At 46.1% G+C, this 141278-nt stretch overlaps 7 protein-coding genes and 1 non-coding gene across 15 annotated transcripts; 2 read left to right on the top strand and 6 right to left on the bottom strand.

Moving 5' to 3' along the window:
* Positions 1-8600: 8600 nt before the first annotated feature.
* ZNF772 (zinc finger protein 772) lies at positions 8601-24485 on the bottom strand. 4 transcript variants are annotated; one of them, XM_070386963.1, is made up of 4 exons: positions 24020-24485; positions 20695-20779; positions 20065-20187; positions 8601-19429 (listed from the first exon to the last, which is right to left on the bottom strand). In XM_070386963.1, the coding sequence occupies exons 1-4, from the start codon at positions 24050-24052 to the stop codon at positions 18282-18284; spliced, it is 1389 nt and encodes a 462-aa protein (XP_070243064.1). In that variant the 5' UTR covers positions 24053-24485; the 3' UTR covers positions 8601-18281. The 4 variants fall into 4 exon arrangements, with proteins under 4 accessions (XP_070243064.1, XP_070243063.1, XP_070243066.1 ...); XM_070386962.1 differs by having other exon boundaries at positions 20695-20821; positions 24020-24484; XM_070386965.1 differs by lacking the exon at positions 20065-20187 and having other exon boundaries at positions 24020-24482.
* A 4981-nt stretch (positions 24486-29466) lies between these two features.
* Positions 29467-36857, top strand: LOC102269218 (zinc finger protein 773). Its single transcript, XM_005907747.3, has 5 exons — positions 29467-29737; positions 31472-31510; positions 33264-33390; positions 33856-33954; positions 35245-36857. The coding sequence occupies exons 1-5, from the start codon at positions 29648-29650 to the stop codon at positions 36354-36356; spliced, it is 1467 nt and encodes a 488-aa protein (XP_005907809.2). The 5' UTR covers positions 29467-29647; the 3' UTR covers positions 36357-36857.
* Positions 36858-49750: 12893 nt separating this feature from the next.
* On the bottom strand, positions 49751-54169 carry LOC138991811 (zinc finger protein 805-like). Its single transcript, XM_070388016.1, has 2 exons — positions 54121-54169; positions 49751-50784 (listed from the first exon to the last, which is right to left on the bottom strand). Exons 1-2 carry the CDS (start codon positions 54167-54169, stop codon positions 49751-49753), a joined length of 1083 nt encoding a protein of 360 aa, XP_070244117.1.
* An 8748-nt stretch (positions 54170-62917) lies between these two features.
* LOC138991707 (zinc finger protein 419-like) lies at positions 62918-76252 on the bottom strand. The gene is made up of 4 exons (XM_070386956.1): positions 75339-76252; positions 70571-70609; positions 69481-69607; positions 62918-67490 (listed from the first exon to the last, which is right to left on the bottom strand). Exons 1-4 carry the CDS (start codon positions 75378-75380, stop codon positions 66730-66732), a joined length of 969 nt encoding a protein of 322 aa, XP_070243057.1. The 5' UTR covers positions 75381-76252; the 3' UTR covers positions 62918-66729.
* A 1211-nt stretch (positions 76253-77463) lies between these two features.
* On the bottom strand, positions 77464-99046 carry ZNF550 (zinc finger protein 550). Of its 5 annotated transcripts, none has more exons than XR_011467570.1 (5): positions 98800-99046; positions 95936-96062; positions 95039-95134; positions 84590-86595; positions 77464-77601 (listed from the first exon to the last, which is right to left on the bottom strand). XR_011467570.1 is itself a non-coding variant. In XM_070386955.1 (5 exons), the coding sequence occupies exons 3-5, from the start codon at positions 95967-95969 to the stop codon at positions 85589-85591; spliced, it is 1137 nt and encodes a 378-aa protein (XP_070243056.1). In that variant the 5' UTR covers positions 95970-96062; positions 96396-96609; positions 98800-99046; the 3' UTR covers positions 80487-85588. The 5 variants fall into 5 exon arrangements, 2 of the variants coding, with proteins under 2 accessions (XP_070243056.1, XP_070243055.1); XR_011467571.1 differs by having other exon boundaries at positions 77467-77601; positions 85104-86595; XR_011467569.1 differs by having other exon boundaries at positions 77474-77601; positions 80664-86595.
* A 7915-nt stretch (positions 99047-106961) lies between these two features.
* On the top strand, positions 106962-114307 carry LOC106701439 (zinc finger protein 549-like). The gene is made up of 4 exons (XM_070386953.1): positions 106962-107216; positions 109864-109902; positions 110764-110890; positions 112161-114307. The coding sequence occupies exons 1-4, from the start codon at positions 107184-107186 to the stop codon at positions 113633-113635; spliced, it is 1674 nt and encodes a 557-aa protein (XP_070243054.1). The 5' UTR covers positions 106962-107183; the 3' UTR covers positions 113636-114307.
* Positions 114308-119780: 5473 nt separating this feature from the next.
* Positions 119781-119852, bottom strand: TRNAE-UUC (transfer RNA glutamic acid (anticodon UUC)). Its single transcript has one exon. It is a non-coding gene; the product is annotated as a tRNA-Glu (tRNA).
* Positions 119853-133468: 13616 nt separating this feature from the next.
* On the bottom strand, positions 133469-140430 carry LOC106701437 (zinc finger protein interacting with ribonucleoprotein K). Its single transcript, XM_070386952.1, has 4 exons — positions 140187-140430; positions 139580-139618; positions 139040-139166; positions 133469-136154 (listed from the first exon to the last, which is right to left on the bottom strand). Exons 1-4 carry the CDS (start codon positions 140217-140219, stop codon positions 134584-134586), a joined length of 1770 nt encoding a protein of 589 aa, XP_070243053.1. The 5' UTR covers positions 140220-140430; the 3' UTR covers positions 133469-134583.
* Between the last annotated feature and the right edge of the window lie 848 nt (positions 140431-141278).

Here is a 141278-nt window from a genome sequence, read left to right as displayed (position 1 = left end):
TGAGAGAGTTGGAACATAAAGAAAGTTGAGCGCTGAAGAACTGATGCTTTTAAACTGTGGTGTTGGAGAAGACTCTTGAGAGTCCCTTGGACAGCAAGGAGATCCAACCAGTCCATCCTTAAGGAAATCAGTCCTGAAAATTCATTGGAAGAACTGATGCTGAAGCTGAAGCTACAATACTTAGGCCACCTGATGTGAAGAACAGACTCATTGGGAAAGACCCTGATGCTGGGAAAGATTGAAGGCAGGAGGAGAATGGGACAGACAATGAGATGGTTGGATGGTATCACCGATTTGATGAACATGAGTTTGAGCAAGTTCCGGGAGTTGGTGATGGACAGGGAGGCCTGGTATGCTGCAGTCCATGGGGTCGCAAAGAGTCTGACATGACTGAGTGACTGAACTGAACTCCCAGGTGGCACAAGTGGTAAAGAACCAGTCTGCCAATGCAAGAAAGACAGAAGAGATCTGGGTCCGGATCACTGGGTTGGGAAAATTATTCCCGCCTGGAGAATCCCATGGACAGAGGAGCCTGGTAGTCTAAAGGAGCCTGGTGGCCTCCAGTCCATGGGGTCGCAAAGAGTTGGACACGACTGAAGCAACTTAGCACATACGCATGCACTTGGAAAAGCTGAGAAAGGCTGCATGCTACGTCACCTCAGCCATGTGACCCTATGAACTGTAGCCCACCAGACTCCTCCATCCATGGGATTCTCCAGGCAAGAATACTGGAATGAGTTTCCATGCTCTTCTCCAGGGGATCCTGCTGACCCAGGGATCAGACCCATGTCTTTTATGTCTCCTGCACTGACAGGCAGGTTCTTCACTACTAGTATCTTCTCGTTAGGGCTCTGTTATTTCTGTCACTTCCCGGTGGCCCAGTGGTAAAGAATCCACCTGCCAATGCAGGAGACAGAGGAGGCACAAGTTTGATCGCTGGGTTGGGAAGATCCCTTGGAGGAGAAAATGGCAACCCACTTCAGTATTCTTGCCTGGAGAATCCTTTGGACAGAAGAGCATTGTGGGCTATAATCCATGGGATAGCACAGATTTGAACACAGCTGGAGAATCACAGGGACGGGGGAGCCTGGTGGGCTGCCGTCTATGGGGTCGCACAGAGTTGAACACGACTGAAGTGACTTAGCAGCAGCAGAGCACACACACATTCCATTCCTGTTATTTCAGACTCTGTGGAACACAGCAAGGTCCCAGCCCTACACACCCCAGTGGTTACAACATAGCATGACAGTCTGCCTCCACTCTTAGCTATCAGCTATCTTGTTATTTTTCAGATACAACTGCACTGATGTCTTAGAGGCTGTTTAATGCATATAGAGTTCCATTTATGCAAGTTGAAACTAATTCTGGAGATTAGTTGCACACATATGTGAACTTTAAACACACTAATCCATTAAGAATCTTAACATTCACTTGAACTCAGAAGGCCATCCTCTGGTGTGAACTCGATGTCTAATGAGTGGGAAAGTGCAAAGTGAAAGTCACTCAGTCATGCCCAACTCTTTGAGACCCCATGGACTATACAGTCCATGGAATTCTCCAGGCCAGAATACTGGAGTGGGTAGCCTATCCCTTCTTCAGCAGATCTTCTCCACCCAGGAATTGAACCGAGGTCTCCTGCATTGCAGGCAGATTCTTTACCAGCTGAGCCACAAGAGAAGCCCTTGTAGATAGCTCTACCAAAACAACATTCCATGTTCACTGTACTCAGAAGGCCCATTCCAACATAACTCATAGGAGTTTTTCCAGTGTTAAGAATTGGTTGTGGTTTTTGTTCAGTTGCTAAGTCGTGTCGGACTCTTTGCAACTCCATAGACTGCAGCATGTCAGGCTCTATCCTCCACTATTACCTGGAGTTTGTTCAAATTTACGTCCATTGAGTCAATGATGCTATCCAACCATCTCATCCTCTCGCCTCCTTCTCCTTTTGCCTTCAATCTTTCTCAGTATGTGTCTTTCCCAACGAGTTAGCTCTTCCCATCAGTTGGCCAAAGTATTGGCATTTCAGCTTCAGCATCAGTCCTTCCAATGAATACTCAGGATTGATTTCTTTATGATTGACTGGTTTGATCTCCTTACTGTCCAAGGGATTCTCAAGAGTTTTCTCCAGCACCACAGTTCGGAAGCATGAATTCTTTGGTGCTCAACCTTCTTTATGGTCCAACTCTCACATCCATATATGACTACTTGAAAAACCATAGCTCTGACAATACACACCTTTGTTGGCAAACTGATGTCTCTGCTTTTTAATATGATGCCTAGGTTTGTCATAGTTTTTCTTCCAAGGAGAAAGTGTTTTTTTAATTTCATGGCTACAGTCACCATCCTCAGTGATTTTGGAGTCTAAGAAAATAAAACTTGCCACTGCTTCCACTTTTTCCCCTTCTATTTGCCATCAAGTGATGGGACCAGATTCCGTGATCATAGTTTTTTGAATGTTGAGTTTTAAGCCCGCTTTTTCACTCTCCTCTTTCACCCTTATCTAGAGGTTCCTTAGTTCCTCTTTATGCCATTTTCCCACTTTCTGCCATTAAACTGGTATCATCTGCATATCTGAGATTGTCAATATTTCTCTCAGCAATCTAAGAGTTTATCATTGTACCTAATTTACCATAACTTCTGAACTCATAATGTCTTTTATTTCTTAAAAAATTATAATTGATTTACAATGTTTCAGGTGTACAGCAAAGCGATTCCATATATATATATATATTTTCATTTTATGTCATTTCAAGATATTTAATATAGTTCCCTGTGGCATATAGTAGCACAGACCCTTTCATATGGTCTTTACCACTGTGGATTCTGTTTAATGTGGTTATATCTAAAGAGTTCCCCACAGCACTCATTCACAGCACTCATTCTGTCTGCAATATGGGTTTTCTGGTGATAAATGAGATGGGACTTTCTAATGGAGGTTTTCTGGTATTTGCTGCACTCAAAATCCCTTTCCCCAATAAGATTTTTCTTCTATGTTGCCATCACATAGAAGCCTTTTTATATATTGTATTCCCTTCAGGGGGCAACACAAAACCTGAGACCACCTTGCCTTCTCACCTGGCCTCGTTTGAAGATGTCTTATCGCAGATTCAGCGACCCTCAGGGGACTCCCAACTGGAACAAGCCAAAGATCAAGATGGACCACTGGAGGGCTTCCCTCATGGTTCAGTAGTGAAGAATCTCCCTACCAATGCAGTAAATGCAGGTTTGATCTCTGGTCCAGGAAGATCCCACATGCTGAGCACCGCAACTATTGAGCTTGTGTCTAAAGCCCAGGAACTGCAACTAGTAAGCCCACGTGCTGTAACCACTGAAGCCCGCTTGTTCTATAGCCCATACTCTGCAATAGGAGAAGCCACCGCAGTGAGAAGCCCACACACCACAACTAGAGTGTAGCCCCTGCTTGCCACAACCAGAGAAAAGCCCACGCAGCAACAAAGACCTGGCACAGCCAAAAAATAAAAATAAAAAGCAGTCTCATCCCATCCATTAAAAAAAAAAAAAGAAAAAAAGATGGACCACATGTGAGACCATAGATAAGCTCTCCAGAGGGAGAAACTCCCTGGGAAAATGAGCCCTGAACACAATACAATGGTCTACACTCAAGGATTGTGAAACAGAACAGGGTCCTATGGGCCTTCCTCCACTGGCCCCATGTCTTCTACCTGCATTTTGTCTGTGCAAAAACCTTAGCCAAAGAATAAGATTAATCAGAGAAGTGAAAAAATGCAGAAATAAAGGAAAACAGTCAAAGGCGTTCCTGCCTGCCCCACTGGCCTCCTGCACTGCAGCTGAGCCCATCCCCTGCAGAGGACTCCGGAGGAAGGATACAAGACAGCGGCTATCTGCAAACCAAGGAGGCCGCAGAGGCACCTAACAGCATCTTGATCTTGGACTTCTGGCCTCCAGAACTATGAGAGGATATGTATTGTTTGGCCAGTTTGTGGTATTTTATGATGACAGGCCTAGCAAACTAGGGCTATTACCAGGTCATTTATGCATGTGCATTTGCAGAATCTTTTTTCCCCCTAGCTATTGGCTCTAATCAAAAAAGCTGCTGTTGCTGTAAACAGTAAAGTACAAGCATTTCTGTGGACACAGCTTTTTAAATTCCTCTTGGCAATATACCTACAGATTACATGGCTGTATCACATGATAAGTTCATCTGTCATTTTATAGAAATTACGAGATTTTTAAAGTGGGTTTTAACATTTTGCATTCCACCAGTAATGTGAGTTCCACTGCACTGAAGTATGCTTTGGTGTTTTGTGTATAATTTGCACTTTTCTTAGTGATTAATGATATTGATCATGTTTTCACATGCTTATTACTTTTTGTTGTTGTTGCATTGTGCAGCATTTGGGATCTTAGTTCCCAAACCAGAGGTTGAATCCTTACCCCCTTCATTGGAATTGGGGAATCTTAACCACTGGACTCATTCCGTAGTTCATCAGGCACTCTATCTATGAGATCTAGGTCCTTAAATCTATTTCTCACTTCCACTGTATAATCATAAGGGATTTGATTTAGGTCATACCTGAATGGTCTAGTGGTTTTCCCTACTTTCTTCAATTTAAGTCTGAATTTGGTAATAAGGAATTCATGATATGAGCCACAGTCAGCTCCTGGTCTTGTTTTTGCTGACTGTATAGAGCTTCTCCATCTTTGGCTGCAAAAAATATAATCAATCTGATTTTGGTGTTGACCATCTGGTGATGTCCATGTGTAGAGTCTTCTTTTGTGTTGTTGGAAGAGCGTGTTTGCTATGACCAGTGCATTTTCTTGGCAAAACTCTATTAGCCTTTGCCCTGCTTCATTCCATATTCCAAGGCCAAATTTGCCTGTTACTCCAGGTGTTTCTTGACTTCCTACTTTTGCATTCCAGTCCCTATAATGAAAAGGACATCTCTTTTGGGTGTTAGTTCTAAAAGGTCTTGTAGGTCTTCATAGAACCGCCCAACTTCAGCTTCTTCAGCGTTACTGACTGGGGCATAGACTTGGATTACTGTGATATTGAATGATTTGGCTTGGAAACGAACAGAGATCATTCTGTCGTTCTTGAGATTGCATCCAAGTACTGCATTTCAGACTCTTTTGTTGACCATGATGGCTACTCCATTTCTTCTAAGGGATTCCTGCCTGCAGTAGTAGATATAATGGTCATCTGAGTTAAATTCACCCATTCCAGTCCATTTCAGTTCGCTGATTCCTAGAATGTCGACATTCACTCTTGCCATCTCTTGTTTGACCATTTCCAATTTGCCTTGATTCATGGACCTGACATTCCAGGTTCCTATGCAATATTGCTCTATCTGGGTCATGAAGATCTTTTTTGTACAGTTCTTCTGTGTATTCTTGCCACCTCTTCTTGATATCTTCTGATGAACTATGGAATAGGTTCGTGACATTGTACAGGAGACAGGGATCAAGACCATCCCCGTGGAAAAGAAATGCAAAAAAGCAAAATGGCTGTCTGGGGAGGCCTTACAAATAGCTGTGAAAAGAAGAGAAGTGAAAAGCAAAGGAGAAAAGGAAAGATATAAACATCTGAATGCAGAGTTCCAAAGAATAGCAAGAAGAGATAAGAAAGCCTTCCTCAGCAATCAATGCAAAGAAATAGAGGAAAACAACAGAATGGGAAAGACTAGAGATCTCTTCAAGAAAATTAGAGATACCAAGGGAACATTTCATGCAAAGATGGGCTCGATAAAGGACAGAAATGGTATGGACCTAACAGAAGCAGAAGATAACAAGAAGAGGTGGCAAGAATACACAGAAGAACTGTACAAAAAAGATCTTCACGACCAAGATAATCACGATGGTGTGATCACTGACCTAGAGCCAGACATCCTGGAATGGGAAGTCAAGTGGGCCTTAGAAAGCATCACTACAAAAAAAGCTAGTGGAGGTGATGGAATTCCAGTTGAGCTATTTCAAATCCTGAAAGATGATGCTGTGAAAGTACTGCACTCAATATGCCAGCAAATTTGGAAAACTCAGCAGTGGCCACAGGACTGGAAAAGGTCAGTTTTCATTCCAATCCCAAAGAAAGACAATGCCAAAGAATGCTCAAACTACCGCACAATTGCACTCATCTCACATGCTAGTAAAGTAATGTTCAAAATTTTCCAAGCCAGGCTTCAGCAATATGTGAACCGTGAACTTCCTGATGTTCAAGCTGGTTTTAGAAAAGGCAGAGGAACCAGAGATCAAATTGCCAACATCCGCTGGATCATAGAAAAATCAAGAGAGTGCCAGAAAAACATCTATTTCTGCTTTATTGACTATGCCAAAGCCTTTGACTATGTGGATCACAATACACTGTGGAAAATTCTGAAAGAGATGGGAATACCAGACCACCTGACCCGCCTCTTGAGAAATCCGTATGCAGGTCAGGAAGCAACAATTAGAACTGGACATGGAACAACAGACTGATTCCAAACAGGAAAAGGAGTACGTCAAGGCTGTATATTATCACCCTGCTTATTTAACTTATATGCAGAGTACATCATGAGAAATGCTGGACTGGAAGAAACACAAGCTGGAATCAAGATTGCCAGGACAAATATCAATAACCTCAGATATGCAGATGACACCACCCTTATGGCAGAAAGTGAAGAGGAACTAAAAAGCCTCTTGATGAAAGTGAAAGTGGAGAGCGAAAAAGTTGGCCTAAAGCTCAACATTCAGAAAACGAAGATCATGGCATCCGGTCCCATCACTTCATGGGAAATAGATGGGGAAACAGTGGAAACAGTGTCAGACTTTATTTTTCTGGGCTCCAAAATCACTGCAGATGGTGACTGCAGCCATGAAATTAAAGGACGCTTACTCCTTGGAAGGAAAGTTATGACCAACCTAGATAGCATATTCAAAAGCAGAGACATTACTTTGCCAACAAAGGTCCATCTACTCAAGGCTATAGTTTTTCCTGTGGTCATGTATGGATGTGAGAGTTGGACTGTGAAGAAGGCTGAGCGCCAAAGAATTGATGCTTTTGAACTGTGGTATTGGAGAAGACTCTTGAGAGTCCCTTGGACTGCAAGGAGATCCAACCAGTCCATTCTGAAGGAGATCAGCCCTGGGCTTTCTTTGGAAGGAATGATGCTAAAGCTGAAACTCCAGTACTTTGGCCACCTCATGCGAAGAATTGCTGGGAGGGATTAAGGGCAGGAGGAGAAGGGGACGACAGAGGATGAGATGGCTGGATGGCATCACTGACTCGATGGACGTGAGTCTGAGTGAACTCCGGGAGTTGGTGATGGACAGGGAGGCCTGGCGTGTTGTGATTCATGGGGTCGCAAAGAATCGGACACGACTGAGCGACTGAACTGAACTGAACCACTGAAACGGACCATAAAGAGAGCTGAGTGCGGAAGAATTGAGGCTTTTGCACTCTGGTGTTGGAGAAGACTCTTGAGAGTTCCTTGGACAGCAAGGAGATCACACCAGTCAATCCTAAAGGAAATCAGTCCTGAATATTCATTGGAAGGACTGATGCTGAAGCTGAAACTCCAATACTTTCGCCACCTGATGTGAAGAACCGACTCAGTGGAAAATACCCTGATGCTGGGAAAGATTGAAGGCGAGAGAAGGGGGTGACAGAGGAAGAGATGGTTGGATGGCATCACTGACTTCATGGATATTAGTTTGAGTAGGCTCCGGGAGTTGCTGATGGACAGGGAAGACTGGTGGGCTGCAGTCCATGGGGTTGCAAAGAGTTGGACACGACTGATCGACTGCACTGAACCACTGGACCGCCAGGAAAGTCCCATATTCATGTTATCTTCTTTAGTGAAACATGTATTCAAAAATTTTATTTTTAAAAAATCGGTTTTCCTTATTCTTGTAAAGGTTATTTTAAAATTCTGGACACCAGTTATTAATCAGATGAAGTTTAGTTTATACTTGAAACTTTCTTCTTTCCTTTTTCTGTCCCCACCGTATGGCTTGTAGGATTTTAGTTCCCCAATCAGGGATTGAACCCAGGCCACCCCAATGAAAACACTGAGTCTTACCCACTGGACTTCCAGGGCATTCCTGAAACTTTCACAAATGGGTCTTTTTAATAGCAAATACTTTAATTTTGAGTAAGCCGGGAGAAATATCAATAACCTCAGATATGCAGATGTCACCACCCTTATGGCAGAAAGTGAAGAGGAACTAAAAAGCCTCTTGATGAAAGTGAAAGTGGAGAGCGAAAAAGTTGGCCTAAAGCTCAACATTCAGACAACGAAGATCATGGCATCCGGTTCCATCACTTCATGGGAAATAGATGAGGAAACAGTGGAAACAGTGTCAGACTTTATTTTTCTGGGCTCCAAAATCACTGCAGATGGTCACTGCAGCCATGAAATTAAAGGACGCCAACTCCTTGAAATGAAAGTTATGACCAACCTAGATAGCATATTCAAAAGCAGAGACATTACTTTGCCAACAAAGGTCCGTTTGGTCAAGGCTATGGTTTTTCCAGTGGTCATGTATGGATGTGAGAGTTGAACTGTGAAGAAAGCTGAACGCTGAAGAATTGATGCTTTTGAACTGTGGTGTTGGAGAAGACTCTTGAGAGTCCCTTGGACTGCAAGGAGATCCAACCAGTCCATTCTGAAGGAGATCAGCCCTGGGCTTTCTTTGGAAGGAATGATGCTAAAGCTGAAACTCCAGTACTTTGACCACCTCATGCGAGGAGTTGACTCCTTGGAAAAGACTCTGATGCTGGGAGGGATTGGGGGGAGGAGGAGAAGGGGACGACAGAGGATGAGATGGATGGATGGTATCACGGACTCGATGGACGTGAGTCTCAGTGAACTCCGGGAGTTGGTGATGGACAGGGAGGCCTGGCGTGCTGCGATTCATGGAATCACAAAGAGTCGGACACGACTGAGCGACTGATCTGATCTGAAGTCTCAATTTATTATTTTTTTCGGTTTTGGTTTTTATGTCTGGTAAAAAAAGTCTTTGTTTAACCCATGTTCAAAGAGTGCTCCTCATCCATATCTCCTATGAGATGTATAGTTTGTGTTTCAGGCATTCAAGGTTGTGAACTTCAGATTAATTACTAAATGATGAGATGTTGATGGTTTCTGTCACTTTATTTTTCATATGGATGTTATCTTAGAGCATTTTGTTGAAAACATTGTTGGCAATTTTATTGAAAATAGACAGCGCATGTGTGGGTCTGTTTCTGTACTCTATAAATTTTTGTCTGTCCTTTCATCAATATTACACTTTTGTTAGTAAAGCTAACAATTCTATAATTGATTCTTAAAATCAGACTAAAACCTTTAAAATTCGTGTTCTTTCCAAAATTTGAATATTTTAGGTTTTTTGAATTTTCATATGAATTTTAGAATCATTTTGTCAATTTCTACCAAAGTCACTGGGCATTTGATAGCTGTGTGAACCAACAGCACAATTACAGGAGAATAAATTAAAATATTAATTCCTTAGGCCCAGAAACATGGTTATGTCTCAGTGAAGTTTTGTGAATGTGCTTTGTAGTTGTTGAATGTATTTTCTTTCGTAAATTCCTATATATTTCATATATTGATGCTACAATAAGCAGTATAGTTTTTCAACTTCCAAACATTTATTGTATATTGACTTTTTATCCTGTAACCTTGACTAATCAATTAGATCTTATTTTTTTTTTAATATATAGTAAAGGGTTTTCTAAATAAATAATCATGTCATCTGTGAATAATGGCTACTTTGGGTCTTCCTTTACAATTTGCGCATCATTTATTCTCTTTAATTTTCCTGTGTCACCAGAACAGACTCTCAGTGCAACATTACATAGAAGCTGTGAGAGTGGACATTCCTCCTTATTCCTGGTATTGGGGGAAAACACCCAAACTTTCCCCATTAAATGTAATGTCAGCTTTTGGTCTCTAACGCTACCATATATTGGTTCTGACATCAATTTTCTGACACTAACTACCCAGAGTTTGTGTCGGTCTCCACATCTTTAAGGGTTCAGTCCTCCACAAGAAAGTCCTCCTCACTTCAGAAAGGAGTTTCAAGTCACAGGGCCCAACTGCACTTCTGGCCAGCTGGCTATAATTCCAGGAGTTCTCATGATCCCCTCAGGTTCAAGAATTGGCTAGAATGGCTCAGAGGACTTACTAAGAGTGCTATACCTATGATTCCAGTTTTGTTATCAAGAATACAGCTCAGGAACAGCCAATGGAATGAATGCAAGGGAAAGGTATGGGCAGGTCCCAGGTGTGAAGTTTCCATGACCTATCTCTGGGGAGTACAGACATACCACTCTCCTGCACATCAATATGTTCACCAACCAGAAGCCCCATCCAGTCTTGTCCATCCAGTGTTTGGATCAGAATTTGATTACACAGACACAACTGACTAAATCATGGTCACATGCCGGAACAAAACATCTAGATCCTCTTCTCTCCCCACAGGTCTGTCTGTCTCAGTTTCAAACTTTTAATCATACACTTGGTCTTTCTGGTAACCAGTTTTCATCCTCAAACTTTCTAGGGGCTTATCAAGAGTCACTCCATTAGCACCAGAAAGACTCCTATCATACCAGGAATTTCATGATTTCTCAAGCTCTGTGACAGGAACCTGGGACAAAGACCAGATATATTCATTATACCATACCTTCTAGTTAATACGGATTAAATTAATATATGTTCAATTGTTAAACCAATGTTGTGTGCGTGCGTGCTAAGTTGCTTCAGTCATGTCTGACTCTTTGCAACCCTTGGACTGTAGCCTGCCAGGCTCCTCTGTCCATGGGATTCTCCAGGCAAGAATACTGGAGGGGGTTGCCATGCCCTCCCCCAGGGGATCTTCACGACCTAGGGATTGAACCCGCGTTTCCTACATTGCAGGCAGATTCTTAACCGCTGAGTCACCCGGGAAGCCCCTAAACCAACCTTATATTCATGATCAATCTCACTCACTAGGTTGTAATCATTATCAGGAGTGTAAAACTGGCTTAACAATTCAAAATATGCCATATATAAATACACACATTTAATTCTCTAAAATTTTGTTAAGGATTTTTTTTTTTTTTTTTGCATCTACACTCACACCCTGATATATTTCATTACCTGGTTTTGCTCTTAGGGAACTAAGATCCCACATGCCACATGGCACAGTCAAAATAGAAAACAATCACACATTATCCATTATGTCTCAAAGATATCTAGTGCTATACCTTCTTTCCTTGCTTATATTTATAAACACATGATTTCTTTTTTTTTCTTTTTCATGATGTAATTGGAGGTTTTATCAATTCTACTAATTTATTCAAAGTATCTGCTTTAGGACGATTCATACATTTTCTTGAAAAAAAAAATAAAGTACATGAAATTGATTCTTAATATACTGGAAAAAATACCAGTAACCTATCAGAGAGAGCAAATAAATGATACGAGCCCCATGGCCATCTCAGGTTTCCATGAAAGGAAGTTCCCAGGCTCTAATACAAAAGTGCTGAGATCAGGGAGATCCCCAAAATCATCCTGATATGAGAAAGAACTTACAACCTGGGCTTGCTAAGGTGTCTGGAGTCCAACAGAGCACAGGACAAGAGAGAGACCCACAGAGGGTCATCTTCAAGTGTTCAGCTCAGTACAAATCTGTATATATAGGTAGGGAAGGACCAGAGGTTGAGTAAAGAAACACCCAAAAGGATTCAATGAAACAATTTCCAAGGATAATGTAGAGAACAGAATAGCACCTGTTCCAATCAGTTTAAATCAGAAACCTTAGGAAGCATACAGTAGAAAATACAGAATGACTTGTGTCTCAGCAGAGGGTGAGAAAATAGCCTTAAAATGATTGCTGCAATAATTCCACCTAAAAATGTTTGGAATCAAGATCCCCGAAGATCATACTCTTTCTAAGGAACTTAAGCATGTAAAATATCGAGAATATCTCTGGGACTTCTCTGGCGGTCCAGTGGTTGAGACTTCGCCTTCCAATGAAGGGGGTGCAGGTTTGAACCCCAGTCAGGGAGCTAAGATCCCACATGCCTCATGGTCAAAGAAAAAAAAACAAAACATACAACAGAAACAATATTGTAACAAATTAATAAAGACTTTTAAAAAACAGTCCACATTAAAAAAAAACCTTAAAAATATATAAAGAATATCTACTGAAAAGCAGGTATTTTCAGTACCCAAAAAGGCAAAGGGCTTCCCTTGTGGCTCAACTAGTAAAGAATCTGCCTGCAATGCGGGAGACCTGGGTTTGATCCCTGGGTTGGGAAGATCCCTGGAGAAGGGAATGGCTACCCACTCCAGTATTCTGGCCTGGAGAATTCCATGGACTGTATAGTCCATGGGGTCACAAAACGTCAGGCGTGACTGAGCGACCTTCACTCACTCAAAAAGGCAAAATGAGTATTGAATCAAAACTACACAATGTTAAGTGTGTGACAAGGTGGATTTTAGGGCAAAGAATATCACTATAGATAAAGAGGACCCCAGGCCTTGGTTGTGGCATGGGGGATCTATTCCCTGACCAGGGACTGAACCCAGGCCCCATGCATTGGGAGTACAGAGTCTAACGCTCCAGCGGCACAATCGGCTAGCGCACGGTACTTCCCCAGAGTCCTAACCACTGGACCACCAGGGAAGTCCCAGGAAGGCCTTTTATTAACGCTAAAGAGGTCTGCTCATTAAGTGGACATAACAGTAGGAAGCGTTTATTCACCTAATAAAAAGGCACAAAGCAAACAGAAAAATAAAAATAGAATAAAAATAAATAGCACAAAGGAAAACATGATAGAACTAAACAGAAAAATAGGAAAATCCACTTTTAGAGTCAGAGATGTCAACAACCCCATTCAAATAATTGACAGAGCAGTGCCCATCCCATGAGTAAGGACACAGAAAACTTAGACATTATTAATTACATTAACTTGAGATGACATTTGTAGAAACTCTCCACCAAACAAGAAAACAATATACATTCATTTCAAGTTAACGTGAAACACAGGATAACCCATATTCTGGGCCATAAATCAAATACCTATAAATGAAAATAATTCAAGTCATAATGTGTATACTTTGACTATAATGAATTAAATTGGAAATCAATTACCAAAAAGAAAACCCCAAATAACATACTTCTAAAAGAACCATGTGTCAGAAGAAATTTAAAATGAAACTGGAAAAGGTTTAAAATAATTTAAATGAAAATACAACATATTAAGTTTTGTGGGAGGTAATTAAAGTAGTTGTTACAGGGTGGTTCTTAGTATTCAGCAACTATACTAGCAAAAAACCCAAAGGTTTCAAATGAAGGAACTCAGCTTTTATGCTAAAATGTAGCAGAAGAGAAATGAAAGATGATAAAAGCAAAAGGTAACAGTAAAGTCAAAATGAGGGAAAACAAAACAGAAAAATCAGTGAAGTCAAGTGCTCTAAGAAGATCAATAAAGCTGATAAATTGCTGGTAAAGAAAAAAAATACAGACATTATCAGTATAAGAATAAGAGATGAGGCACCACTACAGATTCTACAGGTACTAAAATAAGAGAATAGCTTGAAAATTTTGACTACTTAAAAAACTCCATGAGAGATACAAACTACCAAAGCTCACTGTATGTATAGGTGTGTGTGTGTGTGGCGGGGGGAGGGGGTAAATTCTATAAACCTAGGTCCACTATGGTTTCCCAAGTGGTGTTAGTGGTAAGCAATCTGCCTGCCAATTCAGGAGACGCAAGAGAGGCAAGATCCCCTGGAGAAGAAAATGGCAACCCACTCCAGTACTCTTGCCTGGAAAATCCCATGGCGGAGGGCCTGGTAGGCTACAGTCCATGGGGTCACAAAGAGTCGGACATGACTGAGCCACTTCACTACACTACTAAGAGAGGCAAGTTCAGTCCCTGGGTTGGGAAGATCCTCTGGAGCAGGAAATGGCAACCCACTCCAGTATTCGTGCCTGGAAAATCCCGTGGACAGAGGAACCTGATGGTCTCCAGAGGGAGAGTCGGACACGACTGAGCGACTAAGCATAGCACAGGTTCAGTATGGAATTTTACAGTTAGAAACTTTTCCACAAAATAGACTCCCGGCCTACATACTTCACTGGTGAATTCTATCAAACAAGAAAGAAACACTGTCAATTCTTCACAAACTTGTCCAGAAAATTAAAGAGCAGGGGATACTTAACCAACTTATTCTTTAAACCCAACATTACGCTGATAGCAACCAAACCCAAGCATTAAAAATATCAGAGCCAAAAAAAAAAAAAGAGAGAGAGAGACTAACAGCTCTCATGAGCATAGATACAAAAATCTTCAACAAGAAAAGAAAACCAGTGTATAAAATTGAACCATGCATAAAAAGAGTAGTGCATCATGATCAAATGGGATTTACCTCAGAAATGCAAGGTTGGTTTAACTTTTTAAATCAGTCAATATAATTCCTCATTAAAAGGCTTTGCTAAGTCGCTTCAGTCATGTCCAACTCTGTGCGACCCCATGGACTGCAGCCTACCAGGCTTCTCCGTCTGTGGGATTCTCCGGGCCAGAACACTGGAGTGGGTTGCCGTTTCCTCCTCCAATGCATGAAAGTGGAAAGTGAAAGTGAAGTCACTCAGTCGTGTCTGACTCTTTGCGACCCCATGGACTGCAGCCCACCAGGCTCCTCCGTCCATGGGATTTTCCAGGCAACAGTACTGGAGTGGGTTGCCATTGCCTTCTCCCTTAAAAGGCTATACACAAAGGTAAAAAAAGAAAAACCATGACTGTGGTCACCAGTATCCAAGAAATGCTCCCCCAAATACCTCCCACATTGCATCTTACTGTTGTAAAGTGAGTCCCCTTGCACCATGTACCAGCATTAGTCTGTATTATCCATAGAGTAAGTCAGAAGCGGTGGCACATCACCTCCAGGTTAAGGTCATAACAGAAAGTATAGCTTTGTCCTTGTGAGTTCTCTCCTGGGTCACTTGCTTTGGAACTACTTCTCTAAAGTGGAATACTGTAAGTAAAAGCATGGATGAAAAAGAATGAACTGATACACAGAACATTGATAAATCACAAAATAATTATGCAGAGTTTAAAAAGCTAGAACCATAAAAATACATTTTAAGTTATTCTATACTCATGAGCTCCTTATTGCCAAATTCAGACTGAAATTGAAGAAGGTAGGGAAAACCACTAGACCATTCAGGTATGATCTAAATCAAATCCCTTAAGATTATACAGTGGAAGTGAGAAATAGATTTGAGGGGCTAGATCTGATAAGAGTGCCTGATGAACTATGGAGAGAGGTTCGTGACATTGTACAGGAGAAAGGGATCAAGACCATCCCCATATAAAAGAAATGCAAAAAAGCAAAAAATGGCTGTCTGGGAAGGCCTTACAAATAGCTGTGAAAAGAAGAGAAGCGAAAAGCAAAGGAGAAAAGGAAAGATATAAGCATCTGAATGCAGACTTCCAAAGAATAGCAAGAAGAGATAAGAAAGCCTTCCTCAGCGATCAATGCAAAGAAATAGAAAGAAAACAACAGAATGGGAAAGACTAGAGATCTCTTCAAGAAAATTAGAGATACCAAGGGAGCATTTCATGCAAAGATGGGCTCGATAAAGGACAGAAATGGTAAGGACCTAACAGAAGCAGAAGATATTAAGAAGAGGTGGCAAGAATACACAGAAGAACTGTACAAAAAAGATCTTCACGACCAAGATAATCACGATGGTGTGATCACTGACCTAGAGCCAGACATCCTGGAATGGGAAGTCAAGTGGGCCTTAGAAAGCATCACTACGAACAAAGCTAGTGGAGGTGATGGAATTCCAGTTGAGCTACTTCAAATCCCGAAAGATGATGCTGTGAAAGTGCTGCACTCAATATGCCAGCAAATTTGGAAAAGTCAGCAGTGGCCACAGGACTGCAAAAGGTCAGTTTTCATTCCAATCCCAAAGAAAGGCAATGCCAAAGAATGCTCAAACTACCGCACAATTGCACTCATCTCACACGCTAGTAAAGTAATGCTCAAAATTCTCCAAGCCAGGCTTCAGCAACACGTGAACCGTGAACTTCCAGATGCTCAAGCTGGTTTTAGAAAAGGCAGAGGAAGCAGAGATCAAATTGCCAACATCCGCTGGATCATAGAAAAAGCAAGAGAGTTCCAGAAAAACATCTATTTCTGCTTTATTGACTATGCCAAAGTCTTTGTGTGGATCACAATAAACTGTGGAAAATTCTGAAAGAGGTGGGAATACCAGACCACCTGACCTGCCTCTTGAGAAACCTATATGCAGGTCAGGAAGCAAAAGTTAGAACTGGACATGGAACAACAGACTGGTTCCAAATAGGAAAAGGAATATGTCAAGGCTGGATATTGTCACCCTGCTTATTTAACTTATATGCAGAGTACATCATGAGAAAGGCTGGGCTGGAAGAAGCACACGCAGGAATCAGGATTGCTGGGAGAAATATCAATAACCTCAGATATGCAGATGTCACCACCCTTATGGCAGAAAGTGAAGAGGAACTGAAAAGCCCCTTGATGAAAGTGAAAGTGGAGAGTGAAAAAGTTGGCTTAAAGCTTAACATTCAGAAAATGAAGATCATGGCATCTGGTCCCATCACTTCATGGCAAATAGATGGGGAAACAGTGGAAACAGTGTCAGACTTTATTTTTGGGGGCTCCAAAATCACTGCAGATGGTGACTGCAGCCATGAAATTAAAAGACAGTTACTTCTTGGAAGAAAAGTTATGACCAACCTAGATAGCATATTGAAAAGCAGAGACATTACTTTGCCAACAAAGGTCCGTCTAGTCAAGGCTATGGTTTTTCCAGTGGTCATGTATGGATGTGAGAGTTGGCCTGTGTAGAAAGCTGAGCACCAAAGAATTGATGCTTTTGAACTGTGGTGTTGGAGAAGACTCTTGAGAGTCCCTTGGACTGCAAGGAGATCCAACCAGTCCATTCTGAAGGAGATCAGCCCTGGGTGTTCTTTGGAAGGAATGATGCTAAGGCTGAAACTCCAGTACTTTGGCCACCTCATGTGAAGAGTTGACTCATTGGAAAAGACTCTGATGCTGGGAGGGATTGGGGGCACGAGGAGAAGGGGATGACAGAGGATGAGATGGCTGGATGGCATCACTGATTCGATGGACTTGAGTCTGAGTGAACTCTGAGAGTTGGTGATGGACAGGGAGGCCTGGCGTGCTGCAATTCATGGGGTCGCAGAGTCGGACATGACTGAGCGGCTGAACTGAACTGAACTTGTCCTTGTAGGTGACAGTGACATCTGCCTACCAAATATTACCCTCCTAAATAATGTCAGGGATGCAGGCAGGTCCCAGGGAATCAAGTTCTGAAACATTCCCTAGGAACAAGGGACCCAATTCATGCTGTTCCCACATACATCAGAGGTTGACAACCTGCTCAAGAAGACCTTTGTCACACAAATCATCTCAACATACAGGACACACAATTAGGCCTGCAAAGCCTGGTACTCCTTCCCAGGAGGTCTTGAGCAGTGATGTAAATTAGGCTGAAACTAGAATAAGAGCTGTTCTTTCTTTATCCTTCTGCAAATACCACTGAGACTCAACAGTCGGCCCTCTCACACAAGCTGTTCATTCTTTCAGGCTGGCAAGCCCAATTCTGTTCTCAACTCAACCCACAGAGTGAATAAAATTCCCAGGAGAAAAGATAGCTTAGAAACTAAGGCATGTGTTGCAAAACCAGAACAATATGAGGCAGACAATTTCCAGGTCAGGTGACTTGGGGGCTGGTCAAACTCATCACGAGGGTCACAAGAGACCAACACAGTCTGAAACATGGACATCTCTGCAGGCAACCAGCAGAACTAAGTTGCATTCTTCTGACCGAAAATGGGTCACACCCATGCTTCCACCAGTAGGGAGCAGGAAGGAGTGAGGATCATCAATAGGGTCAGGCTACCGATGGTGCCCTCTAGGGAAGACAGGAAGAGTAGATTTTGCCCACCAAAGCATCTGGGGTGACATACGCACAATGTGGGGCCCTGCTGTTGCACAGATGTATGGCTTCTTTCAGACACTGGCAGTGACACGCTTTTGGCAAGCAAGCAGAGACCTTCCACAGTGGCCAAGGCATGTTATGAAGTACAATACTGCCCCAGAACGCTTCCCACAGAGCTGGTACACAGAAGAATCTCCTCAGGGTGGGAGTTCAAACACGAGGCTCATCTTCTAGCTTATAGCTATTCACGAAGGCTCCTCTCGGAGCCTCTCTCTGGTGTCACTCACTATGTTGAATAAGACAGAGTATTGCCTGCTCTCCTAAGGCCTTTCTCCAGCGTGAACCTTCCAATGTCTGATGAGGGAAGCCCTTTGCCTGAAGGCTTTCCCACACTCACTGCATTTATACGGCCTTTCTCCAGTGTGGATTCTAAGGTGCTGCATAAGCACATGTTTGTGGCTAAAGGCTTTTCCACACTCACTGCACACATACGGCTTCTCACCATTGTGAACTCTCTGGTGGGCAATAAGATCGGAGCTTTGGCTGAAAAACTTCCCACATGCAATGCACTCATAAGGCCGTGCCCCGGTATGAACACTCCAGTGCTTAATGAGTCTGTATTTGTGGCCAAAGTATTTCCCACATTCGCTGCACTCATAAGGTCTTTCTCCGGTGTGGATACTCTCGTGCTGAACAAGCGTGGATTTGTGACTGTAGGCTTTCCCACATTCGCTGCACTTGTAAGGCCGTGCTCCAGTGTGGACTCTCTGGTGTACAATGAGATTAGAGCTATGATTAAAAACTTTCCGACATATGCCACACTCATAAGGCATCTCTCCAGTGTGGATCCTCTGGTGCTGTGCAAGTATGGGTTTGCGGCTAAAGGTTTTCCCACATTCGCTGCACTTGTAAGGCCTCTCTCCAGTGTGGACTCTCTGGTGCTGAACAAGTGAGTCTTTGCGGCTGAAGGCCTTCCCACATTCGCTGCACTCATAATGCTTCTGTCCACTGTGAAAGACCTCTGCACAGTGGGTGTCACTCTGTGGCTTCCACTTGCTAAGAGGGTAATGCTGCTGAAACATGCTTGAGCTGGTTGGGAAGTCCTCACAACCCTCCCCGGTGGTAAAAGGTGTCTCCGACGACTGGACAGGGCAGCTGCTCACAAGAAGGGCCCTGTGCACGTCCCTCCTGTGGGGTTTCTCTCCACTGTACGGATTGTGGAGGGGGAAGTTTGCACTGAACCACAGCTGTTTCCCACATGCTACACACAAGTATGGTTTCTGCCCAGGACGTGTTTCCTGGTGCTCAGCCATGTGCAGAACATCTCTCAAGATCGGGCCACATGTCTCACAGGGGTGAGCCTTCTGGGAAGATGGAATCATCTTGGGAATCATGCCCTTAGACACTCTTTTTACAGAAACGCTCTGCTCAAAACGGATCTCATCGTCCTCCATTCCATGCCAACAACCTGAAAGCAGACAAATGCTGGTAAAGTACACAGTGACACTGGTGGGAAGGGGCAGTTATTACAAATGTGCGTTTATCAAAACTAAGACTGAGGTCTGCCATCAGGACAAAAGGTCAGGGTGCAAGTTGAGTAAAGGGCTGCTCCACAGTCTTTGGCATCTAAAGGTCACAGGTTGGAAGTGGCTTTGATGGGGAGAGGACACAGATCTGATGAACAGCCCAGAAAGAGCCAGGGTCCCCAATGAAATTATCCACAAATGCATTGTAGGAAGGCCTTGGCGGCTGGGGAGACATGCAGAAGAGTGTGTTTACTAAACAGCTACAAATGAATAGAATAGCTGGTACTTAAGAATTATCTGAAGGATGTGCACCTCTCATGACACACAGAGCATATAAGCCAGTGTTGGAGAGCAGTACAGAGGAAGCAGTGGAGAGGAACAGCTGAGATGTGGGCAGAGGTGAGGAACTGCCAAAGGCCAAAGGTCACAGCATAAAAGGTAAGTGGGTAAACAGGGCAGTAAAGACAGGAATGAAGTGTGGGCAGTGGCCTTGGCACTTAAACCACTGTGGGCACTGAGAGGCTGGAGAGTGACCAGAACCCAGCCTGACATCACACTTTCCCCAGCTCCCACTCACCAGGGCTACCTGCACTCTGAGCCTCTCTGGTCAGGGCTGGAATTGTGTTGGCCCAGTCAGAGACCCAGGGCTCCCTGCCCAGCTCCTGTGGGGAAACCCCATGGGACATGGAAGATGCATATCCTAAGGAAAAGACAGGACAGGTAAATGGCCAGGTGTGGGTGACCCACCCTTCAGAAAAGAAACCTAAATATGAAAATATCTCTGAAGTATTGTCTTGCAGGAATAGCCTAGTGGTCCCAAAAAGTAGTGATTGTACTGGGTCCTTGGGATTCCTGATACAGGTAGGCTATGAGAAATGTCAGCTAGAGGAAGGGGACACAATCTGGGGCACAGGAGTGCCATGAATCTGGACAGAGGCACCCAGTCAGGGAGAGGACAAACCGGACATGATCCACTGGGTGACAACTGGACACTTCACGCCTGCATTCCTCCATGCAAGCCTTCAGGGCAGCAGGTAGTGGGAGCACTCAGAAACCAGGAGTGCTAGAGCCCACAGTTCACACCTGGCACCCATGGCACATACTCCAGGGAACCAGGGCGGTGGTGGTACTGCCTATGGTTCTGATTCAGGAAACAGGGAAGGGGGAGAGCCTAGTCCAGGCACTGCAGGGGACAAGAGGGCCTTACCCAGTGAGGCCATCAGTGCAAAGTTCTCCAGCATCACTTCGCGGTACAGGAGCCTCTGAGCCTCATCAAGGAGCCCCCACTCCTCCTGGGAGAAGGACACGAACACGTCCTCAAAGGTCACATTCCCCTGCCACAATGGGGAGAGCAGTCTGTGAGCAGTCTCCTTCCCAAGGATCCCATCTGCCGCCACAGAACTCCCCTGACCATTCCTTCCCACCCAGCTCCTCAGCTCAGATCAAACACCAGCACCAGGTGCCATATATGTCTGCTCTCTCCTCAGGGTCCCGTTGGTCACTGTGTCCACCCACAGCAACAACAGGCAGGTGGGGCAGAAAGGCCTGTCTAAACTCTGGGGCTGGTATGGCGTACGAGACCCCCACCCACCTCCTTCCAGCCAGTTCTTTGAAAGTTGCTAAAATCATGATTACCAGACAACCAAAGTTAGGCTCATCTTTATTCCTTAAGCCCCTCAAATCAGGGCCCAAGTGCCATCAATTCACACTCCTTTTCCACATGCACATTGCTCTTCTAGATCACTCTACTTTGCCAACAAAGGTCCGTATAGTCAAGGCTATGGTTTTTCCTGTGGTCATGTATGGATGTGAGAGTTGGACTGTGAAGAAGGCTGAGCACCGAAGAATTGATGCTTTTGAACTGTGGTGTTGGAGAAGACTCTTGAGAGTCCCTTGGACTGCAAGGAGATCCAACCCGTCCATTCTGAAGGAGATCAGCCCTGGGATTTCTTTGGAAGGAATGATGCTAAAGCTGAAACTCCAGTACTTTGGCCACCTCAGGCGAAGAGCTGACTCATTGGAAAGAACTCTGATGCTGGGAGGGATTGGGAGCAGGAGGAGAAGGGGACAACAGAGGATGGGATGGCTGGATGGCATCGCTGACTCGATGGACGTGAGTCTCAGTGAACTCCGGGAGTTGGCGATGGACAGGGAGGCCTGGCGTGCTGCGATTCATGGGGTCGCAAAGAGTCGGGCACGACTGAGCGACTGATCTGATCTGATCTGATCACAACTCTGGCCGCTTACCCAGTTATTGGCTTCCACCATCATCTTCCTAGCTCATTAACTGGCCCCCAGAGAGCAGAGCCTGCTGGGTAATGTAGTTCACATGCCGCCAAACCTTGAGGAAATCAACAGGTTAGGTGCGGAGCTGGCGTACAGCCATTTGCAGGCACCTGTTACTGAGTAACCATTACCAGGAAACCATTCCCGGGAGACTGCAGGAGGGTGTTGCAGCCTGGAGCAGAGACCAGCACCTTGCCTCATGACTCCAGGGTGCGGCAAACTGCACTCTCTTGACTGTCCTAGTAAGTATGCCAAACGGACATTCTTCGGGTGGGACGTGCTCTCTGCTGCGCTTCACTGCCTGCCCCTGAGTCCGTCCCCATGGAAACAAAACAAGATATTCCTAATCAACAGCAGAACCATAACTTTACTCCCTCTTTACGGTGCGCTGATCAAACTCCCCAGTATAGCTATTCCCTAATGATCTCATGTGACTTCTGCCAATAAAAGTGCGGGCTGAAAGGAGCCATTTTGTCTTCCTGTCATGGAGCGCAGGAGGGTCCCCTGACTCCCCGCTTGCCAAATTATATGTGTCTGTTTTTTCCTCACATGCTCACTGTATCAGGTCTTTCTCACCCTCTGTGCCAGACGCGGCAGGACGGTACTGTCGTGGTGCTGGAGTTTCCCCCTTGTAAACCTGTGTACATGCCATCTTCTACTTTTTGGATGTCTCTCTCCTGAACCCCTCCATATAACTTCAGCCCCGTGTCCAGCAGCTCATTGGATATCTCAAGGGTTCTCTGGCACATCTCAGACTCTCCACGTGGTCACAAATAAACTACTGATACCCATATGCAGAGTTCCTTCTACCACTAACTTGCCCATGTCAGCTGATGGCGCTTCTACCCTTCTGACTGATACGGCCTAACACCTTGGGGCTGTCTCTTTCTTACACAGAAAATCTGACCCAATCACTTCTCCCGACCCCTCTGGCCCAACCATTTATTCTAACTCACCTGGAATACAGAAGCAGCCTTCTCCCGTCCTTCTCCTCACCTCTATCCTAATTCCCTCAACCCTCACCACATAGCCTGTTCTCCACATGGAATTCAGAATCGTCTTTGTTGCTGTTTAGTCACTAAGCTGTGCCCAACTCTTTGCGACCGCATGGATGGTAGCCCGCCAGGCTCCTCTGTCCATGGGATTTCCCAGGCAAGAACACTGGAGTGGATTGCCATTTCCTTCTCCAAGGGATCTTCCCAACCCAGGGATCAAACATGGCGTCTACAGGGAAGCTGTGAAAACCCAGATCAGATCACCTCGCTCCTCTGCTCCACATCTGCCATGGCTACACCACCCTTAGAACAGAGGCCTGGCTTCTCAGTTGGCCATTTCAGGCCTGACTCCTGCTACCAGACTTGGTGATGATCTGTAGTTTTTTTTTTAAATTCCGAATTCAATCTCACCATCAGGTATGCTGGTTCCTGTGCCTGGAACAAACTGCCACGCCTTATTTCAATGGTCACCAGGAGTCAGTGTCCTGCATTATAACCCCTGGACTGGACTGAGAACTCTGAGGTTGGTGTTTCTCAGGAGTCCTCAGACTCAAGAGCTGCGAGAGTACAAGGTAACGCGTTCTATGAAACCATAATCCTGGGGCCCTGATGGGTGAAGGTGAAGGTGGAATTGATGAGAGACTGGACATCCTTGTCTCACTGTATAAATCCCACAATTACTTCTGAGATTGGGGAACCTGTAGATACAGGGAAACTGAGAGAGAAGCAACCACGATCTAGCCCTAAGAGAGCCTCGGGCCTCTCTCCTGCTGCTGCTCGGCCATAAGGACCTGGAGCTGAGTCTACCCTGTGTGCCCCAGTCCACTAGGCCATCTAACAACTGCGTGGCCTTGGACTATCTCTCAACATTTCTATGCTCCGCTGTCCTCTCTCTCACGTCAAGTTTCTTCACACCTGGACAGTCTACATAAACCATCAGATATGGTCTCTGTTTAGAACCTTCCGTGCTCCCATCACCTTCAGAACGAAGGCACAGCGGCTCAGACCCTCTGATCTTTTCAGACACCAAAGACTCAGACTCGAGGTTTCCCAAATGCTCTGCACATTCCGGCCCCAACTTCTGTAACGTCCTGTCATCCCATCACGCGGGCTGTAAGAAAAGTCCGCCCAAGAGCGCCCCTACGGTCGGGACACAGGGCCCAGAGCTGCGGGGCTCTGAGGCTTCCCTCATTCGAGGCTTCAGGATTCAGAGACGGAGGTCGAGGGAGGACCCGGGGGCGCAGCACCCACCTGCGCCGGGTCCGTCAGCACCGCGGCCGCCATCGGCACCTGCGGACTGGGGAAGGCGAGTGGCTGCAGAGCGACAGGTGCTAGGTCCTGGGCTCCGGCGGCCGGGTCACCCGATCAGTGCCACTACCAATCCTCAGGTCCGCTTCTGTTTAGGGCAACAACGCCTCTCACGTTTTCCCCATCGCGTCACCCAGTGTGTGACGTAGCCTTCTGGATACGGATCTGGTGGACTAATCCGAAAGCAAACAATACGTCCGCCCAAAACGGGAACAGGAAGTCCCACCCAGGCATCGTCCCTATGAACGGAAATTCCCCTTCCGTGGGGCCTCATTGGCCCAGAGCTGCCGAGGCTCCTGGGTAATGTAGTTACCACAGCACCAACGATGAAGTGGGGGCATTGGCGCCACCTGCAGGTCACAAGTGGAGCTACCTACCTAACGCCGCCTAGAAAAGGTTTCAAGTTTGAGGATTAGGCTGAGTTTTGGATCATGGAAAAAGCAAGAGTTCCAGAAAAACATCTATTTCTGCTTTATTGACTATGCCAAAACCTTTGACTGTGTGGATCACAATAAACTGTGGAAAATTCTGAAAGAGATGGGAATACCAGACCACCTGACCTTCTTGAGAAACCTATATGCAGGTCAGGAAGCAACAGTTAGAACTGGACGTGGAACAACAGACTGGTTCCAAATAAGGAGTACGTCAAGGCTGTATATTGTCACCCTGCTTGTTTAACTTATATGCAGAGTACATCATGTGAAACGCTGGGCTGGAAGAAGCACACGCTGGAATCAAGATTGCCGGGAGAAATATCAATAACCTCAGATATGCAGATGACATCACCCTTATGGCAGAAAGTGAAGAGGAACTAAAAAGCCTCTTGATGAGAGTGAAAGGGCAGAGTGAAAAAGTTGGCTTAAAGCTCAACATTCAGACAACGAAGATCATGGCATCTGGTCCCATCACTTCATGGGAAATAGATGGGGAAACAGTGTCAGCCTTTATTTTTTGGGACTCCAAAATCACTGCAGATGGTGATTGCAGCCATTAAGTTAAAAGACGCTTACTCCTTGGAAGGAAAGTTATGACCAACCTAGATAGCATATTCAAAAGCAGAGACATTACTTTGCCAACAAAGGTCCGTCTAGTCAAGGCTATGGTTTTTCCAGTGGTCATGTATGGATGTGAGAGTTGGACTGTGAAGAAAGCTGAGAGCCAAAAAACTGATGCTTTGAACTGTCGTGCTGGAGAAGAGTCTTGAGAGTCCCTTGGACTGCAAAGAGATCCAACCAGGACATTCTGAAGGAGATCAACCCTGGGATTTCTTTGGAAGGACTTATGCTAAAGCTGAAACTCCAGTACTTTGGCCACCTCATGTGAAGAGTTGACTCATTGGAAAAGACTGATGCTGGGAGGGATTGAGGGCAGGAAGATAAGGGGACGACAGAGGATGAGATGGCTGGATGGCATCACTGACTAGATGGACATGAGTTTGAGTGAACTTCGGGAGTTGGTGATGGACAGGGAGGCCTCAGTTCAGTCACTCAGTCGTGTCCGACTCTTCATAACCCCATGAATCACAGCACGCCAGGCCTCCCTGTCCATCACCAACTCCTGGGCCCAAACTCATGTTCATTGAGTTGGTGATGCCATCCAACCATCTCATCCTCTATCGTCCCCTTCTCCTCCTGCCTTCAATCTTTCTCAGCATCAGGGTCTTTTCAAATGAGTCAGCTCTTTGCATCAGGTGGCGAAAGTACTGGAGTTTCAGCTTCAGCATCAGTCCTTCCGTTGTCAACTCATCTATTTGCCATGAAGTGATGGGACCAGATGCCATGATCTTAATTTTTTGAATGTTGAGTTTCAAGCCAGCTTTTTCACTTTCTTCTTTCACTTTCATCAAGAGGCTCTTTAGTTCCTCTTTGCTTTCTGCTCTAGAGTGGTGGTCATTTACGTATCTGAGGTTATTGATATTTCTGTCAACCTTGATTCTAGCTTGTGCTTCATCCAGCCTGGCATTTCGCATCTTGTACTCTTTATATAAATTAAATAAACGGGGGTGGGGCGGGAAACAATATACAGCCTTGATGTACTCCTTTCCCAATTTGGAACCAGTCTGATGTTCCTTGTCTGGTTCTATTGGTTCTTCACCTTCATACAGGTTTCTCAGGAGGCAGGTAAGATGGTCTGGTATTCCCATCTTTTAAGAATTTTCCACAGTCTGTTGTGATCCACACGATCAAAGGCTTTAGCATAGTCAGTGAAGCAGAAGTGCATGTTTTTCTGGAATTCTCTTGCTTTTTCTATGATCCAACGGATGTTGGCAATTTGATCTCTCATTCCTCTGCCTTTACTAAATCCAACTTGAACATCTGGGAGTTCTCACTTCACATACTGTTGAAGTCTAGCTTGGAGAATTTTGAGCATTACTTTGCTAGCATGTGAAATAAGTGCAATTTTGTGGTAGTCTGAACATTCTTTGGCATTGCCCTTCTTTGGGATTGGATTAAAAACTGACCTCTTTAAGTCCTGTGGCCACTGCTGAGTTTTCCAAATTTGCTGGCATATTGAGTGTAGCACTTTCACAGCATCATCTTTTAAGATTTGAAATAGTTCAACTTTGAAAAGACCCTGATGCTGGGAAAAATTGAGGGCAGGAGGAGAAGGGGACGACAGAGGATGAGATGGTTGGATGGCATCACCGACTCAAAGGATGAGAGTTTGAATAAACTCTGGGATTTGGTGATGGACAGGGGGGCCTGGCGTGCTGCAGTCCATGGGGCCGCAAAGAGTTGGACATGACTGAGTGACTGAACTGAACTGAACTGAACTGGAATTCCTTCATCTCCACTAGCTTTGTTCGTAGTGATGCTTCCTAAGGCCTACTTGACTTTGCATTCCAGGATGTCTGGCTCTAGGTGATTGATCACACCATCATGGTTATCTGGGTCATTAAGACCTTTTTTTTTTTTTTTTTGTATAGTCCTGTGTATTCTTGCCACCTCTCCTTAATGTCTTCCACTTCTGTTAGGTCCATACTGTTTATGTCCTTCGTTGTGCCCTTCTTTGCATGAAAATGTTGCCTTGGTATCTCTAATTTTCTTGAAGAGTTCTCTAGTCTTCCCATTCTATTGTTTTCCTCTATTTCTTTGCATTATTCACTTACGAAGTCTTTCTTATCTCTCCTTGCTATTCTTTGGAACTCTGCATTGAAATGGGTATATTTTCCCTTTTCTCCTTTGCCTTTAGCTTCTTTTCTCAGCTGTATGTAAGTCCTCCTCAGGCAATCATTTCGCCTTTTTTCATTTATTTTTCTTGGGGATGGTTTTGATCACTGCCTCCTGTACAATGTTACAAACCCCCGTCCATAGTTCTTCAGGCACTCTATCAGATCTAATTCCTTGAATATATTTGTCACTTCCACTGTATAATGGTAAGGGATTTGACTTAGGTCATACCTGAATGACCTAGTGGTTTTCCATACTTTCTTCAATTTAAGTCTCAATTTGGCAATAAGGAATTCTTGATCTGAGCCACAGTCAGATTCCAGTCTTGTCTTTGCTGACTGTATAGAGCTTCTCCATCTATGGCTGCAAAGAATATAATCAATCTGATTTTGGTATTGACCATCTGGTAATGTCCATGTGTAGAGTCATCTCTTGTGTTGTTGGAAGAGGGTGTTTGCTATGACCAATGTGTTCTCTTGGGAAAGCTGTTAGCCTTTACCCTGTTTCATTTTGTACTCCAAGGCCAAATTTGCCTGTTACTCCAGGTACCTCTTGACTTCCTATTTTTGCATTCCAGTCCCCTATGATGAAAAGGACATTTTTTTTTTTTTTTTTTTGGTGTTAGTTCTAGAAGGAAATGGCAACCCACTCCAGTGTTCTTGCCTGGAGAATCCCAGGGATGGGGGAGCCTGGTGGCTGCCATCTATGGGGGCATATAGAGTCGGACACGACTGAAGTGACTTAGCAGAAGCAGCTAGGTGTTGTAGGCCTTCATAGAACCATTCAACTTCAGCTTCTTTGGCATTAGTGGTTGGGGCACAGACTTGGATTCTGTGATACTGAATGGTTTGCCTTGAAAATGAACCAAGATCATTCTTTCATTTTTGAGATTGCACCCAAGTGCTGCATTTCAAACTCTTTTGTTGACTATAAGGGCTACTCCATTTCTTTTAAGGGCTTCTTTCCCACATCAGTAGATATAATGGTCATCTGAATTAAATTTGTCCATTCCAGTCCATTTTAGTTCACTGATGCCTAAAAAGGAGAAGACTGGAAGTATAAAAGGGGAAAGCCAAGAGGGCTTGACTGGAAGGATGAGGAGGACTCCTTTGGGAGTGTGAAACTAATAAAAAAATCTCTCTGAGCCTGAACCAGGCTGCAACTTGTCCTACACCTTTCGGTCCATTGCTCCAAATTTTGTTGTGATGAGACAAGAATTGAAGAAGAGAAATAAACCAACCTGACAGTTGTTGCAAAATTTTGGTTTCAGATCAGTCGTTCTTGAGATCAAGTCATGATCAAATGATGTTTCTATAAACCTACATCAAATGAATGTTATTCTCTGTTATGACAAGAAAGGGCAAGAGCCCAGGGCACAACTTTCACCCTCCAAGGTCTAGGTCCTGGCTGGTGAGCAGAGAGTTCCTGCTTGGGCCCATAATCCTGTCAGGGAACATTCATCCTGCGCCCAACCTGGGTCCTCCTGCCAGTGCCCAGGCTGGGCAAAAGAGGCAGGTTTTAGCAGGCAGTCCACTCAAGGTCAGGTCCCCAGACTCAGCACAGCTATCATCATTGAGGGAGCCAGGTGCCCAGGACGCAGCTAGGCCTCAGGCTCCTCAGATGCCCCAACGGGAGTGGAGTGTACCTGCGACCCAGGTCCTGCGGACTGCAACCCATGCACACTGCTGCTGACACCAGGTCACGAAGGCAGGGATGGTAGAGAGGTTCCCCGTTGCCTCAAGACCTAGGTACCACTCAAGACCAGTGGCCCACGGTGGCAAGGGCTCTGGAGCTCCGCAGGACACGGCCCCTGCCTCCCCCTAAGAGTGCCCCTCAGCTCACCTGCAGCCACAAGGCCATGAGTCCTGGAGCGTCCCCGGGAGAAAGCCACCCTCTGCCACACTCTCCACCAGAGGACCAGCACCTGGCCGGTTGGCCCAGCAGGACCTCTAACCGCCTTACCTAGGTCTGGAACTAACGGTCCCCACAGCTGTCTCGCGGTAACGGTTATGAGGTAAGGGCTATGCGGTAACTGGCCCGAGCAAACGGCTGCGCCCAGCCCCGCCCTATTACCGGTCCACTTCCTGCAGGTTTGGCAGCAAGTGAACTACATTACCCAGCAGGCGCTGCTTCCTGCGGGGATGGTGCTCAGCCGACAGCGCAGATATTTCCCCATTGGAATCCGCGGGGCGGGACTTCCGCCTTCTAGTCGGGGCGGTCGTTTTCGGGGGTCTCTTGGGTCTGTGTGCTGGATGAGAGGCTCCGGGAAGCTGGTGTTGGACTGGGGTGACGGGAGCGGGAAGGCGCGAGAGGAGGCTAACGTTCTCTTCTCAGCACTAATGCGGGTCTGACGTTCAGCAGCGGCGCCCGGGAATCACCTGATTCCGATTCCGGGACAGGGATGCGTGGGGCCCGACCTGGTCCACAGCTCCTGGCCCTGCTCCGCCCACAGAGTCCGATGGCAGCGGCCGCTCTGAAAGTCCCGCCTGAGGTAAATGTTCGTCCTCCGGTCTCTCACCGCCGTCGCCCCACTAGATGATAAAGGTCCCCTTGATCGTCCCCTGCTCAGGCCCCTGGGTCCAGGTCAGTAAGGAGATCGTGGGTGAGAGGCCGTATTTCTGTCAGCCAGTATGATGGGGCTTCGGAAAGGGTTACAGGCCTCGGGACCGGCACGATCAAAGCCTTGAACTGAACTGAGAGTCTCAAACTTGAGATTTGTCTGGAGTCTGCACGCAACCGCATGAGAGGATGAGTCACATGGGACAAGGCAGCCGCAGCAGCTGGGCCTTCACTGTGCGGCCGCCAGTGGCCAGGGAGGCTTGTGAAGAGGAGAGGCTCAATCTGTGTGTCAAAATTGTCCAAAGTCTTCGCAGGGAAAAAGAGACAGGGGTAGGGGTGATGAGAGTGTGAGCGGAGACTGGAAGACCTGTGACGAAGTAAATACCATGGAGTGCTGGTGGGCTCTGGACTGTAGTCGCTGGTGGCCAGACAGGGGAGAAATGATCAGGTCTCTCACAGGCTTTAAAAGCGGGACAGACAGGATTTCCTGCTGCACCGGCTGTGGCTGTGAAAATGTAGGGAAGGAAGGACGAACCTGTTTTTTGGTTTGCAGGGAGCAGGTTTCAGGGAAAAGATTGGGAGTTGGATTTTGGACGTGGTAACCCTGAGGTTTCCCAGAGTGGAGGTGTCGCATGGGCAACTTGCTCGCTCACCTGAGGGGTTCTGGAGTTCCAGGGAGGGATCTGGGCTGGAGATATCCAAGGGATGGTGGGGGGTGGCCTGGTCCGTGGCATGGACTGGGGCTTGTATTTAGAAGCAAGAGTGTTAAAGTTTTTATTTCAGATGAGCCTGGAGGGTGGGCCACCTCCAGAGGTGTGAATTCCTGTGCTCCAAAGTGTTTTTGGCTGGTGTGGAGGAATGGTTAGTGGACCCAGGTCTGGGCTGGAGACTGAGATGGTCAGGGGTGTAGATTTGCCACTCCAGGCTCAGCAGGCCCTCTTTTCCCCTCGTGGAGAAAAAGAACACTCAGGTAGGCTAATAGGGCGTCTCCTTTGATGCCTAAGTTCCCCCAGCTTTTAGGACAGAAGGCATGAGTCGCTGCTCCAGTGGCAGGGCCTCTAGCAGGCTTCCCTCCAGGAGGGTGTATACCAGGCAGCCAGTTGCCAATTGGACTAGTAGCTACTCAGTTTTCTCAAGCCTAATCCCCCAGTTTCTTATCTTGTGAGTTTATGAAATACTCATTTAACACTAACTGGTGAAAATACATCTATACATATGTACATATGTATGTATATACATACACACATAGGCAGTTAAGATAATGCAGCTTTAACAAGCTAACATATAATAATTAGTTGAAATATCAATATCCTGCTAAGCGTTTGATTAAATCAAACATCTTCAATATTGTATTTTCTTAGTTAAAAGGCATGTTTAAAAAGTACATTTTTAATACCAACCGGGAAATGCTGACAGAAGCATCACTTATGAGGACAGTGAGAGTCGATAGTTAGAACTTGATAGAAATGAGCAAACAATAGCCCTCTTGGGTGGACACCATTATTATCCACATTTGACAGATCACAACACTTCACAGGGAGGTTGAGTATTTGTCCAAGATTACACAGCTGTTAAGAGGCATGCATCACCGAGGACTGAGGTACCTTGGTTGAGCCGTTGGGGCCCAATATTATTGCCTGCTTCTCATGGCCTGGCTTTTCCATAGGTTGCTGTGGCTGCGGAGTGGCTTCCAGACCATGAAGAGGTAAGTGATAGGTGTCCTAGATCCTTACCCTTTTCACCTCCCACTTGCCTGGGCTCCAGGATCGTAGCATCCTGGGACTCGTTTTACCTGCTACGCTCCTCACCCTGCCATCTAAGATCCCTGGAAGGTGGTCATCCAAGATCAGGTCCCTGAGTGCAGACCAGGAATCATATGGTTTGGTTCCCATTTCTGGCAGCCAGTGGCATGAAGCCTAGAAGAGAGGTCATTCACAGTGATTGTTGGAACATATTAGAGATGACGTTGAGCTGGGAATGCCTAGCAAACTTAGGTCCCCCTCATTTGTGGTGGAAACAGCAAGAAGCAGAAGTTAGACCTGGAATGGTGGTCTGCAGAGGTGTGCCTCAATTCAGAGGGTGGTGGGAGCCACAGGAGGTTTAGAGCAGAAAAAGGAACTAATCTGAGCCAGGCTTAATAAGCAGTCAGTCGAGTGTAGGGAGCCCAGGGAGGAGGCTACTACAATAGCCCAGGTGAGTGTGGTGGTAGATGGGCCAGAGTAGTGGCAGTGGAGGTGGGCAACGTGTTGGGAGTGTGTGTTTGTTCTTCCGTGTAGGTCTGAGCAGGCTATCCGATGTGGAAGGTTGGGAGAGAAAAGAGGAAGAGTCGGGTGATTCTGAGATGTTTGGCCTCAGTAGCTAGGAGGAGGGAAGTGCCACCACGTCCAAGTCGGTGGCAAGAGTTAGATTCTGGCTGTTGAACCCAGAAACCCTCGAGCAGATTCCTCCCCTGGGCACCTGGACACACAGCCTGGAGTTCAGGTGAAGGGTTCAGATTGGATTCACCCACAGTGTGGATGGTGCGTGGGCCAGGATGGAGCTGTGATCAGATTTGGCAGGGGGCACCTTCACGTCCTGTGGCAGTGCATTAGGTAACAAGGGAGAGGAGTGTGGGGCTGAGGACTGGGCCTCTTGCTGGATGGGGTGCTGGGTTTCATAGAAACACATGAGGGGAGTGTAATGGTCATGGTGGGGAGGTGTTGGAGGGGTGAGGAGGATCTGGCTGGAGGCTGGATTTCCATGGGGAGTGGACCTGAGATGTAGGTGGAGACCAGGCAGGGAGATGAGAGCAAAGCTGGTGCTACTGCTGATTCATCCAGCTGTGGGTTCCCCAGGCTCTTGTTCTTATGGCTGTGAGGACCTGGAGGTCAGCACAAAGGCACACGGGGTCCCCTGGGACTGTTGGTGGGCATGATGTGCGACAAGTGGACCTGGGCTTTGAACAAGTGTCAGAGGTGCTGAGACTGGTCAGGGGACTGCTTTGTAACACAGAGTGGAAGAGGGCTGAGTGTACCTGGGATCTACTCCAGGTTTCAAGATGCTGAGGATGAAGCCAGGGTAAGGGCCAAGTAGGGTCAGGGCCATGAGGGACGTGCGGTGTGAAGAACAATATGCATGTTGGGAGAGAGTGCCAGCTGATGGCCCCAGGCCCTTGTACTGGGGTGAAAGGAGAAGGGGACTCAATTTTGGTTGTTCTTGGGAACCCCAGTCTGAAGGATCCTGGGTGAATTGTCTTGCAGAAGGGTGAGGCTCTGTAGGTCAGCACCAGAGCTCAGGCGACACCTGTCCCCCACCTGTTGTTGCTGAGAGCAGAACATGGTGATTGCTTGGGTGGCCAGGAGGGCAGGCATCAGCAGCACCAGGGCCTGGTATTTCCACTGAGGTGGGGAGCGCGGGAGGAGGGTTAGAGTCCCAGGAAAGAAGGCTGCATGTAAACGGAACCATCCCCATCATGGCAGGGCCAAGTGACCTTTGAGGACGTGGCTGTCTACTTCTCCTGGGAGGAGTGGGGGCTCCTTGATGAGGCCCAGAGGCTCCTGTACTGTGGGGTGATGCTGGAGACCTTCTCACTGATGGCGTCTCTCGGTAAGGTCCTTGCCCCCTACAGCTCCTCCCCTCTCCAAGGGCAGGTCCATCCCTCCCAAAGCTGGTCTGTGGGTACTGCATCCTTTCTTGTGTCCTAGAGTAGGTATAACAGCCAAGCCCCGGTGCACCACCCACTTCTGTCCCCAAGCTGCTCCATGGTTGTGCAGGAATGGGTTTGGGGATCCCAAGTGTTGCGATCAGATGGGTCCTATGCTACTGGCCTCTCCCTGGCCTGGTGATGCCAAAGAGATCCACGGCAGTCCAACACCCAACTTGGGCCCTCCTCTTGTGGCTGATGTGGGATCTGCCTGTGTCAGGAACTGAGGCGCTGACCTGGCCACTGCTTGACCGGGATGTTTCTGCAGCATCTTTTTCCCACCTTCTTGTTGGTTACACTCAGCCTTAGTTCTTGTGGGCTGCTGAGGAGTGGGTCACTTTGGCCCTCCTGCCTTGTTCCTTCTGTAGGACTCACACCGTCCAGGACCCATGCCATGACTCAGCTGGAGCAGCACGGGGAGCCCTGCGTGCCTACCGGGGGAGTCTCAACCACAGCCACACCAGCAGGTACTTGGAGGGAGGTGGCGGAGGGTGGGGGTGAACCCAGGGATGAGTTCGTACCAGGGGTCTCCCCAGGAGGCCCTGATGTTTTGGTGTCAGACAAGGGGCCAAGGCTGATTTCCATCTTTTTCCCCTCAGCTGACCACTTCTCAGCTGCCAGGGCTGTCACCTACCCTCTCTTCCACTCTGCAGTGCTCGATGACAGTGGCCTCATTTTCTACTGTTTTATGACATGGCCAGTCAGCTGTGGCCATGAGAGGAAACACAGGAGAGCCTAAGGAAAAAAAAACAAAGTTGATTGTGCTCACAGGTCTGAAGAGGTAGTCCCTACCTGCCGAGGGGGGAAGCGGGAGTCACACTGGAGAGAGTGGGCTCCAACAAGCAGGGGGAAGCAGAGGGTGAGGACCTGTCAGCAGGTGCCTTTGTTGGTGGGGAGTGTTGGGGATTTTCTCCCCGGGACTTGGAAGCGATGAACCTGAAAGAAGGACACTCGGACAGTCTCTTGCAAGGACTGACAAGTTTATTTCTGCAGTCAAGCCTTTTTATAGAAGTAGGAACAAAGAGCTTAGAGTATACAGCCAGCAGAGCGCGTACAGGGTTAACACCTAATCAGTAAAAATATTTCAAGGACAGCGTGCTATAAGTGACGCATGAGCTTATCCCATAACCCGTTTTCTCAAGCAACATCCTTAATGTTTATTATTAAATCTTGGCGCCGGGCATAACCAAAGGCAGGAGATGTTTTTCTGCCCGGGCACATCAAGCCGGGGTATTTCTGGCCCTTCGCCATTTTCCCAAGGACTTCCTCCAACCGGCTATTTTGTACCGGGCTTCCCAACAGGGAGAGTACTAGAAAAGGCACGATGGGATATTATGGGTGCATTTGAACATAACTAGGTCACACTCAGGGGAGGACAAGAAGGGCTGCTTGTGTGGGGGACCAGCCTCCTTACACCAGTGCACCTGGGCAGGGAGCTCCAGCCCGTGTGTTGGGATGCTGACACAGCTGGAAATAGGGCGCGTCACAGGTCACAGTAGAGCTGATGCTGTGGTATCTCAACATCCTTAGCAATGCTCACTGTAATGGGTGACACTTGCCGCCTAAGCTGTGGCGATGCTAAAGGTCACTGGAAGATTTGGGTTTTGCCGCTGAAGGCAAGTTGCGACAAAGGCGACACCTGAGAAGGGCCCCAGGAACCCCTTACTGCCCGTGTCAGACGTGTGCGAGGGTGCTGCCCTGTCCTGCCAAAGTCCACACACTCCACAGACACTTCATCGGCGTTTCTGCACCTGCAGGTTGTTGGTGCGGAGCAGAGGCTGACGAGGCCCCTTCCGAGCAGAGTGGTTGTGTAGAAGCCGACAGAGCAAACCTTCACCAGCACCAGGACCCGAACTCTGGAGAGAAACCTTCAACCAGAGAAGAGCATGAGGGGAACGGGAAGGTCTCCGCAGGAAGCTCTGGTCTTCCCAAGCCTCAGGCGGCTCCTAGTGGAGGGGAGCCATGTAGGAGCACCAAAAGTGGGGAGGGCGTTCCCCCTGGGAAAAGGCATTACAGGTGTAGTGAGTGTGGGAAAGCCTTTGGTCAGAAATACTTACTTGTTCAGCACCAGAGACTACACACGGGAGAAAAGCCTTATGAATGCAGTGAATGTGGGAAATTATTCAGCCATAAATCCAACCTTTTTATACACCAAATAGTTCACACTGGTGAAAGGCCTTACGGGTGTAGTGAATGTGGAAAATCCTTTAGCCGCAATGCTGACCTCATTCAACACCGGAGAGTCCACACTGGAGAAAAGCCTTTTAAATGCAGTGAATGTGGAAAAGCCTTCAGGCACAATTCCACACTTGTTCAGCATCACAGAATCCACACTGGAGTAAGGCCTTATGAGTGCAGCGAATGTGGGAAGTTCTTTAGCTTTAACTCAAGCCTCATGAAGCATCAGAGAGTTCACACTGGAGAAAGACCTTATAAGTGCAGCGAATGTGGGAAATTCTATAGCCACAAGTCAAGCCTTATTAATCACTGGAGAGTTCACACTGGAGAAAGGCCTTATGAATGCAGCGAATGTGGGAAATTTTTTAGCCAAAGCTCCAGCCTTGTGCAACACCGAAAAGTTCACACTGGAGAAAAGCCTTTTAAGTGCAATGAATGTGGAAGATTCTTTAGTGAGAATTCTAGCCTTGTTAAACACCAGAGAGTTCACACTGGAGCAAGACCTTATGGGTGCAGGGAATGTGGGAAATTTTTCCGCCACAGCTCCAGCCTTGTTAAGCATCGGAGGATTCACACTGGAGAAATGCCTTATGAGTGCAGCAGTTGTGGGAAATCATTTAGCCAGCGTTTCAACCTTATACAGCACCAGAAAGTTCACAGTGGAGAAAAGTCTTGCAAGGTTCAACTGTGACTGACCCTTGCTTTTCTACCTGAGTATTAGATTTTCTTAAATAAATGTTTCTTCATTTGCTGTATATCCTTCAGATCATTTCCAGAGGCTTTAAATGATGTTTTTATAATTTTCACCCATTTCCCTGGGAAGCAGGCCTGCAAAGCTCCTCACACTGTCATGCTGGAAGCTGATGCAAATATTTAACTTTTTAGGAATTTGCCACCTTGTATTCTAAATAGTTATGCCATTTCACATTTCCTGGAGTGTGTTTTCCAGTTTCTTCGTATCTTTGCTGAGTTTCGTATGTAAAATATTGGCCATATATTTTTAGCCGTTCTAGGGAATGTCTAGTAGTATTTCATTGTGATTTAAATTTGCACTTCCCTGATGACTTGGTGTTCAGTATTTCTCCCTGTGTATTTGCCATCATATGTTTTCTTTAGTGAATTATCTGATCAAAGTTTTTTGCCTACTATTAAAAGAACTGTCTTGCAATTTCTTAATATATTCTGGATGCAAATGACTCATTTGATATATACTTAATCAATCTTTCCTCTAAGTCTGTGGCTTTGGTTTCCTTAACAGTATCTTCCCTAGAGTAGAATTTCTTAACTTTCATGAAATACAACTTATCCATTTGTCTTTTATTGGTTGTACTTTTCGTATTGTGCTCTTTTTCTCTTATGGTACTTTATCATTGCCTGTAAAAAAAAAACCTTACCTGGGTATGCTATTGGAACCCTAAGAGCCCTTTTAAATATCTAAATCTTGTGAAATCTTTGTTAATTTAAACACAGACAAAGAAGTTCAGTGTATGTAGAAATGTTTACGTATGAACATACCCCCTATCTATTCAGTGACAGCCTAGAATGCAGACGTATTCCAGCAGCTGTGAACATCTTTAATGTCCAGTTATTGGCTTATGAATACAGTATTTCAGTAAAAAGAATCAGAACTCCTTAGATAAGAGGCCACTTCCAGGTTAGAGCTGGAAAAGTTTAACATAAGCCAAGGAAATATCCTTGCCTTAGAAAGTAAAGAAGTACTTGGGACTCCCCTTGTGGTCCAGTGTGTAAGGTATAGTTCGGGCCGAGGCAGAAAAAGGAAAGACGACCTCAACAGCAGTAGGTTACCTTTATTCAGGCAAGGAGGGATAACAATCAGCCTAACGACCAGGATGAACGCTGACAGGGATCAGGGAGGCTCCATATTTATAGGGAGGTTTGTGGAAGCGATAAGGGAAACGTTAATCAGGCGGGATGTTTTGGGTATGCTTTAGTTGAGATGGCATTTGTAGTTGGGCAGGGGGTGATAAGTTCTGGGCAGGTGTAGCGGGTGGAAGGTTTCTGGACAGGGGGTGATAAGTCCCAGAAGTCCCAGATAGATGCAACCGGCCTGGAGCACCAGGGCGGGACCTAAAGTTCAGTTTTGTTTTCTCCGAAGTCAGATGATTCAGTAAGGGCCTTTGAGACTGTTGTCTTCTTTTCTAGGCCCAAAAGACTCCTTCACAGTGGCGAAGATTCTGCACTCCAATGCATGGGACAGGGTTTGATCCTTGCTTGGGGAACTAGGACTCCTACATGGGCAGTACAGCCAAAAAAAAAAAAAAACTAAAGAAATAGTCAAAGAATAATGATGCAGTAGCTTTCTATTGCTGTACTGACAGATAACCACAAACCAATGGCTTAAACAACACCAATTCATTATATTATGGTTCTGTAGATCGTATATCCAGTAAGACACGGATGGGTCCGACTGGGCTAAACTCAAGTTGTTACCAAGGTTGTGTTTTGTTTTGTTTTGTTTTTTTTCCTGGAGTGTTTAAAGGAAATTCTGTTTCCTGCTCATTTGAGTTGTTAGACAATTTCAGTTATTTGTGGTTCAGTTAAGTTCAATTCAGTCACTCAGTCGTGTTCGACTCTTTGTGACCCCATGGACTGCAGCATGCCAGGCCTCCCTGTCCATCACCAGCTCCTGGAGTTTACTCAACCTCATGTCCATCGAGTCGGTGATGCCATCCGGCCATCTCATCCTCTGTCGTCCCCTTCTCCTCCTGCCCTCAATCTTTCCCAGCATCAGGGTCTTTTCCAATGAGTCAATTCTTCACATCAGGTGGCCAAAGTATTGGAGTTTCAGCTTCAGCATTAGTGCTTCCAGTGAATATTCAGGACTGATCTCCTATAGGATGGACTGGTTGGATCTCCTTGCAGTCCAAGGGACTCTCAAAAGTCTTCTCCAACACCACAGTTCAAAAGCATCAATTCTTCAGCGCTCAGCTTTCTTTATAGTCCAACTCTCACATCCATTCATAACTACTGGAAAAACCATAGCTTTAACTAGGCGGACCTTTGTTGGCAGAGTAATGTCTCTGCTCTTTAATATGCTGTCTGAAAGTGAAAGTGAAGTTGCTCAGTCCTGTCCGACTCTTTGCAACCCCGTGGACTGTAGCCCACCAGGCTCCTCCATCCATAGGATTCTCCAGGCAAGAATACTGGAGTGGGTTACCATTTCCTTCTCCAGGGGAATCTTCCCGACCCAGGGATCGAACCCAGGTCTCCCGCATTGCAGGCAGACGCTTTAACATCTGAGCTACCAGGTTGGTCATAACTTTCCTTCTGAGAGGGTAACAGGCAGGAAGGCCAGGTGTCTCCAAATGGAGGAAATAGGCTGCAAGTGTCAGACATTTTTATCTCTCTCTTAAGCGGCAGGAGGAAACAAAGCGGCAGGAGGAAACAAACTAGCGATATTTTTTTCCTTCTCTATACAAATTTAAAAGGAGGTTTCTCTTAAAATACTGTGTTGCCATAATGACACCTGGTTTCACCTGAAGTTAACTATTCTCAAACCTCAAGTTAACCAATGCATTTTTCTTATGGAAATGTTTGTCTTAAGCTATGTTAATGTACTGTGCATTTACCCGACTCTGTCTTCAAATGGTTGCGCCTGATGGCTCAGAACCTACTTGACAAACCAGTATGTTATATTCAGATATTGTTCCCCTAATCTATGTAACGGAGAAGGCAATGGCAACCCACCCCAGTACTTTTGCCTAGAAAATCCCATGGACGGAGGAGCCTGGTAGGCTGCAGTCCATGGGGTCGCTAGAGTCGGAAACGACTGAGCGACTTAACTTTCACTTTTCACTTTCATGCATTGGAGAAGGAAATGGCAACCCACTCCAGTGTTCTTGCCTGGAGAATCCCAGGGACGGGGAAGCCTGGTGGGCTGCCGTCCATTGGGTCGCAGAGTCGGACACGACTGAAGCGACTTAGCAGCAGTAGCAGCAGCAATCTATGTAAACAAAACTATTTGTATGGTATTCTGCCCTTCTACAAGATTCAAGTCAATCATTTTATGGCCTGGGATGAATCATCTGGTGCCAAGATTATCCCAAAATGCATCTTATGGGTGAGGGGCCTGGTGCCATTCTGAGTTTTAAGATATTCCTTTCTTTCATTAACAGACTGCTAGTGACTATATAACATCCAGCTGAAGACTAGAGGGGGGCACTTTTTCTGCCCCCTTCTGATGCCTATGTCAGAAGCTTTCTCTGTCTCCTTTATACTTTAATAAAACTTTATTACACAAAAGCTCTGAGTGATCAAGCCTCGTCTCTAGCCCCGGACTGAATTCTTCTCCCACAGAGGCCAAGAATCCCGGTGTCTTTTCGTTCAGCAACAACCTTTCACTTCAAAGACCAAGCGTCTTTTAATTTCATGCCTGCAATCACCATCTGCAGTGATTTTGGAGCCCCCCAAAATAAAGTTTGTTTCCACTGTTTCCCCATCTATTTGCCATGAAGTGCTGGGACCAGACGCCATGATCTTAGTTTTCTGAATGTTGAGTTTTAAGCCAACTTTTTCACTCTCCTCTTTCATCAAGAGGCTCTTTAGTTCTTCTTCGCTTTCTGCCATAAGGGTGGTGTCATCTGCATACCTGAGGTTATTGATATTTCTCCCAGCAATCTTGATTCTAGCTTGTGCTTCATCCAGCCCAGTGTTTCTCATGATGTACTCTGCATGTAAGTTAAATAAGCAGGGTGACAATATACAGCCTTGACATAGTCCTTTTCCTGTTTGGAACCAGTCTGTTGTTCCATGTCCAGTTCTAACTGTTGCTTCCTGACCACATACAGATTTCTCAAGAAGCAGGTCAGGTGGTCTGGTAATCCCATCTCTTTAAGAATTTCCCAGAGTTTATTGTGGTTCACACAGTTAAAGGCTTTGGCATAATCAATAAAGAATTCTGGAACTCTCTTGCTTTTTCTATGATCCAACAGATGTTGGCGATTTCATCTCTAGTTCCTCTGCTTTTTCTAAATCCAGCTTGAACATCTGGAAGTTCACAGTTCACATACTGTTGAAGCCTGGCTTGGAGAATTTTGAGCATTACTTTACTAGCGTGTGAGATGAGTGCAATTGTGCAGTAGTTTGAGCATTCTTTGGCATTGCCTTTCTTTGGGACTGGAATGAAAACTGACTTTTTCAGTCCTGTGGCCACTGCTGAGTTTTCCAAATTTGCTGGCATATTGAGTGCAGCACTTTCACAGCATCATCTTTTAGGATTTGAAATAGCTCAACTGGAATTCCATCACCTCCACTAGCTTTGTTCGTAGTGATGCTTCCTAAGGCCCAGTTGACTTCACATTCCAGGATATCTGGCTCTAGGTGAGTGATCACACCATTTTGATTATCTGGGTCATGAAGATCTTTTTTGAATAGTTCTTCTATGTATTGTTGCCACCTCTTTCTTAATATCTTCTGCTTCTGTTAATATCTTCTGTCCATAAAATTTCTGTCCTTTATTGAGCCCATCTTTGCATGAAATGTTCCCTTGGTATCTCTAATATTCTTGAAGAGATCACTAGTCATTCCCATTCTATTGTTTTCCTCTATTTCTTTACACTCAGCACTGAAGAAGGCTTTATCTCTCCTTGCTATTCTCTGGAACTCTTCATCCAAATGGGTATATCTTTCCTTTTCTCCTTTCCTTTTCACTTCTCTTCTTTTCACAGCTATTTGTAAGGCATACTCAGACAATAATTTTGCTTTTTTGCATTTCTTTTTCTTGGGGATGTTCTTGATTCCTGTCTGTTGTACAATGTCACGAACTTCCGTCCATAGCTCTTCAGGCACTTGTCTATCAGATCTAATCCCTTGAATCTATTTGTCAGTTCCACTGTATAATCCTAAGGGGTTTGATTTAGATCATACCTGAATGGCCTCGTGGTTTTCCCTACTTTCTTCAATTTAAGTCTGAATTTGGCAATAAGGAGTTCCTGATCTGAGCCACAGTCAGCTTCCTGTCTTGTTTTTGCTGATTGTATAGATTTTCTCCATCTTTGGCTGCAAAAAATATAATCAATCTGATTTCGCTATTGACCATCTATACATCTATACATGTGATGTCCATGTATAGAATCTTCTCTTGTGTTACTGGAAGAGGGTGTTTGCTATGACCAGTGCATTCTCTTGGCAAAACTCTATTAGCTTTTGCCCTACTTCATTCTGTACTCCAAGGCCAAATATGCCTGTTACTCCCTGCTTTTGCATTCCAGTCCCCTATAATGAAAAGGACATCTTTTTGGGGGTGTTAGTTCTAGAAGCTCTTGTAGGTCTTCATAGAACCGTTCAGCTTCAGCTTCTTCAACATTACTGGTTGGGGCATAGACTTGGATTACTGTGATATTGAATGGTTTGCCTTGGAAACGAAAACAGAGATCATTCTGTCATTTTTTAGATTGCATCCAAATACTGCATTTCAGACTCTTGTTGACTATGATGGCTACTCCATTTCTTCTAAGGGATTCTTGCCCACAGTAGCATATATAATCGTCAGCTGAGTTAAATTCACCCATTCTACTCCATTTTGGTTTGCTGATTCCTAAAACATTGACGTTCACTCTTACCATCTCCTGTTTGACCACTTCCAGTTTGCCTTGATTCATGGAACTAACATTCCAGGTTCCTATGCAATATTGCTCTTTACAGCAGCGGACTTTGCTTCTATCACCAGCCACATCCACAACTGGGTGTTGTTTTTGCTTTGACTCCATCTCTTCATTCTTTCTGGAGTTATTTCTCCATTGATCTCCAGTAGCATAATTGGCACCTACCAACCTTGGGAGTTCATCTTTCAGTGTCCTATCTTTTTGCCTTTTCATACTGTTCATGGGGTTCTCAAGGCAAGAATACTGAAGTGGCTTGCCATTCCCTGCTCCAGTGGAACACATTTCTGGTTGTGGGACTGATATTCTTGTTTTCTTAAAGAGGAAACAATAGCAATTGTATAGAAATTCTTCTAAAAGAAGATTCAAACACTTCCCAACTATTAATAGTTAAGTGAATGTTACAACTGTTAATCAGCTAATGTGTGTGCTAAGTGGCTTCAGTCGTGTCCGACTCAGTGCTATCCCATGGACTGTAGCTCTCTAGGCTTCTCTGTCCATGAGATTCTCCAGGCAAAGATACTGGAGTGGGTTGCCATTGCCTCCTTCAGGGGATCCTGTCGACTCAGAGATAGAACCCATGTCTCTTATGTCTCCTGCACTGGCGGGCAGCTTCTTTACCATTGGCACCACCTGGGAAGCCAAACTTCAATAATCAACGAATACTTCAATATAAAATAAAAAGAAAAAAAAGCGACTAGCACCCACATGAGCATAGCAAACTGAATCCAGCCATATACATATGTAAACACATAAATCATAACCTGGTGCTGTTTATCAAGAATGCAAAGATGATTTAACAACTGAACCTGTTATCTATCTTAATTAAACTAAAAAACAATGGTCTCAAACATGTAGTGGAAGCATGTCACAGAATTCAAAACCAGTAAATGATAAAAATTCTCAGCAAATTAGGATTAGATGGGAACTTCCTGATATAGTCCATCTATGAAAAAAAAAAACAACAACAAAACAACACAGCTAACACATTTGATGTTGAAAGCCTAATGCTTTTGCCCTGATATTGGGAGTAATGCAAATGTGTCTATGCTCATCACTTCTACTTAACATTGTATTGGTACTAAAGATCTGTGTTTGTAACATGAAGGGAAAAAAAAAAAAAGGCCTAAAGATCGTAAAGTTAGGGAGTTCCTTTGTGGTCCAGTGGCTAAGACTCTGCTCCCAAAGCAGGGGGCCAGGGTTCAATCCCTGGTCAGAGAACTAGATCCGACATGCCACAACTAATAGCTCACATGCTGCCAGCTAAGAACCGGCAGAGTGAAATAAAAAATACTAAAAAAAAAAAAGATTGTAAAGGTAGAACCAAAACTTCTATTCAAGTAAGACATGATTATGTTGAAAATTACAACTCATTCACTAAAAAGCTACTAGATCAAATGATTGAGAATGATTGAGTTCAGTGAGGTCACAGGATCAAAGGCCAATATACAAAAATGACTTGTTTCTGATACTAGTAATGACTGTTTGGAAATTGAAAAAAAAAGATATCTTTTATAATAGCATCAAACTATGTATTTAGAAGTAAACTGAATAAAAATATGTTCAAAAACTATTAAAAAAATCATCATACACCACTGAGAAATATTAAGGACCTAAATAGTTTCACTGGCAAATTCTACAAAACATTTAAAGAGTAAATAATACCACAATAACATGTCTTTTCAGAAAATACGAGGAACGAATGCTTCTCAACTCATTTTAAGAGATGAGCCTAACTGATACAAAAATGTAACAAGCACACAAAATAATTACAGAACTATTTCCTGGTGGCTCAGTCAGTAAAGAGACTGCCTGCAATGAAGGAGACCTGGGTTCGGTTTCTGGTTCGGAAAGATCCCCTGGAGAAGGGTATGGCAACCCACTCCAGTATTCTTGCCTGGGAAATCCCATGGACAGACGAGCCTAGTGGGCTACAGTCCATGGGGTCACAAAGAGTCGGACACGACTTAGCGATTAAACCACCACCACAACCACAGTCCTAATTAATAAAGGTGAAAAAATATGCAGCAAATTAAATCCAAAAGAAAGTAAAAATAATAAAATATGCATCACTGGATTTGACCAGAGGAAAATACGCCTGACTGAACACTAGGGCAACAATCAGCCCTCACCCCCAGGCTGCTCAGTGACCAGAGAAGCCTGTTGATAAAAGCAGGGCCCTGTGGGGCTCCTGGGCGCAGAGCCTTTCGGTGTCCCTCATTTCTTTGGTTACAGGAAATAGCCTTCATTCAGCCTCCGTGACCTTACCTGAGCTCCAAGGGGCAGGTAACAATTCCAAGCAGTTGTTAATTAGGGAAGGGAGGGGATGTGAGACCAGGGAGAAACAAGAGCAGCCTTGGGGGAAGGTCCAGTTTCCCCACCATGGGATACATATAACAATATCTTTGAGGTATTTTGTAGATACTGAAACCCCCTCCAGGTGGGAGAAATTAATGATTAAGAAGGTATGCTGCCCACAAGCATGTAGACCCCAGACCAGCTGGACCTGAAGGTTGATGATGCAAACTCCTACTTACCTCACCACCAATCATTCAGAAGAATGTTTGATGCTGATCACGCCCTCTTTGAACAATTACTACAAAACTTTCAACTATCTTCTCCAAGTAGGGACACACTGTTTAGAGGGAACATGCTGTGTCCTCCTTCTACTTCATCCAAAACTCTTTCTCTGCGATTCAATTCACACAGGTGAACAGAAAAGCTGAGCTTTAGGCATCACTATTAAGAGCTGAGTTAGGGCACCTCTCTCAGCTCTAACTTTCTCTGGCTCCCACAGCCCTCACAAGGCCCAGCTCCTCATTTGCCATTCCGTGGCTGATTTCTGCCTACCTGGTCTCAGGTCCCCCAAAACATAAAGTACACTTAGGGTTTCAAGAACATCCCCAGTCCAGTGCCACATCGAAGCATACGCACATGCTAGTTCTTGAAACCCTTACCTCATCCTACCGGGTTCCCAAAATGGACGTGTTTCACACAATCCCCTACTCAATTAAGAGCCATGGGCCAAGAATGACTCATCTCTGGGTACCCCAAATTCCAGGGCAGAGAGAGCGGAAGGGGGAAAGTCCTAGGACAACAGCATCCTCTGTGTCATATCCCGAGGCTAATAGGACCACGGTTCCAGGGGCTGGCGGCCTAAAGGCCACCCACTCACCTGCGTCCGGCCCAGCTGACCGTCGCCAGCGGACCCCGTGAACTGAGCAGGGAGCCCGGCGGGTCCTTCAAGCTTAGTGGATTCCCTAGTCATCCGGCCCTGGCCAGGCGTGACCTTGGCTGACCCGCACTAGGAGCCTCGGCTCCCCACGTGTAAAAGGCACAGAAGGACAAGTGCGCCAGAAGGAAGGAGGGCTGGGGCAGAGCCCGAAGAACGCACAGCCAGGCGGAGGGCTTGCTCAAAGGCGCAGAGTAGGGTCCAATTCTCGTTCCCTTCCTTCCTTATTTGATCCCTAATAGCTACCCGGGAAACAGCCCCCGGTCTGGACTCGGGTCTCCACCAAGGAGAGGCACTGACCCCCATCAGCCTCCGTCACGTCATCGGAAGTCCGGCCTCCACCTCCGCGGGAGGGTCCAGCTCTGTCCTGGGTCGTCATTGGACGAGTGTCCCGCCGCCCACGCACAAGCACAGCCCGTTGGGTAATGTAGTTTCTGTCTTGCATCCCACCCTTCCCATTCTCCACAGCGAAGGCCAAACAACCCTGCGAGACCCTGGAAAACAATGCTGTGTGATTCCAAAGATGACCACTCTAGATTTCTGTGGCCATGTTGGGCAAAGCCATCCACAAGAGATATTGAATCGGAGACCCCTGTTTGTGAAGCCCTTGGCAAGCTTCTTAAGTCTGTCACACCCTCAGGAAAAATATGCTACTAAAAATCATGGGGAAGGGTACTCCTCGGTGGTCTTGTGTTTAAGACTTGGTGCTTTCACTGCTTAGGACCCGGGTTCCATTCCCAGTTGGGGATTTAAATGTAGGTACTACACTATGGCACAGCAGTGAAGAATCCACTTGCAGTGCAGGAGATACAGGTTTGATCCTTGGGTTGGGAGGATCCCCTGGAGGAGGAAATGGCAACCCACTCCATTCTCATTTGGAAAATCCCATGATCAGAGGAGCTTGGTAGGTTACAGTCCATGGAGTTGCAAAAAGTTGGACATGACTGAGCAGGCACACACAATGTCTAGTGTATGAGGTAGGGGAGCAGCTGATAATTTGATATTCTGTCAATGTCTGTTTCTGAGAGTGAACGGTTGGTTCATGGCTGGCGAGTATCCAACAGAGCAAAAAACTAAAAACAAACAAACAAACCCAAAAATGGTACTAGAAAGATAAGTTGCTTACACTGTCTTTGCGAACTAACATTAAATGATGATTTTACTCAGTGGTTCCCACGCTGGTAACATCAGCATCACCAAGGAATTTGCTAAAACTGCCTGTACATGGTCAGTCCATGGATAGCCTGAACCTGCAGCTCCCAAGACAGCACTAAATCCTGGGGCGTGTGAGAACAGCAATCTCACACCCACAGGGACATCCCAGCAGAGAAGCAAACATGAGATGATGCCGTGAAGAGACAATTTCACAATCGCTTCTGCCCGTATGCCATTGTCCGAAACTCATTGACATGGTCCATGGAAGATAAGCTGTGTGTTGATAAAGAAACAGTTGGATAGGAGACCATCTACCCAGTTTCTAGTATAATTCATCAGTTCAGTCACTGGGATAATGGATTTCATTATCCCCCCTACATATTCAGCACTATTTATTACTTTCGGGTTGAAAACCTCAAACCCCATTCCTCTGTTCTTAACCTAAACTAAGACAACAAGGCAATAAACAAAGTAGGTTGGCACGCATTCCCAGTATTATTATAGTTCTGGAGTCGGTGGCAGGACCCACTGAAGGACCTGCTGAAGAGCGAGGCTGCCAGTGTAGATCTCTATACACAGCAAAGTCGCCTTTTAAGAAAAAGTATGAGTAGGCACCTCCCTGGTGCTCCAGTGCTCGAGTCCTCGCTCCCAATGCAGGGAGCACGGGTTTGAATGCTGGTCAGGGAACTAAGATCCCACGCGCCACAGGACATAGCCAAAAAAAGAAGAGTATGACTGTTTTGAACTCCATATGGGAAATTGAATAGAAAATTAATACACAAAAATGAAATCCTAAAGTTTATATTTAAGGATTTGGAAACTGATCTCAGATGGAAGACCTGCAATGATAGAAACAATGAAGATCCAAGAGGGTAAATGCCTGCGTAGATGGATGCAACTGCTCATAATTTGTGTTAAACATGAATGATGTTTCCTTGTGGAGTTAGAATGATGAAATTAACATACAAGGTCTCAACACATAGACTAAGATACAGATATACTGTTAAGTGTCTTAGTAGTGAAGAAGAAAAAGTACTTATAATTCTGTGTTCTACTGTTTTTAATAAGTGCTTATAAATCTTAAACAATAACAAACACAATTAGAGAATATGCTTTCCAACTAGAATAAAGAAAACCTATAAGTAATTAATAGAAAATTTAAAGGGGAGGAGGGGAGAAAAAGAACAAGTGATGCAAAAAAATCCAAAAAATAAGAGTGCATATTTAAACTCAAATTATGTATATCAACCATAAAATTAAATAAATATGGGGTAAATTAAATTAGCAGTCAGCACTTTTGGGCAGCTCAAAATTCCCTTCACAAGAGATTTTTAAAGGCAGGTTTTGAATTTCTATTCAGAGAAATAGAAATTTGGCTGATGGAAAACCAAGACCTTATGCTGAATGTCACTAGAGCCCATGATCAAGCTTCTTAAGAACTAAAACCTGCTGAAAAGCCATCAGGAAATTACCAGCAGCACATCTCCTGGTGAGGAAGGAAGAGAATGGCATGGAGAGGGAACTTGTGAGTAACAGCAGCCAACTTTGAAGCGCATCCACATACCCAGCCGAATGACAGTCTCTTTACAACACTATCCTTTAACCTCACAACAACCTGGGGAGGCATGTTGGCCAACACACTTGTTTCATAAATAATGAAGGTTCCAATGGCTAATTCAACTCCAAGTTCACAAGGGAGGAGACCAAGAACCCAAAGTTCCCTGAGCTGGTCTGGGTCACGGGCACCACTAAGTAGCACAGCTGAGAACGGTGGCCTAGGTGACGGAGATCTCATCACCGCTCGACGCACCCTCCCGCCTGAAGTCATGTAATCTGAGCAGGGTCAGGACCCTTCCTGGGTCATGGAAAACTCAACTGCCCAAACTACCAGGATGAACTACAACAAGTCTTTCTGACTTTTGTGTATCCCAGAAAAGGACCTTCAGCCTCATTCACCACACTTGTGAAACTGCGAACTGTGAAACTTGTGACTAAGAACCTGGAACACACTGTCAAGCCATGGGTCACGTTTCCTATGGATGCAGAGGGCCCTGTCAGGACTGAAGGGGTAAAGTCACTCCCGGAGACTCACCCCAACATCCAAACTATGCACATGTCCCATCAACTCTGCCTCCTCACGTGTCCCAGGTCATCTCCAAAGCCACCACCCTGGGCCAGTCCACTGTCAACGTCCTCCTGGACTGTAGTGGCCTCCTCCCTCTCTCCAACATCAGTTCTTTATCCTCCTCAGTCCGTGCTCCACACAGCAGCCAAAGGGAGGCTTAGAGACAAATGACATCATCCCACTGTGCTGTGAGTCCCTTCCTCAGCTCCCAGAGCAGTTGCAATACAATCCACATTTCTCATGATGCCCTGCCCCTCCATCTCACTGCCCACCACCTGTTTCCTCTGACAGTCCCGGCTCTGGCCTACCTCAGGATCTTGGCGCATGCTGTTCCATTTGCAAGTGCTCTTCTCCATCTTCAAACATGGCTGAGGCTCTTCCATACCTCACAGTCTGCATATCACCCCTGTATACTTTCTGTTCCTCTTCCCACGCATTACAGTTTAACAGACATCTTTCTACTTTCACAGACATGCAGACAGACTTGTGTGGAAGTGACATGACTAAGGTCATCCAGATGGTGATAGGCACAGCTCAGGAACGTTGGCATCCCAACTGTCCAGAGTCCAAGCTCGCAGCCACTGGATGACTCCTCCTGATCACATCTGGCCTCCATGCCAGTTTTGACCTTGTTCTTCATTATGCTGGATGGGGATTGCAGGCATGTTACTATCACAGCAACAACACTGGCATACCTCACCTGTGTGTTATCATGTCTGTTTCCCATTCTAGACACGAGTCACAAGACTCATGTCCCAGTCACCCATCTCCATAACCCAGGACACTGTGTGCAGCAACAGGGATGAAAGATGAGGTTAGCTACAGCTACAGCTACAGGCAACACACAATCACAGCAAAACTGAGCACATGAGGGGACATAGGGGGTTACTTGGGTACATAGTCTCAGATGCCAAAGAACACTTTTCTTCTGGCCAAACTATTCACCACAATAGTTACTTTAAAGAACTCTTCCCGATATGAGTTCTCTGATGCTGACTGAGCCCAGTCTTCTTGTAAAAGGCTTTGCCACATCTCATACATGTGTAGGATTTCACTCCACTATGAATCTTTTGATGGGTGGTGAGGGTTGAGCTGTAGCTGTAGGTTTTTCCACACTCACTGCACTCATAGGGCTTCTCCCTAGAGTGACACCTCATGTGGCGAGTTACAGAAGAGCTTTCACTAAAGGCTTTCCCACACTCTTTGCACTCAAAGGGTTTCTCCCCAGTGTGGGTTCTATTATGCCGAATGAAGTCAGAGTGGTGGGCGAAGGCCTTTCCACACTCACTGCACACATATGGCTTCTCTCCAGTGTGACTCCGCTGGCGCTCTGTGAGGTGTGACCTGCGGCTGAAGGCTTTGCCACACTCAGCGCACATGAAAGGCTTTTCTCCAGTGTGAATCCGCTGGTGCTCCGTGAGGTGAGACTTGCGGCTGAAGGCTCTCCCACACTCAGCGCACTCATAGAGTGTCTCCCTAGTGTGAAAGCTGTGGTGTGGAGTGAGGTCTGCTTTCTTGAGAAACGTCTTCCTACATTTTCTGCATTTATAGAGTTTTACTCTAGTGTGAATCCGCTGATGTCGAAGAAGGAAGCGATTCTTGACAAACCCTTTCCCACATTCCTTGCATTTGTAGGAATTCTTCCCTCCATGAAACAGTGGGTCTGCCCTTGAAACACATGACTCACATGCATGAGGAGCATCTCCTGAGGAGACTTGATCTTGTAAATCTTTTGAGCCCAAACTATCGCCTCTCCCCAGATCACCACATTCAGGGATCCTGTTTCCAGGGAGGGTTTCCTTGCGAAGGACTGTTCCTGTCTTCAAATGCCCTCCCTGCTTTTCTGACACTCCTTCCAGTTCCTGAGCTTGCCCCAACGGAGAAACACGGCAGACTTCCTGAGTCAGTGACCTCTGAAGTAAGTGTCCCTTGAACAAGGCTTGCTGAGAAGCAGCAGTCTCTGTGGTCTTGGTTTTCGCTTTGTCATCTGAAGGGAATCCAATATACAAATGAGGCCTATTAGTAATGCCAACACAGAAGAAACAAAATCACCAAGCAAGCAGGAAGAGGAAGATGGAAATGTTAAGCCCTGCAACCCTCCTGTGGTTTGGCTGGAGGTATATGGTCCTGAGAACCTCCTCTAAAGTGCCACAGAGAGTAATGCGAGAACACCAAGCACTGACAGAGTGGGGAGCAGTGGGAACTCACATGTGGCTGGTGGAGTGCCAGAAGGTCAACCACACTGGAAATCGTTGGGTGCTTTTTCTTCAAGTTAAAGATACACCTATCCCATGTCTGAGTCAACCCAATTCTGGGTATACACCCAACATAACTGCTCATAGTGGTTATGTTTATAATGTTAAAAAAAAATGCTTTGGTCACCTGATGCGAAGAGCCAACTCATTGAAAAAGACCCTGCTATTGGGAAAGATTGAAGGCAATGGGAGAATGGGGCGGCAGAGGATGAAATGGTTAGATAGCACCACCGATTCAACAGACATGAATCTGAACAAACTCCGGGAGACATTGAAGGACAGAGGAGCCTGGTGTGCTGCAGTCCATGGGGTTGCAAAGGGTCAGACACGACTTAGCGACTGAATGACAACTACTGATGTTCATCAACAGGAGAAGAAATAACATAAACTTTAACATATTACTACAATGAGATATTATACAGTATGAAAGCATCACACTCCAAGCAACTGCAACCACATGAATTTGACTTAACCTAAATCAAATCCCTTACAATTATACAGTGGAAGTGACAAATAGATTCAAGAGATTAGATCTGAGAGATAGAGTGCCTGATGAACTACGGACAGAGGTTTGTGACATTGTACAGGAGACAGGGATCAAGATCATCCCCAAGAAAAAGAAATGCAAAAAAGCAAAATGGCTGTCTGAGGAGGGCTTACAAATAGCTGTGAAAAGAAGAGAAGCTAAAGGCAAAGGAGAAAAGGAAAAATATACCCATTTGAATGCAGAGTTCCAAAGAACAGCAAGGAGAGATAAGAAAGCCTTCCTCAGTAGTGATCAGTGCAAAGAAATAGATGAAAATAATAGAAAGGGAAAGACTAGAGATCTCTTCAAGAAAATTAGAGATACTGAGGGAACATTTCATGCAAAGAAAGAAAAAGTGAAGTCGCTCAGTCGTGTCCGACTCTGCGACCCCATGGGCTGTAGCCCACCAGGCTCCTCCATCCATGGGATTCTCCAGGCAAGAATACTGGGTGGGGTGCCATTTCCTTCTCCAGGGGATCTTCCCGACCCAGGGATTGAACCCAGGTCTCCCACATTGCAGGCAGACGCTTTTACCGTCTGAGCCACCAGGGAAGATGGGCACAATAAAGGACAGAAATGGTATGGACCTAACAGAAACAGAAGATGTTAAGAAGAGGTGGCAAGAATACACAGAACTACACAAAAAAGATCTTCATGACCCAGATAATCACGATGGTATGATCACTCACCTAGAGCCAGACATCTTGAAACTTGAAGTCAAGTGGGCTTTAGGAAGCATCACTTTGAACAAAGCTAGTGGAGGTGATAAAATTCCAGTTGAGCTATTTCAAAACCTGAACGATGATGCTGTGAAAGTGCTGCATTCCATATGCAAGCAAACTTTGGAAAACTCAGCAGCGGCCACAGGACTGGAAAAGGTCAGTTTTCATTCCAATCCCAAAGAAAGGCAATGCCAAAGAATGCTCAAACTACTGCACAATTGCACTCATCTCACGTTAGTAAAGTAATGCTCAAAATTCTCCAAGCCAGGCTTCAACAGTACGTGAACTGTGAACTTCCAGATGTTCAAGCTGGATTTAGAAAAGGCAGAGGAACCAGAGATCAAATTGCCAACATCTACTGGATCATCAAAAAAGCAAGAGAGTTCCAGAAAAAAACATCTATTTCTGCTTTACTGACTATGCCAAAGCCTTTGACTGTGTGGATTACAACAAACTCGGGAAAATTCTTAAAGGGATGGGAATACCAGGCCATCTGACTGGCCTCTTGAGAAATCTGTATGCAGGTCAGGAAGCAACAGTTAGAACTGGACATGGAACAACAGACTGGTTCCAAGTTGGGAAAGGAGTAGGTAGAGGCTGTATATTGTCACCCTGCTTATTTAACTTATGTGCAGAGTACATCATGAGAAACGCTGGGCTGGAAGAAGCACAAGATGGAATAAAGGCTGCTAGGAGAAATATCAATAACCTCAGATATGCAGATGACACCACCCTTATGGCAGAAAGTGAAAAAGAATTAAAGAGCCTCTTGATAAAAGTGAAAGAGGAGAGTGAAAAAGTTGGCTTAAAGCTCAACGTTCAGAAAACGAAGATCATGGCATCTGATCCCATCACTTCATGGCAGATAGATGGGGAAACAGTGGAAACAGTGTCAGACTTTATTTTTTGGGCTCCAAAACCACTGCAGACAGTGACTGCAGCCATGAAATTAAAAGATGCTTGCTCCTTGGAAGAAAAGTTATGACCAACCTAGATAGCATATTAAAAAGCAGAGATGTTACTTTGCCAACAAAGGTCCGTCTAGTCAAGGCTATGGTTTTTCCTGTGGTCATGTATGCATGTGAGAGTTGGACTATAAAGAAAGCTTAGCACCGAAGAATTTATGCCTTTGAATTGTGGTGTTGGAGAAAACTCTTGAGAGTCCCTTGGACTGCAAGGAGATCCAACCAGTTCATCCTAAAGGAAATCAGTCCTGAATATTCATTGGAAGGACTGATGCTGAAGCTGAAACTCTAATACTTTGGCCATCTGATGTGAAGAATTGACTCATCTGAAAAGACCCTGATGCTGGGAAAGATTGAAGGTGGGAGGAAAAGGGGATGACAGACGATGAGATGCTTGGATGGCATCGACTCGATGGACATGAGTTTGAGTAAACTCTGGGCATTGGTGATGGACAGGGAGGCCTGGCATGCTGCAGTCCATGGGGTCCCAAAGAGACTAAGCAACTGAACTGAACTGAATGAATCTCACAGACATCCCGATGATCAATAAGGAGATAAGCGGAAAACACACTATGAAGTTCTGTTTCACCCACTCATAAATAGTAAAAATTCCTTGTTGTACTGGTGGTTATGTTTGTAAGAGGTTGTATGGACTATGAAGGCCTGCAGGAGCCTCCTAAGGTCAGGATCTTGACCTGATGGTAGTTATTTGGATTTATTCATGTGTCAAAATTCATCAAGCTAAGGCCTTAAGAGTCATGAACACTGATATGTGTAAATTAAACTTCAGTTTAAAAAAACAAAAAGAATAAGGGGGGTGAATGGAAGTGTAATGTAGGCCTTTCTTCTACAAACAGCCTCTGAGAAGCTGGTTGTACAGATAGTCACACTGATCAGAGGCCATTCTAGAGCTCAGGGAGTGGGGGCGGGGGGGGGGGCGGGAATAAGAGATGATAAGAATGCCCAAGAAGGTGGGAGATGTTTCTAATTCAGGAATTTGTCATGGAAAGGACAGAGGGAGGTGAGAAGAAAGGCTTCAAGTGGCAATCAGATGCAGATGAGTCTGAAAGGATTGAGTGAAGGGAAAGAGAAGCAAGCAGTCTTTATTTCCAACACGAATTTTCTCATAGGCTGAGGTCAGCAGGTGGAGAGTGGTGAGGGTTTGAGGTGAGGTGAGTGGCTGGGAGAGTTGGTGTAGGAGACAGAGCAGAAGTGCAGCGATCATGGGGTGTGCAGTATCATGCAGACAAGAGAAGATGAGAGAGGTGGACTGGGGTGTCATTCAGGAAGGGGATGGAGTCAGGAATGATGTGGGGTATATAAGGGATAAGAACTAGATTGTTTGCATATAATGAACAGGACCTGGGCAGGGCTGCACAAGGGATCTAATGATTGTTCAAAGCTGGTTCTGGCCTTTTCAACTTCTGGGTGTAACTTGCATCCCCAGAGAGGTCTCAATAAGAAGCTTCCCCAGAATTTCAGAGGCAACAGTCCCTCCCAGTCTGCAGTGAGCACCGCTGCCTGGATCTTGGCAATCCACCTGAGGAAGTGCTTGGGGAAAGTGCTCTCTTCACCATCCGTAGCTCTCGTCCAGGATGCAAGAGGCAGGTTAGCTCTGTTTTGGAAACGGGATACCCTGTTTGTGGAGATACAGAACAAAGGTGTTTTGTAAAGACTGTGAAGACTCTCTCTCTCGAGTGTGGTTTTTAGGGTGGAAGGTCTCAGAATAACGGCACTCCCACGCATGACAAAAAGTGCCGCCCCGGGTCCTGAAACCAAGGCACAAACACCAGCCTCGGGCAACGTCTACACAACAGCCTCCATCCTATAGAATCCAAAACCTGCGCACGTGCAGCCACGGGACCCCTGGAAAAGACACCCACTCTTCCCATAGACGTTCTCTGATTAATCTAAGTCCATGTGTCTCACCAGGTGATGCCGGATTCTCACCACAGGCCAGTTCAAATCAGGTCTCAGATCCCTATCATGGGAATCTTTTACAGGGGCCTCAGGCTGAGCCCCTGCTGAGTGCTGGGGCAAGAGGTCACTTTCTGTCATAAAAACACCTTCACAGAAAGGGCATGACATAGACACACTGAAAAGAGTAGAGATAAGAAATCTGAGGGTCTCAGAGAGAAGCACTGAGGTGCCCACTCCTACCCAAAGCTGTTGTGAAAAGACAGTGACCGAGCAGACTCACAGAGAGAAGTCAGGGCGAGACCCAGAGCCAGGGTGCGAATCTGCCTGTGGATTCTCCCAGGTCCTGGGGACAGGTCCTCAGGACACCCTGCTCCCAGGAGCCCCACTTCCTCCCGCCAGGAGGACCAGGCTTCTTGCTCAACCATCCATGTTGGAGACAAAGGGAGAGCAAGTGGGAGGAAGCAAGCCCAGAACATGGCGAGGAAGATTGGTTGGGGTGGGGGGGTGCGGGTGGCTCCGCCATCCAGGCCTCGAGAGGACGGAACCCAGAAGGAGGCTGCAGAACTCCCACCCCTGCCACCACGGAGGTGAAGAGAAACTTACCCAGTGAGACCAGGAGCCTGGAGGTCTCCAGCACCACCTCCTGGTACAGGGTCCTCTGAGTCAGGTCCAGTAATTTCCACTCCTGCCGGGTGAAGGTCACAACCACATCCTTGAGGATCACTGGTGCCTGGCAAGTCAAACAGAGTAGCATCATGCGCTTTGGGGTGTTGGGTGGGATCAGAGCCTGCTTACTTCAGGTGTTCACCTCAGGCCTTCCCAGCCTGCTGCAGTTGGGAGCACAGCTTCTGGTGGCGGACGGACAAGGTGTGAGTTTCAACTAACTTGAGAGCTGCGTAACCTGGTGCAGGTAACACTTCTGAGCCTCAAGTTTCTCGTCTATAAAGCATTCAGGAAAATAACAGAACCTAACTTTGAAGAGGTGGGGATCGAAGAAGATGAAAGGTAACAAAAGTCCCTCAGAGCAAACCAAGGGCCCCATGAAAGCCCGCTATGACCATTGTTTTTAATGATTATTTCTCCTCTTTGCCCCTCTAAGGCCCTGGAAAATCTCAACCAGCACCCAGCTCTGCACAAAAAAGCTAGATCCCAAGCAAACGGGTGCAGGTAGTACTTTAGCTGGAACTAGAAAGATCAGGACTGCTTCAAAGAAGAGGTGGTATTTGAGCAAAGATCTGAGCAATGCACAGGGATGAACTGGAGACCATCCTGAGCGGGGAGGACTGCAAGGGCAAAGGCTGGGAAGTCGGTAAGAGTCTGGCAAGTGGAGGATGGTGCAGCTGGAGGGCAGTGAGCTGGGGAAGGATGGGAGGGGAAGGGGACACACACTCCACACAGAGGGTGTCAGAGGGACAACTGCAGGGGGCCATGCTGGGGTCTGAACTGATTCCAAGGGTCATGAGTGCCCACCAGCTCACAAGCAGCTAGTGAGCTCATTACATATAGGGCCAGCCCTGTTCCAGGCCCAGGGATAAAGCAGCAAACAGGGATTCACAGATCCTCAATAAGCAACTGAATAACTGAGCAAGACAACATCAGCTGGCTCTAAGGATTCTGATGATGAGAAAATGGAGTAGGGGGCAGAGGGGTGGCTTCCCTCATGGTTCAGTGGTAAAAAATCCACCTACCAATGCGGGAGACACCCGTTTGATCCCTGGTCCAAGAGGATCCCACATGCCTCAGAACAACTAGGCCCAGGCGTCACACTCAGTCTGTGCTCTAGAGCCCAGGAGCTGCAACTACTGAGCTCATGTGCTTCAACTACAGAAGTCCCAGCGCCTGGAGCCTGGGCTCTGCAACAACAGAAGCCTTTGCAATAAGAAGCCTGCACACCACAAAAAAGAGTAGCTCCGGCTCACCACAAGCAGAAAAAGCCTGTGCAGCAACAAAGACCCAGAACAGCCAAAAATAAATAAATAAATAAAATTATTAAAAAAAAAAAAGAAAACAGAGTGGGAAGATTAGAGAAAATGAAAGTGAAAGTCGCTCAATCATGTCCGACTCTTTGCAACCCCTTGGACTATACAGTCCATGGAATTCTCCAGGCCAGAATACTGGAGTGGGTAGCCTTTCCCTTCTCCAGGGGATCTTCCCAACCCAGAGATCGAACCCAGGTCTCCTGCATTGTGGGCAGATTCTCTACCAGCTGAGTCACAATGGAAGCCCAAGAATACTGGAGTGGGTAGCCTGTCCCTTCTCTAGGGGATCTTCCTAACCCAGGAATCGAGCCGGGGTCTCCTGCATTGCAGGCAGATTCTTTACCAACTGAGCTATCAGGGATCACGGAAGCGCATAGGTTGGGAGCAAATGTGAGAAGCCCTCTCTGATGAAGGGCCACACAAACAAATAGCAAATACACAAGACAATTACTGGCGGTGATTGGGGCTGTGACAAGAGCAAACAGTGTCACACGCTGGAGAGAATCCTGGGACCTGCTGAGTGTTGACATTCAAAGGCTCCCACAAGGCACCACCACCCTATCTTTAATCACCTCACTTTTCACATGAAAGGAAATGTCTTTAACAGAAGGATGAATTTGCTGCTGAAAATGGCAAGCTAGTTTTGCATAAGCAGATGGCAATTGCCAAGATGAATCCAGTGACCTTCCTGGCTCCCAGCCCACCCCAGGATCCTCCTAGCAGAGGAGCAGTGAGGTGGCACTAGTGGTAAAGAACCTGCCTGCCAACTCAGGAGACGCAAGACGCGAGCTCAAACCCTGGGTCGAGAAGATCCCCTGGGGTGGGAAATGGCACCCCATCCCAGGATTTTTGCCTGGAGAATGCCATGGACAGAGGTGCCTGGCGGCCTGCAGTCCATGGGGACACAGGAGCGAACGAGGTCTGCCATGACTGAGCATCCTGACTCTAAAAATGCTGCACACACTGTGCATCTGTCCCCAGGCTCTCCTTCTTCCTGCAGGCCTCACCTGGACACAGCCTGAGACCAGGGGAACCCCAAGACCTGATTCCCCGGCGGGGGTGGGGTGGGGTGTCCCTAAGATCATTCTAGGACAAGGGGCTCTGCTCCTGAATTGTCTGGAGCGATGCTACCTGGCTGGATCCTGGGCAATACCCTCTCTGATCACCATAAGCCAGGAGAAGGAAATGTTAATATCCTCATTAACCCCAAGGGTGGGAGACAAGGGCAGCGATGAGACCTGCTCAAGGTCACAGCCCTGGGAGGGGCACAGACACAACACACACTGAAGTCTCCATCCTGTTGCTTGAGTGTTTTCCTCAAAGCGCTCCATTCAGGCGGTCCAGAGACAGAGACGGTCTGAGACAGCCCATTTGTCTAACACTGCCGTTAGGACAAGCCTAGGGAAAAAGACCTCCTTCGACCCTAGAAATCAGAGTAGCGGAACAGCCATAACTAGCGTTTCCTGAGCGTCTCTGGGTGCACTGTGCTGCATTCAGTGGTTTTCACACCCTGCCCTACTCCTCTCTCACCAGAACGCAGAAAGAATATGCTGGGATTAACGCCATTTCACAGCACAGGAAACTGTGGAGTCAGGACCTAGCAACCTTCCCCACTAGTGGGCAGGGACAGACCCTGGCGCTGAACCCAGGATGCGGGCTCTAAAGTTCGTTCTGCACACCTGCAACACACATGGAGGATGGCACAGAGGGTTCCACGTACGTGTGGGGGTTACAGGGAGCCCTGTCCTTCGCTGGCGACTCCACTCGACACGTAGAGGAAACTTATTAAAATCTGGATCAGCTTCCTTCCCTCCTTGCCTCCAAATTCTCCATGGTGCCCGCCAACCTAAGAAGTGGACCCTTTCTTCAGTCCGCCATTCCAGATCTTTCTCCACGGTTTCCAACAGGCTATGCGAGTCACAACTTAACGCCGCTGAGCCTCACCTCCAGCATTTTCATCTAGTGGTTCATGGGCTTGGGACACCCCTGCACAGATCAACTGCACTGGGAACCCATCCCTATCAACCCCGGCCTGGATTTAGGACACTCGGCTGGGACTGACCAGCCTCCACAAGCCCCAGAGTTAGGGGAAGCGAAGAGACCCTGGACAACAGCTTCCTCTCTATGGAGGCGCTGGGACGACGTGGCGGGGCGTTCAAAGGGCCGAAGGGGCCATCCACTCACCGGTGCCAGGTAGGTCTCTGCCGCCAGGGCCGCCATGGTGCCCTGCGCAGGGTCCCCCGGCCACGCAAGGTGGGGAATCACGGAGGGCTCCGAGGGCTTAACTGTGCTCCGCCGCAACCCCCCACCACGCCCACCCTCGACTCTACTGGGCAGCGCGGGGAGGAAGGCTCTCCCCCGCTCGCTCTGCTCCAGCCTCGCGTATGCGGACAGGCTCCGACGCGCCTGCGAAGCCAAGCACAACTCAGGCGGAGGCAACGAGGCCCCGACGCGGGCGCCGCCGGAAGTCTCGTGCAGCGCGCGGTCCCGGTCGTGCACAATCATTGGCCCAGAGCAACCGCCTCTTGCCGCAGAGCCGCCTGGGTAATACGGCCACGCAACCCAGCCTGGTACCTCGAAGGGCGCGATTCTGGGAATTTCTGTCGAGGATTCTAAGTACCCGCGGAAAGGGCTCTGGAAAAGGACATCCTCGGGCTCCGGGCGGCGGCGGGCGGGGAGGAGAGGGGTGGCGGGGGAGGAAGCGGCTCTTGGCGTCTTCTTAAATGGCCACCACCCCGTTTCCGTGTAGTATCTTCCGCAGCTAAGGAATATTCTTAAACGTGTTATTTCATGTGCCAGGAGGCTAAAATCTCAGAGGGATACGCTGGACCATGATAAGCAGAGTGAAAGCAAATTCAGGGATTTCCCTGGTGGTCCAAAATACTGAGCCACCGTGCTCCCAATGCAAAGGGCTCGGCTGTATCCCTGATCAGGGAACTAAGATCCCACGTGTGGTGCAGCAGGGGGAAAAAAAAGGTGCATCCACTCAAAGATTGGACCTGATAAACGTTATCTTGCTGCTCTTCAATCACAGGGAGACAGAAGCCTGAGGGTCATTCTGTGAACTCCAACACCTGTGATGGCACACAGTGAAAATACTTCAGAGACAGGAAGACGGAGATATTAGGCAGCCTTGAATCATGTGGCCAAGATGCTGTCTCTCTCTCCCTCAGAAAACACATTTTCCCTGCCTCTATACTCACTGACTGTATTCCTATCCAGCCCACCTGTTATATCAATATAGTATTTCTCACTGCACATTACAAGGCATGTTTATTTCTTTTAGTGGTGTGACACCTGGGATCTATTTGAAAAGGAGATTTACCAAATTTCATTTTCTGCAAGACATTTCCTGCAGTGGTAGAAATGTGTACAGAGTGGCCTCCTGAACTCAGATAAACATAATGTTTTTTGTTTTGTTTTGAATTTCAGTCTAGTGTAATGGCAATACTATTTGCCAAATGATTTGAAATTATCTCTGAGATTGTGAAAGGTGATTCCCCACCAGTTTCAGTCTGGTAGCAAGATTATGCACAATCACTTCATTCTGTACATTCGTCTTTATTCAATGAAAATTCACTCTAAGATGCCACGTTTTCATTATATAGTGTCTTTATTACTGAAGATTTGCACGTGGTTGTGCTTACACAGCTTCATGTCATCAGATCAAAACATGGCTTCTCCATCTCCTAGTCAGCCTCACACTACAATAAAAAAAGATGACTCAAGGTTTCTATCTAAGCTGGAAGGATAGATTTATCAGTCATTGAGATGGGAAGGGTGGTGTGGTGTAGATGGAGGAGGTTAGAAGGAAATATTTAAAATTCGCTTTTGAACATATTTTATCTTAGAATCTATCAAACACCCAAGTGAGGCAAACTGTAGGCATTTGAATATAGGACTCTGATACTCTGCTTTTTTAAAATGACTTTGTTTATTTACTTATTTTTGGCTATGCTGGGTCTTCACTGCTGTGTGGGCTTTCCTCTAGTTTTGGTGAGTAGGGCTGCCTTCTAGCTGAGGTGTGCAGGCTTCTCACTGCAGTGGCTTCTCTTGTTGGGGAGCATAGGCCCAGCAGTTGTGGTGTGCGGGCTTAGTTGCTCCATGGCTTGTGGAGTATTCCCAGGTTAGGGGTCAAACCCATGTCTCCTTCACTGGCAGGCAGATTCTTTTTTTTTGGCAGGTGGATTTTTACCACTCCAGAGCCTCCAGGGAAGCCCTGACTCTTTTTTGGCAAAACAAGTGAGATGTTTTACTCTTTGATGGGCTGATTTTTAAAGAATAACCAGAGCTATGCAATCCAGACTCCCCAAGAGAAGAAATTAATGTACAGAAATAATACCAAGTAAAATGTCACATACCTGGATTCGTGCAGCTACAGGTAAGTTTAATGTTTTAGAAAAAATAAACAGCGGGATATCTGGGAAATATTAAAGGATTGTCTGGAGCTACAAAAAGATGCTCCTTTTCCTTAAGGTGGAATAAACATGTGGTACCTACCATTCACATTCCTGATCTCCAAAACGTAGATTTCAGATAAGAGATTTCATATCAGGCTGCACCCTTGCCAGCTCTTTCCCTTTCCTTGTACTCAGTCATTAAACTTCTCATATTAATTTCCCCTAGATAAATCGTACGTCGTTGAACTCTGGTCAGGTTCTGCTTCTGCAAAACCCAACCTTAGGCAGAATATATTTGGTCAAACCTAAGATATCAATCATGTGAATCATGTCAGTGATATTAGGTTTCTCTTCCATAAGAATATAAGCAAAGGCCAGGAAAACTGCCTGCAATGTATAGCTACAGATTCAGACTAAATCTGGTCCTACCCTGTTTCTAACAAAATACTGAGTTGTTTTTCAAAGACAGGACAAAACCACAAGTCATGCAGTCAAACCATTAAGATATCAACCTCAAGCAACACTCAGGATCAAAATTTGTCCCCTGTCCCTACTTTTAATTTTCTTTTTCTTTTTTATAGTGTCTTTGGTTTTGGTATCAGGGCAATAGTGAATGACATTGTAGAATAAATTTAAGTGTGTTTCATCCTCTTTAGTTTTTTGGAACAGTTTGAGAAGTCGCATTAGCTCTTCTTTATATGTTTAGTAAAACTCCTCTGTGAAGCAGTCCAATCCTGGACTTTCTTTTCCTGGGTTTTTTTTTTTTTTTTTAAAGAACCAGAATATATATTCTTTTCAAGTGTGCATGGAACATTCTCTAGTATGGACTACACACAATCTCACAAAACAAGCCTCGATAAATTTGAGAGGACAGAAATTTAAAGCATCTTTTCTGAGCATGATAGTATAAACTCAGAAAATCAATCACAGAAATAAAAATGAGGAAAAAAAAAAAAACAATTACATGGAGACTAAGCAAAATGCTACTAAAAAACCTACGGGTCAATGATGAAATCAGGCAGGGAATCAGAAAATACCTCAAGAAATATGAAAATGAAAACACAGCCTTATAAAAATCTACTGGATGCAGCAAAAGCACTTCTAAGAGGGAAGTTCATAGTGATATAGGCCTTCCTCCAGAAACAAACAAAATCTCAAAAGATCAACCGAACCAACCACCTAAAATTAGGGGTGGGGGGGGGTGGAGCAAAACCCAAAGTCAGCAGAAGGAAGAAAATTATAAATGTGAAAGAAATAAATAAAACAGGTGTTTGTTTGTTTTTTTTTCCAAAGACAAGGTTCATAAGACCAGGAGATAATTTTTTGAAAGGATAAACAAAATCAAAAACCTCTAGTCAGGCTCACCAAAAAGAAAAGAGACAACCCAGATAAACAAAATAAGAAATCAAAGAGAAGTAACAACTGATACTATAGAAAAACAAACAAAAAATCCTAAGAAAATACTATGAACAGTCATAAGCCAATAAATTCAACAACCTAGAAGAAATGGACAAGTTTCTAGAAACATACAGGGAAAAGCAGGGTGAGAGTTAGCAAGTATATCCACAGTTGTGCAAATGAACATGAACTGTGTGTTTTCATCTTATCTATTTCAAGACATTGATATGTGTTGGTGTTTCAGACATGTACCTAGGAATATGGATGTAAACACATATTTTCCTACTGGAACTTACTCTGTATTTGTTAGAAAATATAATAAGCAGCTCATCTACGACATTAAGTTGCATAGTATAATGGATGGTGATGGGTCCTAAGGAAGTTAAGAAGGGCAAAAAATGGATGATGAAAAAATTAGTTTATGATGGGTTGAGGCACTAAACCGAGTGTCCATATTTGGACTTCTAGTGAAGATGGAAACTGAGGGCGTATTTTAGGTGATTTATTTCATCCTTTCCAATTGCTGCAGTCATTTTGCCTTACTGAATGAAACTGGAACTCCAGGATGACACTAGAACCCACTGTCCTCCTTTTATTCTAATGGGGATATTTTAACAATGGTTCAAAGGTAGTCTTTGTAATAGCTTTATGTAGATGTTATTTATTTGTAAGATTAAGAAAGATCACTACTAGGGAGGTCCCTGGTGGCCTAGTGGTTAGCACTTTCACTGCTGTGGCCTGGGTTCAATCCCTGGTTGGGAACTGAGATTTCACAAGCCGTCCAAAAAAAAAAGAGAAAAACCAAGGGGGGAAAACACACACACACACACACACAAACAAGAAGGATCACTTCTATCCTTACTTTGATATCTAAGTGTAATAGATATGAACAGTCCACAAATTGAAGATTTTTCCATTCAATATCATCACATGTAGAAAATACCTGGAAACGTTTAAGATCTACAAAGGGAAAACTAAAAAACACAGCTAACAAAATTAAAGATCTGAATAAAAAGGTATATTATGTTTATAGATTGGGGCACAGTCTTTCTTCTATGTGTGTGTGTGCTCAGTTGTTTGATTCTTTGTGACCCCATGGACTGTAGCACAAAATGCTCTTCTGTCCATGGGATTTCCCAGGCAAGAATAGTGGAGAGAGTTGCAATTTCCTTCTCCAGGGGATATTCGCAACCCAGGGATGGAACCCAAGTCTCTTAGGTCCCCTGCATTGGCAGGCAGATTCTTTACCACTGCACCACCATCAGTTCAGTTCAGTCGCTCAGTCGTGTCTGACTCTTTGCGACCCCATGAATTGCAGCACACCAGGCCTCCCTGTCCATCACCAACTCCCAGAGTTCACCCAGACTCACGTCCATCGAGTTGCTGATGCCATCCAGCCATCTCATCCTCTGTTGTCCCCTTTTCCTCCTGCTCCCAATCCCTCCCAGCATCAAAGTCTTTTCCAATGAGTCAACTCTTCACATGAGGTGGCCAAAGTATTGGAGTTTCAGCTTCAGCATCATTCCTTCCAAAGAACACCCAGGACTGATCTCCTTTAGGATGGACTGGTTGGATCTCCTTGCAATCCAAGGGACTCTCAAGAGTCTTCTCCAACACCACAGTTCAAAAGCATCAATTCTTCGGTGCTCAGCTTTCTTCACAGTCCAACTCTCACATCCATACATGACCACTGGAAAAACCATAGCCTTGACTAGACGGACCTTTGTTGGCAAAGTAATGTCTCTGCTTTTGAATATGCTATCTAGGTTGGTCATAACTTTCCTTCCAAGGAGCAAGTGTCTTTTAACTTCACATCTGCAGTGATTTTGGAAACCCCAAAAATAAAATCTGACACTGTTTCCACTGTTTCCCCATCTATTTCCCATGAAGTGATGGGACCAGATGCTATGATTTTCGTTTTCTGAATGTTGAGCTTTAAGCCAACTTTTTCACTTTCCTCTTTCACTTTCACCATACTGAAGATTAAATGCAATTCCAATCAAAATTCTAGTGGGAATTTTTGTTATGCACAAATTGAAAAGTGGATTCTAAACTTTATATGGGGGAATTCCCTGGTGATGCAGTGGTTAGAACTCTGCACTTCCACTGCCAAGGGTACAGGTTCAATTCCTCCTCAGAGAACTAAGATCCCATATGCTGAGCGGCCAAACAAACTTCATACAGAAAGGCAAAGGACCAAGAATGGCCATAATAACTTGGATAAAGAAAGTCCAAGGAGTATACAACCTTGAGATCAAGACATATTATTGTTAAAAATAAATTATTCAACACATGAAAGTATTGGCATAAATAAAGTGGATAAATGCAACTGAAGAGAAAGTCCAGAAATAGATTGACCTTCCACGAAGACACTAAAGCAATTCAAGAAATAAGCTATACTATTTAAATCAATATCACTGCAGCAATTGGGTATCCATATTAAAAAAAAATAACTTTCCAAATCAAGTGAGTATGGCTCATTAATATTAAGATATGTAAATTTAAAAGTTACAGAAGGAAATACAGGAAAAATTCTGTCTTTAAATTTGGGAAACATTTCTTATTTACAATACAAAAAGAATAATCAGTAAAAGAATAAATGGACAAATTAAACTACACTAAAATTAAAGCGTCTTGGGAATTCTCAGGTGGTACAGTGGTTAGCACTCTGTGCTCCCACTGCTGGAGGCACAGGTTTGATCCTTGGTTGGGGACCTAGATCCCTCATGCCCAGCAGCATGGCCAAAAATAAATAAACAAATAAACAAACAAAACAAAACAAAACTCTTTCTCTGGAAATGTGACTGAACTGAGATGACCAAGTCTGGCGGAATACTGGTAAATATTTCCAGCAGAGTACCTTAATCAATAATCCATGAAGAAAGATTAAGTCAGTAGTTAAGAGGGCAAATCATATGAACAGCAATTTCAATGATATATGCGTAGAAATTAACACATGGAAAATGACTCAGCATCATGTCATTAGGAAAATGCTACTTCAAATCACTGGATACAGCTATGATATCACAGAAATGAGAAAGCCCAAACACACCAAGTGTTGGCAAGAATGGAAAGAACAGAAACTCAGATTTTAGTGCTTCCAGTGAGACTGTAAAGATTTAACCACTTTAGAAAAATCTGAGTGACTCTGCAAAAGTTGCACATCCACCTACTCGTAACACAGGAGCTGTGTTACCAGATGTTAACTCGAATGAAGGCAAGTCTAAATTCAGAAGGGCACTTCCCAAGTGTGAACTTTCCTGTTTTTTATGAACTTGGAGCTGCCTACAAAGAGCCATGCTTATGAGGCTTTCATCTAGTGTGAGTTCTCTGGTGGACAACAAGACTTGTTTTGTAAGTGAAGGGCCTCCCACATTCACTGCATTTAAAAGGCTTTACTCCAGGGTGGGCTTTTTGGTGCTGAACAAGTGTAGCCTTGCGCATGAAGGCTTTCTCACATTTGTTACACTTATAGGGTCTTTCTCCAGTGTGGGTTCTCTGGTGCTTATCGAGTTTAACTTTGCCATTGAGAGCTTTCCCACATTCGGTGCACTGGTAATGCCTTCGTGCAGCGTGAATACTCTCATGTCTGTTGAGGGCAAAGCTGGTTGTAAACAGTTTCCCACATTTGTTACACCCATATGCCTTCTCCAAAGTATGAATTCTCTTATGCACAACAAGACTTCCTTTGTAGACATAGGCTTTCCCACATTCACTGCACATGAAAGGTTTTTCTCCAGTGTGGACTCGCTGGTGATAAAGCAGCCTTATTTTGAAGATGAAAGACCACATTTGCTACACCCATAAGGCTTTTCTCCAGGATGGATCCTTTGGTGAGCAAGAAGGTTATTTCTGTACAGGAAGCACTTCCCACACTCACTGCACTTATGAGGATTCTCTCCAGTGTGGATTTTTTGATGCTGGACAAGTGAATCCTTGCGGGCAAAGGCTTTCTCACATTCATTACACTCATAGGGTCTTTTTCCAGTGTGGGTTCTCTGGTGTTCAAAAAGTTTATATTTGTGGACAAAGACCTTCCCACAGTCACAGCACTCATATGGCCTTTCTCCTGTGTGAACTTTCCGATGGTGAATAAGACTGGAGCTCTGTCTAAAGAACTTCCCGCAGTCACTGCACAAATACGGTTTTTCTCCAGTGTGAACTCTCCAGTGCTCCGTGAATTTGTACTTCTTCCTGAAGGCTTTGCCACATTCGCTGCACTTGTAATGGCCCTGCCCAGAGTGGGGGGCCTCTCTCCTCTGCCTGCTTCTGCATGGATGCTCTCCATCGTGGGAAGAATGGTTCTGGAGAAAGCCCAGGCTGCCGAGGAAAGTCTTCTCAATCTCTCTGCGCCTGAGCGCAGGGTCAGCCAGGTAGAGAACGTCTCTCTCTACCAGGGCACACACACTGGAGGCAAGAGTCTTCAAGGTAGAAGGGTCTGGCTGTGGGCTTCTGTCCCGTGTCACCTGCTCTACAGAGACACACTGTTTGGAAATGGCCTTCTCAGCTTTTCCTCCCTGCCAACAACCTGAAAGGAAGACAGAAAGTACTGATAGAGTGTGTGGAGACTTTTGTCGGACAGAAACCCATTTGCAGATTTCTGTATGACACCAGAGAGTAAGTCCACGGCAAACGATTCAAAAAAGGGAGGCAGACATGTGGCAGAAGGGGCTACTGCGAATACTAGGCCTCTGTGATCAGAGAACAGGGAAAAAGACAGGATGCCGGGATATGGTGCTGTGCTAAGAGGAACTACCCACTCTTCTGCTAGTGGTGCTCAGCAGGATTTTGGGGTGGTGACAAGTGTACCAGGTAGAATGTGTCCCACTTCAGGAAAATGCATTCACATCTGACTACTCAGTGTTTGAGGACTATATAAGAATGTGCACCTCCCAAGATACACTAAGAATGGACTACTGGTACTGTCTTTCTAGATTTCAAATATATATATATACATACACACATATATATACACACATTAATATATTTGTTTTTCTCTTTCTGACTTATTTCACTCTGTGTAATAGGTTCCAGGTTCATCCACCTCATTAGAACTAATTCAAGTATGTTCCTTTTATAGGTGAGCAGTATTCCATTGTATGTATGTACCACAACTTCCTTATCCATTCATCTGCCAATGGACATCTAGGTTGTCCCACATGCTAGCTATTGTAAACAGTGCAGGGTAGCAAAACAGACAGAGACAGAAACAGCAGACATTTGGAAACAGTGGAAGGAGGAGAAAGTGGGATGACTTGAGAGAATAGCATTGAAACATACATTACCATATGTTAAACAGATAACCAATGGAAATTTGCTGTATGACCAAAGCCGGTGCTCTGTGACAACCTGGAGGGATGGGGTGGGGAGGAAGGTGGGAGGAGGGGTTCAAGAAGGAGGGGACATACGCATGCCTATTGCCAATTCATGTTGATGTATGGCGGAGGCATCACAATATTGTAAAGTAATACCTTCCAATTAAAATTAAAAAAGAATCAACTACTGGGACTTCCCCAGTGATCTGGTGGTAAAGAATCCACCATCCAATGCTGGAGTGGGAGGGGGTTCCACCCCTGGTTGGGGAACTAAGACCCCACATGCCAGCAGTGTGGCAAAAACCAGTGAACAAACACAAAAACTAGCAAAAAAGACCAGACTGCTATTGGAGAAGATTTCAGGGAGGGAGGGAAAGGAGAGACGCAGGTGACACTGGGGTAGAAAAGGACAGGGGTATGAACTCAGAGAAACAGACAGAAGGGGGAAGTGTCAAAATGGGGAAGATAGAAACGAGGTGCAGCCAGGATAAGCTAAAGACTAACCCAGTCATGGCGGAAAGACCTGTTCCTGCAGGGTTAGAACTCATCAGTGACATCGTGCCTTCCTACAGCTCCTGCTCACCAGGCCCTAGATCCTGTTAACCCTCTTCCTATGACCAGACAGATGTCTACCTCGTCAGGCACCCAGGGCTGCCTCTGCCCCTCAGCTCAGGATGGGTGAAGGTGGAACCTACCAGATCAAAGGCCTGATGAACCTACCAGATCAAACTGGGCAGTCAAAGACACCAGCCCAGAGTGACCCAACTTCAGGAAAGTGACAGACTTCAGGAAAAAAACTTTTATTAGGAGAACCTTGAGGAGAGTCTTGAAAAATAACCTAGTGTTGACCACAAATGCTGACCACGTAAGTGTCTGTTATCACTGAGGCAGGTGCTACACAAAAAAAGGTTAGAACCCGTGACACAGGTCTTCCACCCAGCAGAACAGTCAATACACCAAGTACTGGCAAAGCAAAGAAGTGGACAAGCAGGCAACAAGCCTCCAAGAGCAAACCCTCTGTGAAAGGCTTCAGGGCGTGTGACACAGACTGAACACCTATGAGTGGGGGACACAGCTCAAATGCCAGGAAGCCAGGGAAGGAAGCAGTCAGCGTCCACGGCCCAGCCTGGGGAGGCTGGAGTGAGCCAAGCAGAGAGAAGGGCTGAGCCCAGCACAGGCGGTGTGTGCGGATGCAGTTCTTACCCAGGGAGGCTATCAGGGACAGGTTCTCCAGCATGACGTCATAGTATAGGAGTCTCTGAGCCTCGCCGAGGAGCCCCCACTCCTCCTGGGAGAAGGACACCGCCACATCCTCAAAGGTCACATGGCCCTGTCAGGAGGGGGACACGAGTTCACAGCGGCCTCTGTAACCAAAACACCCTCCCCCACCCACCCCAAGCTTCATGGCACCAACACTGTGACCTCAGGGCCTGGAATCTGACATGGTCCCCCTGCTGTCCACCTGCTCAGGAGTATCTTCACACCTGGACCCCGCCCCCACCTGATCTCCAGATGTGTGTCTAGTTGTACACCTGACACCTCCCGTGAGACACCCCTGCCACATCTCAGACTCAGCACAAGAATACGTAATTTTGGACAGTCCTTCTCATCACTCCTACTTTTTGTTGGCTGCACCAGCTCTTATTTGTGGCATGTGGGATCTAGTTCCCCGACCAGGGATCGAACCCTGGGCCCCCTACATTGGGAGCGCAGAGTCTTAGCCGCTAGGCCACCAAGGAAGTCCCATCACTCCTACTTCTCACTTCCCGTCTCAGACACAGTGTCCCTACTCTCACCTAAAGGCAAACGTCAGGGTGTTATGTCAGACGACTGTCTCTCACCCTGCACAGCAGAAAATCATTCAGCTCCTCAGGCTGCCACCCCAGGAAAGGCTCTGCTGTCTTTATCCACCCACGTCCTGGGTCCTGCATTTTGCTGGACACGCCCCACTTGGTCTCACCTCCAGGCACACGGACAGGCTGGCTCCTGTCCCAGGAACATCTCACCACCTCACCTTCTCCACTGGACACAGGAGACCACCTCAGTACAACAATCAAAACTGAGGAGGGGGTTCATGGGAATCCCTGAATTTGTAGGCAAGTGGGACAGAAGTACTGGTAGCCTGGGAACCAGAGACCAGAATTGGCCAGTCTAAAGAGGGTCCTGTGCCTGAGGTGACCCAGAGCCAGGACTAAGGCCCAACAACCCCAGGCCAACTGAGTCTCCTGTATCTGTGTGTTAGGACCAGCGGTGGGATGATGTCTGGGGAGGTACTGCGACTTCTTCCACTTACCTGTCCAGGAACCATAAACATTGCTGGTACCGTGGGAACCTGTGAAAAGAGGGAGGATCTGAGATCAAGGGTGTCTTGGTGAGGATGGAAAGGCGGAGCTTCGTCCTTCCTTCCCTTTCCTGGACATGAGTCACTTCAGGCTCTGAGGGAGGATCTGAGATCAGGGTCATCTTGGTGAGCATGGAAAGGCGGAGCTGTGTCCTCCCTTCCCTTTCCTGGACATGAGTCACTTCAGGCTCTGACCCTACACCCTCAGGCTTCAGAGCAATAACCTGACAACTCAGATAGCCTTCGACAAAGATTCAACTTCCTTCAGTTTCCGTGTCTTCATGTGTAAAATGGCAACATTTATGGTGCCTATCTCATGATGTTACTGTAGGCATCAGATGCATTGTTACTGTATGTCTGGGCTATCACTGAGCTATAACAGAACACAGGATTAACACATTCACAAATGTTTTTGAAAATTTGATACTTCTTACATGTCTTTTAAGTCATTATATAAATCTGACATTTAATCAACACCTTGAAGTTTATGTGATTCCTTCTATGATTTCCTGCTGCTGCTAAGTTACTTCAGTTGTGTCCGACTCTGTGCGACCCCAGAGACGGCAGCCCACCAGGCTCCCCTGTCCCTGGGATTCTCCAGGCAAGAACACTGGAGTGGGTTGCCATTTCCTTCTCCAATGCATGAAAGTGAAAAGTGAAAGTGAAGTCGCTCAGGCGTGTCTGACTCTTCGCAACCCCATGGACTGAAGCCTACCAGGCTCCTCCTTCCATGGGATTTTCCAGGCAAGAGTACTGGAGTGGGTTGCCGTTGCCTTCTCCATATAATTTCCTATCTGACACCAAATATATGATATCTTTCCTACCACCAATGATCAGATTCCATGATACCAACTGGGTGCCCTACATTAATCGTATTCTGGCATCCAGAGGTTAGGGACAAAATTTAAAGGTTTAAGGGCTCAGTCTCACTGGACTATCCCTTTTTAGAGAGGCCAGTTCTGACCTGTGGTTCCCAGGCTACCAGTACTTCTGTTCCACTTGCCTACAAATTCAAGGATTCCCATGAACCCCTCCTCAGTTTTGATAATTTGATAAAGTGACCCACGAAAGTAAAGAAATCACTTTCCTTTCTTCTGGTTCACTGTAATGCATACAACTTAGAAACAGCCCAGTGGAAGAGAAGGCTAGGTGGGGAAGGCGGGGTGGGGGTGGGTGAAGGGAAGCAGGGGGTTTCCAGGTCCTTTCAGTACATGCCACCATCCTAGGACCTCCACCATTTCAATGTGTTCACCAATCTGAAGGAAACCTCATTTCACTCTTCAGCAGTTTTTATACCTAATCTAGTTTCCTTCTGATCCTTGGGAGGCCCTAGGGTGGGGATGGGGGTTTACACTAATTGCTTGGTTTTTCTGGTGACCGATACCATGCTAAGGCTACCTAGGAGACCCACCCTAAGTCATCTCATCATAAAAACTCCTGAGTGAAAAGGGGGCTACTTGTGAATAACAAAAAAAGTCCTAAACTCCTAGGAAATTCCACGGGGTTCAGAGATCTATGTGAAGAGCCCAAGACAAAAACTATGTTAAATATATATGTAAGATTATACACAGACAGAGATTGTCATTTTCAGCAGTTATTATTTGCTTACACAAGATTAACTTGTTAAATCTATACATTTTTAACCGTGTGGTTTCCTGAAAGACCTGAGGCGTCTGTGCTTTGGCTGAATCTGAGCTTGACTCACTGGTCAGTATGGCCCAATTGTTCTGGCACCACAAGGAATAGAAGTTGTCTGAGTGTTCACAGCAGTCAGTGCACCGCCCGGCTCCTTCTCCATCTCCACCCCAGTCAAGGTTCCTTACTGCTTATACCCTGCTTCCCCCAGAAAGCTCTGGAGACACAGGACCCTCCCATCTGGCAACCTCAGAAAGTCCCACTCTCTGCTCTCCAGCCCTAGCTCTCTCTTTCATCTCAGGTTCCCTTTCATTGAAAAGTGACAAGACTTTCCCTCCTAAATTTGAGATCCAGACATGGCTGGAGTCCAGCACTTAGGCTATCACTACATGGACATCCTTCAGCCAGTGACCTCCTCCCTCAATTCTAAACTATAAATTTCAGCAACCCCTATGTTATCTCAACTTCCGAATCTAAGAAACAGCACATCCCTAATTCAACTTTTACTATCTCCCTAAAACTGACTTCTCACATCAGTGTGGTCTCAGGTCTTACAGATGCTCAGCCAAAAGAAAACCTTTACTGTCCTTTACTCAGAGCCACATTTACTGCACCAGGAAATCCTGCCAATTATCTTTAAGGTTTTATAATACAATTATTTATATTCCTTCAGTTTAGTTCAGTTCAGTCACTCAGTCGTGTCTGACTCTTTGCGATCCCATGAATTGCAGCATGCCAGGCCTCCCTGTCCATCACCAACTCCCAGAGTTCACTGAGACTCACGTCCATAGAGTCAGTGATGTCATCCAGCCATCTCATCCTCTGTCATCCTCTTCTCCTCCTGCCCCCAATCCCTCCCAGCATCAGGGTCTTTTCCAATGAGTCAACTCTTTGCATGAGGTGGCCAAAGTATTGGAGTTTCAGCTTCAGCATCAGTCCTTCCAACGAACACCCAGGACTGATCTCCTTTAGGATGGACTGGTTGGATCTCGTTGCAGTCCAAGGGACTCTCAAGAGTCTTCTCCAACACCACAGTTCAAAAACATCAATTCTTCGGTGCTCAGCTTTCTTCACAGTCCAACGCTCACAGCCATACATGACCACTGGAAAAATCATAGCCTTGACTAGAAGGACCTTTGTTGGCAAAGTAATGTCTCTGCTTTTCAATACACTATCTAGGTTGGTCATAACTTTCCTTCCAAGGAGTAAGTGTCTTTTAATTTCATGGCTGCAATCACCACTTGCAGTGATTTTGGAGCCCCCAAAAATAAAATCTGACACTGTTTCCCCATCTATTTCCCATGAAGTGATGGGACCAGATGCCATGATCTTCATTTTCTGAACGTTGAGCTTTAAGCCAACTTTTTCACTCTCCTCTTTCACTTTCATCAAGAGGCTTTTTAGTTCCTCTTCACTTTCTACCATAAGGGTGGTGTCATCTGCTTATCTGAGGTTATTGATATTTCTCCCGGCAATCTTGATTCCACTTGTGCTTCTTCCAGCCCAGCGTTTCTCATGATGTACTCTGCATAGAAGTTAAATAAGCAGGGTGACGATATCCAGCCTTGACGTACTCCTTTTCCTGTTTGGAACTAGTCTGTTGTTCCTTATAAATAATATAATTAATGCCTATATTTTAATTAATATCATTCATATTCCTTTTATTATTTAATTCATTTATTAAAAATTAATAAACACAAAACATTGTTAATTGTTTATATCTCAATACAAAATAAAAAGTTTGAAAAAAAATTAATTAACAGAAACCTCAATTAGGGTTGGCCCACTGGAGGGGGAGCCCTTACTGACCTGAGACAGTAATGGTATTCAAAAGAAGAGTCTCTTCTTTCCTGGCAAGGACTCAGACAGTGAAAAGCCATGGACTCATTGGTGGCTACAGCCCATCTAACTTCCTTCTTTAATCTACATAAAGTGTTAGCTCAGGACGGTTGTATTGCCCTTGAATTTAAAATTCTTTCTTCACAGCGAAAGAATTTGGAGACAAATAGAGAGGTTAAGAAAGTAAAGTGAGAGTCTATTTAAGCAAGGTTATGCTCTCAGCGGGAGAGGAGAGACAGGTGAAAACCTGGCGTCCCCGGTTTCTCAGGCAAGGCAGTTATGAGGGGGATAGAAATGAAGAGGTGGAATGCTCGCGAGGAAGGAGAAGTCCGGGGGTCAGATTCCTGGATTTTAATCCAGCTCCGTTTCCAAGGGGAGAAGGGATTTTTGTCCTTGCTTAGCTTCGATCATAAGTGTTACGACGTCCGTGCCTGATGGGTACTTCTTCATCTGTCCGGCTAATCTTACCGTATTGAGGGCATCATGAGCAAAGTTACCTTCGGACACAGGAGATTCCCACCTTTCTCCTCCTTTCTTTGTCTGCTACCCAGACACTTACCACCCAAGATCTGTGATTTCCTATCAGGCTGGAAGTTACTGCTTTCCTCTGCCTTTGGATCCCTGCTATTTACAAGACGCAGGCGCCCCTGCCCTCATTTCTCCGCTCATACCTAGTGACCTGCCTGCTGTAATAGCGGCACACCCCAACTGCAAATCCCTGATGCTCCTGAGCGGGGAGACATCTTTACAAAAGAAATGGGGGCAGTCAAATTGTTTCAGGCCGGCAACTTCCAAAGTCACTAGTGTCGTCCGGAAACCACTCGACTCTCTGGAGTCTAACGCAGAAGCCTCTCCCAGGTTTCCCAGTCTCCACCTCATCACCTCCTCCCCAGTCAGTCCTCCTCTGAAATACTTTAAAAGTCGAGCATCTTTCTGACTTGTTCACAGCCCTCCATGGTTCCCAGAATGCGGACTATCGGCCCAGCTGACCCAGATGGTTGACTCCTCCTTAATGTTCTGTCCCTGCAGAGAGGACTCCAACCCCAAGTTTCTCTAATGCTCTGGTTCGTGTGCGCCTCCAAGGATCGGCCCAAGGCCTTTAACACGCCACATTTCATCACACAGCGTGTCAGAAATGGGACCGCCACACACGCACGCCTAAAGTTCTGCACTAAGGGGACTGAACCGCGGTGCCCTGAGCAGGTGACCCTCATGGGGGCTTGAGGATCCGGGGACGAACAGTCACCTGGGCCGGGTCCTGCCGCGCGTCGGTTGCCATAGGACCCATTCGGTGCAGCAGGGAAAACCTGGACCGAAAATCCTAAAAGTGGTTCCGCAACCCGTTCACTCCTGTGCAATGTGGACGGCGACCCTCGGGATCTTGCCAGTTTCTTTAGGCTCGACTCCACCCAGTGATTTAGAGCCCTGGATCCTGCAGACAGCAGCAAAAAACGGTCAAACGACCATCAGAAAGACGCCAGAAGTCCCGCCTCCTCCTATTTCACATTCCCGGAAAGGCCCCAGATGAGTACCAGGCCGCGCACAGACTTCTGGACAATGTAGTTCCCCTGCGTCCAGGGATTGCTGTGTGGACCAGACCCTCTCCCTCCCTGCAGGGCACTAATGGGTCAAATCCGCCGGAAGAACCTCTTAAAAACACATCAAAATAGACCCAGCAAAGCCTGTATGTATAATCTTTTAAAAATTCTGATCTCTCATTTCTCAACATAAAATATGATACAAGATTAGAAAAAATGCATTCCAGTTGTCTAAAAGACTGAGTAGCCAGAGTCGTTGTTTGTTTTTTATGAAAACCTTGGAAGCATTTGCAAGTAAGGAAATAAGATTTAGGGATAAAAAAGGCAATTCTGTATTATTGTCTAAAAAAAATACATGGAACTAGATAACAGAACTCTATAGTGGATACTGCCTGCCTAAATAAACCCGAGGTAATAATCAACCACAGCACATTCACTTGTGATCAAAGAATTGCAACTCGGTGCACATTAAAGTATCAGGGCTCCCAGGTGGGGCAGTGAGAATCTGCCCGCCAGTGTAGGAGATTCAAGAGACTCGCGTTCGATCCCTGGGTCAGGAAGATTCCCTGGAGGAGGAAATGGCCACCCACTCCAGTGTTCTCGTCTGGGAAATCCCAGGGAGAAAGGAGCTTGGCCCGCTGGTCCCAAAGAGTGGAGGGGATTGAGCATACAGGCACATTAAAGTATCAATAGCAATAAAAAAAAAGATGTTGTCTAGGGAATAAAAGGAGCTTTTAAAGACAAAAAGAGGTTCGCATTACAAAGGATTTTAATTGGAGTTGGAGGCAAAAGCTAGTCTTGGAAGAAAAGGCTTGAGTGCTATGGCTGTCACTAGAGGGAGGTAACCTGTGGGATAAGTTGCAGACGTTCTTGCAGAGTCCTTGGAATATTTGCAGGTTGGTCCAGATCAAAAGTTCATAGTTTCACAAGATGGGGAGGTACAGGAGACCCACAATTAAAAGCCTCCTATGGAGAAGGAAATGGCAACCCACTCCAGTACAGAGGAGCCTGGCGGACTGCAGTTCATGGGGTTACATGACTGAGAACGCATGCATGAGGGTGGAAGGAGATTGGGTTGGTAGCAATAAACTGGTAGAATTAAAAAAAAAAAAAAAACACACCCTAAATCCAGGTTAAAAGCCCTTTGACATAAATGAGTCCACTTTATTTCACATTTCCGAACATTAGTGAGTTGTCATGCCTTACAGTTTTCAAAGCAAATATAAATGTTTTCACAGTATATACACAAACTATATGAAAATAGCAGGCTTAAAAAAAAACCACATAAAAACTGAAACAAGAAAACACTTAAGATACTGAGCTATCTATAAATTTTTTAATATATAAATAAGTAAATTCAACAAGTACTACAAATTAACGAGGAAAAGACTGAAAATCTTCAAAGACAAAATTCTCGTATGCCACTTGAGATCAGAATTACAAAACACATGAACATTAAAAAAAAATTATTTTATTTTTCATTAGGAAAAGGAAAAGGCAACCAATCAGATTGATGAGACCTAAGTAAGTCTGATATTATCTAATGTCGGTAACACTAGAGAAATTAATAAATATCATAAACCTTCATTAGGTTATCTATTAAAATTATTTTGCAAAAAGCATTTAGTACTACATAGCTCAGGTGGTAAAGAATCTGCCTGCAATGCAGGAGACCCCAGTTCGATTCCTGGGTCGGGAAGATCCCCTGGAGAAGGGAATAGCTACCCATTCCAGTATTCTGGCCTGGAGAATTTCAGGGACTGTATAGTCCATGGGGTCACAAAGAGTCAGACACGACTGAGCAACTTTCACCTTTCATCATGTCCCCAAACCAAGGAAAGCCGACGTTCACTCACTGCTGTTACTTTGAGCCTTTGTTCCTTTGTGCAAACTTCCATTGATGCGTGCACCGCATAAACCCGTGCACCAGTCAGAAAACATGTCAGGTATTTCTAAGTAGCCTTGCCATGCCTGTCGAAAGCATGAAAAAAGAAGGGAGAGTTTCAAGAACGGAATGTAAAACTTAAGTTTGAAAATTCAGACCATATCAGTTCAGTTCAGTCGCTCAGTCGTGTCCGACTCTTTGCCACCCCATGAATCGCAGCACTCCAAGCCTCCCTGTCCATCACCAACTCCCGGAGTTCACCCAAACTCATGTGCACTGAGTCAGTGATGCCATCCAGCCATCTCATCCTCTGTCGTCCCCTTCTCCTCCTGCCCCCAATCCCTCCCAGCATCAGGGTCTTTTCTAATGAGTCAACTATTCACATCAGGTGGCCAAAGTACTGGAGTTTCTGCTTTAGCATCAGTCCCTCCAAAGGACACCCAGGACTGATCTCCTTTAGGATGGACTGGTTGGATCTCCTTGCAGTCCAAGGGACTCTCAAGAGTCTTCTCCAACACCACAGTTCAAAAGCATCAATTCTTCAGCGCTCAGCTTTCTTCACAGTCCAACTCTCACACCTATATGTGACCACTGGAAAAACCATAGCCTTGACTAGACGGACGTTTATTGCAAAGTAATATCTCTGCTTTTGAATATGCTATCTAGGTTGGTCATAACTTTCCTTTCAAGGAGTAAGCGTCTTTTAATTTCATGGCTGCAATCACCATCAGACCATATAAATCTATATAAATAGATTCCTTGTGGAAAAAGGCAACTTGCAGGATAAAACTGTTAATATCTTTTGTACCACAGCTAAGTGCACAAAATATGATATTGACATGAAAATGAGACAAACCAGCCAGCATGAAGGAAACCCCATGGACTTAACTCTGGGAAATTTTAAGTTTCAAACCAAATGACAGTGCTAGACTTTAACCTGCTTAATAATGACTTAAATATTTAAAAATCCACTGATATTGATACAGATTAACGGGCAACTCACTTGGGAAGCTGAATTTCAAAGTAGAATGCCAACGACTATGGAAAATTGAAGGAAGACTTCTCTGGTGATCCAGTGGCTAATACTCTGTGCGCCCAGTGCAGGGTGCCTGGGTTCAACCCCTGGTCAAGGAACTAGATTCCATATGCTGCATGTCACAACTAAGACCCAGTGCCGTCAAATAAATAAATAAGAAAACTGATGGAATCTCAAAGTCATCAGCGGTGGCTAAAACTAAGGGATGAAATATTGATATGGATCAGTGTATTTACAAAGTTTCAAAATATCTTCTGAATATTTATTGGAAAGGAAAATAGTAATTCTAAAGTCAAGAACACAAACTTAAATAAGTGCCTAAAATGAATATAAACATTGAGAGGCATGGACACCACATGCCTCCTGATAAGAAGTACTGTGAAATATAACATATCACTCCTGTGGTTTCTCTGTTAAATAATACAGAGATGAAATACAATCATTAGGGAACATCAGAAAAATAAAAGGAAATTTTACAAAATAAATGACCTATATTTGTCCAGATAATCAAGTCTAAGGAACTCAGTGAAACACTGATAAACTGTTTCATTAAAGGAATGCAGAGGGTAATGATAACTAAATGTAACATGCAATTTTGAATTTGGTCACAGACCAGGAAAAATGCTAAGGGACAATATTGGGATGAATGATGACATTTGAATATGGACTATGGATTAGATAATAGTATTGGAAGTCCCTGGTGGTCCAGTGGTTAGGACTGTGTGACTCCACTGCAGGGGGCACAGGTCTGAGCCCTGGTTGGGTAACTAGGATCCTACAAGCCATTTAACATGGCCCAAATTTTTTTTTTTAATTAGTATTTTATCAATATTGAACTTCCTTGATTATGATACTACTCTAACATAAAATGTGCTCTTAGGTATAACATACATTGAAGTATTCACTTGTAGGCAAAATACTTCCAAATTAAACGCAAATTGCTCAGAAATACACAATAGTGTGTACGTGGAGACAATGATCAAGAAAAAGGTGCAGAACAGATACTTGTTTAACCTGGGTAAAATTTATGCAAGAATGTCTTTTGCTATTCTTGCAACTTTTCTAAGTTTGAAGCTATATGAAAAATTTTAAAAAAATATCATATAATCAATTCAAAAGATGCGTAAAGTATAACTTGATGCTAATTCACCCATTTTTTAAAAGCAAAATATAGACTGGATTTCCTTAAACATCTAATCTATAAAAAAATTCTACAACATATACCATATACATGATGTTATATTTCTCTTAAGATCAGGGACTAAAGAAATATAACTGGTATCTTCTCTGTCCTTCAGCAGTACTCCATGGGAACTACTTAATTCTACATGAGAAAAAAATATATATGTATATATATATATTTGCATTAGAAAGGAAGACATAAACTGTCTTCTCTCACCTTGAAATATGTGCTAGAATGTTACCATCCATCTTAGTCCTAATGTGAAGTCTACTGATGTTGGAAATTGTCTGTGCCCCCTGCAGTAGAAGTGTAGAACCTTAACCACTGGACTGCCAAGGTAGTCCTTGTATGGCTCAATTTTTAAGTTAGTACTGATTAAAAAAAACCTTCAGGACAAATTTTAAGCACTCACATCCAATGCCAGAGCAAAGAAGTAAGTTCATGGTTCCAACTGTGAAACCCACATAAACATACCTACATGTTTACATCTGGACTCACCTAACATCCCTGGCACTTCTATTAAAAAACAAACAAACAAACAAAAAAAACTTCACACAAACAAGACTGGACAAGGAGACTCCTTCCCCTTTATAGTCATCTTAACTCAGATGTGTTTTATTTTACTGAATGGCTCAGATGGTATAGAATCTGCCTGCAGTGCAGGAGACCCGGATTTGATCCCTGGATCAGGAAGATTCCCCTGGAGAAGGGAATGGCTACCCACTCCAGTGTTCTTGCCTGGAGAATCCCATGGACAGAGGAGCCGGGTGGACTACAGTCCATGGGGTCACAGAGAGTCAGACATGACTGAGAGACTAACTCTTTCACTCTCCGTAGAAAGCTGCAGAGAGGGGACTTGGAAATGTCTGGTCCTCTCCCCAGGATTAGAGAGCCTGAAACAGCAGAAAGAGGAAAACACTAGTACTCACCTCAGAAGGTCACACCTGTACAGGACGATCACCTTGCTGTCAAGAGACAATAAAGAAAACAAACACACCGACAAACCACATTCAATACATCAGGCAGTGTGGCCCTTCAAAGACGTTGCAGATGAAGCCATTTCTGTTTCAAATCCTGCAATGTCTCCCCACTTCATTTAGAGTCAAAGCCAAGACCCTCATAGTGTTATGCAGTGTTTGCCTGCAAACAGAACCCCAAACCTCTCTGAAATAATCTCCTGTTATTCCCTCTTCATCACTGATTCAGGTGCATAACCTCCCTGATATGCCTCAAACATTCCAGGATATATTCCAGCCAGAAAACCCTTGAACTGGACATTCCCTCTATGTGGAGAAAATTTCTCCTGATACCCACAGAGCCTGTGCCTTCTCTTCCAAGTCTTTGTATAACAGCCACCTTCCTGAAGATGTCCCAACTTTGTTTGATACACTTATGACCTGTCCTTATCCCCTCATAGCTTGGTGTGTATGGTTCAACTTACCCCGCTCCAGTTTTTTCCTTCAGTAATACTTATGACCATCCAGTTTTTTACAGTTTATCATGCTGTTTATGTTACCTCTGCAGGGCAAGATTTTTTTTTTTCAACTTTTTTGGTTCAATGATGCCTTTCAAGTGCCCAGAACAGTGATTTAGGCATCTAAGTGAAAAAAGAATGATTAAAAAAAACCCACCTGAGAATGGAATCAAGAAAGAGCGACGCAGTAGGAAGCGGGAGAGAGGTTCAAGAGGGAGGGGACACATGTATACCTACGGCTAGTTCATGCCGATGTATGGTAGAAACAGACACAATATTGTAAAGGAATCATCCGCCAATTAAAAATAAATAAATAAATACAATTTTTTTTTTTAAAGAGAGTTGGGGGAGGGAAGATAAATTGTGTGATTAGGATTAAGATACACAAACTACTATATATAAAATAGATAGCCAAGAACAACCTACTGTATAGTACAAGGAGCTATACTCAATATTTTGTAATAACCTGCAAGGAAAAATAATCTGAAAAAGAATGAATGTATGTATATGAATAATTAAATCACTTTTCTGTACATCTGAAACACAACATTGAAAATCAACTATATTCCAATAAAAATAAAGCCCCTAAGTGATGTGGATCAATTTATTTTCCACATTGCTAAATATTTTTAAAAAGACCCTGGTGAAGACTGAAAATGCAGTCTACTAACAGCCTTGAGTAACTGATTTGCATGCAACTTCTTTTCACTGAGGTTTGATGAATTTTGGAGTGAATTTCCCTAAATACACTAGCTGTTGCTATTTTTGCAAAATGTGTGCATGTTAATAAATGTACTTATTTTTAAACTTAAAAACATAAGAAGAGTGAGAGTATTGGGCATTTAGAACCAGACAAACAAGTATATTTATTAGAAAAAAAAATTCAAAAGCCTTTTGGGTGCAGATTTAATGTGGTGATCCTTATGCGGACCATTTTCTCCTTAAATATACATTATAAACACTGACATGACCAGATGGTCAACACCGAAATCAGATTGATTATATTCTTTGCAGCCAAAGATGGAGAAGCTCTATACAATCAGCAAAAACAAGACCAGGAGCTGACTGTGGCTCAGATCATGAATTCCTTATTGCCAAATTCAGACTTAAATTGAAGAAAGTAGGGAAAACCACTAGACCATTTAGGTATGACCTAAATCAAATCCCTTATGATTATACAGTGGAAATGAGAAATAGATTTAAGGGACTAGATCTGATAGATAGAGTGCCTGATGAACTATGGACTGAGGTTTGTGACATTGTACAGGAGACAGGGATTAGGACCATCCCCATGGAAAAGAAATGCAAAAAAGCAAAATGGCTGTCTGGGGAGGCCTTACAAACAGCTGTGAAAAGAAGAGAAGCGAAAAGCAAAGGAGAAAAGGAAAGATATAAGCATCTGAATGCAGAGTTCCAAAGAATAGCAAGAAGAGAGAAGAAAGCCTTCCTCAGTGATCAATGCAAAGAAATAGAGGAAAACAACAGAATGGGAAAGACTAGAGATCTCTTCAAGAAAATTAGAGATACCAAGGGAACATTTCATGCAAAGATGGGCTCGATAAAGGACAGAAATGGTATGCACCTAACAGAAGCAGAAGATATTAAGAAGAGGTGGCAAGAATACACAGAAGAACTGTACAAACAAGATCATCACAACCAAGATAATCACGATGGTGTGATCACTGACCTAGAGCCAGACATCCTGGAATGGGAAGTCAAGTGGGCCTTAGAAAGCATCACTACGAACAAAGCTAGTGGAGGTGATGGAATTCCAGTTGAGCTACTTCAAATCCTGAAAGATGATGCTGTGAAAGTGCTGCATTCAATATGCAAGCAAATTTAGAAAACTCAGCAGTGGCCACAGGACTGGAAAAGGTCCGTTTTCATTCCAATCCCAAAGAAAGGCAATGCTAAAGAATGCTCAAACTACCGCATAATGCACTCATCTCACACGCTAGTAAAGTAATGCTCAAAATTCTCCAAGCCAGGCTTCAGCAACACGTGAACCGTGAACTTCCAGTTATTCAAGCTGGTTTTAGAAAAGGCAGAGGAACCAGAGACCAAATTGCCAACATCCGCTGGATCACAGAAAAAGCAAGAGAGTTCCAGAAAAACATCTATTTCTGCTTTATTGACTATGCCAAAGCCTTTGACTGTGTGGATCACAATAAACTGTGGAAAATTCTGAAAGAGGTGGGAATACCAGACCACCTGACCTGCCTCTTGAGAAACCTCTTTGCAGGTCAGGAAGCAACAGTTAGGACTGGACATGGAACAACAGAATGGTTCCAAATAGGAAAAGGAGTACGTCAAGGCTGTATATTGTCACCCTGCTTATTTAACTTATATGCAGAGTACATCATGAGAAACGCTGGACTGGAAGAAGCACAAGCTGGAATCAAGACTGCCGGGAGAAATATCAATAACCTCAGATATGCAGATGACACCACCCTTATGGCAGAAAGTGAAGAGGAACTAAAAAGACTCTTGATGAAAGTGAAAGAGAGTGAAAAATTGGCTTAAAGCTCAACATTCAGAAAATGAAGATCATGGCATCTGATTCCATCACTTCATGGGAAATAGATGGGGAAACAGTGGAAACAGTGTCAGACTTTATTTTTTGGGGCTCCAAAATCACTGTGGATGGTGACTGCAGCCATGAAATTAAAAGACACTTACTCCTTGGAAGGAAAGTTATGACCAACCTAGATAGCATATTCAAAAGCAGAGACATTACTTTGCCAACAAAGGTTCGTCTAGTCAAGGCTATGGTTTTTCCAGTGGTCATGTATGGATGTGAGAGTTGGACTGTGAAGAAAGCTGAGCGCTGAAGAATTGATGCTTTTGAACTGTGGTGTTGGAGAAGACTCTTGAGAGTCCCTTGGACTGCAAGGAGATCCAACCAGTCCATTCTGAAGATCGGTCCTGAGTGTTCTTTGGAAGGAATGATGCTAAAGCAGAAACTCCAGTACTTTGGCCACCTCGTGTGAAGAGTTGACTCCTTGGAAAAGACTCTGATGCTGGGAGGGATTGGGGGCAGGAGGAGAAAGGGACGACAGAGGATGAGATGGCTGGATGGCATCACCGACTCAATGGATGTGAGTCTGAGTGAACTCCAGGAATTGGTGATGGACAGGGAGGCCTGGTGTGCTGCGATTCATGGGGTCGCAAAGAGTCGGACACGACTGAGCGACTGAACTGAACTGAATGATATTTTTAGTATTCCAATTTCTTACTAGTTCAAGTAGCTCATGACTCAAGCCTTCATATTTCTCACAAATACTTAAGTGCCTAATGGCTGGGGACAGCAGTGAACATATAAAAATAAAGGGCTGCAACCTTTTTCTCTCCCAAGTACTGCCCCTCAAAAACAGAACTGACCAAAAACAGCAGCAGCCTTGGCAGGAAAGTCTGAAAGAACTTGCAAAGGCAGTTTTGTTGTTTGTTTGTGACTCCCTGGTGGCTCAGATGGGAAAGAATCTGCCTGCAATGCAGGAGATCTGGGTTCAATCCCTGGGTCAGGAAGGTCCCTTGGAGAAGGGAATGGCCACCTACTCTAGTATTCTTGTCTGGAGAATTCTATGGACAGAGAAGCCCATGAGGGCACAAAGAGTCTGACATGACTAAGTGACGAACATTTCCACTTTTCATGTTTATAGTCTTCCTTTTCATCCCCTCCACCTCCTTGCTATTTTTCTTTTTGGCCACACTGTGGGGCTTGCAGAATCTTAGTTCCCTGACCAGGGATTGAATCCACGCCCTGAGCAGTGAGAGCACAGAATCGCAACCCCTGGACCACATGGGAGTTGCCTTGTTATTTTCCTTTTCAACATAATGCTGAGATTGCCTCTTAAGTGCAAACCCAAGGGAGCCCCAGGGCTGGAGGTTGCTGTACCTGAAAACGCCCCTGAGTTTGTCCCCTCTATGCTTCCTCACAGGAAAAGCCCGAGCTCTGTGAGGTTCTGACGTGGCTCTAGCGTCACGAGTGGTGGATGACCTGACACAGAAGGTTTTCTCAAGGCAATGATCGCGTGGTGCCTCTTCACTACACCACCTCAGGTGGAAGGAGACCCTTCTCTTTGGCTCAGGTTATCTGCAGGCTGTCTCTTCCTGGTGTGTGCCCTGAAGGTGACAGAGGGGGACCCACGGGTGCCCAGGCTTCTCGCTGAGTTTCTCTACAGCCTGAATCCTCCCATGACGGGGGCTGAAGGCCCCGGATATTTACTGCGTTCACAGGCGTCTCTCCCACGTGACCGCCTGTGGGTTTGAAGAGGGGACCAAAAAGCCTTCTCCGGCGTTCTCTGCTGGGAAGAACTTTTCCCTCCAGCCTGGACCTCGTCCTTAGAGACCACGGGCGAGCGGCGGGTGAAGGCCGCCTTCTCAAGTGTGGACCCTCCGGTGCTGCAGGAGGTGTGACCTGCGCTTGAAGGCCTTGCCGCACTGGGCGCACTTGAACGGCGTCTCCGGCGTATGGATGACCGAGTGCTGCAGGAGGTAGGTGCTCCGGTGGAAGGCCTTGCCGCACTGGGTGCAGCTGTAGGGCTTCTCGCCGGTGTGGACGCGCTGGTGCTGCTGCAGCTCCGAGCTGCAGCGGAAGGCCTTGGCGCACTCCGCGCACTCGTAGGGCTTCTCCCCAGTGTGGATGACGTAGTGCTGGATGAGGTGCGCTCGGCTGCTGAACGCCTTCTCACAGTCCTTGCACTCGAAGGGTTTTTCGCCGGAGTGGGTCCGATGGTGGCGGATGAAGGTGGAGCGGTGGGTGAAGGCCTTGCGGCACTGGCTGCACGTGTAGGGCTTCTCCCCGGTGTGCGCCGGCTGGTGCTGCCGGAGGTAGGACCTGCGCTTGAAGGCCTTGCCGCACTCGGCGCACTGGAATGGCTTCTCCCCGGTGTGGATGAGGTAGTGGCGGATCAGCGTGGAGCTCTGGCTGAAGGCTTTCCCACACGCGTTGCACTCATAGGGCTTCATGCCCGTGTGAATCCGCTGGTGGCGCACGAGGTACCATTTCCTGTTGAAAGCCTTCCCGCACTGCTTGCACTTGTAGAGGTGATGGCTGGGGGGGCCTTTTCCAGGTCGCTGCGGGTCACGTTCATGGAGAACATCCCCCTGAGAGACGCTCTTCTGGAACGCCCCTAAGTGCAGACCATCACCTGCCCCTAAACCGTCATCCTCAAGGCTCACCTTCCCCGGATGGGCCTCCTTGCCAGCATCCATCTCTGGCGTCTCTGGAACTCTCCGCGTTTCCAAGAGCCCTTGTGGAGCCCCGGCTCGCCCCAACCTGGAGTCCCAGGAAGATCCCAGAGTCAGGCTTCCCTGGAGCAAGGCTTCCTCAGATAAAACTGGCTGAGAACTGCTTGAGTCTCTGGTCTGACATTTTGGTCTGTCACCTGGAAAGAAGCCGATACATGAAGGCGGATTTTAGTGCTGCAACAGGGAAGGAACTAAAGCAACACTTCAGTGGACAAACGAGAATGAGAGCAGCACCCCTGACACCCGCTGTAGCTTTACGCCAACATAACCTAGATTTCCAATTGCCTTTTACGATCCTTGTACCTGACAGCACAAAAGGGGTGGGCCAAGGGCAAGCTGGGCTGGGAGACAGAGGACCTGGAGCAAGGGAGGGAGGACCAGTTTCAATAACACTGTCTGGAGAGCATGTGCCCCGAGGATTGACGCCTTGGTTCTGTGAGAGTGCAGAAATATGCCACCTTGCGACGCTGGGAAGAAATAGCCCATCTTCCCTGAGACATGGTGTGTGTGTGTGTGTGCGCGCGTGCATGCGGGCGTGCGTGCTTGGTCATGGCTGACTCTTTATGACCCCCATGGACTGTAGCCCACCAAGCTCCTCTGTCCATGGGATTTCCCAGGCAAGAATACTGAAGTGAGTTGCCATTTCCTTCTCCAGGGGGTCTTCCTGACTCAGGGGTCGAACCTACATCTCCTGTGTCTCCTATACTGGCAGGCAGAGTCTTTACCACTGTGCCACCTGGGAAGCCTGTAAGCTGGGTCCTAACGCAGACATGGGAGTTGCCAGAAAGAAGGATGGGTACTGGGTTGAAATAGAAGAGTAAGTGTGAGTAGATTCACCCCTAGAAACTGCTTAAGAATTATAAGAAAATGGAATGTTACTCAGCCATAAAAAAAGAATGAAAGCATTTACAGCAACATGGATGAACGTAGAGACGATCATACTAAGTGAAGTAAGTCAGACACAGAAAGATAAATATCATATCACTTATATGTGGAACCTAAAAAAAACCCCAAAAGATAAAATTCAACTTATTTACAAAACAGAAACAGACCCACAGACAGAAAACAACTATGGTTACCAAAGGGGAAAGGGTGAGGAGGGAAGGATATATAGGAGTCTGGGATTACTTGATACGCACTACTATATATGAAATAGATAAACAACAAAGACCTCCTGTATAACACAGGGATTATACTCAATATCTTGCAATACCCAATACAGGAAGAGAATCTGAAAAAGCACATATACGTGTGTATAACTCACTCACTTTGCTGTACATCTGAAACTACCACGACGGTGTAAATCAACTCTACTCCGATTTTTAAAAACAGGTGCCAAGAAGATGACCCGGGAGGTAATAAGTGTTGTCTAAGTAGCTGATGCTTCCCTGATGGCTCAGTGGTAAAGAATCCATCTGCTAATGCAAGAGAAATGGGTTCGATCCCTGGGTCAGGAAGATCCCCTGGAGAAGGAAATGGAAACCCACTCCAGTATTCTTGCCTGGAGAATCCCACGGACAGAGGAGCCCAGCGGGCTACAGTCCATGGGGTCACAAAGAGTCAGACACAATTTATTGAGTTAACAAGAACTAAAACAAGTGGTTGATACACAGAACACTGAAAACAGTGCCTAAAAAAAAGAGAAAGAATTCCCTGGCGGCCCAGTGATTACGGCTCCATGTCCTCACTGCTGAGGACTGGGTTCAATCTCTGGAGATCCCACAAGCCTTTGTGATGTCACCAAAAGGAAAAAAAGAGTTAGAAAAAGAAAACAGCAAGAGAAGCCTGATGAAGGCAACACTACAGGGGCGGTTACAGGAAGGAGACAGTGAAAATCTCAGAAGGGGCAGAGGGACACACCAGGCCAAATGGTAGGAAACCCAATTTTCCACTGCTAAGGGGCATTAATGTGGTGTCAGCAGGAAGGGCTCCGGAGTCAGAACGCCTCGGGTCCAGGTGTGGTTTGTGGGACGTTAGTTCCCTGACCAGGGATCAAGGCCTTGCCGCGTGCAGTGGAAGCACACAGCTCTCGCCACTGGCCCGCCAGGGAAGTCCCTTCTCTCTTCTCTGACTTACGATTTTCTCACCTGAGAGACGAGAAGACTGTTTCTCCAGCTGTCGTGAGGGTTAAATGAGAAAATGCCTGCAAAGCTCTTGGCACACTTCTTGGCGCCGTATGAGTGTTTTCGGTGGTTAACTTTGTACTTCAAGTTGGCCTGATGGTTGTGCCGAGCTCTTTGTCCGAATACCATTTGGCATGCTGCTGTGAAGGTACTTTTTAGGTACTACTGACAGTGAAATTCTCAGACTTTGAGAAAAGCAGGTTCCCCTTCATATGTTGGGCCAAATCCATTAATTAGTAGCCTTCCAATCCCAAAGACAGGCAATGCCAAAGAATGCTCAAACTACCATACAATTGCACTCATCTCACATGCTAGTAAAGTAATGCTCAAAATTCTCCAAGCCAGACTTCAGCAATACGTGAACCATGAACTTCCTGATGTTCAAGCTAGTTTTAGAAAAGGCAGAGGAACCAGAGATCAAATTGCCAACATCCGCTGGATCATGGAAAAAGCAAGAGTTCCAGAAAAACATCTATTTCTGCTTTATTGACTATGCCAAAGCCTTTGACTGTGTGGATCACAATAAACTGTGGAAAATTCTGAAAGAGATGGGAATACCAGACCCCCTGACCTGCCTCTTGAGAAATTTGTATGCAGGTCAGGGAGCAACAGTTAGAACTGGACATGGAACAACAGACTGGTTCCAAATAGGAAAAGGAGTACGTCAAGGCTGGATATTGTCACCCTGCTTATTTAACTTATATGCAGAGTACATCATGAGAAACGCTGGACTGGAAGAAACACAAGCTGGAATCAAGATTGCCGGGAGAAAAAAAAAAAGATTGCCGGGAGAAATATCAATAACCTCAGATATGCAGATGACACCACCCTTATGGCAGAAAGTGAAGAGGAACTAAAAAGCCTCTTGATGAATGGGAAAGTAGAGAGTGAAAAAGTTGGCTTCAAGCTCAACATTCAGAAAATGAAGATCATGGCATCTGGTCCCATCACTTCATGGGAAATAGATGGGGAAACAGTGGAAACACTGTCAGACTTTATTTTTTGGGGCTCCAAAATCACTGCAGATGGTGATTGCAGCGATGAAATTAAAAGATGCTTACTCCTTGGAAGAAAAGTTATGACCAACCTAGATAGCATATTCAAAAGCAGAGACATTACTTTGCCAACAAAGGTCTGTCTAGTCAAGGCTATGGTTTTCCAGTGGTCATGTATGGATGTGAGAGTTGGACTGTGAAGAAGGCTGAGCGCTGAAGAATTGATGCTTTTGAACTGTGGTGTTGGAGAAGACTCTTGAGAATCCCTTGGACTGCAAGGAGATCCAACCAGTCCATTCTGAAGGAGATCAGCCCTGGGATTTCTTTGGAGGGAATGATGCTGAAGCTGAAACTCCAGTACTTTGGCCACCTCATGCGAAGAGCTGACTCATTGGAAAAGACTCTGATGGTGGGAGGGATTGGGGGCAGGAGGAGAAGGGGAAGACAGAGGATGAGATGGCTGGATGGCATCACTGACTCGATGGACTTGAGTCTGAGTGAACTCCAGGAATTGGTGATGGACAGGGAGGCCTGGCGTGCTGCGATTCATGGGGTTGCAAAGAGTCGGACACGACTGAGTGACTGAACTGAACTGAACTGAAGAGCAAAGACAGGGGCGGGAGGTAGGAGGGAAGGCCAAGAGGGAGGAGAGGTATGTGTGCCAATGGCTGATACATGTTAATGTATGGCAGAAGCCAACACAACATTGTAAAGCAATTATCCTCCAATTAAAAATACATAAATTCTTTTAAAAAAAGAGAGAGAGAGAAAAGACTGAGATGCCCTAGGAGGGAAGGAATTCTGCCTCCAGACTTAAGGCTGCAAGCATCTACTCTCCCAGCTTTCTGGTCTGCCCTGCAGATTTCAAAATCTCTTAGCTCTTACAATCATATGAAGCCAGATCAATAGAATAGATCTCAATGGACACATATCTCTTTTGGCTCTGATTCTCTGAAGCAGTCTAATGTCAGTATCCTCATTGCTTTAGGGGGCAGTTAGGATAACAGCAACTCCACCATCCAGGACAAGCCATCTTGTTCTACATGCCAAACAAAGAAGCCTCAGAAGAAACCAACCTTGGTGACACCCAGCCTCGAGAAACGAAACTGCTGTTCAAGGCACCCACTCCCATCCTCAGAAAGAAACAAAGAAAATCTATCCACGTTCCCGGCCCATGCACCAAAGAAAAAAAAAAAAGAAGAAAGAAAAAAAAAAAGAAAATCTATCCACAATGACAGTGTCAACAGTGGGGACCGCTATAGGAGCAGCTACTGACAAGGATGGGGCAACAGAACCTGCCACAGTCCTGGAAATATTCTAAATTTTAGGTGCAGTAAAGGATACTTCAGTTTATATGTACATTAAAAAGTAAAGCTGAAAAAAAAAAAAAAGTGAAGCTGAAATCCTCTTCCTGGGCACATATCCAGACAAAACTCTAGTTTGAAAAGACATGAGAGAGTCAATTTTTAGGTAGGCTGATAAGAACTCTGGGGTACCTGAGGAGGAGATAGGGGTGTGGAGTTCTCAAGGAGGAGAAAGAACAAACTTTTCTTTTCTACATTCCTTAGTCTTAGTCATATAAAACGTTTTTCTTTAACACAACTAAACAACTCAGCTTCAACTCTGTACTAAGGATTGTATAACAACAATGTATTCTGCTTGAGGAGAGTTTCTCCTTCTTGAAAACCTTCTGACTAATCCTGTTATCTTAAAATGTATATTATGGATTATGGCACAAAGTGAAGAGGAACTAAAAAGCCTCTTGATGAAAGTGAAAAAGGAGAGTGAAAAAGTTGGCTTAAAGCTCAACATTCAGAAAGTGAAGATCTTGGCATCTGGTCCCAACACTTCATGGGAAATAGATGGGGAAACAGTGGAAACAGTGTCAGACTTTATTTTTGGGGGCTCCAAAATCACTGCAGATGCTGACTGCAGCCATGAAATTAAAAGATGCTTACTCCTTGGAAGAAAATTTATGACCAACCTAGATAGCATATTCAAAAGCAGAGACATTACTTTGCCAACAAAGGTCTGTCTAGTCAAGGCTATGGTTTTCCAGTGGTCATGTATGGATGTGAGAGTTGGGCTGTGAAGAAAGCTGAGCACCGAAGAATTGATGCTTTTGAACTGTGGTGTTGGAGAAGACTCTTGAGACTCCCTTGGACTGCAAGGAGATCCAACCAGTCCATTCTAAAGGAGATCAGCCCTGGGTGTTCTTTGGAAGGAATGATGCTAAAGCTGAAACTCCAATACTGTGGCCACCTCATGCGAAGAGCTGACTCATTGGAAAAGACCCTGATGCTGGGAGGGGTTGGGGGCAGGAGGAGAAGGGGACGACAGAGGATGAGACGGCTGGATGACATTACTGACTCGATGGACATGAGTGTGAGTGAACTCCGGGAGTTGGTGATGGACAGGGAGGCCTGGCGTGCTGCGATTCATGGGGTCGAAAAGAGTCAGAGACGACTGAGTGACTGAACTGAACTAAAGATCTTTCTATTGTTAGTTCTAATCCTGTCATTAGTTCTATTGTTAGTCTATTGTTAGTCTAATCCTAACAGAAGCAGAAGATATTAAGAAGAGATGACAAGAATACACAGAAGAACTGTACAAAAAAGATCTTCACGACCCAGATAATCACGATGGTGTGATCACTGACGTAGAGCCAGACATCCTGGAATGGGAAGTCAAGTGGGCCTTAGAAAGCATCACTACGAACAAAGCTAGTGGAGGTGATGGAATTCCAGTGGAGCTACTTCAAATCCTGAAAGATGATGCTGTGAAAGTGCTGTACTCAATATGCCAGCAAATTTGGAAAACTCAGCAGTGGCCACAGGACTGCAAAAGGTCAGTTTTCATTCCAATCCCAAAGAAAGGCAATGCCAAAGAATGCTCAAACTACCGCATAATGCACTCATCTCACACGCTAGTAAAGTAATGCTCAAAATTCTCCGAGCCAGACTTCAGCAATATGTGAACCGTGAACTTCCTGATGTTCAAGATGGTTTTAGAAAAGGCAGAGGAACCAGAGACCAAATTGCCAACATTCGCTGGATCACAGAAAAAGCAAGAGAGTTCCAGAAAAACATCTATTTCTGCTTTATTGACTATGCCAAAGCCTTTGACTGTGTGGATCACAATAAACTGTGGAAAATTCTGAAAGAGATGGGAATATCAGACCACCTGATCTGCCTCTTGAGAAATTTGTATGCAGGTCAGGAAACAACAGTTAGAACTGGACATGGAACAACAGACTGGTTCCAAATAGGAAAAGGAGTATGTCAAGGCTGTATATTGTCACCCTGCTTATTTAACTTATATGCAGAGTACATCATGAGAAACGCTGGGCTGGAAGAAGCACAAGCTGGAATCAAGATTGCCGGGAGAAATATCAATAACCTCAGATATGCAGATGACACCACTCTTATGGCAGAAAGTGAAGAGGAACTAAAAAGACTCTTGATGAATGGGAAAGTGGAGAGTAAAAAAGTTGGCTTACAGCTCAACATTCAGAAAATGAAGATCATGGTATCCGGTCCCATCACTTCATGGGAAATAGATGGGGAAACAGTGGAAACAGTGTCAGACTTTATTTTTTGGGGCTCCAAAATCACTACAGATGGTGACTGCAGCCATGAAATTAAAAGACACTTAGTCCTTGGAAGGAAAGTTATGACTAACCTAGATAGCATATTCAAAAGCAGAGACATTACTTTGCCAACAAAGGTTCGTCTAGTCAAGGCTATGGTTTTTCCTGTGGTCATGTATGGATGTGAGAGTTGGACTGTGAAGAAAGCTGAGCACCGAAGAATTGATGCTTTTGAACTGTGGTGTTGGAGAAGACTCTTGAGAGTCCCTTGGACTGCAAGGAGATCCAACCAGTCCATTCTGAAGGAGATCAACCCTGGGATTTCTTTGGAAGGAATGATGCTGAAGCTGAAACTCCAGTAGTTTGGCCACCTCATGTGAAGAGTTGACTCATTAGAAAAGACTCTGATCCTGGGAGGGATGGGGGCAGGAGGAGAAGGGGACGACAAAGGATGAGATGGCTGGATGGCATCACTGACTCAATGGACGTGAGTCTCTGTGAACTCCGGGAGTTGGTGATGGACAGGGAGGCCTGGCGTGCTGCGATTCATGGGGTCGCAAAGAGTTGGACACAACCAAGCGACTGATCTGATCTGATCTGAATCCTGTCATCTTAAAATGCAAATTGTGGGAGCAGGTCTAGTAAGATCTTTACAACCTTGAGACATTCTTTTGCAGATCTTTTTCTTCTCTTGTATTTCTTACTATATAAGTCCCTTTAGTATTTGTTGTAAAGCTGGTTTGGTGGCACTGAATTCTAACTTTTGCTTGTCTGAAAAGCTTTTGATTTCTCCACCAATTTTGAATGAGATGAGACATTCTTTTGATTCACTGTAATAACCAATTAAAAAGTATATAGCTCTCTTGCTAAGACTGGCAAGAGGGGCACTCACTGTCCTGCTTCTGATATCTCTACGTCAGAAGCTTTCTCTGTCAGTTTTTCATTTTAATAAAATTCTGCTACACAAAAGCTTTTGAGTGATCAAGCCTGGTCCCTGGTCCTGAAGCTAAATCTTTGGAGGTCGTGAATGTGACATCGCTCGCTGCAGGCTGTCAGACACACCCCCGTGTCCACCGCTCACCGCAGGCTGTCAGACACACCCCCTGTGTTCACAGCGGCACTGCTCACAACAGCCAAGACACGGAAGCAGCCTGATGTCCATCGGCTGATGAATGGATGAAGACGTGCTGCTTAAATACAGCGGAATATTACTCAGCCGTAAAAAGGATGAAATTATGCCATTTGCAGGAACACAGATGGAACCGTGTTGATATTATGCTTTAGTGAAATAAGTCAGACAGAGAAAAACAAATGCCGTATGGTATCGCTTATATGTGAAATCTAACTATACGACACAAAAGAACTTGTCTATGAAACAGAAAGATTCACAGACGTGGAGAACAGACTTGTTGTTGCCAAGTGGGGCAGTGATGAGGGGGAAGACTGGGAGTTTGGGATCAGCAGATGCAAACTATTACATATAGGATGGATAAGCAACAAGCCCTACTGTAACACCGCGAACTATATCGGATGTTCTGGGATAAACCATAGTGGAAAAGAATATAAAGAAAGAATATACAGATGTGTGTAACTGAGTCACTTTGCTGTACAGCATAACTAGCACAACACTGGAAATCAACTGTACTCAATTTAATAGAGAAAATTAAGGAAGAAAAAAATAAGGAGGAGGCGGTGTCTGGATCTCTAAACAATGGTGTGGTCCCAAGCTGGCCAGCTGACGCACACTAAACCTCAATGTGAGAGAAACCTCCAGACCCCATGAAGGGCTTCACATGGCAGCTCAGAGGCACCGGTCCCCGCACGTTCTGAAGGCTGCCATGAGCCAAACTGGCCAGCAGCTACCAGTTCCTACCTGGGCTGGTGCTATGCGGGAGGCCTCTGGTTCCTGTCCACAGCTTCTGCCCGTGCTCCAGCAGGTGGATCAGCTCTGGTTTGGGAATTGGATGCCCTGTGGATGGAGCAAGAAACAGGATACAGGTGTTTGATGAGAAGAATGAAAACCTCCACCCTGTCTGGGACTCTGTGACAGGAAAAGGAAGACCACGAATGTAGCTGCTCCCAAAGTAAATAAAGTGTTGATCTGTGACCTGGAACCAAGGGCGCACACACCACTCCAGGGCTGCCACTGCCGTAGAGGGTGGGGTTGTCTGTCTGCACAACACCTGTGCCCTTGAACGTCATCACTGGAAGCCGGCCCCACGCAGGGGCACAGGACAGGACCCTGGGAAGGGGACGCTCCTTCTGGAACGTCTTTGATGATTCCTCTAAGTCACCCTGTGCTTCAGAACCACCCAAGGATGCCTAAGCCCAACCTTAAACCAAAAGAAACAAAACTGCTCAGGGTCACATCGAGGCATCAATAGTTCTCAAGTCCCGGGTGGCAGTGATGTCAAACGCTATGGAGGGCCTGCCTGACTCACCTTCTGTTCAGAGAACAGCCCTGCTAACTGTGGGGACGTGTGACCCCACCAGGTTGGGGCAATCAGTTTCCCAGCAGAGGAGTCAAGAACAGGGACTGACCTCAGACTGAGCCTGAGGGTGCTGAGCACTGGGACGAGGGCTGGTGTTCAGAGGGACACTGCTTCTATCCCTCTGATCCCTGCTACATACACAGATCAGGCAGGAGGAGGAGGGGCCAGCAAACTGCAGGGCCCGTGGGGAGCAGGAAAGGTGACTCCTGTGACCTTCTGATCAGCCAGAAACCAGGAGGAGCCTGGGGTCCCCACAGGTCTAAGAGCTGAGCACGTACCCAGGGAGACCAGGAGCCCGCAGGTCTCCAGCATCACCTCCCGGAACAAGGTCCTCTGGTCTAGGTCAAGTTGTCCCCACTCCTCCGGGGTAAAGGTCACGGCCACATCCTTGAAGGTCACCACCACCTGGAGAGTCAAACACAGCAGCACTGGTGATGTGCACTTGGGTGGGATCAGGCCTGTCACCGTGGTGCTGGCGAAGGTGCAGAGACCCAGGCCTGAATCACGAGGCCTCTGATGGCCAAGTTCTGTGCTGGGTTCAGGGGGAAGCAGATGCAGCCTTGGGACATAAAGCAGTTGTGGCTGAGAGGAAAGCCTCAGGTGCAGGAGGCCACGGGAGAGGACACAGACAGTGGTGTTCCACGAGGTCTGGGGGCAGAGGGAAGTGCTCTGGGAAAAATGCTCGAGACGTAACTCCAACAATGGCCACAGCAGCGACAGCACCGGAGCTGCCCTCACCCTGTCTGAGCGCCTGCCCAGGCGGAGGGCTTCACACGCTGACGTTCAAGTGACTGCAGATCCCTTGCTCTGGGCCAGAGATCCAGGGTTCAAATGAAGAGTCTGAAGTCTGACGCTGGCAGTGTGACCGTAGGCACAACATCTTTTCATTTCTCCAAGCATCAGTGTCACCATCAACACTATGCTCATTCCCACTGTGCCGTGATTCTGAGAACTAAAGAGATAATAACAGATGCGGGAGGACCGGCACAGTGAAGTGCTCCACGTCCTTTGTGACTTTACTAATCCCCCCACAGCCCTCGAGGGAAAGGTTATCATCACCTCCCTGTCTCAGCCAGATCTCTAGGTCCAGGGAGCCCTAGAAAGGCACCCATAACCTCAGATTTAAGTTACAGAAGTAGGGAAATGCCCTGGTGGCCCAGTGGTTAGGACTCCATGCTTTCACTGCCAAAGCCCAGGGTTCGATTGTTGGTTGCGGAACTAAGATCCCACAAGCCACGTTGCATGGTAAAAAAAAAAAAAAAAAGGAACAGAACTGGGAACTGAACATCCATCCAGCAAAAGAAAGCAGAGAGTTACCAGAAGATGGGCAGGTGGGAGCCAGGGGTACCTCAGCCAGAAGGAAAATGGCCAGGAAAGGACTATCCTAAGAGGAGACACGAGGCACAGGGAGAGGGGAGAGATCCGGGACCAGGGCCCCAGACAAGGGGAAACGCAAGGGCAAAAGCTGCACACCAGGCAGAAATGAGTGCAGTGAGCAAGGGAAGTAGGGAAGGGGGAGACGCGTGGAGGGGCCCACAGGGCACATCCAGTAGAGCCGTGTGGGCCAGGGCAGAGACTGTACGTATCGTAGCTGTGCTGAGAGCACCTGAGTGGGAGGCTCGTTCATTCCACCATTTCCTGAGCAGCGTTTATACGCCTGGGCCATTCCAGGTCTTGGCAGAGAGCACTACAGGCACTCGAGTTCTAGGGCTGGAAACAGATGTTAAATGAACAACTAAGTAAATGAACAACAATGTCAGAGGGACCAAAGGGCTCCAAACTCAAGGAAACCGAGCCGGAAGGTTGAGAAGGTGACCGCCTGCTTGTGATTGGGCACCAGGGAGAGCCTCTCTCAGGACAGCCGACGGGAGTGAGTCTGAAATAAAGTAAAGAAGGGAACCAAGTGGATGGGAAATTAACAAATAGGACGAGTCCTGACAGTGATCAGGGCTGTGAAGCGGGCACTCAGGGCAATGGCTATGCAGTTACCCAGGACCTCATGTGCTTTTATGTCCAAAGGAACCCCACATTCCTGTACACCATCATACCTGACCATTTGAAAGGACTCACTCTGGCTGTAAACCAACCAAAACCCAACTGCCACTTCTGAAGTGTGTGTGTCCTATGTCAGGCTTAGAGCGACTCTGTGAGACCCTGTGGACTGTAGCCTGCCAGGCTCTTCTGTCCATGGGATTCTCTAGGCCAGAATACTAGAGTGGGTTGCCATGCCCTCTTCCAAGGGATCTTCCCAACCTGAGGATTGAACCTACATCCCTTACATCTCCTGCACTAGCAAGCAGATTCTAGAGCCACCCGGGAAGCTTAAAGGTAAATTCCTTGGCCTTTTGGGCTCCCAGCTGGTCCTGACACCTTTTCTGTCCTAGCAGAGCAGCAATCCCCTAACTGCTGCAGGCTACTGCTGCCTTTTCCGCAGCCCAGCCCTTATCTTTATAGAGGATACAGGACAGGGAAGCCAAGGATCAGATTCCCCCAGGGATGAGCCTCTGCCATCAACACGGGCTCAGGAGGCACCTCCATGAAAAGAGAGCCAGAGTGATGCTCCCTGGACCATGCTGGGCACTTGGTAATACATGTCATCCACGTGCCTTTTCTAGTTCCCTAATCCCAGGTGGAGGAACTTTAATATAAAAGCCAAGCACAGGAACTATCCTGGCGGGCCAGTGGTTAATAATCCCCTATTCAGGGGACACCAGTTCGATCCCTGCTCGAGGAACTAGGATCTCACATGCCTCACGACTCAGCCAAAAAAAAAAAGTCAAGGGCAGCAACGAAAGTTACTCAAGGTCCTAGACTCGGGAAGGGGCGCGGCCTCATCACGCAGAAAAGTCTCGGGACTGTGCGGCCTGCGCTCCGCCCTGCGGGTCCTTCCACGCCACTGGAGTGGGCTTGGAGGGAGGAATTCTAGAAGGCACCTCTCTCCCTTTTACTCGGCGTCCCAGTGACTGACAGAAATAGGATCCACCGTACGGAGGCCCTAACCTGGGCTCCCACACGGAGCACAAGCGACCCTCTCCCGAGGCTCCGAGACAGTGTCCTGCAGAGGACAAGGCGACGAGACACAGGACACCGCCGTCCAGCACCGCAGTGGGTAGGTCCGAACGGGTGCGCGTCGTCCACTCACCTGCGCCGGGGTCAAGAGCGCCGCCATGGCACCGCGGGGAGTGCAGGATCCCGCGACGACGCCGGCGAGCGGCGGGTCCAGACGGCTTAGCTGAGCCTCCGCCAGGTCGCACAGAGGCGTACGTGGGCCTGCCTTGCTGTCCTCGCCGCTCCGTCCCCAAAGCCCGGGAAACAGTCACCAAAGACAGACAAAACCTCCCCATCAACAACCAACAGCCTCCCTGGCGACGCAGGAAGTCCTGCCCCAGAAAACGCGGGCCGGCAACGCCCCCTTCTGTGATATTATCCTCGCGTCCCTCCCAGCCCCCGTAGAGCATAGCCTTCTGGGTAATGTAGTCCTGCTTCCGTCCGTGAAGGGGCTGCTGCTAAATCGCTTCAGTCGTGTCCGACTCTGTGCGACCCCATAGACGGCAGCCCACCAGGCTCCTCTGTCCATGGGATTTTCCAGGCAAGAGCACTGGAGTGGGGTGCCATTTCCTTCTCCAGTGCATGAAAGTGAAAAGTGAAAGGGAAGTCGCTCAGTTGTGTCCGACTCTGAGCGACCCCATGGACTGCAGCCTACCAGGCTCCTCCGTCCATGGGATTTTCCAGGCAAGAGCACTGGAGTGGGGTGCCATTGCCTTCTCTGCCGGGAAGAGGAATCCACTCCTTCTGGGAGCCAATGGCCCAGAGGCCTGGAGACTGAAGCGGGCAAAGGGCCTACAGAGACTCCAACCAAGGAGACGAGGCATTGCATGTTTCTAAGCAAGTGGACGTACTTACTGTAAATTTTTTAAACTTTGCGTTCTGCTGCTTCACCATCCCCACAGTCTGTGAGCACCCCGCTCAAGTGATGACTGAGCTCAGGCACGCCACTCAGGGTACACCCTCATTCAGGGTACACCAGCGTGATGAGGCCGTGGCTCCCGGAACTAGCTTCCCTTCTTGTTCTCGCTTGTGACGAGTGACATTCCAGTGCACCAGTGAAGTCCCTTCATGGCATTTGCCTGTAGCCCTCAGGATCCAACAATAACGGTGGTTGTCTAGGGGCCCTCTTTGTCTCTGGGCTTTCCTTCTACTAAGTTGAGCGGGCTCCCAGGATATCATGTGTGTGAGAGCTCAGTTGCTTCAGCCATGTCTGACTCTTGTGACCCCATGGACTGTGGCCCATCAGGCTCCTCTGTCCATGGAATTCTCCAGATAGAATACTGGAGTGGGTTGCCATTTATTTCTCCAGAAGATCTTCCCCACCCAGGGTTCCAACCTGAGTCTTCTGCTGTCTCCTGAATTGCAAGCAGATTCCTTACCCACTGAGCCATCAGGGAAGCCCACAAAGAAGCTATAGGGGACTAAAAATAACTGTGTACATGTGAAGTTAGGACAAGTTATAAACAGTAAGATGCCAAAAAACCAAACACCCAGGTATCTCTTCTGAGGTGTCTGCAGCAAAAGCAGGGCGCTATGCATGAGCCCTGCCGAAAGTGCCACCGAGGGCGTGGGCAGGCGACCTAAACTAGTTTCAAATGGATTGGGACAGATACAATTTAAAAAAAAAACAAACAACGAGACATCTGAAGAGAAGAGCAACTTACTAAATGCTGTTTCCTACTAGGACAGTGACCGCATGATCACAGTCTGAGCATGTGTGCAAAGGGGGCAACTTATCCCCACTTCCCTGGTGATCCAGTGTTTAAGAATCCACTTGTCAATGCAGGGGACATGGGTGCGATCCCTAATCTGAGAAAATTCCACATGCGCAAGGCAACCAAGCCAGTGTACCACAACTACTGAGCCTGTGCTCTAGAGCCCTCAAGCTGCAGTTACTGAAGGAAGCGCCTAGAACCTGCGCTCCACCTGTGCTTTCACTAAGTGCAGGGTGAAAAAGCTGGCTTGAAACTCAACATTCAAAAAGCTAAGACCATGGCATCCGGTCCTGTCACTTCATGGCAAATAGATGGGGAAACAGTGGAAACAGTGAGAGGCTTCATTTTCTTGGTCTCCAAAATTACTGCAGATAGTGACTGCAGCCATGAAATTAAAAGATGCTTGCTCCTTGGAAGAAAAGCTATGCTCAAACTAGACAGCATATTATAAAGCAGAGACATTACTTTGCCAACAAAGGTCTGTTATAGCCAAAGCCATGGTTTTCCCAGTAGTCATATATGGATGTAAGAGTTGGACCATAAAGAAGGCTGAGTGCTGGAGAATTGATGCTTTTGAGCTGTAGTGCTGGGGAAGACTCTTGAGAGTCCCTTGGACAGCAAGGAGATTCAATCAGCCCATCCTAAAGGAAATTCAGTTCTGAATATTCATTGGAAGCACTGATGCTGAAGCGGAAACACCAGTACTTTGGCCACTGATGTGAAGAACTGACTCACTGGAAAAGACCCTGGTACTGGGAAAGACTGAAGGCAGGAGAAGGGGCCAACAGAGGATGAGATGATTGTGAGTTCGTTTACCTCAGATTGGGACTTGAACCCAGCCAAAACCCAGTTTGGTACTTGAACCCACGTGGCTAGGACTCAAACCCAGCCAAAACCTTGCTTGAGATTCAAACCCATGTGACTGGGACTCAAACCCAGCCAAAACCCACTGTAGCTGGTTTCAGGATCTAATGAAGCTCAGGTTCTTGATGTCTCATGACAGAAAGAATTCAGTGATGACAAAGTGATAGGTAAGAAGTGGATTTATTCAGATTCAGAGAGAAGCACACTCCACAGACAGAGTGTGGGCCATCGCAGAGGGTGAGTGTGGTCCTGAAATGTGGCGTGGTTAGTTTTTATAGGCTTGATAATTTCACATGTTAATGAGTAGGAAGATTATTCCAACTATTTTTGGGAAGGGGTGGAGATTTCCAGGATTTGGGCCACCACTCACTCCTTGGTCTTTTGACAGTGCCTTGGAACACTCGTGTGGCACCTCTGGGTGTGTCATTTCACTTGCTGATTGAGGATCAAGGTCTAATCTTGTCTGAAATCTTGGTCCCATTTGATTCTAATCGGTTTATGTTGAGGGCTCCCTGGTGGCTCAGACCGGTAAAGCATCTGCCTGCAATGTGGGAGACCAGGGTTTGATCCCTGGGTGGGGAAGATCCCCTGGAGAAGGAAATGGCAATCTACTCTAACACTCTTGCCTGGAAAATCTCATGGAAGGAGGAGCCTGATAGGCTACAGTCCATGGGGTCGCAAAGAGTCAGATACGTTTATGTTGTGTCCTTGGGCTATGTCATTCTTTTAAAATTTGTGCCCTGCCTGCCCCTTTCCCTCCTGTTACAGTTGGATAGCATCACCGACTCGATAGACGTGAGTTTGAGCAAGCTCTGGGAGTTGATTACTTTGCCAACAAAGGTCCATCTAGTCAAGGCTATGGTTTTTCCAGTGGTCATGTATGGATGTGAGAGTTGGACTGTGAAGAAGGCTGAGTGCCGAAGAATTGATGCTTTTGAACTGTGGTGTTGGAGAAGACTCTTGAGAGTCCCTTGGACTACAAGGAGATCCAACCAGTCCATTCTGAAGGAGATCAGCCCTGGGATTTCTTTGAAGGGAATGATGCTGAAGCTGAAACTCCAGTACTGTGGCCACCTCATGCGAAGAGTCGACTCATTGGAAAAGACTCTGATGCTGGGAGGGATTGGGGGCAGGAGAAGAATGGGACGCCAGAGGATGAGATGGCTGGATGGCATCACTGACTCGATGGACGTGAGTCTGGGTGAACTCCTGGAGTTGGTGATGGACAGGGAGGCCTGGCATGCTGTGATTCATGGGGTCGCAAAGAGTCGGACACGACTGGGCAAATGAACTGAACTGAACTGAACTGGGAGTTGATGCTGGACAGGGAAGACTGGCATGCTGCAGTCCATGCGGTCACAAAGAGTTGGACACAACTGAGTGACTGAACTGAACTGAACTGAAACTGTAGCCCATCAGGCTCCTCTGTCCATGGAATTCTCCAGGCAAGAATACTGGAGTGGGTTGCCATTTCCTTCTCCAGGGGGATCTTCCCCACCCAGAGATTAAACCTGGGTCTCCTGCATTTCAGGCAGATTCTTTACCATCTGAATCACCAGGGAAGGCAGATGGTAAATGCCTTTGTTGTTGTTGTTCCTCGTCTCTGGCAAATGCTCTTGGCAAGTGCCAATTTGTAGTTGACATCAGCGAGGAAAGAGGGAAAAGGTGCAGCAAAGGAGAGAGCTTTGGGTTGTCCACATGGCATAGAGGTTCTTACCAAATAAGACTAGGAGTTTAGAATCTTCCATCACAACCCAGTCATGTTCTTTAAGGTCATCAATGGCTTGAGAGCCAGAGTCAGCCAGTTGATCTTGAGGTTTTATATGAGATTGAAAGCAACAGTTAGAAATGGACATGGAAAAATAGACTGGTTACAAATAGGAAAAGGAGTACATCAAGGCTGTATATTGTCACCCTGCTTATTTAACTTATATGCAGAGTACATCATGAGAAACGCTGGGCTGGATGAAGCACAAGCTGGAGTCAAGATTGCCGGGACAAACATCAATAACCTCAGATATGCAGATGACACCACCCTTATGGCAGAAAGTGAAGAGGAACTAAAAAGCCTCTTGATGAAAGTGAAAAAAAGTTGGCTTAAAGCTCAACATTCAGACAACGAAGATCATGGCATCTGGTCCCATCACTTCGTGGCAAATATATAGGGAAACAGTGGAAACAGTGGCTGACTTTATTTTTCTGGGCTCCAAAATCATTGCAGATGGTGACTGCAGCCATCAAATTAAAAGATGCTTACTCCTTAGGAGGAGAGTTATGACCAACCTAGACAGTATGTTAAAAAGCAGAGACATTACTTTGTCAACAAAGGTCCGTCTAGTCAAGGCTATGGTTTTTCCAGTGGTCATGTATGGATGTGAGAGTTGGACTGTGAAGAAAGCTGAGCGCCGAAGAATTGATGCTTTTGAACTGTGGTGTTGGAGAAGACTCTTGAGAGTCCCTTGGACTGCAAGGAGATCCAACCAGTCCACCCTAAAAGAGATAAGTCCTGGGTGTTCATTGGAAGGACTGATGCTGAAGCTGAAACTCCAATACTTTGGCTACCTAATGCAAAGAGCCGACTCATTTGAAAAGACCCTGATGCTGGGAAAGATTGAGGGCAGGAGGAGAAGGGGACGACAGAGGATGAGATGGTTGGATGGCATCACTGACTCGATGGACATGGGTTTGGGTGGACTCTGGGAGCTGGTGATGGACAGGGAGGCCTGGCGTGCTGCGACTCATGGGGTCACAAAGAGTCAGACACGACTGAGGGACTGAACTGATACTGATACTGAAATCTATTGCTCACTGGGAAAGGTGGAGAGAGTCCCAATCTTGAATCACTGAGGCTTCCTGAGGGATGAATTCTATGCTGCTTTCCAGGGGTAGGGCTCTGTGGCCTCTCAACCTAATGAAATTTAGTTGATAGAGGTCTCTGACTTGACAACCATTTGTAAGTGAATTTAAAGTATAATATGTGAAACAATGCAACCAAATACAGCAATCAAGAATATCTTTTATCTAGGATTTCCTTGGTTGTCCAGTGGTTAAGACTCCATGCTCCCAGTACAGAGGGCAAGGGTTTGATCCTTGGTTGGGGAGCTAGGATCCTGCATACAGGGCAATTAGGCAAAAAAACAAAAACAAAAACAAACAAACAAAAAAACGGGGGGTTGGGTAGAGATTAACATGGAGCTCCCTGGAGTAGCGCATGGCAACCCACTCCAGTATTCTTGCCTGGAGAATCCCATGGACAGAGGAGCCTGGCAGGCTACAGTCCATGGGGTTGCAAAGAGTCACACACGACCGAGTGACTAACACTAACATGGAGCTGGTTAGTTAACTAATTAACTAACATTAATTTCACAGTTTGTTGTGATCCACACAATCAAAGGCTTTGGCATAGTCAATAAAGCAGAAGTAGATGGTTTTCTGAAACTCTCTTGCTTTTTCAATGATCCAACGGATGTTGGCAATTTGATCTCTGGTTCCTCTGCCTTTTCTAAATCCAGCTTGAACATCTGGAATTTTAGGGTTCATGTACAGTTGAAGCCTGGCTTGGATAACTTTGAGCATTACTTTGCTAGCGTGTGAGGTGAGTGCAATTGTGCAGTAGTTTGACCATTCATTGGCATTGCTTTTCTTTGGGATTGGAATGAAAACTGACCTTTTCCAGTCCTGTGGCCACTGCTTTATTCTTGACGTCTGGTTTCTTGACTATGCCAAAGCCTTTGACTGTGTAGATCACAACACACTGTGGAAAATTCTTAAAGAGATGGGAATACTAGACCATCTGACATGCCTCCTGCAAAACCTGTATGCAGGTCAAGAAGAGTTAGAACTGGACATGGAACAACCGTGTGGTTCCAAATTCAGAAAGGAGTATGTCAAGGCTGTATATTGTCATCCTGCTTATTTAACTTATATGCAGAGTACACCATGAGAAATGCTGGAATGGATGAAGCACAGGCTGGAATCAAGATTACTGGGAGAAATATCAATAACCTCAGATATGCAGATGACACCACCCTTATGGCAGAAAGTGAAGAACTAAAGAGCCTCTTGATGAAAGTGAAAGAGGAGAGTGAAAAATTTGGCTTAAAACTCAATGTTCAGAAAACTAAGATCATGGCATCTGGTCCCATCACTCCATGGCAAATAGATGGGGAAATAGTGACAGACTTTATTTTGGGGGGCTCCAAAATCACGGCAGATGGTGACTGCAGCATGGAATTAGAAGATGCTTGCTCCTTGGAAGAAAAGTTATGACGAACCTAAACAGCATATTAAAAAGCAAAGACATTACTTTGTCAACAACGGTCCATCTAGTCAAAGCTCTGGTTTTTCCAGTAGTCATGTACGTATGAGAGAGTTGGACCATAAAGAAAGCTGAGCGCTTTCTTTGAAGAATTGGTGCTTTTGAGCTGTGGTATTGGAGAAGACTCTTGAGAGTCCCTTGGACTGCAAGGAGATCCAACCATTCCATCCTAAAGGAGATCAGTCCTGAATATTCATTGGAAGGACTGATGTTGAAGTTCAGACTCCAATACTTTGGCCACCTGATGCAAAGAGCTGACTCATTTGAAAAGACCCTGATGCTGGGAAAGATTGAAGGTGATAGGAGAAGGGGTCAACAAAGGATGAGATGGTTGGATGGCATCACCAACTCGATGGACATGGGTTTGAGCAAGCTCTGGGAGTTAGTGATGGACAGGGAAGCCTGGTGTGCTGCAGTCCATGGGGTTGCAAAGAGTTGGACACGACTGAGTGACTGAGCTGAACTGAACATGTTAATTAGTGCACCCTTTGCACCTCCCTACCAGGTAAAACTATGAACTTTGACCAGGTCCAAAGGGTAAATATTCCAAGGACTCAGAAAGAATGCCTGAAACTTGCCACAATAAAGGGCTTACATCTTCCTCTAGTGACGGCCTTGGCACTCAACCCCGTTCTACCCTGTTAGGCTACCATACTCTAGCTTCTGAGTCCAGCTGCAATTAAAATTCTTTGTGATACAAACCTCTCTTTGCCTTTAAAAGCTCCTGACGTTTATTCCCTATCAGGACACCTTTAGTGTGGCTATTTGAATGTGTTCGCAATTGTAACTCTTTGATCCTATCTATGTAAACGTGTTGGGCAACATTATTGCCTCTGGGGTTTATTTAGGTCCACAGCACCCGTTACAGACTTTATTATCTGACCATATGGTTTTCCTGTTCGCCAGTAATGAAAAACACCGAGATATTTTGTTTCATATAATTCCCTTTAAGTTTTTTTCCCTTCAAATCATACTGACTTGATTTTACTTACTTTAAAATTTCTCCAAGATTTTCATAAAAAGCAATAGAAACTGAGGACTGTGGCTACTCTCAGTCTTTTCACGAGGGAAACGCTTGTTTGCTAAACCTGTATTAACTTTTAGCTGAGAAATGGTAGTTAAATCAGAATTTTCTAAAGATGATACCTAGAGACTTTCTTAGGTCTACTTTTTAATCTGTACTTTCGTCAGAATATGGTAAGGCGAGACCCGGAGGGTTTTGTAACTCAAACCGGAAGCGAGGGAACTACACTACCCAGAAGACCACGCGCCGGCCAGCCCTGATCTCCGCACCAATGAAGCCCCCCAAACTCGGGCTCTTCCGGGATTGTGAAATAGGAAGGGGTGGGATTTCCGGCGTCTTTTTGATGGCGGTCGTTTGACGGCTGTTGCTGCCGACTGCAAAACCGGAGACTCTAGATAACTGGGTGCAGCCGGCCTTAGAGAAACTGGGAAGAACCCAAGGGGCGCCGTCCACAGTGCACAGGAGTGAGCGGATTTCAGGACACTTTCAGGAGTTTCGGCCCAAGTCTCCGCCATTATCCCGCGCGTCTGCTGGCACCACTGCGCCCACAGGGTCCTATGGCAACCGACGCGCTGCAGGACCCGGCCCAGGTGACACTTCTGTCCCCGGATCCTCAAGCCCCCATGAGGGTCTCCTGCTCACGGCGCCGCGGCTTAGGCCCGTCTGCAGAACTTTAGGCCTGCGTGTGTGGCGGTCCCATTTCTGACACTGTGTGTGCTGAAGTGTGGAGTGTTAAAGGCCGTGGGCCCGGCACGTGCTGATCCTTGGAGGGGCACACGAGCCAGAGCATTAGGGAAACTTGGGGTTGGAGTCCTCTCTGCAGAGTCTGAGTGAACTCCGGGAGTTGGTGATGGACAGAGAGGCCTGGCGTGCAGAGATTCATGGGGTTACAAAGAGTCGGACAGGACTGAGCAACTGAACTGAACTGAACTGCAGGGACCGGGCATATAAAGAGTCAATCGTCTGGGTCAGTTGGGCCGACAGCATTCTGGGAGGCATGGAGGGTTGCGAATAAATTAGGAAGACATTTGAGTTTTAAAGTATTTCAAAGCCAGCTCCGAGGAGTACAGATTGGGGAGGAGATGAGAGTGGAGGCGGGGAGACCTGGGGGAGGCTTCTGAGTTAGAAACCGAAGAATAAGGTGTTGTATGGACTAGAGTGGTGGGTATGGAAGTTGCTGACCTGAAACAAATAGCCTGCCCTGTATTTAGCACACAAAAATGGGCTTAAAATTTTTTTTCTCCCAGGATCATTTGGGGAATTGCAATTGGGGTATGTGACTATGGGGGAGCTAACACTTTTATAGAGATTACAAAGGGAAGTTAAAAGGGTCGTAGGCACCAAAGAGCGCATGGCTTTTCCTTGGCTGAGTCCTTTCCAGGAAAGAGGAGACTCTTCTTCCTTTGGAATACCATTCTTGTCTCTGGTCAGTGAGGGCTCCCCCTTCTGGTGTGCCAACTCTCATTGAGGTTTCTGTTTATTAATTATTAATTTTTCCCCCCAAAGGAACGTAACAGATAATATTCCTAATAAGCCTTACAGGTATTTGGCACGATTGCCTGGTGAAGTAAATGTGGCTCTGAGCTAAAGACAGAGTAAAGGACAGTAAAGGTTTTCTTTACGACCTGAGGCCGCACTGATGTGAGAAGTCAGTTTTAGGGGGAGAAGAAAAATTGAATTTGATTCATGCTATTTCTGAGATTCCAAAATTGAGGTAATGTAGAGGCTGGTAGAATCTATAGTCTGGAATCGAGGGAGGAGGTCACTGGCTCAAGGATGTCCTTGTGGTGACACCTGAGTCTGGATCTCAAATTTAGGTGGGAAAATCTTTTCACTTTCCGGTGAAAGGGGACCTGAGATGAAAGAAGAGGTGGGGCTGGAGAGCAGAGTGGGTAGGACTTTCAGATGCTGCCTGAAAATGGGAGGATCCTGAGGCTCTAGGGCTTTCTAAGAAAGCAAGGGTGGGTAGGAGGTGGAAAAGGAGGGGTGAGGTTGTGTACATTGACTGTGATGAATACTCAGCCAGCTGACTGTCCGTTCCTTTTGGAGCCACAAAAATTGGGTGATGCTGACCAGTCAATCTTAGGTTCAGTCAAGGGCACAGGTGCCTCAGCTCTTCCAGGAAACTACAAGGTTAAAAATGTATAGATTTAACAAGTTAATCTTGTGTAAACAAGTACTAACTGTTTAAAATGAGAATGAATATCCGTGCTATAATAATATACATATGTTTAGGTTTTATCTTGGCCTCCTTGGAATTTCCTAGCTTTAGGACTAGTCTTTGTTACAACTTGCCCCTGTTTCGCACAGGCGTTTATTTATAATTTAGGTGACTTAGGATTGGACTGGTCACCAGGAAGAATAGAAGGTTAAATTCTCAGCCCCATGTGGAAGTTCCCAAGAATCAGAGGGGAACTGGAGATTACGTATAAAAATTGCTGAGGAATGAAATTCAAGGAGCCTCAAGATCGCGGAACACCTTGAAATGATGGAAATGCTGGGAGGGTGGCATGTACTGAAAGGGCCTAAAACCCCTTCCTGCCCTGCACCCCCACTACCTAGACCTACACATCCCTTCCATTGCGCTGTTCTAAGTTATATCCATTACAGTAATCCAGAAGGAAGAAAAGTGTTTTCCTAGCTTTCATGTGTTATTTTATCAAATTATCAATACTGATGGATTCAGGGGAATCCCTGAATTTGTAGCTGGTGGGACAGAAGTACCGGTAGCCTGGGGGCCAGGGATTGGAACTGGCTTCTCAGAAGAGGGCAATTTATGGGACTGAGCTCTTAAACTTATGGTCACGTATTTTAGGGAGTGTAATAATAGGAGTGAATTCTATCATGAAATCAAATAATTGGTGGTGGAAAAGAGATACTTTGTCTCAGAAAGCCTTGAAAGACATGTAAGGAAATCCTGATTAAAAAAAAAAATTATAGAAATCTTAATCCTGTGTTATGTCATAGTGAATCTTAGCCTGGGAGAGGTTAATAATGCATTTGATGTTTACACATTAGGAGATAGACCTCTTAAGTGTTGCCCTTTTACACCTGAAGACACTGAGACTCAAGGAGGTTGAGTCTTTATCAAAGACTATCTGAGTTGTCAGGTTATAGCTCTGAGGTCAGAGGTCAGCCTGAGATGACTCATCTGCAGGAAAGGGAAGGGAGTACACAGTTCCGCCTTTCCATCCTCACCAAGATGACCCTGATCTCAGGTCCTCCCTCTTTTTACAGGTTCCCATGGTAGCAGCAACCTTTACGGTCCCTGGACAGGTAAGTGGAAGAAGCCCCAGTACCTCTCCTGACGTCATCCCACCCCTGGTATTGACACACAGATACAGGAGACACAGTTATCCTGGGGTTGTTGGGCTTTAGTTCTGGCCCTGGGGTCACCTCAGGCACAGGACCCGTGAAGTGGTACTGAGGTGGTCTCCTGTATCCACTGGAGAAGGTGAGGTGGTGAGATGTTCCTGGGACTGGAGCCAGCCTGTCCGTGTGCCTGGAGGTGAGACCAAGTGGGGCATGTCCAGCAAACTGCAGGACCCAGGACATGGGTGGATAAAGACAGCAGAGCCTTTCCTGGGGTAGCAGCCTGAGGAGCTGGATGATTTTCTGCTGTGCAGGATGAGAGACAGTCGTCTGACATAACACCCTGACGTTTGCCTTTAGGTGAGAGTAGGGACACTGTGTCTGAGACGGGAAGTGAGAAGTAGGAGTGATGGGACTTCCTTCGTGGTCCAGCGGCTAAGACTCTGCGCTCCCAATGTAGGGGGCCCAGGGTTCGATCCCTGGTCGGGGAACTAGATCCCACATGCCACAAATAAGAGCTGTTGCAGCCAACAAAAAGTAGGAGTGATGAGAAGGACTGTCCAAAATTACGTATTCTTGTGCTGAGTCTGAGATGTGGCAGGGGTGTCTCACGGGAGGTGTCAGGTGTACAACTAGACACACATCTGGAGATCAGGTGGGGGCGGGGTCCAGGTGTGAAGATACTCCTGAGCAGGTGGACAGCAGGTGGACCATGTCAGATTCCAGGCCCTGAGGTCACAGTGTTGGTGCCATGAAGCTTGGGGTGGGTGGGGAGGGTGTTTTGGTTACAGAGGCCGCTGTGAACTCATGTCCCCCTCCTGACAGGGCCATGTGACCTTTGAGGATGTGGCGGTGTCCTTCTCCCAGGAGGAGTGGGGGCTCCTCGGCGAGGCTCAGAGACTCCTATACTATGACGTCATGCTGGAGAACCTGTCCCTGATAGCCTCCCTGGGTAAGAACTGCATCCACACACACCGCTGTGCTGGGCTCGGCCCTGCTCTCTGCTTGGCTCACTCCAGCCTCCCCAGGCTGGGCCGTGGACGCTGACTGCTTCCTTCCCTGGCTTCCTGGCGTTTGAGCTTTGTGCCCCAACCTCTGCATGTCTAGTCCTGTATCACATGCCCTGATGCCTTTCACAGAAGAGTTTGGTCTTGGAGGCTTGTTAACTGTCCACTTGCAGTTTGCTTTGCCATCACTTGTGTGTTGACTGTTCTGCTGAGTGGAAGATCTGTATCACAGGTTTTAACCTGTGTACTGCCTGTCTCAGGAATTAGAGACATGTGGTCAGCATTTATGGTCAACACTAGGTTATTTGTAGGAGACTACTTAAGGTTCTAGTACTATATATATGTATATATATATGTTTTTTTTTTTCCTGAGGTCTGTCATTGGTTGATTGACCCTAGGCCAGTGTTTCTCATAACGGCCCCATTTTCCCTTCAGGCCTTGGATCTAGTAAGTTCCATGGTCACCCACCCTGACCTGGGGATGGAGGTGGCCCTGGGTGCCTGATGAGGCAGACACTTCTCTAGTCACTGGAAGAGGGTTCCTGGATCCTGGGCCTGGTGCGCAGGGGCTGCAGGACTGCACATCATAGGTCATTTCTATCCTACAGGGAAATGCCCTTTGCTCACTAGGGTTTTAGTGCCCGATTCCTCATGGTCACGCTCTTTTCTTTCTTTTCCTCCCTGTTTCGACACTCGGCCCACTTGGCCTCTCACTGTGACTTCTCCCTCAGTTTCCTCTCACTGTGACTTCTCCCTCAGTGTCCTCCACATCTCCCTGTTCCCTCTCTCTTTGAAACGTTCTCCAGTATTATGTGTTTAGTATATCTTATATGTTTAATGTATTTTTAAAGTTGCATGTTTACTTGTATGGTTTTTGAACACCAGGCAAACAGGTATAATTGCATTTTCCTGGATTAGGACACACGTTCTACAGAGCTGACACTTGTCTCCACCAGAAAACCCTGCTGACTGCCACTGGCCAAGGACTGAGTTGCTCCAGTGTCTCCTCCTGGCACAGCTCCATATCCCGTGTTCTCCTTGGTTTGAAACATTTCTATTTCTGTGACCACCAGGGGCCGAGAAATGCACAGTATCCCCTTCTACCACTTCACCCTTCCTACCTTGTTTTGAACACAAACCCATGGGCTTATTCCTACATGTGTCCTTCCCCACCAGAGTCTCCATACACTTTATCAGCACTTTTTATGGTTTCAGGGTGTTGGCGTGGAGGAGATACCGAAGAGGCCCGTTCTGACCAATGTGTTTCTGTAGAACAAGTGACACGAGACAGGAATCCACAGGTGGACTCATCTATCCTGAAGGCTGTCACTTCCACTGACATGTGTGCCCTGGTGGAGAAAACCCTGCCCTTTTCTGGAGCTTCTGGGAAAATGCTCACTTCTCACTTGCAGCAGTGCCAGACACAGCCAAGTGCAGAGCAGCGGCTCAGGAGGGATGAGAGCGGGGCCTTGCTCGTGACAAGCTGCAAGATCTTTGTACCTGACACTGTGTTCACATGTGGAGCGGTTGAGCAGGATCTCCTCGGTAGCCTTGGCTTTCTCCAACACCAGCCCTCCCACGATGGAGAGCATCCAAACAGAAGCGGGCAGAGCAGGGGGGGCTCTCACCCTGGGCAAGGGCATTACAAGTGCAGCGAATGTGGCAAAGGCTTCAGTAAGAAGTACAAATTCACAGAGCACCTGAGAGTTCACACTGGAGAAAAACCATACAAGTGCAATGACTGCGGGAAATTCTTTAGACTCCGGGGGGGTCTCTCTCATCATCGGAGAGTGCACACAGGAGAAAAGCCTTTCGATTGCGGTAAATGTGGGAAAGTCTTCATCTACAAATGTAAGCTTGTTCAGCACCAAAGAGTCCACACTGGAGAAAGACCCTATGAGTGTCAGGAATGTGGGAAAGCCTATGCCCGCAAGGATTCACTTGTCCAGCACCAAAAAGTCCACACTGGAGAGAAACCTCATAAGTGCAGTGAATGTGGGAAGCTCTTCCTGTACAGAAATAAACTCCTTGTGCACCAGAGAATCCACACTGGAGAAAAGCCTTTTAAGTGCACTGAATGTGGGAAGTCCTTTAGTTACAAAACAAGTCTTATTATTCACCAGAGAACTCACACTGGAGAAAGGCCTTATATGTGTGGTGAGTGTGGGAAAGCTTATGTCAACAAAAAGAGTCTTATTGTCCACCAGAGAATCCACAGTGGAGAAAAAGTTTATGCCTGTAAGAAATGTGGGAATTTGTTTATGAGCAGCTTTGCCCTCAACAAACACCAGAATGTTCACACCTCACAGAGGCGTTATGAGTGCAGTGAATGTGGGAAAGGGTTCAAGAGGAAAATCACACTCGATGAGCACCAGAGAATCCACACTGGAGAAAGACCCTATGTGTGCAATGAATGTGGGAAAGCCTTCAAGCTAAAGAACACACTAATTAGCCACCAAAATGTCCACACTAGAGCAAAGCCTTTCCAGTGCAGTGAATGTGGGAAGCCCTACAGTAACAAAACAAGTCTTATTGTCCATCAGAGGATCCACACTGGAGTGAAGCCTTTTCAGTGCAATGAGTGTGGGAAGCCTTACAGTTACAAAACAAGTCTAATTGTCCACCAGAGAACCCACAGTGGAGAAAGGCCTTATGCGTGTAGTTCTTTGTACACAGCTCCAAGGTCATGATCCAATGTGTGTGTGTGCGCACGCGTGCACATTCAGTCACTCTATCATGTCCAACTCTTTGCAACCCTGTGAACTATAGCCTGCCAGGGTCCTCTGTCCATGGGACTCTCCAGACAAGACTATTGGATTGGGTTGCCATTTCCTACTCCATGGGATCTTCCGGCCCAAGGGATTGAACCCATGCCTCTTGCATTGGCAGGCGGACTCTTTACCACTGCGCCACCAATGTTCACACTGGAGAAATGCCTTCTGGACTCATGCTTTCCTTCACTTGAGTTAATATCTAGTAGCACAACTCCTTGTCATAGAGTAAGTGAATGTTAAACTCATGTAGGGTCAGTCCAACTCTTCCAAAAGTGGTGGTGTCCTTTTATAGTCTCATCAGAAGCACCATAAGCCAAGTTCCTGTTCTTTACATTCTTAGTTGGTATGTTCAGGCTTTCCCGTTTTAGTGACACCATAGTTGCATAGTGGGACCAAGTGATTTTAATTTGCATTTCTCTAATGATATGATGCCAAGTGGTCTTCCATGTGTTGATCTCCAACCACATATCATTCTTGAAATTTCTGTTCATACAACTTGTTCTAATTACTGAGTTTTGACATTTTGTCATTGCTTACTGATTAAGGTACTCTAATGGAAATACTTAGCAATACAATCTTCAAGAATTGGTTTTGTCTTTTCAATCGCTTATCCAGAGAAAAAGTTTTTAATTTTATTGTGGTCTAATTTGTTCATTTTTTCTCTTTACTTTTTCTCTTGCTTCCTCCTGTAACTTTTATGGTTTGGGGATTTTACTGATGTAAGGGAATTATTTTCAGTTTATTGTGGAGATTATTTTTTAAAATATGGACACCCAATTCCTGCCATGATAGTAATTTAAAGATTATACCTTTCCCCCTGAATTGCTTTAGTACTTCATTGAAGGTCAATCATTTATGTATGTTTATTTTTGGAATTTCTATTCTGTTGCATTTACCTACTTTATTTATATCAGTATTTTCATGTATTGACTAATTTGTTTTCATAATATGTCTTGAAATCAAGGTTGTGTACTCCTTTGACTTCCCTTTTTTATTCTTCAAATTCTTCATAGCCATTCTTGGATCTTTGCTTTTCATATGAAGTTTAGAATCCACCTTCTAGTTTATACAGTACAAAAATCCTACTAGGAATTTGACTGGGATTGCATTGATTTGTTTTTTATTTTTGATTTTTGGCCATGCTGTGTGGCTTACAGGATCTAGAGTCCCTCAACCGAGGCAATGGCAGTGAAAACACAAGAGTTCTAAACCAGTGGACCATCAGAACATTTCCTTAATTTTCAATTTAGGAAGAAATACTGAGTGTCCGTCTCAATCCATAAACATGATACATTTCCTTCTATTTAGATCTTAATTTTTGTTAACAGTTTTTTAGATTTCTTTCTATTGGTCTTGCATATGTGTTTTCTAAATCTGGTAATACTGTGAATGGGAATTAAATTTTCTTTGTGAATTGTTCAGTGCTAGTACACCGAGAGAGATATCAAACTGCAGACAGAAGCAATCCTTCTTAATTATTTTATAAATAACACCTACAAAAATTATTATAAATACTGTATTTTTGAACCATTATTAAAATATTCCTATTAGCATAAAAGAAGGACAGCTGCTCATTGTTCTCAATTCAGCATTATCCTGGAGTTCCAATTTCACTATAAAGCAAAATAATAAATACGAAGCAATTGGAAATGAGGAAATAAACCATCTATAGTATGTCCTTAGTTTTCATCTTCACTAGTGGTCCAAATATGGACACTCAATTTAATGACTGGACTCACCATAAACTCCTTACTTTTTTGTCACCCATTTGCTGCCCTTAGGATACTTCCTTAGGAACTATCACCTTCTATGACACTATGCAACTTAAATAGAAGAACTGCTTATTGTATTTTTCTATCAAATACTAAATTCCAGCAGGGAAATATGTATTTAAATGTTGTGCATTGACATATTCCATATTTCTAGAAACATGTCTGAAACTCCTAGGATATATATTAATGTCTTGAAATATAGAACAAATTGAAAATACATACTTATTCATTTGTACAACTGTGAATATGCTTTCTAACTCTCCTCACTCTGCTTTTTCCTTCAGTTTCCCTGCCCTCAGTGCTGAGTTATGGGAAGAAATCATGTTTTGCAAAAAGCCTTTAAATCAATTAAAAAATCCCCAGTAGGCATTTTCCTTCCCTCACTGATTAGAACTCAGGGGTTTTTCCCCCATACATTCCCGTGGGATTTTGATTATTTCAAAAATCAGTTTCCCACCATCAATTTCTTCCACTGATGACAGATATCTATCACACGAAGCATTTTCCATAACTCTTGGTAGTTACAAGCCCCATTTTTCAGAATTTGTCTCCATGCCCTACACAAACAACTGTTGGTGCACTTACAGGTGATCACTTTGCCAGGGCCAGATCACATCACAGGGGGTCTAAACCTTTATCTCAGGCTTATGTGCCCTCACTGCAGACGCACAGAGGTTGCCATGGCAGACCTTGTCCTGGGAGCAAACACATTTGGTAAGTATCTCTTCATTTCAGGTATCTGATTCTTAGAAGATGTTTATCTCAGGAAACCCAAGATTAACTGTTCTTTAAATTTTACTTACTGAGGTTCAGTTCAGTTCAGTCACTCGGTCGTGTCTGACTCTTTGCAACCCCATGAACCGCAGCACGCCAGGCCTCCCTGTCCATCACCAACTCCCGGAGTTCACTCAGATTCACCTCCATTGAGTCAGTGATGCCATCCAGCCATCTCATCCTCTGTCGTCCCCTTCTCCTCCTGCCCCCAATCCTGCCCAACATCAGAGTCTTTTCCAGTGAGTCAACTCTTCGCATGAGGTGCCCGAAGTACTGGAGTTTCAGCTTTAGCATCATTCCTTCCAAAGAAATCCCAGGGCTGATCTCCTTCAGAATGGAATGGTTGGATTTCCTTGCAGTCCAAGGGACTCTCAAGAGTCTTCTCCAACACCATAGTTCAAAAGCATCAATTCCTCGGCGCTCAGCCTTCTTCACAGTCCAACTCTCACATCCATACATGACCACTGGAAAAACCATAGCCTTGACTAGACCCAGCACAACAAAAATAATAAATTATAAATTTTTAAAAAGGGGTTGATTCAAATGAATGAAAGCAGAATCCTAACCACTGGACCATGAGGGAATCCCTCCTCCCTTGGATTTTTAAACTGAAATACTTATGGTGAAAATCAGTGATTCACAAGCTGAGACCCTGTGTGTGCTTTACCCAGTTTCCCTAACAGTAAGACTGTGTTATGACACCACAATGGTTTGACTTGGTTACTATCCCCTGAACTTATTCAGATTCCCCTAGTTAGATTTGTACTCAAGTGTGTGTGTGTTTATTCCTCAGGGCTTTTATTTTTATTTCTTGGCCACACCACATGGCACATAGGGTCTTAAGTTACCTGACCAGGGATCAGACCAATGCCCTCTACAGTGAAAGTCAGAGTCTTAACCACTGGACTGCCAAGGAAGTCCCTCCTCCAGGTTTAAAGCCACTTTTCTTTGTCCTAGATGTGCCATCAATATAACATACAGTCTCTCTCACTTTTTCTTCAATTTTACTACTGATTTTATGGATTTTTAAATTCTATTTTGATTGAATGCTGTTTAAACATTATAGAAAACACTTAAATTTCTACAAACTCAAAACTATAACATAAGAAAATGTGATAACTTACATTCCTGTCTTTCCAAATTGTTAAATCTCTGTCCTATATATTTTTACTTCTACATGACTCAAAAAATATGGTATACTTTGTACACTGCTCTAGACTATAGTTTTTCACTTAAGAATATATCCTGGGAACTTTGCTGGCAGTCCAGTGGTTGAGATGTTACACTGCCACAGCAGGGGGCACAGGTTCAAACCCTGACCGGTGAACAAAGATTCCCCTAGGCCATGCAGCATGGCCAAAAAAGAAAATCCACAAGTAAGTGCTGTCCTACTGAATTTGTCTTTCTGAGTCTGACTTACTTCGCTGAGCATAATACTCTCCAAGTCTATCCATGGTGTTGCGAATGGAAATTTTTCATCGTGTTTGATGGCTGAATAGTATTCACTTTCACTTTCTGTATTCCACTGTGTATATTTTTGTTTTGTTTTGTTTTGGTAGACCCCATAAAATTTTCTCCATAGATCAATTTTCAGTTCAGTCACTCAGTCATGTCCAACTCTTTGCTGACCCCATGAACTACAGCATGCCAGGCCTCCCTGTCCGTCACCAACTCCCAGAGTTTACCCAATCTCATCTCCATTGGGTCAGTGATGGCATCCAACCATCTCACCCTCTGTCATCCCCTTCTCCTTCTGCCCTCAATCTTTCCCAGCATCAGGGTCTTTTCAAATGAGTCAGCTCTTCGCATCAGGTGGCCAAAGTATTAGAGTTTCAGCTTCAACATGAGTCCTTCCAATGAACACTCAGGACTAATTTCCTTTAGGATGGACTGGGTGGATCTCTGTGCAGTCCAAGGGACTCTCAAGAGTCTTCTGCAACACCACAGTTCAAAAGCATCAATTCCTCAGCACTCAGCTTTCTTTATAGTCCAACTCACATCCATACAGGACTACTGGAAAAACCATAGCCTTGGCTAAATGGAGCTTTGTTGACAAAGTAATGTCTCTGCTTTTTAATATGCTGTCTAGGTTGGTCATAACTTTTCTTCCAAGGAGTGTCTTTTAATTTGATGGCTGCAGTCACCATCTGCAGTGATTTTGGAGCCCATAAAGTCTGACACTGTTTCCCCATCTATTTGCCATGAAGCGACGGGACCAGATGCCATGATCTTAGTTTTCTGAATGTTGAGCTTTAAGCCAACCTTTTCACTCTCCTCTTTCAGTTTCATCAAGAGCCTCTTTAGTTCTTCACTTTCTGCCATAAGGGTGGTGTCATCTGCATATCTGAGGTTATTGATATTTCTCCCAGCAATCTTGATTCCAGCGTTTGCTTCTTCCAGCCCAGCTAGATCAATTAGATCAATTTTATTTTACCCTTAACTTGGAGTAATTTTATTTCTTTTTATTGCCTCGTTATGGTGACTATAACCTACATCTCAATATTAAATAGATGTCTAGTTTTACTAAAATTTTCAGTATGCTACTGAATCCAAGTCTTGTTTAATTTGCCTTACTTTTCTACTTTCTTTTTTCCCCTCTACTTACTTAAGGGACAATATGCCATTAAGTTGAAGTCATACTTTTTGAATATGTGTTTGATCTATGAATTTAAAAATTATACATAAAAAATATAGGTGCAGTCCATAAAAAAAAAAAGTTTCACAGCAAAAGCTAGACTGGTGTTTGAATAACATCTAGACGTCATATACCCTAGTCAAGTTGAATATAAAATTAATCATCACAAGTCCAGCTCTTCTCAATTTGGCATCCACAGAAACTCAAACCATTCCTATCCTCCAAATAAAGACAACAAGGTCATACTTCCACCTAACATGATACAACTATCCTATGTACGACAGAAAATACACTAACAGTTTCTACAGAAAGGATGCAGATTCCTTGGGTGATGGTCACTCTTCTGCTTGATATGCTACAACCAAATACTATGATATATGGGGCTTCCCTGGTGGTCCAGTGGTTAAGACTTCACCTTCCAATGATGTGGGTTCAATGCACGATCAGGAAGCTAAGATTCCACAAGCCTAGTGGCCAAAATACCAAAGCATAAAACAGAAGTAAATAGTATAAATTTAATGATATATAGTGAATAAATATGAAGATGTTAAGTCAGCTTTTTGGGGTTTTTTTTGGCTGTACTAGGAAGGAATGATGCTAAAGCTGAAACTCCAGTACTTTGGCCACCTCATGCGAAGAGTTGACTCACTGGAAAAGACTCTGATGCTGCGAGGGATTGCGGGCAGGAGGAAAAGGGGACGACAGAGGATGAGATGGCTGGATGGCTTCACCGACTCAATGGATGTAAGTCTGGGTGAACTCCGGGAGATGGTGATGGACAGGGAGGCCTGGCGTGCTGCGATTCATGGGGTCGCAAAGAGTCGGACATGACTGAGTGACTGAACTGAACTGAACTGAACTAGGTGACTTACAGGATTAGTTCCCTAACCAGGGATTGAACCTGGGTCACTGCAGGGAAAATGCAGAATCCTAACCACTGAACTACCAGGAACTACCCAACACTACTTTTGTTATATAAGGGGATGAAAGAAGGAAGAGAAAGATATTGAACATACACACATATTCATGGCAAAAGAAGGAAGAAATAATTATGACATTACAGGTTACTATCCTCATTTCTATATGGTCAAAAAACCACAACCAGTATGTATCTCTTCTGCAACCCATTCCAAATCCTTTGGTTCTCAGTACCACTTCAGATATTCCTTTTTTATTCCCTAGTAGGTGACCAATCATTCCTTCCTGAAGGGTCTGGGCTATGAGTTGTCCTGCCTAAATAAGGCTGTTACAGTTCTCATTGGCCTTAATCATGGGTCACAATAAGACACCTTCAGGGGCCTCTGCATTCCAGACACACTTCCTTTGTGCAAGCAGCAGTGGGAAATAGAGTCCAGTTTGCTCCTGGTATCAGACTGAACCACCGGAGCCAGCACAGTCACTCTCTCCCTGTTGATTCAGAAGTCTGAGGAGCACAAAGTGGCTGATGGGCAGGGTCACCTTCCAGGACAACGGAGTCGTTCTTTTGCAGCAGCAGAAGCACAACTCCCATTAGAACGAAGACCTCTACACAATCAGCACTTCGTGGGGACGGAAAGCAAACATGTCCCCTCATGCCTCGCTGTGGTTAACTGTCAGTGGTGCCACTCACGTGTCTGCCACTTGCTTCCACGCTAGGGGACAAAGAGTCTGAGCTGTCATTTGATGATTCCGAGCATATACAGCCTCCTGAGAAAGCTCTTCCTGGCCCTCCAAGGACTGCCCCACGCAATCCACCAGGGCCCCCGGACACATGTAAGGGTCATGCCAACCAGGGGGCCTCTCTGCTGAGACTGTGCTGGTCAGGGAGATCTCTTGTGGTACTGATGACAAATGCCATGAGGATCTGCCTGACCCCCGCCCCCTTCTGAGAATAGCCCTGCTAACTGAGCTGTGAGCACACGTGACCCCACCACGTGTTGGGTCAATCAGCTTCCCAGCAGAGGAGTCAGGAACAGGGACCTCAGACTGAGCCTGAGGGTGCTGAGCGCTGGGACGAGGGCAGGTGTTCAGAGGGACACTGCTTCTATCCCTCTGATCCCTGCTACATACACAGATCAGGCAGGAGGAGGAGGGGCCAGCAAACTGCAGGGCCCGTGGGGAGCAGGAAAGGTGACTCCTGTGACCTTCTGATCAGCCAGAAACCAGGAGGAGCCTGGGGTCCCCACAGGTCTAAGAGCTGAGCACGTACCCAGGGAGACCAGGAGCCCGCAGGTCTCCAGCATCACCTCCCGGAACAGGGTCCTCTGATCCAGGTCAAGTTGTCCCCACTCCTCCCGGGTAAAGGTCACGGCCACATCCTTGAAGGTCACCACCACCTGGAGAGTCAAACACAGCAGCACTGGTGATGTGCACTTGGGTGGGATCAGGCCTGTCACCGTGGTGCTGGTGAAGGTGCAGAGACCCAGGCCTGAATCACGAGGCCTCTGATGGCCAAGTTCTGTGCTGGGTTCAGGGGGAAGCAGATGCAGCCTTGGGACATAAAGCAGTTGTGGCTGAGAGGAAAGCCCAGGTGCAGGAGGCCACGGGAGAGGACACAGACAGTGGTGTTCCACGAGGTCTGGGGGCAGAGGGAAGTGCTCTGGGAAAAATGCTCGAGACGTAACTCCAACAATGGCCACAGCAGCGACAGCACCGGAGCTGCCCTCACCCTGTCTGAGCGCCTGCCCAGGTGGAGGGCTTCACACGCTGACGTTCAAGTGACTGCAGATCCCTTGCTCTGGGCCAGAGATCCAGGGTTCAAATGAAGAGTCTGAAGTCTGACGCTGGCAGTGTGACCGTAGGCACAACATCTTATCATTTCTCCAAGCATCAGTGTCACCATCAACACTATGCTCATTCCCACTGTGCCGTGATTCTGAGAACTAAAGAGAAAATAACATGTTCACACACCAGATGCGGGAGGGCTGGCACAGTGAAGTGCTCCACGTCCTTTGTGACTTTTACTAATGCCCCCACTCGGCACACGAGGTAAAGGCCATCATCAACTCTGTGTCTCAGGCAGCTCCAGCAAGTCAGCCACAGGCAATTCCCTGATGGCCCAGTGGTTAGGACTCCATGCTTCCACTAGAGGCCACAGGTTTGGTCCCTGCTTGGGGAACTAAGGTTCCACATGCCTTGCAGGAAAAAAAGAAAAAAAAAGGGGGGGGGAGGAAGCGAGGGAGAGAAGAAGGAAGGGAAAGAAAGGCAGTTACAACCTCAAATTTAAGGAAGGATGTGAGATTTGAACATTCAGCAAAAGATGGCGGAGAGTTTCCAGAAGACGGGCAGGTGGGAGCCAGGGGTATCTCAGCCGGAAGGAAAATGGCCAGGAAAGGACTATCCTAAGAGGAGACACTGAGGCACAGGGAGAGGGGAGAGACAGCCCTGCAGAGATCTGGAATCAGACAGAACGAAATGCAAGAGCAAAGGCTGTACACTGGGCAGGGACGAATGCAGTGAGCAAGGGAAGACAAGGGGGAGAAGTGCGGGGGTAAGCGAGGGGCACAGCTAGGGTAGCCCTGTGGGCCATAGTTGGGAGAAAGACTATTGTAAGTGTGACCTGAGCACCTGAGTGGGACACCCATTCAGTCACTCAACCATTTGTTGAGCACCTTTTACAGGCTCAGCTGCTCTATGTCTTAGCAGAGAGCAGCAACAGGTGCTCACACTCTGGAACTGGAAAGAGATCCTAAACAAGCAACTAAATAAATGGGCACCACCATGTCAGATGCTGGGAAAGACTGAAGGCAGGAGGAGAAGGCAATGAGAGAATGAGATGGTTGGATGGCACCACCGACTTGATGGATATGAGTTTGAACAAGCTCCGGGAGTTGATGATAGCCAGGGAAGCCTGACGTGCTGCAGTCCGTGGGGTCGCAAAGAGTAGGACACGACTGAGTGACTAAACAACAGCCATGTCAGAGGACCTAAAGGTTCCGAACTCAAGAAAACAGAGACGACTGAGGTGACTGTCTACTTGTGACTGGGCACCGGGAAAGCCTCTCTCGGGACAGCGGATGGGAGTGATTCTGACATAAAGTGAAGAAGGGCGTCAAGTGGGTGGGAAAGTAACAAATACGACAAGTTCTGACAGTGATCAAGACTATGATGAGGGCACTCAGGGCGATGGCTATGCAGTTACCCTCTTTTGCAGGACCTCTTTTGTTTTTATGTCCAAAAGGACCCACATTCCTGTACACCATCATACCTGACCATTTGAACAGACTCACTTGTCAAATACAACCAAACCACAAACAGGAAGATAGATTCACGACTGTCAGGGGGAAGCTAGATTCACTGGCTGTAAACTGAAAGGTAAATTCCTTGGCCTGGGCTCCTGGACTGTCCTTACACCTCTGTCCTAGTAGAACAGCAATCCCCAAAGTGCTGCAGACAACTGCTGTTCTTCCCCATCCCAGTCCTTATCTTTATAGAGGATACAGGACACGGAAGCCCAAGGGTCAGATTCCCCCAGGGATGAGCCTCTGCCATCAACATGGGCTCAGGAGGCACCTCCATGAAAAGAGAGCCAGAGTGATGCTCCCTGGACCGCACTGGACACGGGAATACACGTCAGGTAGCTCACGCGCGTTTTCTAGTTCTTTCAATCCAGTTGGAGGAACTTTAATATAAAAGCCAAGGGCAGCAGGGAAAGTTGCTCAAGGTCCTATACTTGGGAAGGAGTGTGGCTGAGACATACAGAACGGTCTCCGGACTGTGGGGTGTGCGCTTTGCCCTACGAGTCCTTCCACACCAGCGGCATGGTGTCAGGGGGATTCTAGAAGACACTTCCTCTCCCTTTTACACCGCGTCCCCATCACTGACAAAAAAGAATTCGCTTACCAATGCAGGAGTCGCGGGTTCGACCCTTGAGTCAGGAAGGTCCCCTGGAGTGGAAATAGCAACCCAAATCCCGTTTACAGATCCTAGCGAGTGCGGGGACACCAGCCTCGAAAGGAAAACCCTGCTCTGGCGGCGCAGGAAGTCCGGCCTCAGACCACGCGAGCCGGCAACGCCCCTTTCATTGACGTCATCAGCCTGGCGCTCCCAAACGTAGCAGAGGCTTCTGGGTAGTTCTTTTTCAGCATCCCTCCAGGAGAAAGGTGTCTCCAGAGGACCCTGGGGCCCAGAGGTCTGGAGAAGAGCTGGCGGAGGAACTGCAGAGGCTCTAGTGAAGCAGGCGAGGCATGGAATGTTCCTGAAGGCGTCCCTGTTGTGTTTTCTGCGTCTTGTCTTTTAAGACCCTTGTAACATAAACTTAAATTTTTAAAATTTATTTTTAATTGAAGGATAATTGCTTTACAATATTGTGTTGGTTTCTGCCATACATCAACATGAATCGGCCATAGGTATACGTATGGCCCCTCTGGCTTAAACTTCCCTCCTTCCATCCTATCTCACCCCTCTAGGTTGTCACAGAACACAGGTTTGAGTTCTCTAAGTCATAAAGCAAATTCCCAGTGGCTGTCTGTTTTACATATGGTAATGTATGTTTGTATTATAAAATATTTAAGTTAAATATTCTGCCTCAGCGTTCCCGCAGACTGGCTGTAGGAACCCCGCCCGGGTGACCAGATACACAAGAGTGATGCAGCTGTGGCCCCAATTCAAGCTTCCCTTATCTCCCCCTGTGACCTAGTGGTATTCCAACCCACCAGTGAAATCCCCTCATGACTGTTACCTGTGTACACTGCCCTGATCCCCAGTAATAGCACTCATCTAGGGGACCCCCACCCCCAGGTGCTGGTCTCCATAGACTGTAGCCGGTCAGGCTCCTCTGTCCATGGGATGCTTCAGGCAAGAATACTAGAGTGGGTTGCCATTTTTTCTTTCAGTGCATCCTACCGACCCACGGATGGAAACTTCCTCTGTGTCTCCTGCATCCGCAGGCGGATTCTTTACCAGCTGAGTCATCGGCCCTCTTTCGAGCCAGGGATACTGAGGGAATACTAGGAACGCAGTCGCAGGGGTTGTTTATAAGCATACCCCGACTTCTGCACTGACACAGGAGCCCCCTAGAGTCACCTGAAGGAACTCGCTTTTTATCAATGAACTTCCCACACCCGCCCCTCCGGCCTGCTCCGGGGGGCCGTCGGAGAGAGGTTGGCCGCTTTCTGCTGTCCCCTCGGGGAGCCGGCCTCCAGTGAGGAGTCCGTTTGGCACCCGTTTGATCGGCTCTCGTCGGACACCAGCCACCGAGCCAAGGGCCGAAGCGCTCAGAAACAGCCGGCGCGAGGAAGGGACGGTTCTCACTGGGACAACAGTGCGCGCGCCTCCAGCACGTCCAGCGCTCCGAGAAGCCTCCCTTCCCAGCGAAGGAGTGACCCCCAAGCTGCCGGCCCCTCTAGCCCAACCTTCCTGAGCGTGGTCTGGAGAGCCCGCGGTGGAAGTCAGCCAGGGCACGGCATCAAGAGAGACTGTCTTGGTCCCGCCGGCGCAGGCGAAGCAGGAGGACGCCACGTGGTGACAGGCCGGAGGAATTCGGGGGCGGAGCCCGGGGGCGGCGGGCGGTCTCGCCTTTCCGCCCACGGCTGGGCTGCTCGCAGTGCGGTTGGCAAGAACCAGTCGCCGGCGCCTAAGTTTATAACAGCATTTTATGAATGAGCCCCTACGTCACGGAAACCTTTGCGGTGATAGAAGGGTGGCGGGCGGGTCCCGGCATTTCTGCGGCCTCCTTGCCGCTTCCCTATCATGGGAATGTTTAAGCAACGGAGTTAGGATACCGTGAACCCCTGAAATTGACCGCTCTCAGGACACCACGGTAGCTCAGCTGGTAAAGAATCCACCTGCAATGTCTGAGACTCCTGTTCGATTCCTGGGGTCGGGAAGATCCCCTGGAGAAGGGATAGTCTACCCACTCCAGTATTCTTGGGCTTCCCTGGTGGCTCAGCTGGCAAAGAATCTGCCTGCAATGCGGAAACTTGGATTCAATCCCCGGGTTAGGAAGATTCCCTGGAGAAGGGAAAGGCTACCCACTCCAGGATTCTGGCCTGGAGAATTCCATGGACAGTGGAGTCTGGCAGGTTACAGTCCATGGGGTCGCAAAGAGTCATACAGGACTGATCGACTTTCACTTTTTAAGACTTCAAGGAACACCGTGAAACCTGCTGATGTAGATTTCCAAATCTGGACATCCTCCCGAGCTGCATAGTTTAAAGTTAGGAATTGACAACAATCGTGATCAAGTGTTTCATTTTCCTTCTCAGGAAGGAAAGTGGCAGGATTTAAATTTCCACAAACTTTAAGCTTAGTTACTGGTCCTTCTAACAACAATGACTGATACTTAAGCCTACTGTCTGTCATCCAAATATTAAACTTAGAATTTAATATCCCACTCACATCATGAGAAGTCAGTACAGTAAGGTTTCATCCATTAATTATTTTTAAAGCTTCAGGTGCTAATAAGGCCGCTGCCCCAATTACTCTTAGGCAGTGGGGCCACCCACGTGAAACTACATCTAATTCTCTGCTTAGATAAGCAATAGGTTGCTGGTGAGGCCCTCGGGGTTGTGTCAAAACTCCCAATGCCACATCTTTTCTTTCAGTGACAAATTAAATTCTGAGCCTGTGGGCAAGCTCAGAGCTGGAGCTTGCAGGAGAGCAGTCTGAAGAAACTTAAAAGCCTTTTGAGTTTCTGGAGACCAAATCAGTTTGTTGGTTTGGGCCTGCTGAGTTTCAGCTATAAGTTTATATAAAGGCCGGGCAAGTTCCCAATAGCCCGGAATCCAAATGCGACAGTAACCTGTGATTCCCCAAAATCCTCTCAATTGTCTTAAAGTCATAGGTAGGGGATGATTTAGTATAGGTTTAGTTCTCTCAGGGCCTATGGCCCTACTCCCTTCTGATATGATTAGGCCCAGATATCTGATTGTTGACAAAGCTGAGCCTTTTCTCTTGATGCCTTGTAACCACAGCCTGCCAGAAAGTTTAAGAAATCTTCTGAGGCTCGCGAACAAGTTTCCTTTGTCTCAGCACAGAGCAAAATATCATTAACATATTGTAACACCACTGCTTCAGAGCTATTAAAGTTTTGTAGATCCCGTGACAAACTTTGTCCAAACAAGTGAGGACTGTCACAAAATCCCTGAGGCAAAACTGTCCAGGTTAACTGAGAAGCTAGCTGTGTAGGGTCTTCAAAAGCAAATAGAAATTGACTTTCTTCCACCAAAGGCACTGAATAGAAGGCATCCTTAAAATCAATTACTGAGAAATATTTGGCCCTTTCAGGAATTTCAGACAATAGAGTATAAGGATTAGGCACCACGGGGTGTAAAGGAACTACAGCCTCATTTATTATTTGTAAATCTTGAACTAGTCTCCATTTACCATTCGATTTCTTTATACCCAAAATAGGAGCGTTGCAAGGACTGTTACAGGGAATTAATAGTCCCTGCTCCTTTAAATTTTCGATGATGGGTTTTAACCCTTCCTTAACCTCAGGTTTCAATGGATACTGCTTCTTATGTGGGAATATATGCGGGTCTTTAAGCTTAACAACTACAGGAATAGAATTTTGTGCTCGACCCACAGATTTTCCATCAGCCCATACTCTAGGATTTACATTTTGTTCAACTAAAGGGAGAGAAAGGGAGGGCTCCATATTCATGAAAACAGAGGCATGGACCTTGCTCAGTACATCCCTTCCCAAAAGGGGTGAGGGAGATTCTGGCACAATCAGAAACTCGTGTGAAAACAGCACAGAATCCCAGTTGCAAGATAAAGAATAACTGAAATAATACCTTTTGGCTCATCCAGACAGTCCCATTACGGAAGCGGATCGGGAAGAAAGTGGGCCAGGGGCTTCAGTAAGCACAGAATAAGTTTTGCCCCAGTATCTAAAAGGAAATTGACGGATTGGCCCCCCACAATTATTAATACCCGGGGTTCCTCAGGTGTTATTAGGATGGGAGCTTGTGTGGGGACCCCCGGTCACCTTCAGTCCTGATTGTCTTGAGAGTCCGACCTCGGAGACCTACGCCTCTGGGAGTAGTCTCTCTTCCAGTGTGGTCCTTTGCAGACCGGACACGGAGCCGGGGGTGGCTTAGATGCCTGAGGGCAATCCCGCTTGAGATGCCCCTCCTTTCCACAGTAACAGCAAGCCCATCCCTTTTCACCTGGCTGTTTCATTTTTCTCAGGCTGTTTAAGAACGTTTTTCATAGCCATGGCGAAGGCTTCCGCCTTTTCCTTTGTCTTTTCTTGCCTTTCTTTTCCTCGTATTCCCTACCATAATAGACTGTCTGAGCCAGTTGTAACAGAGTATCTAAAGACTGATTTGGTCTACACGCCCGTTTTAATAGCTTACGGCGGATATCTGGAGCCGACTGAGTGAGAAATCTATCCTTTAAGATCACTTTTCCCTCTTCATTTTCGGGATCAATCTCAGTGAATCTGCGAAGGCCTTCTCTCAGTCTATCTAGGAATTTACCAGGAGCTTCCTTCTCCTCCTGTTCTATGTCTGCCAATTTGCCATAGTTTAAAGGCTTAGAATGCGCCTGCCTAAGTCCTTCAAGGATACATCTAACAAAATGACTCTGATCCCATCTTCCTTTAGCTGTGTTGTAGTCCCAGTCTGGTTCTATAGTTGGGACCGCCTGATTCCCAGTGGGGAAGGCCGCTATCTTGTTCTCCCTCTTCCCTACTGATTCATTACCAAGCCATTCATCTCCATAAGCAACCGCTTTTCCCAAAACTCGAGTCTTTGACTCGGGAGTCAGCGTTTGTCCCAAGATATACATCACATCCTTCCAAGTGAGGTCATAAAGCAGAGTAACACCTTTAAAGGCTCTAATATATTTTTCTGGGTCCTCTAAATAGTCTCCCAGATCCTCCTTGATTCTTTGTATTTCTTGACAAGAAAAAGGCTTATTAACTCTCACAGACTGATTATTTCTCCTGGTGGGTGTTTCATAAAGAGGCAACAGCTTGTGTGGCTGTTCCTCAGTCTCTCTGGCTGCTCTGCGCATATGATCCCAGGGATAGATTGGAAAAACCTGTTTTTCTTTTTCTCTTTGTCTCCTGTCCTCCATCTCATCTCTTACTTCGATGGTCTGAGTTTCTACTGAAACCAGAGTAGTCTGAGGTCGTATTGAGACAGGAGATGTTTGGACCTCCCCCTCCATGTGGGCAGTCTGAATCTCAGTTTGGATTTCCAGGTACGGGGGCAAAGTAAGAGGACAGGAGGGAGCTGAAGGTTTCACACCCAAATCTATACCCTTAGGACATAAGTCGGGCATGTTTTGCAGAGAGAAAAAGGGCAACACATATGCTACTTCTACCCATTTCCCTTGTTCCTTACAGAACCGGTCTAATTGTACAACAGTATTATACTTAAGAGACCCTCCAACTGGCCACCGTTCGCCATCCTCCAATGGATACCATAGCCATGCAGTATCACATAGGAAGACCAGGTGTGTCTTCTTTAAGCCCTGGGGATTAAAATCTATCCCAGTTTTTCAGGATACAGTTCAAAGGAGTGAGGCTGGAATTGTTAGCTCCCATCTGTAAGAGAGAAAAAAAGCGACCAGCGCCATTTTTTCTACTGGAGGCATCCCTCCCTGCTCTAGATGGGGGTGTAGACAGACGTTACACCAAAAGCTTTTCCTTCCTGGTCGGACTTAGTCTGTCCCTTACCGATGCAGGGGCCGTACTCGTCCCTCCCGGTTCTACCACCGAGATGGGGTGGGGATGTACCAGGGGTAGACTTGATAGCATCCCTACTTGACGTCCAGCTCTTCACCTTGCTTGCCTCTGATGTCACCCGGGGTGAATCAAGAGTAACCTTCCAGAATGCCTCCCAAGCTAAGACTACTAGGGGAAACATTCGTCACCTGAGTGCCTGTGAATGACCCTGAGTATTTCCTGACTACAATAAGACTGACAGGAACATAAAACTGAGATGTTCTTTCCAAGCATCACCACACCAGTATAACAGCCTCCTCTGATCCACTAAAAGCCGGCGTTACCAAAGAAAAAAAAAACCCATCGCAGTCCCAATCTGAGTAACCTTTAACCTCTGAGATGTTCTTGGAGCTAGAGCTCCATCTAGTTTCTGAACTTCCGATTCCTAGCGAGGCTAGGTGCTTTCTTGAATACCAATCCAAGTTTGGGACCTAAGCTGCAGTACACAGTAACAGTATAGATCACAAGTCCCTTGAAAGTCTATGATCCGATAGATTAGGTTAGTACTTCTAATTCCCAAGGAGTTATGAAATGGTCAAAGAGACCAAAAAGTTTGACCGAGAAAGGAGAGTTCGGTCCACACGCTTTGCCCATTTCTGGTCGGTTCCCGAAGGAGATATTGGGTGCCTTTGGCATTGGCAGGTCGGTATAACGCCCCAACAGGTTTCTGCCATAAGCCGTATGAGATCACCGTGGAACCGCAGAGCAGGGCTCCTTACTTGCTTCACGCAGGGCATGCCATTCATTCACACAAGCACACGGTAGAGTTCGTAAAGCACAGCAGAAAACGTGTTCGCTAAGAGAACAAAGAACTAAAGCTCCAAGCATCCTTACCTTGTCCTGAAGGATCCCGGATGAGCCCCCAAGATGAAAGGTTGTTGTTGAATCACGCGAAGACACTGGGATTCTTGGCCCCCGGAAGAGAAGAATTCAATCCGGGGCCAGAGATGAGGCTTGACTGCTCAAAGCTTTTGTGGAATAAAGTTTTATTAAAGTATAAAGGAGACAGAGAAAGCTTCTGACATAGGCATCAGAAGGGGGCAGAAAGAGTACCCGCTTGCTAGTGTTAACAATGAAGTTATATAATCCAAAGAATGTCTGGAGGTTGTAAAGACCTCATCAGGCAATAATTTACATTTTAAGATAACACTGTCCTCAGGCAGGATACATCCTTGTAAAAACCAGGTCTACTCCCATAATTTACATTTTAAGATAACAGGTTTAATCCAGAGACTGTCCTTAGGCAGGATACATGATTGTTATATAATCCTAAGGAATGTGGAGAAAGAAAAAAAGTTTGTCCTTTCTTCCTCCTTGAGAATTCCAGACCCCTCTCTCCTTGGGGACCCCTAGACTCCCTATCAACCTGCCTAGGAAATGACTCGCTCAATAGCATCAAAAACAGTATTTCCTTTTAGTAAAGATGACACATCACTGCGGAAGAGTAAGTGAAGTTCCAGCACATCTTTGTTCGACAAATGTCTTTTATTTATTAATAAAAAGGAAAACATCAGTCAACATCCATTTCAAAATAAGCAACTGGTATTAACAGTCATTAAAGAAGATATACAAGTGGCAAATAAACAGGAAAAAAGTGCTTGACATCATGAAACATCAGAGAACTACAGTTAAAAAACTACAGTGAGATGCCATTACACCCCACCAAGACAGCTGAAATTAAACAGAGTGACAATACTGAGTATCGGCAGGATGGGGAAGAACAGGAGCTCTCATATACTGTTGATGGGAACACAGAAGGATCCAACCAGTTTAGATCACAATTTGGCAGTTTGCAATTCACATATTCTGAGGTACTGGCACAAGAGAACTAAAACACATATTCATAAAAGAACTGTATGCTTATGTTCATTGGAACTTTATTTCTAACAACACCAAACTGGAAACAACCCAACTGCACATTAGCAGATGGATGGATAAACATAAATCCTAGACAACGCAAACTAAGTTACTGTTGAAGGTAGTGGCATTCTATAGGCTTGGGAAGGACAACGAGAGATTGTAAAAGGACATGAGGTAAATCAAGGTTGTGTTCATCATCGTGATTCTCATGGTTTTATGACTTTATATTATAGCAAAACTTTTCAAACTATATACCTTAAATATGTATACTGTATGTCAATTATGCCTCAATAAAATTTCTTTTAAAAATGGTTCAAAATTAAAAAAAAAAAAACAAAACAAAACCCAGACTTCCCACTCTTTCTGGAAACCAGAAGGTTTAACAACTCAATACTGCTGTTGCTAAGTCGCTTCAGTCATGTCCGACTCTGTGCGACTTCATTGACGGCAGCCCACCAGGCTCTGGCGTCCCTGGGATTCTCCAGGCAAGAACACTGAAGTGGGTTGCCATTTCCTTCTCCATTGCATGAAAGTGAAAAGTGAAAGTGAAGTCGCTCAGTCGTGCCTGGCTCTTAGCGACCCCATGGATTGCAGCCTACCAGGCTCCTCTGTCCATGGGATTTTCCAGGCAAGAGTACTGGAGTGGGGTGCCATTGCCTTCTCTCAACTCAATACTAACCCCACCCTATTTTCCCCCATTCCTGGAGAAGGGTAGCTCTGAACCAGTGCAGGAAATACTGGCAAGCAACAGAGGCTGTTCCAGTGTGGGACAACAGGACCACTGGATGGACCAGAAAAGCCACGTTCCTGGACAGCAGGATCTCCATTCTCTGTTCTCATTTCCCTGTCTGTACAGCAGTGACCTGGAGGTGGCCAGCCCAGAAAGACAATGGGGATTCACAAAACCTTTAGATTACGTTGCCAACAATAAATTCAGCTACAGGAGATACACAGCTCTGGAAGGGCTGTGATTCCACACAGCCATAGTCACTGGGAGATTTATGGATGCACATGAGAAGAGGCACATTCCATTTAATTTGATGCAGGCGCCTCCACTGATTATTAATCACACCCACAATTTCAGGGGGTTCCCTGGTGGCTCAGTGGTAAAGAATCTGTCTGAAAATGCAGGAGACATAATTGACTCAGGTTCAATTCCTGGGTTGGGAGGATCCCCTGGAGGGGGAAATGGGAACCCAATATTCTTGCCAGGGAAATCCCACGGGCAGAGGGGCCTGTCAGGCTACAATCCATGGGGTCGCAAAAGAGTGGGGCATGATTTAGTGACTCAACAACAGAATTTCAGTACCAATTAAGGTTGAAACCTGGATCCTGATGTCTGAGGAGGGATACTAGTCCACAGAATTATGAACTCCAGGACATTTGGCTCCTTTGTAGAACCTGGTGGAACGCTTCCCCTCAACAGTGCTGAGCATTAAGGGATACCCTCTGGGAATATGAAAACAAATTCATGACCTTCCCAAAGGCCCTGGAGCTTGCTGGAACGAGTGACCATTCCTCAGGGTAACCTACATATGCTGTGTTGCCTAGTCAATCAGTTGTGTCTGACTTTGTGACACCATGGGCTATAGCCCGCCAGGCTCTTCTGTCCACTGGATTTCCCAGGCAAGAATACTGGAGTGGGTTGCCATTTCCTACTTCAGGGGATCTTCCCAATCCAGGGATTGAACCTGCATCTCTTGTGTCTCCTGCATTGGCAGGCAGGTTCTTCACCACTGAGCCACCTAGGAAGCCCCAGGGGGAACCTATTGGTCACACAATATGTAAGCTTCCAGATCACACATTAGGTCATATATTCCAGGTCACACATTTAGGAACTAAACAAAACACTGCTTTAGTTCCTAAGAGACCTTGAGGAGGAATTCATATTAGGTTAAAACTGGAATAATATTATACTCTCCTAGCATTATATCATCCCTGCTGAGGCACATAAAGCTGAGCACCCATGAAAGCTGTCCATCCTTTCAAACAAACAGGCCACTTCTGTTTTCCACCCACCTCCACAGTGAATACAACCCCAAGATCAAAGGTAGATTAAACAATAAGACCTTTATTGCTGCATAAACCAGAGAAAGAGGGGGCAATTTCAAACTGGTGACCTGGAGGCAGGAAAACCAACCACAAATATCAAGTGAAACCAACGAATTCGAAGGTCAAATTCATACTTAATCAATTGAAATAGGAAAATGTAAGGGCACATACTACTCAAGATTTCCTCCAGGGAACATTAGGGCACACCGACATCACCCTTGTGTCAGCAAATCAGAGTGACTAATGAAATACTGTACAAGGAAGAGGTGACATGGGTTCTACCAGAGAAACTGGCAGTGATGTAACTCTGATGACGGCCCTGGGGAGTTTAGAACATGGAATGTAGCTCCTGTAAGCCTCACAGACACCTGGAACTCATTGAGAATTTCAAGTCATTAGATGTTTGCAAGTATGAGGTTCAATTTCAGGCAGATGGCTCCCTTACAAAAGCTGTCTAGTGCTGTTATAATGAAAAAGGAGGGAGCACATTCTTCAGCTCTAAGATCTTTCTCAAAGTGTGGATTCAGTTCAGTTCAGTTCAGTCGCTCAGTCATGTCTGACTCTTTGTGACCCCATGAATCACAGCAAGCCAGGCCTCCCTGTCCATCACCAACTCCCGGAGTTCACCCAGACTCACGTCCATCGAGTCAGTGATGCCATCCAGCCACCTCATCCTCTGTTGTCTCCTTCTCCTCCTGCCCCCAATCCCTCCCAGCATCAGAGTCTTTTCCAATGAGTCAACTCTTCGCATGAGGTGGCCAAAGTATTGGAGTTTCAGCTTTAGCATCATTCCTTCCAAAGAAATCCCAGGGCTGATCTCCTTCAGAATGGACTGGTTGGATCTCCTTGAAGTCCAAGGGACTCTCAAGAGTCTTCTCCAACACCACAGTTCAAAAGCATCAATTCTTCGGTGCTCAGCTTTCTTCACAGTCCAACTCTCACATCCATACATGACCACTGGAAAAACCATAGCCTTGACTAGACGGACCTTTGTTGGCAAAGTAATGTCTCTGCTTTTCAATATGCTATCTAGGTTGCTCATAACTTTTCTTCCAAGGAGTAAGAGTCTTTTAACTTCATGGATGAAGTCACCATTACTTGGTGCTAAACAATGTTAGCTGTTTGGAGTAAAGGATTTCCCATATTTCCTGCATTCATGGAGCCACTCCACAGTGTGAAATTTTCGGTGGAGATTGAGGCTGGAACGTTGACTAAAGGATTTGCCACATTTACTGCATTCGTAAGGCCTTTCTCCAGTGTGAACTACCTGGTGTTGAATGAGAACAGACTTTTGCCTAAAGGATTTCCCACACTGCCCACATTCATAAGGCCTGGCTCCAGTGTGAATACTGCAGTGCTGAATAAGGCTTGTGCTTCGACTAAAGGATTTCCCACATTCACCACATTTATAAGGCCTTTCTCCAGTGTGAATTCTCTGGTGTTTAGTGAAGATGGCTCTTCTGCTAAAGGACTTCCCACACTGGCCACACTCAAAAGGCCTTGTTCTACTGTGAATACGCTGGTGTTCAACGAGGCTGTAACTCTGTCTGAAAGATTTTTCACATTCAGCACACTCATAAGGCTTTTCTCCAGTGTGACTTCTGTTGTGTCGCTCAAGTTTGGATTTGGATCCAAAAGCTTTCCCACATTCCCCACACTCATAAGGCCTTTCAGTAGTGTGAACTCGCTGGTGTCGAATGAGAGTGGCTCTTTGGCTAAAGGATTTCCCACACTGGACACAAACATAAGGCCTTGCTGTGGTGTGAATTCTCCGATGTTGAACCAAGGTGAAGCTTTGTCTAAAGAATTTCCCACATTCGCTGCATTCATAAGGCTTTTCTCCAGTGTGGGTTCTCCGGTGCCGAATAAGATTGGATTTGCACCCAAAGGTTTTCCCACATTCCTCACACTCAAAAGGCCTCTCTCCACTGTGAATTCTGCAGTGTTCAATAAGATTGGAGCACTGACTAAAGGACTTTCCACACTCACCACATTTATAAGGCCTTTCTCCAGTGTGAACTCTCTGGTGTATAATAAGAGTGGCTCGTTGCCTAAAAGATTTTCCACATTCACTGCACTCATAAGACCTTTCTCCAGTGCGGACTCTCTGGAGCTGAACAAGTGAGTACTTACAGTGCATGGCTTTCCCATATTTGCTAAACTCATAAACTCTTTTTCTAGCAGAGACTCTTAGGTGGTAAACAAGATTGTGTTTGTGGCTGGTAGCTTTCCCACATTCACGCAATTTGTAATGACTTTTTCTACCATTAAAAGTCTCCCCAAACTTGGTGATTTTGTTGGGTTTCTCACTATTGGAAGTGATCTGGTGCTGGAGGAGACCCACTGTACCTGGTAAGTCCATTCCAACCTTCCTACAGGTGAAGGGATTCCCTGACACCTGGACTATGCAGCTTTTTACAAATGCTGCCTTATCCACGTCACTTTTCTCTGTAGTGAAATGCTTCTGAAGCTGTTGTAGGTTTGCAGATGCCCCAGTAAAGTATGGTTTCTGCCCTGGTAGATCAGCAGGGTACAAAATGTCTTTCAGGATTGGGACACATTTCTCACAGGGGTGAGCATTCTCGGTGAATGGACCTACCTTTGGAGTCCTGACCTGTGACAAAGCTTCTAGAGAAACGTTTTGCTCAGAAGGTGTCTCTTTAGTCTGTGTTTCATGCAAACAAACTGAAAGAAGAGAAATATTTGTGAATTATGCTGATTATGGTAGGAGAGTATTCATCATGTTTTGTTTTTCTTTTAACTTTCTGTATAATACAACATTTAGATATCTTAAGAAATCTTCATGGCCAGAGAAACACTGGACTTAAACACTATAAATCAAATAGACCTAACAGACATATACAGAACATTTCATCAACCAGCAGCAAAATACACACTACTCAAGAATGCAGGGATAATCCCCCAGATTAGATCATAGAGCAGGCTATAAAACAAGTCTTCACCAATTTAAGGAAATTGAAATCATATCAAATCTCTTTTCTGACCAAAATATGATAAAAAACTTATGGGACCCAGCAAAAGTAGTTCTAAAAGGGAAGGTTTTAGCAGATACATACACTAAGAAAAATCTTAAAATAACCCTACCTTCACACTTCAAAGATTAAAAAAGAAGAACAAACTGAACTCAGTGTTAGCAGAAGGAGGGAAATAATAAAGATTAAAGTGGAAATAAAATAGAGACTAGAAAGACAATAGAAAAGATGAAAACTAAGAATTTTTTGAAAAGATAAAATTGACAAACCTTCTAGAGTAATAAAAAAAGAGGACTCAAAATTATAAACGAAAGTGGAAACATTACATTTAATACCAACGCTCAAAACAAAACAAAACAAAACACAAACACTGAAGAGGAGGGAACACATTTTATAAAGCCAGTATCACCCTTATACCAAAGCCAAAGAAGAACACTACAACACAAGAAAATCACAGGCTAGGGACCTCTCTGGTGGTCTGGTGGTTACGAATTTGTCTTGCAATGCAGGGGACGTGGGGTCAATCCCTGGTCTTGGAACTAAGATCCCACATGCCACTGGGCAACTAAGCCTGTGCATGACAATCACTGAGCCTGTGTGCCACAAATAGAGAGCCCACGTACACAACAACTGAAGCATGCATGCCCTAGAGCCTGTGCTCCATAACAAGAGAAGCCACCACAAGGAAATGCCATCCACTACAACTACAGAGCAGCTCCAACTTGCAGGAACTAGAGGTGCAACAAGAAAGCAAGCAAGAAAGAAAAGGTGACTCATGTTGGATTACTAGAACTCGTGGCCACAAGACTGGAAAAGGTCAGTTTTCATCCCAATCCCAAAGAAAGGCAATGCCAAAGAATGCTCAAAGTACTGCACAATTGCACTTATCACACACACTAGTAAAGTAACACTCAAAATTCTCCAAGCCAGGCTTCAGCAATACATGAACCGTGAACTTCCAGATGTTCAAGTCGGTTTTAGAAAAGGCAGAGAAACCAGAGATCAAATTGCCAACATCCGCTGGATCATGGAAAAAGCAAGAGAGTTCTAGAAAAACATCTATTTCTGCTTTATTGACTATGCCAAAGCCTTTGACTGTGTGGATCACAATAAACTGTGGAAAATTCTGAAAGAGATGGGAATACCAGACCACCTGACCTGCCTTTTGAGAAACCTATATGCAGGTCAGGAAGCCACAGTTAGAACTGGACATGGAACAACAGACTGGTTCCAAATAGGAAAAGGAGCATGCCAAGGCTGAATATTGTCACCCTGCTTATTTCACTTATATGCAGAGTACACCATGAGAAATACTGGGGTGGAAGAAGCAGAAGCTGGAATCAAGATTGCTGGGAGAAATACCAATCACCTCAGATAGGCAGATGACACCACCCTTATGGCAGAAAGTGAAGAGGAACTAAAAAGCCTCTTGATGAAAGTGAAAGAGGAGAGTGAAAAAGTTGGCTTAAAGCTCAGCACTCAGAAAACAAAGATCATGGCATCTGGTCCCATCACTTCATGGGAAATAGATGGGGAAACTGGAAACAGTGTCAGACTTTATTTTGGGGCTCTAAAATCACTGCAGATGGTGACTGCGGCCATGAAATTAAAAGACGCTTACCTTGGAAGGAAAGTTATGACCAACCTAGATAGTATATTGAAAAGCAGAGATATTACTTTGCCAACAAAGATCTGTCTAGTCAAGGCTATAGTTTTTCCAGTGGTCATGTATGGATGTGAGAGTTGGACTGTGAAGAAAGCTGAGCACTGAAGAATTGATGCTTTTGAACTGTGGTGTTGCAGAAGACTCTTGAGAGTCCCTTGGACTGCAAGGAGATCCAACCAGTCCATTCTGAAGGAGATCACCCCTGGGATTTCTTTGGAGGGAATGATGCTGAAGCTGAAACTCCAGTACTTTGGCCACCTCATGCGAAGAGCTGACTCACTGGAAAAGACCCTGATGCTGGGAGGCATTGGGGGCAGGAAGAGAAGGGGATGACAGAGGATGAGATGGCTGGATGGCATCACCGACTCGGTGGACATGAGTTTGAGTGAACTCCAGGAGTTGGTGATGGACAGGGAGTCCTGGCGTGCTGTGATTCATCAGGTCGCAAAGAGTCGGACATGACTGAGCAACAGAACTGAACTGAACTGAACTGAATGCTGTGATCCCATCCATCAGGACTCCATATATAACATCACTAAAAATTATATATCATATATACAGTTTGTCAAATATTATATGCCTATTGTTAAAATTATTGAATCAGGACTTGGGACACCAGGTGTCATGACACCTGGGATATTCATCCTGCCAGGGTGAGGTAAACAAGGTAAGATGCCTTGTTTTAGCCTGACTGCCAAATTCCTACATCCCAGATCCTCACCTGCAAGCTTGGGCAACAGACTTAGAACTACTTGGGGCAGTGCACTCAGCTCAGCACTGGCACCCACACCACATATGCCAAGCAAGTGGGGAAGTAAACAGAGCCCATAGTCTGACTATGGAAAGAGCAGAGCTGCCTCTGGGGGACAGAAAGTACGACCCAGATCAGTACACTGGGGTGAGGGCCTTACCCATCGAGGCTGTCAGTGCAAAGTTCTCTAGCATCACCTTGCAGTACAGGTGTCTCTGAACTTCATCAAGGAGCCCCCATTCCTCCTGGGAGAAGTAAATGGCCACGTCCTCAAAGGTCACACAGGCCTGCCATGAGGGGGACAGATCATTCCATGATCAATTTCTCTCCTAGGATTCCAAGTTCCTTCACCCAGACATCCATCCCCTGCTAACTCTCCTCCCAGTGTCCCCACCTTGAAGGAAGTATCAGGCCTTGGGGCCACAAGTACCATGCTCTCCTCTTACGGTATCAAGATCACCGTCTATTCACCAACTACAGGCATGTGGGCAGGGAGACACCATCTAAACTCTGAGCCTGGCGTTAGGACATCCACCCTCTTGTCAGGTAATTCCCCTTGGACTCCTGAATTGTGTCTCCCAGAGATAACCGAATGTGGGCTTTGGGTTTCTTCAGGGTGCCCAGTTGCACGGTCTGGAAGAATTCCAGAGACAAAGGGTGGGGTCAGGACCATTGAGGGCCTGGAACATCCTCTGCTCACCTTTGAAGAGTCCCTAAGCACTTCTGTCCTCATGGGAGTCTGTGGGAAGAGGGAGGTCATTACAGGCATGTAACCATGGCAGGCTCAGTAGGCTCAGGCCTCCCTCTACTTCTGTCTAGCCCCGAAGCAAGGTGACCTGAGATAACTGCATTATCTCTGAGTATAATGAGTATCTCATTATCTCTGAGACCTCAGTGCTCTTAAACTGTGTGATCTTGGATAAAGAGTCAACCTCCCTGTACCTCGGTGTTTTCATCCCCTTTGCAGTCTGTTCAAAAAGCAACTTCTGGAAAACTTGAAAAGCCTAACTCACACCTCTTGTTTTCACATCCCTCCATGGCTTCCAGCGTCCTGAGAGAAAAACTCCTCCCCTTCCCATTCCAAACGGGAAAGATTCTCCGCGAATTTACATAAACCTGTCCCTCCGCCTGTCACCCTCTCCCACGCGTCATCACACTGTCTGTAAAACACAGGGCCCCACCCATGACCGCCTCACCATCCTGGACTCGGGGGTCCGGGCTGAGGGCACGCGAGTAGGCGCTCCGCACTCAGGGCTTTAGTGTCTGGTGGGGTGAGGACGGTGAGGGCCCGGAGGTCGAGCGTTTACCTGAGGCGGGTCCCTCAGCGCGGCGGCCGCCATCGGAGTCTGAAAGCAGCGGGGTTTTAAGTGACAGGCGACAGAGACGGAACTTGTGTACAATTATCATCTACCGCCACAGCCCTGCAGACTCGTCGCTGGGCTGGGGGACAACCTCTCCCCTAGAGGCTCCTCGCTCTGTTCATCCCCCAGGCTCCGTCCACACTCCAAAAGGTCTCCGGGGGCAGCTGTACACTGAGCAATCACCGTACTGCCGCCACAGAGGCGCCGGAAGTCCCGCCCAGATCCTCGGGTCGCGGAAACGCGCTGATTCCGAGCGTTCATTGGCTACATGCCTTGGGCCCGACATCCGGCATTGTGGGTAACGTAGTTCCCACGGCGCCACCAGCCACGGAAGCTGGCGCCCACCCCGAGACCGCGGAGTCCCGGAGGGGTGGCTGTCTCCCTGTGGGCCTGAACGGAGGCTCTCCCGGGAACTGTCCGGGTGAGGGGCTGGCGACGCTTCGACCTCACATCTGGACCCCCTACGCGGAGCCGGGTGGTCTGAGCTACGTGGGAGGTCTCCCCGGGAGCGGGGGTTGAGGAGAGACCCCATCTGCATCTTTTGTGAAGCGTCCTGAGTCTCTCCCCGGAGTGGGAGCCGTTCCCACCCTTCTCCGACCCCTGACGGCAAAACAGGCTCGTGATCTGACAGGATCAGGGTTGGCGGCGGGTTTGGCTGCGCCACCTGGGGGCTATCCTGGAAAGGATTGGGATTTGGCTTCATAGGCGAAAAGTTGAGACTGCCAGGGGCTTCGGGGGGCGGGGGTGGACTCGGTCCTCGGAGAGCCGCGTGGACTGGTCGCCGGCGGCCGGGGTCTGGGCTTGACCTCTGAGAGGGGCGGGGAGGGGTGCGGACCTTCGTCACAGGAGAGCCCGTGCCTGAAGCCCAGAGGGGCCGGGGGAAACCTTCTGGGGGCTCCAGGCTGAACCTTCCCAGGAAGAGCGTGAAGAACCGAGGAGCCTCTGCGGTGTCTGGAGGCCCTCGGGGCGTCCCAGCCGCTCTGCGCTCTCTCACTCGGAACGCCTCCAAGGCAGCTAGCGGGGCTCCGCGGGCGCCCC

This window comes from Bos mutus, chromosome 18, assembly GCF_027580195.1.
Source record: "Bos mutus isolate GX-2022 chromosome 18, NWIPB_WYAK_1.1, whole genome shotgun sequence".
In the NCBI taxonomy this organism is placed as follows: domain Eukaryota; kingdom Metazoa; phylum Chordata; class Mammalia; order Artiodactyla; family Bovidae; genus Bos; species Bos mutus.
The sequence above is the reverse complement of the archived record's forward strand: the minus strand, read 5'-3'. Positions and strand labels throughout refer to the sequence as shown.

What these genes read in the sequence shown, in the direction of transcription:
- LOC106701437 (XM_070386952.1), bottom strand. Translation starts at nt 140,219, where the DNA reads ATGGCGGCCGCCGCGCTGAGGGACCCGCCTCAG. An exon ending in TGCTTAGGGACTCTTCAAAG is followed by an intron (nt 139,167 to 139,579) that starts GTGAGCAGAGGA and finishes CCCTCATGGCAG; the next exon opens with GCCTGTGTGACCTTTGAGGA. An exon ending in TGCACTGACAGCCTCGATGG is followed by an intron (nt 136,155 to 139,039) that starts GTAAGGCCCTCA and finishes CTCTTCTTTCAG; the next exon opens with TTTGTTTGCATGAAACACAG.
- ZNF772 (XM_070386962.1), bottom strand. Translation starts at nt 24,052, where the DNA reads ATGGCGGCCGCGGTGCTGACGGACCCGGCGCAG. An exon ending in TGCACTGATGGCCTCACTGG is followed by an intron (nt 20,188 to 20,694) that starts GTAAGGCCCTCT and finishes TCTTTTCCTTAG; the next exon opens with GATATGCATCTTCCATGTCC. An exon ending in TCAGAGTGCAGGTAGCCCTG is followed by an intron (nt 19,430 to 20,064) that starts GTGAGTGGGAGC and finishes GTCTGCTTTCAG; the next exon opens with GTTGTTGGCATGGAATGGAG.
- ZNF550 (XM_070386954.1), bottom strand. Translation starts at nt 98,826, where the DNA reads ATGGCGGCGCTCTTGACCCCGGCGCAG. An exon ending in CGGGCTCCTGGTCTCCCTGG is followed by an intron (nt 95,135 to 95,935) that starts GTACGTGCTCAG and finishes CTCCATCCACAG; the next exon opens with GGCATCCAATTCCCAAACCA. An exon ending in CCCGCATAGCACCAGCCCAG is followed by an intron (nt 86,596 to 95,038) that starts GTAGGAACTGGT and finishes GCTTCTTTCCAG; the next exon opens with GTGACAGACCAAAATGTCAG.
- LOC102269218 (XM_005907747.3), top strand. Translation starts at nt 29,648, where the DNA reads ATGCGTGGGGCCCGACCTGGTCCACAGCTCCTGGCCCTGCTCCGCCCA. An exon ending in CTCTGAAAGTCCCGCCTGAG is followed by an intron (nt 29,738 to 31,471) that starts GTAAATGTTCGT and finishes GCTTTTCCATAG; the next exon opens with GTTGCTGTGGCTGCGGAGTG. An exon ending in CTCACTGATGGCGTCTCTCG is followed by an intron (nt 33,391 to 33,855) that starts GTAAGGTCCTTG and finishes TTCCTTCTGTAG; the next exon opens with GACTCACACCGTCCAGGACC.
- LOC138991707 (XM_070386956.1), bottom strand. Translation starts at nt 75,380, where the DNA reads ATGGGTCCTATGGCAACCGACGCGCGGCAGGACCCGGCCCAG. An exon ending in CGCGGCAGGACCCGGCCCAG is followed by an intron (nt 70,610 to 75,338) that starts GTGACTGTTCGT and finishes CTCTTTTCACAG; the next exon opens with GTTCCCACGGTACCAGCAAT. An exon ending in GTCCCTGATAGCCTCCCTGG is followed by an intron (nt 67,491 to 69,480) that starts GTAAGAACTGCA and finishes TCTTCCTTTCAG; the next exon opens with GTTGTTGGCAGGGAGGAAAA.
- LOC138991811 (XM_070388016.1), bottom strand. Translation starts at nt 54,169, where the DNA reads ATGGCCTCTGATCAGTGTGACTATCTGTACAACCAGCTTCTCAGAGGC. An exon ending in CAACCAGCTTCTCAGAGGCT is followed by an intron (nt 50,785 to 54,120) that starts GTTTGTAGAAGA and finishes GATTCCCTTCAG; the next exon opens with ATGACAAAGCGAAAACCAAG.
- LOC106701439 (XM_070386953.1), top strand. Translation starts at nt 107,184, where the DNA reads ATGGCAACCGACGCGCTGCAGGACCCGGCCCAG. An exon ending in CCTTTACGGTCCCTGGACAG is followed by an intron (nt 109,903 to 110,763) that starts GTAAGTGGAAGA and finishes CCCTCCTGACAG; the next exon opens with GGCCATGTGACCTTTGAGGA. An exon ending in GTCCCTGATAGCCTCCCTGG is followed by an intron (nt 110,891 to 112,160) that starts GTAAGAACTGCA and finishes TTATGGTTTCAG; the next exon opens with GGTGTTGGCGTGGAGGAGAT.